Source organism: Emydura macquarii, unplaced genomic scaffold (assembly GCF_026122565.2).
Source record: "Emydura macquarii macquarii isolate MOO-44397 ecotype Brisbane River unplaced genomic scaffold, CSIRO-AGI_Emac_v2 contig_1644, whole genome shotgun sequence".
NCBI lineage: Eukaryota > Metazoa > Chordata > Testudines > Chelidae > Emydura > Emydura macquarii.
In genome coordinates this window covers 15,524,191-15,668,369 of record NW_027131781.1, presented here as the reverse complement: position 1 = coordinate 15,668,369, position 144,179 = coordinate 15,524,191, and the positions used below count along the sequence as shown (strand labels likewise).

Here is a 144,179-nt window from a genome sequence, read left to right as displayed (position 1 = left end):
CTTAAAGTAGCCTGATGTCAGAAAATATTGAGCATTCACCTTCTGCAAATTGAGCTCCTTTGAGTTTGGCTACAATAACCAAGGCACCCAAAAGCACTAGTCATGTTTGAAGGTGTTTGCTGTTACATATAACATGTATGTTCGATTAGATAGAACATATTGGTCAATTAAAATACCTCAATATTTTCACATTTTCTCTTGTAAGTATTCACCAACTAAATCATTCTTGATTGTGAAATCCGAACAAATTTTCCTTGTAATCACATTTGACAATTCATGCTGGGTGAAGGAATGTTTTCTTTGTCTATATTTAGTAATTAGGTAATGGTCACAAGAGAGTACATAAAATTGCAGGTCTTAATGTTTAATGTAAAGTAGGTCAACTGTCTGCCATGCATGCAATCTTCCAGATGTTTCATATAATTTTAATTGTATTTTTATTTAAACTCTCCAGATTGTTTTGTTACATTAGTCGGACATGATATAAAAGAGCAATAGTTTCAGTATCCCATCATAGTGTAACTGGTTATTTTGCGTTAAAATAACCCCAAAAAGTAAGTTTCACTTACAGATGAGGTGGAGCAAAATGTTAATTTGGAGAGCATGCTCCTTTTGGCTTTGATGGAGGGATTTTTTGCCATGTGACTATGAGCTTCAGGTTTCTATTTATTCATTTCTACTGAAGAATAAAAAGCCACCTCGAGCAATATTAGCTAATGTGATCTTAGAATTGTTTGACTTAGTAAATATTCAGCTTGCAAAAAACACTTTTCAAGCTTCATTATATTTCTTTATTAAGTCTGAGTTTGAGAAACAGTAAGATATTACCAGGAATAAAATAAGCACATATACAGGGAGTCATTAGCAATATAACTCAAGCATTTGTCATTTAAACATCTGATGGCAGGAGAAAAGCAGGGTTTCAACGTAGGTTTTTTGTGGAATATATGCTTTTAAATACACTTCAATGTAGAAAACACAATTCTCTCCCTACCACTTTTGCCTCTTCCATTTAGTAAACGTTTATTCTCCCCACTACCCAAGTGCACATTTCATATACTGTGATATGAACAAACATGGCTCATTTTTGTTTATTTCCATGTCTCTGATCCATAGATATTGTTGTGAATTCTGCTTCGGGAAACAGAGTTCATTAATTGACATGGTGGTGCTTTTCCTGATGCATTAGTAGCAAAGCTCAAAATATTTAAAGTGGTATGTAAGTAGCGTAGAGGTGATAGATATTTTGAAGAGATTTTTTTTAACCTGGAGGACATTTTCCTCCAGGTTACAACCAGTTCAAGGGTGTGTACCTCAAATTTTGGGCAAAAGCTACTTTGTTGATGTCCCTTTAAGAAAAGCATAAGGAAATTTCAGTTCATTTTCTGGCAGGGAGATGTTATTTTATTAAATCCAACTAATGAAAATAAACATAGGTGAATGGATGGAGGTTATCTTCCCAAAACGCTTGGATCGGGGCTAGCTCAGATGCAATAGTGCTGTTCACACAGGTGTTGTAATCCGTTTCTGAGCTACAAGGAATATGTTGTTTAGCACAGCAGAGACCAGGCTTCATTTAATTGGCAAATAAAATCTAGAGATGGCCCAGATGTAAGTTTTATTGTATCTGAATCATACAGTTCAAGATGGGAGTTGTTAAATAGAAGGTTCCAGATTAGGTACGTATCTAGGAGAAAGATTAACAAGAAATTCAAACGTGTATAGAGTCAGTTCAAAACAAGTAAATTAAAATATCTCCCAGCAATCTTGACTGTAGATAATTTATTGAGATTAGATATTGCTGTAGCTTGCAGTAGACATACCTATGGTGAAAGACTTTGGTCAATATCTCAATAGTCTATAGCGTATGTTCAATTATCACAGGTGCAGCAAAAGTAACATAGTAGCACAATTTGTTTAGATGGTATAGAAAGCAAAAAATAATCTTAAATGATTGTTTAGACAATATCTCTAATTTTAAAATTGTGTTTCCCTACTATAAATTAAATTTGTTTTTCTAACGAACTAAGAGGTAAATCTTGGCACCATACTGAACCACAACACTTAATGTAATAAAACTTAGCTATGAGTGGATTAGTAAAATGATGTAGTTAGCACAGCATAAATGCGTAATTTTGTCTACGCTGTGCAAAGGATTATAGCATAAAGAGGCCCCTCTCCGCTCCCCACCTCTCCCCGAGCAAAACAGCAATAAAGAGAGAGAGTGCCTCAAAGGTACATTTTGTATAATTTGAAAAAAAATTGCTGATTGATAACAGAGGAAATTTAATGTTCCCGGTTTTTGGCTCACTAGCTTTGTAGTAAAGCCAAGCTCTTAGAAATAGTTAATTATAGGTTCAATAAAAATATTTAGATGACAGCTTGTAAGCATTCATCATTTCTATGCATAATATGTCACAGAATTATTTTGTTGTTTCAGTAAGTATAAAGGAAAAAGTTAAGATGAACAAGTAAGAACAGATCTGACATCTTTTAAAGTTTCTATCAGCAAAAGCATTTGAAAAACAGGACCTTTTTCTTTTAAATTTAATCAAATTTCAAATCAAAGTATCAACTGTGAATTACTGGCCTCATTGCACCTCAGTCAGCATTCATTTCTACAAAGTGGCACTAAATGGGGGGGAGGTATAATCTGAGGTATGATTAAGATACATCTTCCTTGCTTTTAGTTAACAACCAAATCTGGTGAGTGATTAAGTTTTTGAAATATTATTGAGCTACACTGCAGTATATTGACAGTGTTTTATCAGAAAAATCCAGAATTAGAATTCAGACACTAAAATGAATGTCATTTCCCTATGTGTCTGACTATTCCAGATATTTAAACCTGCAACAAATCACTATCATGTTGTCTGTGAGCAGCATGTTGCAAAATCACAGCTGAATCAGCTAACCACAATTAACTATATTATCAGTATCCTGTAGGCGCTTTACAGTCCTTACAATCAGAATTCATCCTTGCAGCTTCTCAGGTAGCTTCTCAGTTACTGCATGTTAGTGCTAGCTGAGCTACTGATGTGGCTGGCTTCAGACGGAAACAGCTGGCAAGGATTACCTTCCTTTCGGCTGTCACGCGGGCTTTTACAACTGATTTCTGGCAGGGTGAGGGACTGAGTTACACTGTGCAGCCAAGGAAGATGCTGACATGGCTAATTCCCTTCCTTTTGTGGCCATGCTTGCTCAGTGCCAAATGGCTGGAGTTGTAAAAAGCTGTACTGTATGCAAAGGAAATGATTCCATTCAAGCCTACAAGTTGCTGTGGATTTTAAAGTCATTTTTCCAGGGACAGTAGATATTTATTGAGCAGTGGTGGAAGGCAGCTTCTATTTTGGAAGTATAATTTAACATGTTTATTTTCATAAGGGTGCGTTAATAACAGATGTGCGTTTGGGAAAACCAGACATGAAAATAACTTGCCCTTAGCTATCCAGAATGCCCTGTTTCTTGTAGGTGTGTTTGTTTTTATTTATCCAACAATTTTTAGTTCACATGTTTGCAGTCGAGGCCTGTTACTGTCCACCAAAAATATTGTTTTGGCAGAGCTCTTGCACTATATGTTTTGTCAGCAATAAAATAATAAAGACTGCAAACAATTTTAAACAGGTTAAAGCATGTGATTGGGCCATCTATACAGGGCCCAAGCATAATTTTTTTTCAGGCCCAGTACAAACTTGTAACACACATAACGGGGGTTGTAACCTGGGCCGGGTCCCCCAGGGCCTCCAGGCCCTGGTAAAGTGTACCCTTCCCTCCCCTCCCCCCCATGTGGTGATCCTGCATCTACATGTGTTATAGAATGAAAAGATATTGGCTACCAATTGGGGAATTTTAGGGAACTTCCCTTGAGAATATTGATACATTTCCAATCTACCTCTGTGCGTCGGGTATGTACATGAGATTGTGTATCCAGGATGAGAATGTGTGTATTTGAGTGCCCAACTGACAACATTTATTATCTCAGTGCATAATAGTCATAGTAATTTTGTTCCTAATCTTCATATATGGTATAATTTTGTGGCCTTTGCCATAAAGATGTACTTAAAGAAGATCCGTAGAAAACTTTTTTTTAATTGAATATTTGTTTGAATTTTCAAACTTGATTCCTTTGTTCCTTTTCCCACTTCTTTTGGTGTTCATTTTCCATGAATATTTTAGTGAAAGCAAGTATTGATAAGAATGTTCACAGAAACAGCAAGTTTTAAATGAACACTGGAGAATATTCATTGAAAGTGAATTTCAAATGTGTAATTGTGAGTGTTCGCAGTGGGAACACTAAAATTATGCATGGATGAAAAACACGCCATGTGCCCTTTGAGTCCAATCAGAGCAGCTCAGATTGTGAATAGTGAATACTTACAGTGAGCTAACTGCAAAGGAGATACGGATGAAGCATTATTTGTGGAATGGTTCAGCATCTAATTTTGAGTACTGCATTTTGAGAATCAATCCAACCTCTTGGCAAATTGTCTGAACAGAAAGAGTAAAACTCATCACATTTTCACTTCATCCTAGAAACAGATAGAACTTTTGTTCAACTCTTACAATAGGCATAGCAGCTCTACACTTGTAGATAACACAAGAGGTCAGTGAGCTAGCTACCGGAATTGGTTACAAGCACTTGGAACAGATTCCTCAAAATTAATGGGCATATTCTGTATGGTGGGGTGTAAGGAAGGTAAGAGTTGGGATCTTTGTCACAGACTGCTATATGTAATCTTGAACTAACAACCTGGACCCAAGCACACACTCCAACTTTGGGACATTCAGATCTGAATTCCACAACTGACCCTTATGTAGTAAAAGACCAGTCAAAAGCCCCAGATCTCATTGCTTTTAGAACAAAGTGTATAACTCCTCCCAATTTACCTTAGGATAAAGAATATATTTTCTGGAAAGCTACTTGCATTTTTCCTGTTGACCCATATCCCCCTAAAAGGAAGTATCTGGTCTGCTGTTCCCTTATGTTTTGGACTCAGCTGTCCCAGAATTCCCTGTTTTGGAAAACAGAACTGATGACATAAACTCCCTCTCCAACCCCCCAGTCCACGATTGCTGCAGTCCTGCTTCACTCAGAATTAGAGCTGGTTATGAATTTTTCAATGAAACTTTTTTTTTTTAATTGGAAAAGGTTGAGTCCAACAACTTATTAACTAAACTTTCCTCAGATCCAGAATATGAGAGAGAGAGGGTGGGGGGACAGGGACAGAGACAGTGTGCCTGTGTGCCTGCCCCCCAGGATTAAGTGATATGGGAAACCTAGTTTCAAGTCCCTGCCCTGAATCAGGACAGGCAACATGAAACTGAGGTGGCTGCAGAGTCCAGGAAGCAAAAGAGTGGGGAATTCTATGTCTCTGTGTATTGTCATTTGGCTGCTAGGCTCATTTTTATCAAATACTCGGATGTGTGTGTTTGACTCAGAGTTAAAAGCAAGCATTAAAATAAACAAATAAATAATATGAAAACACCCCAAAAGTACACTGCCAAGTTAGGAGTAAATTTAAAGTGCACCAAGTGTGAGAGCCAGGGAGCTGCTGAAATGAAAGGTAATGTTAAAAACAGAAGCCTAGCTTCATGATCTCATCCTACACTGAACTTTGTTGTTTTTGTGTGTGTGATTCAAGCCTGCGGCTGGCTGGATGATGTGCTTTAAGTCAAGGGAGAATGAGAAAGGAAGGGGGGAGGGGAGAGGAACATACATTGAACATCAAACCACTTAAAACATCCCTTTGATCTGTAGGGGTAGGAAACAAGCACTTATATAGTGAGTGTGTGAGTGGGGAGAACAGCTCAGATGAGATGCTCCCGAACTAAATATTTTAACCCCAAATAACCAACTCTTTCAAACTTAGTGGTTTTGTTACAAAGGAACATATGTTTTCCAAGTGTTGTACAAATATACATTCATATTTACTATTGATTTACTACATTTTGTTTCATAAACTTCCAGATTAGCACTTGTGAGTAATATTTGTCCTCTCCACTTTCATTAGTTGCCATAAGTGTGATGAATTTGGAGAACTTTAAAAAAAAAAAAAAAAATCCATTACAAAACCAAACTTGGTTATTGAAGTGAGTTGTTTTCACTGCCTCAGACAGTTACCTCATAGTAAGATATAACCTACCCTTTGCCACAGTATTTGGATTCATTTCAACACATTTTTTAGAAAACCTGCATCTTTTCTTTTGTCCTTTTAGATCCTTTGCAACAATCCTTTGCCATCTTGTATACGTTGCAGAGGAAATGGGGAAAAACATTGTTCACTGTCAAACAAAGTAATTTTGGGTTCCTTCCTGAAACTCATACTTACTGAACTTTGCACTTTTTAAAGGATAAAAAGTATTACAGTGGAAAAAACATTTATTCCAGATTAAAAGGCTCATTTTTAAATACAAATGATTAAATTAGGTAAACAGAAAAATGGTGAAAGGACAGGGATAGGAGTTGGGTGTGAAAAAGAGGGCTGGAGTGAGTCTGAATAACACAATGTGGCTTTGTGCTAGAAGTTTGCTAAATTCCTTAAAGCCCCGAATGTGCTACCGTAACTTTGATGTGCAATTCTCCTTTCCAGGCCACAGTCTAGGATCCCTTTTGTATACTTCATCTATCTAACAAAGGCCTCTCAACCTTCACATTTGCCAATGTGTAACCCAAGCAAACAAAATGTGTGACACATGACCAAAATGTGAGTCCACCAGTGTTTTGCAGTGCATCATGCCATAATTTATGTATTATGTTTTTTAGCTATGACTTGTTTTTAAGTACGTTTTCTCATTGCCTGAATTAAATTGACCAATTTGTTAAAGAAATCTGGGATGAGGAGGAATTCCATCATGTGCAACCATAAGGGTCCCTCACATGGGTTGTCAGCAAGATTTGAAACCCGGACCTTCAAATCTCCAGTACAGACTCTACTCCTTGTTATCCTTTACATAGATGAGTGTACCTACACTTTGCTAGACAGCTTCCTGAGTTGTCTTCATAGCTTTGTGAGGGGAATGTTGTCTAATGGTTAGAGACAGATTAGGCAAGCACATTCATTCAAAAAGGCAGAGTAGATGAGACTTGATTCTACCATATCATTTGGTTCTTATCTTGAAGAGATCTTGTACAACCTGTTAGCTTATTGGCAAAATGACATTACCCTTTCAGACAGAGAAGGATTATGAGCACACGCTCAATAGTAAGGGTTGTGAAGGCACAGAAATATAAACAGTAACAGAGAAGTGAGAACTAATGCCTCCTGGCTCTCAGTTCGGTGCCCTTTACCTTAGACTAAAGGGTATTTGGGCTGAGATCTTCTTGCTTACCTTCCTCCCATCACTTTCAACCAGGCTTTCAGCTAAAACATAGTGTTCTGCAAAATCCAGTACACTTGAGAGCTCTGAATGTCAGTAAAATTTTTAGAGCTCCTCTCATCATATCTTAACGTGAACTCTTGATCTTGGGTCTTGATCCTGTGAGGTGCTGATAACTCCTGCAAGATGTTATGTAACTTCACATCCCAAAATGAATGGGACTAAAGAGCACTCTGCCCCTCATACAAGGTACTCAACATTGTATAGCTGTGTGGGCCATCATATGTGAATGGAACATTCATTGACATCACTGAGTTCAGTGTGCAGAATGAGTGCAAAAACATGCAATAGAGACCTGCTGTGTAGAGGGGAGGATTCCCTTACATATAAAGATGTATGTGAAATTATGCAGTTGGCCAGTCTAGGATTAGATTTCCAGAGCCACATTCAAAGTTCTGAAATCTCCTTCATGTATTATCTGCAGCTCTTGTGCAAATTTGATATATCAATAATAGCTTTGTTTTTCTTTATTTTATATGACCCTTGGCCTGATTTGTCATAGCAGTGCCTATTTATTTGTGTATATGCTCCTAGAAGATCAGTCAATCCTTTGCACCCAGAAAAGTGAGCGTGCAAAGCCTGAAAATGTGACTTTAAAAGTCAGCATAAATCTTTGTATAACTGCAGATAAATTATTTAATCCAACTAGCCATAAGAAGAGGCCTGTCTGTGTAATAGATAGTTACTCAATGTAGGTCCACTGAGTGTCTAAATGTGACTAGAATCAGTCACAAGCTAAATTAATTCGGTCACCTCAACCTAATGGATTTTTGTTCACATGTAAAGGCACCATGCATGTTAGCAGAACAAAGAAGTGTCGTGGGGCTGCAAATAAAGTGCAGTTGTAAAGCTGTGCCTTGGAACTTGAAGTGGGTTGCAGCCCACGAAAGCTTATGCCTGCAGAAATTAAATGTGTTAGTCTTTAAAGTGCTACAGGACTCCCGTTGTTTTTTCCTTCGCTATTATTTGTCTGGCAGTACCAGTCTCTCTTACTTTCTAGACTAGTAAGAATTAATTCAAATCAGGAAGGAAAAAAATCAATAATCACTCTCTGGATTAGATTTTGCAATTTTTTTCTAATTCACTCAGAAAATATTTTCAATTATGTAAATGTCCATTAAGATCATAGAGTGCTTTCAACAGAGTGCACATGGACATTCTCACTCCTCTTCCTGGTCCCTTCTGCACATTGTAGGGACGCTGTGGAGTAAGAGAAGACTGAATATCAAAGTTGTGAAAGTGCTTGAGCCTCTCTCGGCTCTATGAAAAATGTTACCATGTGACATTTGAGCACAACATAGTACATCTTGTTGTCATTAGCTGCAGTTTTTGGTTCAATGTTCCTATCTAAATATGCTTCTCTCTTCCTAGAAAATTAACTGGTTTGGGTCCAGATAGGGATATGTATTCATTTAAATAGCTCCAGACTGTAATGTATATTGTATCCTCTCTGGAAGACTTCGCTTAGATCCCGAGCAGCATACAGTTTTCCCACATTTTGAGTGAGGTGTAGAATTTGGCTACAAGAACGGCTAAAAGTGAAAAGCAAACCAAACATTTATTTATACCTAAAGATAACGACTTTTTTGTGACTGTAGCTGCAGAGCATATGAAGGTAGTCTCCCTTGTGCTACATCACAAGCATCGGCCAGCTCTCACCCTCACTCAGTCAAAGACTTCCAGTGTGCTGAGCCAGCTTGTTTGGAGTTCACCTAGCTCTTTCTTCTCGCCTGTCATTTTATTTCTTCATCATGTTCTGTTCCTTTGGAGCAGCTGTGATTCTCCCCATCCTGCCAATAGGGCATGCACAAGACGGCTGCTCTGTTCCTCAAGAGACTGAGAGCATTCCTAGTGCAATGTGCAAACCTTCGGCTGGTCTCAGCTAGCCTTGAACCTTTCCAAGAGGAGCATGCTAAACTGCAGCTCTGGGTGAGTTGTGTGGCAGCTGTCAGCTTTGTCTTTGTTCGCTCCTTTGTACCAATTACTTTTGTGGGCATCATGCCAAGATGGCCAGTCTCCCAACAACCAAGGATTAACTCATTCGTCTGGTTCTTTCCACCCGATTGTGAATTGTTCTTTTGGTGTCCGGAGCCATGGAGACTTCAAATGGAACAGTTTTGGGCTCCACAGGTGCCTATCCACGACAACCGCCAAATAGATACCTGATGTGATGAGGACATAAGATTGTAAGAGGAAATGCTGACTGATTAAAGACATCATTTCTGTTTATAGTTACTAAGTTTGGCTTTTTTTCAGGATTTTCTTTTTGTTTAAAAAAACCAAAACCTCCTTACAAAAACAACTATCACACTGAGAAGAATTAGAGCTACTTCAAGAGTACTTCAGTGCTTCTTGCAAATGGGTGACTTTGGGAGGGGGTGTGGGGGCATACAGTGGCTAGACAGGCCATTAAATTGGTATTAAACACTTTTCAATATGAAGGAAGTTCCCTTCTGCCAAAATCCAGGAACAGGGGGATCAATTTCCATGCAAATGCTGCTAGGATGATGCTAGATAAGCTTTGAAAAATTGAAAGGTCACTGGGGTCAGGGTGCAGGCTTCAGAACAAGTCTGGCTAGCTTCCTTGTAGACTCATGGAGAGTTGGCACGCTGAAGCTACATGACATCCTGCATAAACATTCAATCCTACTGACCAGTTTTTTCCATAGCACTAACTCACTTAACAGAAAAATATATAAAATGGACCAAAGCTGTTTTATATCAGTTTTCATCATACGGAGCTGCAAAAGGATTCCTGTATTGTATTCAAAAAAAAAAAAAAAAAGAGGAAGGGAAAGGGGGCAATGGCTGATTGCCAAAGTACTTGCATAGACTCTCAAACTTCAGTTTACTTTCTAAAATAGTGCTGAACACAAGTAAGGTCACCTCTGAATCTGTGATAAAGCACAATACACTGCCATTTATTTTCAGCTGGATGATCTAATGGAAAAGATAAATAATGTGAATCCTCCAAATCTGGTTGAGATGGAAAGAAATGTTAAAGGATTGACTTAAACCCCCAAAATTAAAAAAAAAATTAAAGGACTGGCTAAACCCCCAAGGCAAAGCAAGTCTGAATTAAATAGGGCTGTCAAGATGGAGATGATCGGGGTAGAACCTCAGCAGCACTGGTGCTTGGCACAGCTTGTGGGAGAGTGTGCAGTCACTTTTCCTCACTCCCTGACTCTAGTCTTGCACTGCGGTCCACTTCAGGCTCCAGAAAAATTTAGAGGCTGTTTTAAATTGCATATGGCTGCAAAAGATCCCCAGGGATACATTCTGCCTGTTGGGGATTGCTGGAGCACAACAGCACTCCAGCCATGTCCCCTACTTTATTGGCTGGGAATGGGAGGAGAGTGTATAGGGATGGTTACATCTTCTCCAAATGCCCCTGGGATTTCCTTATGGTGGTGGAAGTCCCAGCTGGCTGGATGCTGTAGCTCGCTGGTTGCTGAAGTAAACAAGGACCAAATTCTATATACTGTAGCTGTTGTAAGCCTCATCATCTCCATTTCATATCCTTAAAGTATTTTATTTAGGTTTGCTTTTTATTCTTTTAGTCTTGTTTAGTACAGACCCTAAACTATGGAGCTGAACTAATCATGTTCATATGTTATGGGTGGAGTGTGAGAGTCTGTTTAAGTTTCTGCATGAAGATCACTATAAAGTTAGGCTCCAAACTTGCATTGGGATCTGCCAGTACACAGTCAGGCAGATCACTACTGATTTCATTGGGTTGGGTTTGCCTTAGCCAACAGTATTGCGATATCAGCGTCTTCATCTAAAAGGGAATTTGGAGCCATACACACACTCAGCAGAGAAACACCGGAATCTTCATTGTCATTTTAGGCCTTAATGACTCTTTGGGAGCAGCTATTCTGTTGTGTAAAAATGAATTCTATAGTTATTTCAGAAACTCTTTAAACTGCTTTATCAACATAATGGACCATTGCTGCCCATCATCGCTCCTGCCAAGCCATTTGTCATTTGTGTCAAGTCCTAGTTTAGGTGGGGACTCTTAGACCTTGTCTGCAGTATGAAATGGCACCTCTGAATTTTCTGCAGCACACTGGTGCTGAATTCTGCAGCATGGTAAAAGGCAAAAAAAAAAAAAAAAAGTATTTAAAAACCAGAGGCCCCCTGGATTTTAAAACAACCACAAGAAGCCAGGATCTCCATTTTAAATCTAATATTAAAGACTGTGCTAATAACAGCATGGAGTCTTCTAAAATCTTGCTGGGACACTGGTTCCTCAATGAATTAAAAGGAAGAGGTTGATGCAGAAGGTGACTAACATAAATTCCTGCGTCACCTGAGTTTCCCTAGAGATCTCCCATCTGAGCAGTGAAGTACTATTTAGCTTGTGAGAGCTGACTAGGTCAAGCTCAAGGTGGTGCAGCTGTAGACCAGATATTAAGACTAGAAGAGAAACTAACAACACAAAATAACCAATGACTGTAGCTTGGGGGGGAATCAGAGCGGAGAGGAGAGCAAAGAGGAATGACTGCGAGACCTGACAAAGGCAACCAGCAAAGATTTACTACTTTGTATTAGAAAGATTAAAATAACCTGAGAAGATAAGAGAACCCCACAGCACAGCAAAGAAATATGGATACCAGAGTTCAGAGAAGAGGAGCCGAGACTGCAGAAGCTAGCAAGTTCTCAGAAATGGTCAGGAGCAATAGTCCATTTTTAATTTTAACCAGTTAGAGGGAGGTGATGAATCAAGTCAGTTCCAACTTTCTATTATTATTTAACAGTGAGATGAGTTTTCTGCTCTTCTTACTGGAAATTGGATCAAGGATAACAGCCAGAGTGGGATGAAATATGTGCCTGGGCATCTTGGAGAGGATCTCAGAGGAGGAGGAAGAGGGTTACCGTTTGATTGCAAGAGAAACCAGACTGGGGATTTAGGAAGACGACAGAGCCAACAGAGAGAGAGGGGAAGAGATCCATGTCTGATGGTAGTCCAGAGAGAGGGGGTAGGGGAGCAAGCAGAAGAAATACAAGAATATAGTCAGTTTCTATTATAGGATAGAGAGAACTAATTTCCATGTTCTCATTTGAGCTCAAATCTACATTTTTTTTTTTAATTATGGATTGTGGGTACAGAAAAATCCCATAGTGGAATCCAGACCACTCCAAAAGGTCAATTGTCCAATAAGTTGCAAATATTATGTTAATTTCTTACATATGGGGTAGGATATCTGAGGTTAGATGTAATTAAGGTACTCTGAGATCCCCAGTTCTATTTATCTGATTTTTAGCCCAGAAAATTGTTGAAGGTGAACAAGTGGACTCCAGGCAACAGCATTGACAGCAAAGCAGGTCGGAGGCTGACAATTCCATTTTGAAAAGTCTTTCAAGGTTCAAAATTTGTTTTCATTCTGATGCAGAATGAAAAACACTTTTGGAAGTTTTTGCTAAATGGACTTTCGTTGAAACATCTGGGGGGTTTTAGGAGAAAAAGCGCGCTCGTGCTCAATTGACCAAATAGTCCACCTGGGGTCTGAGGAATTTTTTGGTCCAAAATGTCACTGAAGTCAATATGTCTCTATGAAACTTTCCATTGAAAAGTTTCTGACCAGTTCTAGTTGATAACCGAGAAGCCTACTCAAAAGATGAAATACTAATTAGTATGCAGCACCCAATGCAAGTGATCATGTCTCCTTCTAGTGGCTGACCCCACTGAGGCAAAGAACCTGCTCCTTAAAGCTAATAGTGTTACTTCTTATCTGAAGTAATTTGTGCTTATAGCTTTGAATTGAAGGTCCTGGGTCTGATCTATATAAATATAAGTTCGGTTTGTTATAAATATATGCAATGGTATTAGTAACATCTCAGGGTGACACTCTCCATACTATACACAGTATTTAATAACGCAGCACTAAGTTTTGTTTTTATTCATTCATTCACCATGTCCATGAACACCCCCTTTGGCTATGAAAATTCACAATGTCTAGAATCCATGGCCATATAAAACTAACTGTGGATCTTTTTCAGACCAGAGTGAGATGGGCTGAAACAGACTCTGAATCCAACCAACCTCCAATTTCTGTAAAGTTTGGAATAGAGTAAACCCTGTGAATCAGGCCAAACTGTTGCTCAAGCATCTCTTATCCTATCTACCTTATATAAAATATCCATTATCCACACATTATTAATATTTATGTATATTCTAGTTCTGTAATTTTCTCTATTTTTTCCCTCTCTTCTTGCTGTTTCTGTTTCTGAATTGGATACCGTTTCTCTTGGTTACTTAATGGTTCTGAATTTATTAATTATTTTAACTTCTCAAATTAATTACTCCAGACTGAGTAAACAACTTTAACAATGGAGTTGCTGATATTCTTCCCTAAGTATGTGTCCCTATTTTATAGTTAATTGAATTGCTTTCTAATCCTTTCTATAGATATCTTCTTAAAATAGTGTTATTGTATAACAGTTAATAACATTTGTTATAAAATGAAAGTAAAACCAACTAAATCTGCTGTACTGTTCTTACTGGTTTGTGTAAAATCTAACAGTTTCTTTAGGGGATTTCAATCTAAAACTGCTCTGAAATAATATTCTGCAGTGATCTGGGAACCAGCTGTAATAGAGAAGCCACTGCCTGCAGAGATGCTGAACCAAATTTTAGTATTATGTGCTTGTATTCTCATTCCCAGCCTCTGCTTCATTAATACATTAATCTCTGGAAAATGCTTGAAAATGCCCTAAAGTAGCAGCCGCTTCTTTGGATGCAAAGCTTTTAAACTTAAAACATTCTCATTAATACTGTAATGGAAAAGATGCACTGTTCAGTAAATGAGTTGAACAAAGGCGTCTGCAAACCCAGGAGCAGATTGCAGTTTTCCCATTTCTTTCTCCTTTGTTTTATTTTTGTTGTTTGTAAGGGGGTTTAAATACCAGTTCCTGAGAATAACATTTTCATTTACTTTCTACAGTAAATGTGCTCCCTGGTAGAAAGAAGCATAATAGTTAGAGGTAGGTGAATATTGCAAAAGTACTGAGAAACCCCCAAATCACTTTGATGGAACTCATGACCTTTTTTAGTCCTTTTCCAAGAACGTTCATGAATGATATTTATATTTCCAAGACTGTTCACAGAAAGCAAAATTCTTGTGAGGTCTTCAGTGAATATTTATTTGCCTGAAGATACATTCTGGGAAATGTTCACGTTGTCATCTTGAAAACTCTGATTTTCCTTCTCTTTCATAAAAGTTTCATTCATCCAGCCAGGGAGCACAGACAATACTATGTGATTTTAAAATGTACATTGCGCAAATAGTTGATGACACAATTCAAGCAAGTAGTAAGCAAACAGGTAATGGGATGAAATAAGTTTGTACAAAGAATTTTGCAAGCAATCTGAATAATACATGGATTGTAAAAATTAAAATCTGTTTGTGGATAAGTTAGGAACAGAAGAGCTGAAATTATCAAATAAGTTATTGCTATAGTGTAGCAACTTTAAAAACCAGCCCTGTGAAATGTATACTATCAAAAAAAAAAAAAAAATTAGACTGCATGACCTTCCAGACTAATCTGTGAAGAAGAGAGTTACCATGTTGCAGTGGAAGGTTACATGAATTTTCTTTTGTTTCTAGCATTGATTTCCTTATTGGCTAGTGACATAAGTCATTTAACCTTTGCTTTAGTTTTCCCATATTTAAAAAGAATACTTACTTATTTTGAGGATCAATTCATGTTTTGAAAGAACTTGCAGAGAAAAACACTATACAAGTGCTAAGTAGACATAGAAAAGAAGCCGGGCTTTCGAAATACAAAGAAAAGAGACAATTGGAAATTGGGGATCAGAAAAAAATCATAAGAAGAAAATGAAGAGATTAGGAGAACATGGTACTTCTTCAGATGGAGGGTCCTAATATGTATTTAATTAAGAATGAATAAAATAGGATTTAAATGTATGTAAGCTAAGCGCAGGAGAACCTCGCTACTTCGCACTTCAATAATTTAAAACAAATTTTGAGGCTTCTCCCTGCTTCCCAGCAACAATTTAATGACAGATGCTGTAGTGAGATCTCCTATTACTAAGGCTCCATTTCTGTTGCAAAATATACTACAGTGCAGTTATAAATATATGATTTTACAGTATTATAAATAATTTAGACTGAACTACCATTGTTAAAACAATGCATCACAAAGCGTTGGGGGTTTTTTAATCTTCATGTTCTTACTGCTCATTTAGGAGCTGAATCAGGTCTCACTGCAGTCAATGGAAAGACGTCCATTGACTTTAATTGGATTGATTAGGCCCTTATTTGCTAATTTGCAAAATTCAACAATTTGCATTGGGTTTCTGTCATTTCAAAAGAAGTCGAAGCATGTTGGACTACATAAGCTAGCTAAAGTAGACGGAAATACTTTGCAGTGTTTCTGTTTATTCCTTTTGGGTAGGTTCTAGTCAGTTGTGATGGATAATTATTCATCAGCACAGAAGGCCCGGTCGCAGAAAGTCCTGCACGAGGTCAATTCTATCGTTGCGGTTCACTGTGTACATGAAACTGCTCAGAGAATTCGTAAGTCAGTGTGGCCTGAGATATTAATGATAGGTTGCTTTGGATTACTTTTCCCTGGATGACTTTTTTCCTGGGTATTACTTCCTGCCCATATTTTTTTGATCTCTCTAGGTCCTTTTGGATGATTTTTTTGGGGTCTGTGCATGTACAACATATCCCAGCATAATATTATCTGGTGATTTAATGTGTTTATTGCTTCTGTATAGCACCATAGCGAAATACTTCTTTAAGGTTTGCTTTCTACAGTCCTTCAGCCACTTTTTAATCCATTTGCATGCCTTTATCTAAAATATTCTCAACTGTTTCTTCGAGGAAGATTTTGAGAGACCCCAGCAAATGTATTATTAAAACCTAGATAAACCTATTATCTGCTTCTTTCATTCATGTTGTAGTTGGATCAAAGAAATTTGAATGGCATAACTTCTCTTTAGAAATGCATGGTATCTATTGAGCAAGGTTTCATTGACCTGAAAGTATTTAACTACATTTCTTTTCTCTTGATGTCAGTTTTATCCTTTTACCTTGGGTCGAAGGGCCAGCCTGAGCATAGCTTTTGAAAACAGTTCTAACACAGTACAAATTGGTGGCCAATTTTTGTTTCAAACTGGTTTAGGGGCCAGCCTGAGAAAATGGAATGGTGTTTTGCAACTGTCCTTAGACTCGGGTCTGTCTTTCTCTAATGAGACAGTCATGGTGGGCAACCAAAGGCCAGGCAAAATGGTGTGGGATTGTGAAAAATCATGTGCCAGTCCTGAAAAGTGTCTGGATGAAGCAAGGGAATTCATTTAATTAAACAAGAAGCTTCCTGTAGGTGATAAATACATGGCTATGTCTGGCTACTAATCCAATTCACACAGCCTACTAAATACATTGAGATTGTATATCCTGCAGTAATATCCTGTGCACATTTCAATTAAACCTCTTGATGAGCACATCCACTTCAGAATGTATTGGTTCATACCTAATCATTGGTGAGAAATTCCTATATTTATGAAGAAACTCTTACATTGATTCTTTACAGGGGCATGCATCTTTCTTTACTTGCACATTAATCGTCTCTGTAGCTCGGTCATAGATTTCTGCACTTTCTCTTTGACTTTGTACATCTTGTCTTCACACTTATTGAATTTAATAACTACAGAGAAGATGCTTACGGCTTTTTAATGAGACACTAAACCTATTTCTGCATATGCATATCAAAACTAAGTAAATGGGACACGTAGATTGACTGTCTCAATATCAACCCCAATTCTCTGGTGACGTGTTTATGAAACTGTCTCTATTCAGCTTACATATGAAAACCTAGAACACAGATCACTTGGGCCAAAATTTGTCAGCTGCCTGGTGATTACACTCTTTTTGTCCTCAGCAGTCAGTTATCCATAACTATGGGCAGAATATGGCCTGTACATATTTGTTCATCTCCTCCTAGTATTTTTTCACATTTATTTAATCAAACAAATACTTATCTGCAGTTTTCATTCTAGAGTTAAAAGACCATAGCAAGCTAGAGGAGCTAGCATTTGCATTGATTCCAATTAAACTGAAATTAGCATGAATTTATGCTCCATGGCTAATATTTAATGTATGTGAAATGAAATGGTATTTTGATAAACTGACACTGAGGATTGTTATGACATTCCTTGTCTGCATTTTGCAATGTGATTAAACTACTGTAACACTGCATGATGAACAGTGTTTGTTCTATCTTTTACTGTACTTTTCTGGCACTTTGAACTATACTGGTCAGATCACATTTTAAAGAGAAACTTGTATTTAAAAAAACTTAAAAACTAAACAAACAAAAAAGCAATCCTGAGGTGTACAGTCAGCCCTATTTTAACCAATGGTGGCAAAGTAATAGGGGTGATTGAGATTATGTTGCATACTGGTAAATTATCTTTCTTTGTTGAACTTTTATTTAAACAAGGGAGCTACTAGAGACGGATGGGAACCGAACTCTAGACCTGAGTCCTGCCCCCAAACTTTGAAACTGTTTGGATTCAGTTTCAAAATTTCTGACTGTCTCTCTCTAGTGCTGCCAAAAACAAACAGCCCAACACAACAACAAATCACACACAACAGAATTTGGACAACCTCACACGTTGTGGATTAGGTTAAACTCTAAATGCTACATGTAGAACAAGGCTACCATGTATTTTTGAGTATTGATTTTTTTTTTTAACTCTTTGCCACTAATTCCACAAGACACAAGAAACATAAACTTGCAAAGTTGTCTTGTTTTCCTGTAATGTAGAGCTGATCATTCTAATTGTAGAGCCAGTCAGAAAGTTTTTAATACAATGTTTTTTGTCAGAAAATGCTGATTCACTTAAAAGTTTTTTATGGGCCAGGGTCTGTTTCAACAAATTATTCAACTGAAAAAAAAAAAAGGAAAAAAGTATCATATTTCCGTTTTCCATCTCAAAACAACTTTTTGTTTAGAAATTTAAGTTAATTCTATTTTTTAAAGAATTAATCATAAATCGTCAAAATCAAACCAAAAGGCTTCAAAATTACCTAAAACAATTTTCCCCCCAGATTTTTGGGGTCATTTGAGAGTCATTTTGGAGCTTTTTGCCCTGATTTGGGATGGGAAAATATTTCAAAATCTCAAATTTCTTCAGGATGGGAAAATCATTGTCTGTCCAGATCCTCTATATTGATCTTTAAATGCAAACACAGCACAGGCAACCCAGAGTTCATTTTATAACTGTGTAACATGTAGACAAATAGCATTTCTGTCTTTTTAATATTTTTGGTTTATCAGAAAAAATAACCAATAACAGGTCCTTTCCTGTCACATGGGCATAAGTCTCCATTGGGTTTTCAGCCTCCGGTTTAGCTGCACCCATTCAAACCCCCTACTGCAGTCACAGTTTATGCCAGTGCAGCACATTTCATACCAGTGCTGTTTACACTCTTTTCAAACCCGGCAGATATCCCACAACTTTCAAACATGGCTACTGTTTTTTGGATGTCTTCATTTTGAAATTTGAAAGTCCGGTAAAGTGCACTGGTGCAAATCATTTTCTATGCTAGGGGCTCGCAGCAATGCAGCTACAACCATGGATTAAATCAGTGTGCCAATAAGGCTTTAGACCAGAATCTTCAGAAGTGGCTTCTGATTTTTGCATGCTTAACTTGAGATACCTTGGACCAGACCTTTCAGATGTCTTGAATGCTCATAAACTTCACTTGAGGCTTAAAGGAGCTGTGAGCACTCAGAACCTCCAAATATCAGGACTGTATATTGCAAGTGGAACACCTTAAAAATTAAGGCATCCAAAAATCAGTGGCCATCTTTGAAAATTTGTCCAGTGCCCAATTAACTCATGAAGGGGGTATCATCTATTGGTGACAGCATGGACCCAGGAATCAGGAATTCTGAGATTTATTTCCAGTCCTGTCACTGTTTTACTGTGTGATATTAAGCAAACCAATTCCACTTCGACATAGTTCCCCATTTATAAAATAGGGATAGTGCTTCCCTGTCTCAGCAAGGTGTGGAAAGGTTTGGGTTTTTTAAAGTGCTGTGCGATCCTCGGATTAAAATGTGTTGTATGCGTTGAATAGAACTCCTCATTCTAATCAATGCCAGGAAATATCCAGTTTGGAGTTGGTATTTCTTAAGTTAAGACACATTTGAAGATTTTCTACGGTGTGAAAGACTTTCTCAAAATAAGAAACCACAGAAACTGACAAAAAATCATCTGTGCTTTGTATCACAGGAAAATAATAATCAGAAGGCTGGTATGAGTATATTAATGCAAAAATCAGAAGAAATGTTTTAATCTTAGGTAATGTACCGCCCACAGAATGAGGGGAAGTTCAGCCAAGACTGACAAAATAATTTTCCTATTTTACCCAATATCTTTTCTTTTCTACCACAAGATTTCAGATGGACTTTTTATGGCTTATCACAGATAATTTAACTTTTATATCTTGAACTTTTTTGTTTTTAAACCTCTTCATGCCTGACAGAAGCATGTCTGTAGTTATTGAGCTCTTTTTCAGACTTATTTTCAAACTGTAATTAAAGTGTGGTACTTGTTCACCAGTTCAGTAATCTAAGGCTTCTGTTTTTTCTTCTCTTATTTATTTCCAGAAATGAGCTTGAAACCGATTACTTTGCATTGTCAACAAATTCATGGGTAAATGAAAGTGTCAGGTTCTCTGCCACCGATTTTCAAATGCCTTGTAATTAAAAAAGCAGAAGTGCTTGTATTGTCAAGCATTAAACAAAGATTGGTGGACATGTCAGCATAAGTAGTGTGGTCTATGCATGCAAGCCGTTCAAGAAGCAGAATTTAATTCCATAAAATCAGAATTCTTGATCCAAAATATTTTTATTTTTAATTTCAACTCCTATTAAATTTTTTTTCTTGGCTCCACTTAAAAAAATAAGAGGGGGAGGGAGGAAGGACACCATGAAAATGTTTATCAAATTTTATTGGCATATATCTCTAAAATGGGAGCATTTTTTTTTTTCTTGCCTCAGTAGAGATGTGTGAGAGCTAATATCAAAGGCTGTTCATGCATACTCTAGAAGGATGCCTAGGGGGCTACTGCTAAGCTAATTGTAATATGCAAAATGACTGCCTCTTTACTTCTGGTGCAACTAGCTATTTTGGATTTGTTTGTTTGGACTTTGCAGAATTTCTTCCTCTACATGGAATATCCTGCGTCATACAAGCTGGAAACTCATTGCAATCATGGAGTTTTCTCCCCCTTGATGTTGCTACTGTTAGTGTTTTTCCTAAATGCACGTTATGCATCTTCTGATTGTACTTAGCACAGCAGAGTATCCCTAGGTGCTAAACATGTTGCCTGACTGAAAGGGGAGCTTTTGAATCCAATCTCTGTTTATTTCAAACAAGGGAGTTTGGGGAACCTCAAAAAAGCGTCTGGCTGCTTTCCAGGTGATTAAATCCATATTGTTAAATTCTAGATACCAAATTAATCTTTGGTAAAATTAAATATTCCCCACAGGGAGCCAGAGTTTCATAAAATTCAAATCATATATGGTACTCTTCAATCTAATAAAAAAAAGAGAAGGTAAGCACTCTTCATTAGTGCTGAGCAAAATCTCCAGAGCATCTGTTCAGAAGCTTATCTAAAGTTACCTAGTTTGGTACACAAGCTACAAATCTTGCCAAATCAGGCTGTGCTCAGGTACTAGCTGGTTTAATCTGGGGTAAAATTACTGTACCAGCATTATTATTATTGATGCTCATGTTTATTTTGATAGTGCCTAAGGAGCAATCAAGAATGGGGCCCCACAGTGGTAGGCGCTGTTCAGAGCAGCAAACCATCCCTGCTCTGAAGAGTTTCCAATTTAAATAGACAAGATATCCACAGGGGGAAGAGAGGAGTATAAGACACAAGTAGAGTAAATAATATGATGGGAGCAAATGTCCTGTTAGTTTCACAATTCTTTTCTCTTTTGCGGGGGTGGGAAAGCAGGGTTTAGTTAGGAGGGGATAATCTAAATGGAAATGAAAGTGAGATTGAAGGGAAGGAGGATGAGGATAAGAGGGGCAGATGTGGAGTGAGTGGAGCAGAGAGACTGCAGAAGCGGGTTGGTAGTCAGCACAGAGCAGAGAAAGTCCAATCAAAACTGTAGAAAGTTGTCTGAATCTCTGATGGTCCCTGCTTGGGCTGCTTTCAGCAGTTCCTACTGGCTGGAATCTCTGGCTGATTCCTATCTGCAATTTTTTTCCCAAGACCACCTGGGGGTAAGGGTGGGGGGTGAGGGGAAAGAGAGGCACCACTTGGGTCCTAATAAGTGCCCCCAGATTTGGGGAATGGGCAGAGGTAGTTCTTCCTTACACAGTCCTGGGTCCAGATGATGTTGGTGGCCCCATCTTAGGCCTTGTTTTATTCCCTCCCCCACAGTGAAGCAGTCCTAATTTGGCAGCTCCTACTAGCAGCAGGCATCTGTGGTCTTCTGCTTCCTGCACTGTATTATTGGGGAAAAGTCCATTACCTGTGAGACCGAGCAAAATGTGTTTCTACAACCTGTCCCCTCTCCTGCAGTTAGCCCAAATAGGCATCATATGAATGACGTGAGGGAGTGCTGCTCCTGACCTGAGCAGTTCATGTATTCTTATTTCTGGCAACTTGTCTATTTCCCATGTTTGTGTGGGTTGTTCCTATTTTGCAGTTTGCAGCTCACCGACTTTGCCTGGCTTGGGGCCCAAGACCAGGTAGGGATACATGGGCATTTAGCAACTAGAGCTGACTGCAGAATGAAAATACATTTTGAATTTTTTCAGAAAAGTTTTTCATAAAAAACTTTTAAACAAAATTTGAGTTTTTGGAAAAACTTCGCCCACTCTATGGATTGGTCAAAAACCAGTAAACGTTGCCATGAAAAATAATTGAAAGAAAATGTTAGCTGCAAAATGTTGACCAGCTCTGTTAGTAGCTGCTGGGCACAGCAATAGCTGGGACATCTGTTTTTTGAAAATCCCAGTGTATGAGTGTTCAGTTGCAGTCAGGGCACCTAGATAGGTCCAAATTTTCAGAATCCTTGCACTGGCCACCCTGAGCTTTGAAACTTCCCCCAAATTCCAGAGTATCCATAACTTGACCATCCAAAATTTACCCCCTTTGAAAACTCCCTTGCACACGTTTCTTAAGAACTGCTTAGTAATCTTGAGGATGTTTCACCTCTACAGAAAATATTTCCTTATGTTTAGTCCACAATTACGAGTTCCGGGGTTTATCGTTGGTTCCGATAATTTTCTTTGTTAATTCAAAAGCACTGTAGACATTTTGGAGATGACTAAACATCTTTTCTGCATGCAGTAAAACTCCTTTTTCCACAAAAGTTAATATTCTTTGTATTTTCATTATTATTACCGTACCTTTTCTCCTCTGCGTCACTGGGTGTATTAGTCTGAAACTGATCTACGATAACACATCCCTTGGAGAGTAATAAAATATTTCCTGATTTGTGTTGTGTGTCCATAAGTTGCAGCACATGGCAACATTCTTTTTGCAGTTCTTGATGTCAACCAGACGTCTTTATAAAGCTCTGTACTATTCTCTGCCTGTTTAACATACTTTCTCACTCCATGGTCCAGATTCTCTGGTCCAAATGATGGTAGAAAGAAAAGCTGACTTTAAGCCATTTTTATGCTCCTTCAAACGGAGGGCGGTCCAGTCTGCAGTATAAGATAGAGAAGCCTAAAAGTTACTCCAACATATGTCTGGCTACTCGGGTTGCTCCCAGCACCTGGGGATCAGCTGGGCACTGGAGTGCCCTGCCACGTCCCTTTTCACCCACCCATGCTCCCTGTGCCAGGAGCCAGGTGGAGGCTAGTGTAGGAGCTGCTAATGCAGCCACGTGCCACTCTGATTCCCCTGCACATCAGGAATTCTCCTAAGAGCAGTTAAGTCAGTTTTATGACCGTTTTGCTCTATTGGAGCAGTGTAAAGAAGCTGCCTCAGAGAAGTGAGTTGGGCCCATTATGTTTTACAAAACCTGTTTACACTCATGTTTGTTGAAATGCATGAATCTATCTTCCAGTCTTAACCTTAACCTAAATTTGAAATTGATCCTTTCCCCGCCTCTCCCCGTATTTGCTGTTCCACTCAGTTTAGCATCCTATGCAAAGCTGTATGCCAGTGTCAAATTATGTACGTACTGAAGAGTATTCTTATTTATTCAGTGCCCAAAGTAAGCGAGGCCGATCAGACAAATAACATAGGTATGTCCCTGCCTTGAAAAGCATCTAATCTAATTGTGACGCGATGTACAGGCAGGTACTGGAAGAGGTAGTGCTGTCTAGTAGTTAGGGCACTGGACTGAGACGTGGGTAACCTGGCTTCTGTTCCTAGCTCCACCACTGACCTGCTGGGTATGTCACTTTTCTTCTTTGTGGCTGTTTTCCTTCCTACCCTTTGAATATCTGGACTATTTAGTTGAAGCTCTTCGGGGCAGGGCCTTATTATGTGTTTGTAAAAGTAGAATGGGTCTGTTTAGGCAGCAAAGAAAAACTTGCAACTAGCCAGTGCCAGCCCACTCGGGCTTGTGGGGCTCGGGCTGTGGGACTGCTTCATGGCTGGGTAGACCTCTGGGTTCAGTTTGGAACCGGAGCTCTGGCAGCCTCCCACCCCGCATGAGAGCTCCAATCTCAGCTGGTGCCTGCAGGCGCTACAGTTATACAAACAGTAGCAGCAGCAGCAAGCAAGGAGAGGGAAAGGCTGGAAGGAAGGACACAGGTCACAATAATAAAGTAACGTAGTGACTCAGCTTTGTGCCGGTCTTGATGTTTTAACGATATACGTGTGGTATTTTTATATCACACATCCATTAAATGTACACCTCTACTTTAACTATATATGTGTACATTTTAAACCCACAAATCTTAGTCCGTCATCGAACCCATTGATCTCCAATTCAAATGCTGCCCTAAACCACCTTACGTCTCTCTTCCTCCAAACACTTCCCTGCCTTCAACAGGCAAGATGTTCTCCCATGTCACTCCTGACCCCAGAAAAGCTCTCAGGGTTGCCTACTACTCCAGTAGCCGCAAGTCCACTTTTTCCACTTCCAGGATTTGGCTCTGCCCTTGGAGAGGTGGATGCTTTCTCCTTGTGACAGCTAGAGAGCTAGGGGGAGCTGGAGCCTGCTGTCCTGCTGGTGTCTTGGATGGGGGGGGGAGGTGCCTGTGTTCTGACTTTATTCCCGAGAAGGGGGATTACGCTCTGTGGTGTCTGTGGTGGTGGTGGTAGGAAGGCAGTGAAGCCTGGTGTCTTGAAGACTGCCCTCTCACTGCTGTATTCTTATGTTTTATTTTCCTTCTCAACTGCAAACTGCTTTCTGTCGCCCATCTTGAGGAGGGCATCTTCCATGTCCTTCCTAGTGTTATGTAGTGTATTAATCTCTTTCAAATGCCATTTTGTAATTCAAGGAGATTATGTTCTCACTGCCTTACTCTTGTCTCTTCTGAGTTATCGCCTCAAAAATTCCATAACGTTTGTGGGAAGATTATTTTTTCTTAAACAATTTGAAGCTAATTTTATCAGCTCATATTTCTCCAGATGGTTTGTGATCTCATCCCTTATTAATGTGTCTATGACCTTGCCTATCACCAAGGTCAGATTTACTAGTCTACAATTTCCTAGCTTCTCTCTCTCAGTAATTAGAGCTATGTTTGCTTCTCTCCTTCTTGGTACCTCTTTCCTGTTCAAAATACCCTTAAGAGCCACTGTTCTTTTATTTGTAGTTCCTTCTGCGCTTAGTTTTAGGAATCTAGATTAAAACCATTCCCTCTCTGGAGCTTGGTTTGTCTTATTCTTAATTCACACAAGACTCACTCTGCTATGTCTGCTATTGCCCTTAAGTTTTCACTCTCCCTTCCCTCCCCTCAATCTTGTTGTCATACTATATTGTGCAATGATCCTATAGGACCACACAAATTAATCAGGCTCAAGCTGGATCATTATTTTAAATGTGAGACTCCCGAAGCACATCTTGGTGATGAGGTAAACAATGTTGGTGATTCACTAAGTGATGTTCTCTTCCCCGAATCAGGTAGTGAATCAGTGCCCTGGCGCAGTGTTAAGAGGCAGCATGTGCCATCTTTCAGATGATGGCTTCAACAATTTATAGTTAAAGATCCCATGTCTCTTTTCATCAGCGATGGGGTGTTAACTTAGTGACCTGAGTTGGAATTTAACCAGGTAATTAAAATCTACCTACTTATATTCTCCATGGATTTTTCTGTTGGACGCACTACAGTAGAACCTCAGAGATAGGAACACTTTGGAAATGGACATTGTTTATAACTCTGAAATGTTCATAACTCTGAACAAAACATTAGAGTTCTTTTTTCAAAAGTTCACAACTGAACATTGACTTAATACAGCTTTGAAACTTTACTGTGCAGAAGAAAAATGCTGCTTTCCTTTATTTTTTAGTAGTTTACATTTAACACAGTACTGTAATGTATTTGCTTTTAATTTTTTTTGTCTCTGCTACTGCCTGATTGCACGCTTCTAGTTCCAAATGAGGTGTCTGGTTGACTGATCAGTTCATAACTCTGGTGCTCATAACTCTGAAGTTCTACTGTATTCTTCTTTCGGTCCTAAACTTGTATAGTGATGCTGTACATTGAAAAACTGCTTCCACATTCTGCCCTATTTCATCAGAAGCCTGTAAGTGAAGGTTGAGGGAGAACCCCTGCACAGATGAATGAAGGTTTTGTGTTTTTCACTGAGGCTTTACTAACGTACAAAGGGGAGGAGAGTTTTGGTTAAGCCAGGGACTAAACTATTCAGTCACAGAGCTAATCACCCTTTCTCTATCTTTAATTTATCTCAGTCATTTTTAATCCAGACATGGAGAAGCTGAGACCTGCATACTTCACCACAGGTCTGATCTTCCTTAGGCCCAGATCTAAACAGTCATGCAAATATTGGTTTTACTTCTCCAGCCCCAATCAAATAATTTGGGAAGCTAATTCCTTTCTTGTCAGGATGGCACCTCTCTCTCTAGTAAACATCAGCTGTTATTACACGATCTCACTCAGATTTCACTTTCCTCTCTTTGGAAGATCTTTCTCTATCTTAAGAATCAGTCACTCATCCTGTCTTGTTACCACTGGGACAAATCATTCCTTTATCTTTTCTGTAATGTCTGTCTCTTTTGTCAGTAGCCTACCTGTGCTTTCTCTTACTGCATCAACTGACCTCTTATTGCTTAACAGCTGAAAAACGGGTAGTGTCGCTGCTGTGGATGGCAGCCTTACCTTATTTACCATTCCTACTGCCTCAGATTAATTCTCTAAACTTTTCTATCCTCTTTATATCACATCTGTTTTCTACCTGATACGTATACCTTATTCCTTTTCCAAGTACTCCTCTTCCTGTTGCTCCTGTATTTATTGATGGATGGCACACATAACCATGCAGTCATTGCTTCTCTTCATCTCCTCTTGCCTAGAACTTGAAAAATGTACTTTGCTGAATGCATAGCGATAGCTCTTTCTGTGCACTTCAGGGCAAATTAGAGACACAAATCCCATTACCATTAATGAGGTGCACATCTAATGTGTGCCATACAACACATGGAAAATGTATCCTGTTCCTTTTGTTCCTCATTTAGGTCACAAATTATCCCTGATTATATTATGTCCTCTGTTGTATCAGTGCTGTTCCACTTTTACAGCTCTTAGTAAATCCTCTGTGAGGCAGGCAACCCAAATAAACGCTCACCTCTACTCCCTTTAAAGTCAATGGCAAAGCTTACACAGATATCAATATGAGCAGGAGCAGGAGATAGTTTCCTCTTTTTAGCCTGCATTTTCCCCCACCTTTTTTGGGGTGGAATGCAGCTGTGTGCTGCTTGCACATGTACATCATGAGTGGGGCGAGGTTCTGGTAGTTTTTGCAGATTTTTGGAGCACTGCTAGGGCCGTTGTCACATTGTATTACCAGCTCTCATTTCCAAATACTGCACTTCCGGTGGGTCAAACGATTTAAAAACCCCACCAAAACCACGCTACTCAAAAGATATAAAAATGCTGCTGATTGCATTCTCAGTGCCACAGATATACAGCTTTAACACATGGTGTCACAATACAGTGGGAACAAAAGTAATCTACAAGTCTTCAGGAATAGATACAGTAAAATGGTTTAAGCCTGCAAAGAGTTACCACTCGACAAGGTAGTAGCTAGATGCATGGTCATAACTCTTTCCACTCCCACAGTACCCTTCGCACTCCCATAATACTTTTCATCTTCAAAACACCTTTCTAAACACTGCCCCCATACTACCCCCTGCTTCTAAATATTCTCTAACATCCCAGCCACAGAATGTATTGATTCACTTCTCTGGGGTTTTTTACTGCAGTTTTGCAGTGTCTTCTACTTACCTTGGCTGCAGCTTTGAGATCTTTGAATGGCTTCCTACTCTCTAGATATTTCCCTGCTATGTCATTGCCCTTGAGCAAAAACCAGCAAAACAAAGACAAACAAATACAAATCTTCAACAGAAACACCAAAAAAAACCCATAATATCCACCACAGTGTTTTCAAATACACTTTAGTTTGTGTTTGGCAAAAAGAAAATTGAGTAAATGCTACTATTCTTTTTAAAAACACAGAGCAAATTCTTCTCTTAATTACAGTGGCATAAATCCAGAGTAAAGCCATTGAGTTCAGTGAAGTTACTCCAAATTTACGCCAGAATAAGTGGAAGGAGAATTTTAAACATGACAGTGTATCTTGGTTTATGGAGGAGGTTTTAAGTGTTCTTTAGCATCTTTGACAGTTACTTAAAGATTTCTAATGTGAAATAGTTCTGTTATCTTATGTACCATGCTTGCTTCAGTAAAATATCATTCAAGCTTCACTCACTTTGAGTTGCTGCCCTATAGATGCTGATAGCTGACAGCTGAAATGATGAATCTGGTGAGAAGGAGGGGGCTGGATAGAAGTACCCCACCTTTCACACCTGTCCTTCTTCAAACATTATCTCCCAATGCTGTAGAGAGTAATGTAACCCCGGAAATGAGAGGACATAATTTTCCTGCCATTTTTGGTTTGTTGCTACTTGCTGTGCTTGTCCTTCATTTTCTTCTGTGTTCCTTCTGTCACCTGAGTCTGTTCCCTTTCTCCAAATCCACTGCCCACCCTTCCTTCTGGTCTGACAAGTGGCATGAGGCTTCCATACCAGCCACAGCAGACACTTTGTCTCACAGCCAGTAGTGGAACAGGTGGGTCGATTTATTTTGGGCTCAGTTCAGTTCCTGGCAGGAACGTAGAAAAAAGAGGTGTGTGGACAGAGATAGCCCAGGCCCAGGATGGGTGAATGTAGTAGGAAGAGGGGTGGAGCAAGAAGGTTGTGGGATACAGTAGTGGGGAAGTGTGCTGATTTGGCTCTGCTTGCACCAGTCTGGGAGGTGTGCACATCATGTAGCTGCTTGAGCCCTGTAGCTAGTAATAAGTATGCAGGACAGGAAGCTGGCTGTAGAAGGATCAAAGGAACAGCCCAGAGTAGGGGAGTTGCACTGCCTCTACCAAATGCATCAAAGTTTGTGGTGTCCTGTATATCATTGGATGCTGCACAGAGATGGCATCAACTATCCCCTCCAGCTTCTCCTTTTAACTCTGGCTTAGGGCAGAGAATAGGGAAATGCTCTTCTCACCAAACACCAGATGAAAAAAAAATTCTACAGTAGTGTCGCTAGCTTCTTGTATCATTTAAATGACCATGAGATGGCAGGAGTTTCGAAACATTGCCGTGTGTGCTTGATTTCCATGGCTCATGGCCTTCCTTAATTGTTGCCAGTTACCTATGTTGTCCTCTTCGTAATGTTGGCTCAGAAAGCATTCGCTGTCCTGTGTCGGATATTGTCAACTTCTGGCCCTCTGAATACTGGGTATGTAAAACAATTGACTTCCTTTTATTTACTTTCTTTTTTTAGAGGTTTTTGATAGAAAAAAAAATCAATCAATAAGATTACAGGTGTTAATCTTGAGAGCAAGACAGAAATAAAACAGTTCAGTAATAATTGTGATGTTGGATGGGGATAGAGAGAAGCCTAGTTTAGCAGAAGAAAAATATCGTTGTGGTTCAACAAAAACCTTGCTTCTCCAAATCTATTCATCCAGTCCCTTTCTCTGAACAATTTCACCTCCTGATCATGGGGCCGTGCTTCCCCTTACCAGCCAAATACTGGGCAACTCCAACAGCATAATTTGTGTTAGTCAAATAAATCTTTTCTTTTCTTTTTTGTTGCCTCCAGTGGAGTCTGGGGTTGGAAAATGAATCTACACAATTTACCATATTTGGATCTAGTTGACATGCCTCAGCTACCAAAAATGAACCCACAATAGCGTTCTTCTTTCTTTAAAGCTGTTGTTGAATCACAGTGCTTGTCTCCAGCACACCTTCCTCCCCAAAATGAAATTGCTGTGCCACTGGCTCTTCCTCATGGCATCCTATCACATACTTGATCTCAGTTAAATTACTAATTACCATACCTGCCAAATTAAATATTTAGACATTTCAGAAACTGTGGCCTTCAAATTCTATCTAATTCTTTTACTAGTGTTTCATTCTTAAATAATCTGTTCCAAATTGTCTTCATCCTTGGTGGCTTTTGCAAATACTTTTGATGTGAGTTGATCATTAATGCAACCTGACTCTGAGATGCAGAAAAATGTCATCTTATAGCGACCAGTTGGATTGTGTCAAGGGTCAGAAAAGGTTGCTACAATGATAACTATGTTATAAATGGTTTGTCATTGGAATGAATGCTGTTTAGGGACCCTTAAGTCATGGATTATTTGAAATGACTAGTTGGTTCCTTCATCTGATGCTCTTTATTGTGTTAAGGCCTACTCAGAAGTTTTAATTTGAGGATTATTGGCCTGGCTGACTTTAACGGCTCTTTCTATCATATCAGCGGTTGCTGGTGAAGAGTTGCACTCTTCTTATTATGTGCACTCCACTGCCCAGTACTGTGTGTGTACGAACAGTACTGCCCATGTTCAACAGCTACTGTTTAAATCTCAGTATTGTAGCCTTTTTAGTTTACATTTTAAAAGTAAGTAAATTTACTCCAAGGCACAATGGACTAATATATTTTTATATGTATATTAAAATTTTGCATGCACAAAACGTATCAAAAGAACAGAAGTTGCAAAGTCTAGCATTCAAAAACTAGGAAATGCCAGAATTAAGGATGACTATACAACCTTGATTTGGTCCCCTGGTACATTGTGATAGTCTTTAATTATATGATCACATGCTATTTTTCTGTGGGATGTTTGTCTTATGCAGTGTTCACTGAATGAATGAGTAGCTATTCAGTACTTTGTTGTGTCCTCCTGGTTCAATGCGTGGCTGTGGGCCTTATGTACTGCACGCTGTCCAGTCCCTGCTCTGAAGACAGAATGATTAATTTCCTCATGGACTTTTTCTGTGGTGCTCCTCATTCTCCTATCTGAGCACTTCATTACACTATCTGAGCAGTCTCCCTCTCTCTTCTTATCCCAGTCTCCTGACTTAGCTAGTCCTGGGCTCCTTATCCAAGTCCTATTCTCCCTGCCCAACTAGTCCTAGTATCCCACTCTTGGTTCCTTGTCTGAGTCCCAGTCTCATGGCCTCAGGCTCTTTGCCCTGCCTGCTTGCCCAGCCAGTCCCATCCTCCATGGCAATCCTCTGGGCCCCTCATCTGATCTCAGACTCTCCTCCCCCCCGACATCTCCCTGATACACTGGTGACCACCTGCTAAATTTCAAGTCCCTCTTCCAAAGCCTGTCAGTGAAACAGTTGTAAATTGCAGTTTAATGTGGGAAGAACAAAGATTTTCCCTCTAATTTCATTCTCAGAAATGGCCAAACCAATTTTGCTGACATTTTCCAAAATAAGTCCACCTGCGGCGGACACCTGGCATGGACAACTTTGGCTCAAATGGTTAATGTTTGGCCAAGTTACAAGCAACTGAAAGCAGTGTCTTACAATGGAAATCTTAAGGGTTGTCTGTGCTGCCAGCACTAGCTGCAAAAATATAAAATGTGGGTGGGAGTGGGTGGATGGATGGATAGATGCAGTGATCAAAGTATTCAGAAATCACTAGTGATTTTGAGACACTTCAGTTTGTGAGTGCCCATCTTGAGAATCGATGGGGGCCTGAATTTAAGAGGAGGGTGTGCTTTGGAATCTGACCACTTTGTTGTTTGAAGTTGGGAACCCAAACGTTGAACCACACAAAATCATGAATCACTTCTGAAAATCTTGGCCGCTATATCTATATACAGAGTATATATGTAAATCCATTGTGCATTTAAGTATGTTTACTTATTTTAACAACACAAACTAAAAGAACTGCTGTACTGACTGCACTTTTTAAAATATTGTGTATTTAAACCTAGGCTATTCATTTATAGAAGCACAAAATAAAATCCTTAATTTCAGGAATTTCTGGGTATTTTCCCTCTCATTTCATTATTTTTTTTAAAAAGGCTGCACAAAATTATCAATAACATTTTGCACTTGTATATTGACTCAGACTTGAGAATTTGAAAGTGTTACACAAATGTAAAGACTTCTAAAACTTTTTTGAGCCAGGTTTTATTATGCTCATTTTACAGGGGGGAAATCCGGGCAAAGAGATTCAGGATAATATTTTCTAAAGGACTGAGGAACAGATTTTCAAAGATATATAGGTTGCTAAAGATGCAGCTAGGCAGCTAAGTGGGATTTTCAAAAGTGCCTCAGCAGGTTAAGGCACCTTATTTCCATATGAAATCTAGGAGTTTGGCACCTAACCTTTTAGGTGGTTTTGAAAATCCCACTAAGTGCCTATCTGTATCTTTAGATGCCAAAATCTCTTTGTAAAGCTGGCCCTGAGGAACCTAAAGGCCAGATTTTTAAAAGTATTTGTATTTTCAGAAGTGCCTATGCTCCTACTAATCATTGATTTCAATGGAAGTTAGTGCATAGGCGCTTTTGAAAATCTTTAATCCAAATGATTTGCCAGCCAGAAAGCAAGAATCTTTGGGCAGGATGGTATTAGAGTGGATAAATATCAAGAAATAAATGAAGAATCATTATTCTGACCACTTCTCATTACTATGTTCTCTGTACAGAGATTGAGGCCTCCTTTCTAAGGCCCCAGTCCTGAAAACACTGAGTAGTCCCACTGAAATGTGTAAAGTGTAAGCACCTGTGTACGGTTTTTTTTTTTTCTGGATCAGCATGTAATTGCACATATCTCCCAAGTGTATCAAAAAGTCAGGCCCTTTTCACTTTTGCATATGACCCACAGAAAGCATATAATCTAAATTAGTTTAAATCCAATGCTACAATTTTCTCAGTATAGCGTGCATGTCCCTCATTTTTCAATACTGAATCAAGTTGTCTTCACACTTAATAGATTTAACAAAAAACCAACATTTCTTAAGTAGCACTGTGTTCTTCACACAAAATGTTACTTCTAGAAGTTGCTGAAGGCTAAGGTTGTACAGTAATATATCTGTGTGTTACATGATAAGTAATTAAGAAAGTGAGAAAATAGACAAGACTAATATGCTGTCACCAAAATTATCACTTATGTAATTATGTGGTATGAATTTACGTCCAATTTAGTCGGAAATTAACACTGAAAAGTTGTACGTATTTAATCTACACCTGCTATCAGGAAAATCTGTGATTTATTGCTTGCTGACACAATTCATTTCCATCTAAACTTTTCTAGTTTTTGTTTGATGAGTCTTTGAATGAATCAGACTTCAGTGATTCCAGAAACTAGAAGGTACTATACTCTGCAGCAGAGAGAAGAATTATGAAATTTTAAAAAGATTGTTACATGGGCTACTCCACAATTTGTGATTGTGTAAAATACCAGATGGGATACTTGCGTGGTCTAAGCAACGTTTTAACTTTGTAGAGGGTTTTTTTGAGCTACAGGTTCAAATTCTGGCTAGGTCAGTCCTTCCTTCTAAGCTAGATAGCAGTTCAGGGCCAACTCAGGCCTATAGGCCAATGGCTAAACTAAACAAGGCATAAGGCTCCAAAAGCCATAGCATAAGCAGCTAACCAGGAGTAACCGTAGGTCATAAGGTACCACAAGATAGATGCTGTAATGACTAAATTGCTGATAGGTAGCTACAAGATGCTAGTTTATACCAGCTTCGGATATCTTAAGTTAGGGGAGCACCAGACATTTATTAAATAGTAGGAATAAAAATTCCTTAGTTTAGCTTTTCAAGAATTCACCTCTTAAATTTTTGTCTTGCGGTTCAACAAAAATGCCTCCATAAAATTTTCCACTTTTTCATTTCAGTTTGTTATAGAAGTAACAGAAGGTAACGAATATCATATGGAAGGTGCTAAGAAACTATGGCAATGGGTGTGGTATAAGAATACAGAGAAAGAGAGTCCATTAGTCATGTTTCAAACCTCCGAAAGAAAGGGTGACAAAGTTTAAAAGCATACCCAGTTACAGGCCTTCTCACTCCGTTATATATAACATCATAATCATTCAGTAGAAGTTATTCTAGGATAATGTACTTTATGGTCCAACAATATGACATGTATACCAAAATATATCCAATTTTGTTGTTATTACTCAGAACGTAATGTAAAAAGTGAAAAACAGGGAGAATTTTGTTTCTCTTGAGATTTTTTTTCTTTCTTTTGTGAGGGTGCCCAACAAAACCGATCAAGGAGAATACAAAGGGGGATTGTTCAGTCTTGTTTTATCATTGGAACAATGTTATTTACCATCTAAAAATATTATAGCACTTAATATGTCTGCAGCCATTTACTTATTAGCATCCCTATTTCAAAGATTAGACAACTGAAACTAAGAAAGCTTAAGTGCCCTTCCTGGGAGACGACATGTTATCCTAGCATAGGCTTTGGCCTTGGAGCCATGAGATATGAGTATATGACAGTACATTGTCGTGATTTTTTTTGATGCATCACTTCACCTCACCGAGTCTGTGTCCCCACCTGTAAAATGGGGTTAATGATAATCTCTTTCCAAAACTTACTAATGCTTGAAAACTGCAAAGTACCGTGGTCATGCTTATGTTCTCTTCAGTTTTGCCAGAGTCAATTTTATCTCACTTTACTTAGTATATAGAATACTACAAATGTTAAGCTAATGTTGTTTGGTTATCCAAAGAAAGTGAGGCTTTTAATCACAACCACTATACAATTAATATCAGTCAATGGCAGAGGTAGGGGAAAACCCTGTCCTACTGGTTCCTAGCCTCTTGATTAATTCTCTAGTGCATGTATTTTAGATATCACAAATCCTTTCAAAGTGTGATTTTTTTGGAACAAAAATGGCTCTTGGAATTTTCATGCTTGCAAATTTTCCACAGAAGTATAGGTTTCCTTTTATTTATAGACCTTGTTATGAATAATTTTCAGCCTTTTGCCCATTTTAGGATGGCTAAATTCAATCAAATTGGTAAAGAAAAAAAACATTTAACATGAATTAAAAACCAAAACACACAACTTCTGGTATTTTTATATCACGCCAACTTTTGTCCAGCTCTATCAAAATCTTGTTGAAATATCATCAGGCTCTTAGGTAATTTGAACAAGAGAAGAACATTTATTAATGACCTGTTTATGAAGTCTTTTTCACAGTGTACACAATTGAATGATACAAGGCATAAGCCTGCATATGCTGCTGAATGTAGTGGTTACTATTCTGACCGAAATCAGCAATGTTTGCACAATTGAACTCTTTATTTTGTACAATTTATAGTTCTGGTTGACTCAATTCAGTATAGTTTATTTCCCTTACCAAACTAATACTGGGTTCAAATGTTCAATGTAATATCAGAGTCTGATATTTTTACTTTCCCCTTCTCTTAATTATACTGGTTTTCAAAGCCAAGCATTCCATAAATTAGTTACAGTAAGAGGGATTATTGTGGAATGTGATATAACCAGCAATTTATTATTGTTGTAGGAGATTCATGTTAGCCCTATAGTAATAGTTTCTTATAATTGGAAACACGTGTGTTTTCTGGTGTCTAGACTTGGGAACTTTCCCAGGAAGGACTTCCAGGTTTTTATCTAAGTGTAAAAGACCAAATGACTACCTATAAAAGCCGTAGACATGGGAAATAAGTAAATGTTGTTGGCAAACATAACAATGTAAGTTTAACTTTTTTAAATTATAGTACAGCCCTTAAATATTTTAGAAATTATTAGACCAGTTTTAATTTGGTGGTTTGTCTGGCTGATATTTTACCAATTCATTTAAAACCAGTATTTTAACCATTATTTATCTTTACATTCTCCAGGGTTGCTCCCTAACCTGAAAATAATGTCAAACAGTTATGGGTGGAGAATTCTAGATTAAGCCTGTATGTCTAACATTTTTAGCTATTTAATGAGCCTAAATTAATTGCAATAACTTGTTGTTGTTTAACTAAAAAAACAAATGCAGAGTTAGACAATAATACATTTCTTAAATAGAGTTCTGTGAAACCTGGATTGGTATAAGAAGTTACATGGCACCACTATCTTTTCCATCCATGGCCAGTAGACTGATTTCTGAGAGGATCTCAGTAAGGTGACATGGCTGTTCTATAGCCTATCAAAACATGCTGTGATCTGATACTGTCCTGATCCTGTAGTTTGTCATCGAGCATGTTTCTCATGTTAAAATATCCCTCGAGAGGGAAAGCACAGTTGGCTCTCCCAGCATGAGTGCTTTGCAAATATTATTCTGGGACTGGCTCAGCCTGTGACTCACAATGAATATTTTCAGCTCTGGCTCTCACTGTACAATAGGAAACACAAAAGAAATTCAGTAATTCAGTGGAGCCTAACAGAGTATGACTTAATCATCATGCTTCAGACAGTGAGTGTGAAAGAACTACATTATAGGATGTCAGAAGTCTTCTGAATTTAGATCTCATGTACCATATGGTCTTTTTTCATCCTACCTGTTTTGATAGCAAAAAATGATGTATGTTATCTGGTTTCTGCAGCCAAGTATGTGGTTCAAACTATTTTAGCAGAACGCCTAACAAAATCTGCTTGCCTGCCTGCCTCAATCATTTTCTTAACTAATTAGGAAAGTCTGCCAAGCCTTGTTGGGCTAAGGCACTAATTGTTCTCAAGCAAATGTTTCAATTTTACACCAAGTTAGGAAGTGTCTGTATTTTAAATGACTACATGCCAAGATTCCAATGCAGTCAAACCTACTTAGTTTGTCTGGATGGCCAAAGAATCAAGGAGATGATAAATTTTAAGGCATTATTTTCCAGCAAATGAGAACCTGCAAGTCCTGTTTACTCTTAAAAGGAATAGTATTCTGGTACTTCTCCAGTTCAGTTTCTATTATTCTATAGGAATACTATTTCTCACAATATTTCTGGTTATGATGGTCCTCTGATTCTGTTCTTTATGAAATTAATGACAAAACTCCCTTGATTCAGTCATGAAAGATCTATCTGTCAAATCTTATCTAGGTTTTTATACCGTGCTCATCACCATGCTATCTGAGCATTTAAGGAGAGGCCACCTGAAAATAGTCACTGGAAATCATTCAAGAAAGTCTGTTTTAGCAAAAGTTCCAGTGTAGTTTTGCAAACTGAAGAAGTTTGGAAGATTTGGGATAATTATGTGAATTCTTCTGCAAACCAAAGCATTGTACCTGCTTCTGCAAACGACTCTTCCCTAGTCATAAATAGTTCTAACATTCTGTTGTTTAATGCAGTTAACATTAGTTAAATGTGGTAAGAAGTATGTTCCGTTGCACAGCAGAACTCTGATTCTGAAACATTGGTGCAGCACTGATTTATTCCTAACATTAGATTGCAGTCTGGTCATTCAATCTGTAAATAATATAAAACATTCGTCTATCAACACCCTCTCCTTTTTATTCTGTTGGTTGCATTTCTTTTTCCTACCCTTCATCAGTCTTTGGTCTGAATCCAGAAGTTGTTCCACATGGACAGACTACTGAGTCTGTGCAGAGCCCTGAATTGGGGTCCATGGGCAGTGATGGGTACAGGGATCTGTACAGGACAACAGGCAGGATCAAAATATTTGTCAAGAACAGTCTTCCTCTGTCTTTGAAAAGTGAGTAGTGCATTTTTGGGTGTTAACAAATGAACATAATTTTTTTTTTTGCTCCCAAAGTAACATGAACTGTGCAAGGACTATTTAACAAGGATAATTGCAATGATTTACTCATGATCTAAGACTAGATTCTGCTTCTCAAAATGCCAGACCAAGTTTTTTTATACAGAAAATTAGAATTAATTAACCAAAATCACAGCAAAATTTGAAACATTTTATTGCTAGATCAGTTTCAAACAGCCATCTGTGCCATGTAAGAAAATGTGTTTAAATATAATGATATTTGGGTCTACTTAAATATTCAGCTGCAGAAGAGGAACTGGACAGATGTATTTGAGTAGCTATTTGTGCATTTTTGTGTGTGTTTCTTTGAAAATACCCCCAATTGAGATAAATACCAAATTTTAGTGCTTGTATATTTTGTCACTCATTGCTTCCTGCTTTGGTTTACACATACTGTTTTAATCACAATCAGTTTCTACATTGTGCAGTGTGTTTTTCTTTTCATGAGCTTTACATCTTTGCTAAATTATTTGTAAAGATGAGATGTACTGTATGATAAAAAATAATAGGAGCCAACTTATTTTTCTTGGTGGGTGCTCTGGTGAATAATCTCCATAAAGATATGTCACTTGAGGACCCTTCAGAAATTACGGTTTGGTCAGAACATCTGGTTAGGGGGTTTGGCTGAAGAAAGCACATTACACCGCTGTCCAAAGACTGCATGGGCCCCTTATTCATTCCAGGGTACCATTCCAGATGATTATATTGATTTTTTTAAGAGCTATATTAGTTTTTGCAATAACTACTAAAGAGATGGCATCTCTCCCTGTGTTCTACTGTGTCACTTCAAATAAGCTGATGCATGAAAGAGAGACTCAGGGTGTCTAAATTGAAATGTCAGGGTTTGTGGCAAGGGATGTTCAGTGAAAGGTCTTCAAACTCTCTGTTGGTCAAACAGAGCCTGAATTTTGTTGCACATCATGGGAGAGTGTAGTAGTCATCTCTTTGTTCAGCCCCCTGAAGGGTTGGAGGGTAAAGGATTTATACTGGTGGTAAGTTTAATGCCAGTTTGAGGGCTGAAGTGTACTTCGATTAACGTTCATTAAATGACATACTGTTTGGTTGGCTTTTTTTAATAACTGTATATGAGCTCAGAGTAGATGTGATAAAGGTGCATTTTAAAAATTGTTTAAGTCTACATATGTAACATTTTAATATAAGTATATTAATATAGTTGCAAACAGCACTCAACTCTGCCTTTTTATCAACCAATGGTTGTACAGAATAAACTCAGAGACAGAAGGAAAGTAATTGGCTATAAAGAATCAAGAATCGTAGGACTGGAAGGGACCTCAAGAGGTTATCTAGTGCAGTCCCCTGCACTTATGGCAGGACCAAGCTTTATCTAGATCATCCCTGATAGGTGTTTGTCTGACCTGCTCTTAAATCTCCAATGATGAAGATTCCTCCATCAACCTCCCTAGGCAGTTTATTCCAGTGCTTAACTACCCTGACAGTCAGGAAGCTTTTCCTAATGTCCAACCTAAACCACCCTTGCTGCAATTTAAGCCCATTGCTTCTTGTCCTATCCTCAGAGGTTAAAGAGAACAATTTTTCTCCCTCCTCCTTGTAACAACCTTTTATGTACTTGAAAACTGTTATCATCTCCACTCTGTTTTCTCTTCTTCAGACTAAACAAACCCAGTTTTTTCAATCGACCGTCATAGGTCATGTTTCTAGATCTTTAATCATTTTTGTTGCTCTTGTCCAGACTTTCTCCAATTTCTCCACATCTTTCCTGAAATGTGGCTCTTGGAACTGGACACAATACTCCAGTTGAGGCCTAGTCAGTGTGGAGTAGAGGAGAAGAATTACTTCTCGTGTCTTACAGCATTCCTGCTAATACATCCCAGAATGATGTTTGCTTTTTTTGCAACAGTGTTACACTCTTCAGTCATGTTTAGCGTATGAGCCTCTATGACCGCCAGATCCCTTTCTGCAGTGCTCTTTCCTAGGGAGTCATTTCCCATTTTGAACACTGAGCCGGGCTGGAGATAGCCGTGTGAGAGAGATGCCAACACAGAAGGATGTGTGAAGACAATGCAGGTGGGTGATTTATGTCTTTCAAAAGTGCGACAAAAGGTCTATAAATTGCGAGTCACATGTCACTGGTGTTCAACAAAGCAAAAGATACAGTCGTCATCCACAGGGCCGGGAATTAATGACTGCTATACCCCAAGGAGTGACTTCTATACCCCTTACCCTCTCTTTTTTGTCATCTGCGAGATAGTTGTTACTGCAGAGCAACGGAACATGTCCTTTCATCGATCTGTCTTGCAGGAAATCAGTTTATTGTCCAGCTTCATGAGAGCTATAAAGAAATAGCTGATTCCCTTTCCCTGTATAGAACTACTGTTGCTTCCAGTAGCACCCTCTCTCTTTGGGGCAGGCTTGTATTCTAACGGTAGGGCCAGAACCCCAGCTTTGGCCAAGAAGTGCACATCACAACACGGTGAGGAGAGGAGCAGCAGCCATCTTTGCACTCCCTGCATCTCCAATGACTGTGCTGGTTCAGTCCTCTACTGTAGGTTAGAGCAACTAGAGGTCTGTTCCATATTTGTGCAGGCTGATCGCATCTCCAAAGGCTGGTAAGGTAAGAGCGCAAGGAAACACCAGCCATGCCTCTATGCCAGCCATCGACCTGTGCCATCAAAAGACCACCCGACACTGGCATGATCCTCTCAGGGACAGCTACACTGGCTTTAAATCACTTTGCACATCAAAGCAGCAGAAAGCAGCCTATTCCAGCCAAAGATCTGGGCCTAGACCACATTTGTACTTTGATTCACACTTAAAATGTGGTTGGAAATTAAATTTTATGGATGGTCCCTTTGAGAATAATAGATCCAGCTGCATATTTTCCTTCTATGTTTGTTAGCCTTTCTACTTTTTGGTATCTTGGGTTTTACAGGCAACAGCAATGTAAACACACTCTCATCTCTTTAAGTGGAAAGACATAAATTCAGTCCAAGAATCCTTATTTTGTTGTACCCATTCACACAAGTTTTTGCAATGAAAATCCAGTGGGAGTTACACATGTAATACATTAGATTATCTGCATGAGCTTTGCAGCAATTCACAGCATTTTAACTGAGCAAATACTGTGATATAAAACCAGATGCTTTTTTTTATGATTCATTATGACAATTGTGTCTATTTCTCTGTAGATTAATTTTTATTTTACTATGTGGATTTCTTCAGGAAATCTCTACAAAATTGTTTCCTGCTGCATTTTTCACATAGTGGACCACAATGTACACAGTTAAAATGATTTGGAAAAGGTTTCCCATTTGATATTCATGCTTCAAATACAGTTAATTAACTAAAGTATTTCACAGTGGTTTCGGTGTTTTTTCTATATGCTCCAAGTACCAGAATAAAAACACATTTCATTTATTTATAAAATCACTCAATAAGGTTAATTATTTATTCCAACCTGGGTTGTTCACCAGGATGTACAAACACTATGAAGTGTGCTTAATCAAAACTTATTCTATATACTGCACAGGTCCAAATGTTGCCCTCAGTTACACCTGTGCAGCCCCATTGAAACAAGGACAAAATGGGGCCTAATGAGGCAGTTATATTAGATGTCAGATCTTGAAGCAAGAAATTCATCTTATTCTGTTTAGCCAAAAGGCCATGTAAATGTGGGGAACTACGTACATTGATTTTTTGCTAACATTATGCAGGAAATTGCACATAAATGATTCTATAGGCAGACACTTCTATAGTTGATGCTTTGATTTTTAATTGTAAGTAAGCTTTTTGCGGGTGGTGTTGTAGGCACTGAAAAGTAAAGTTTCTCCCAAATGGTGTAGATTTACTTATGGGGAGTGCTTAAAACAGTGCTGCAGAGAAACAAGTTGGTGCATTTCCCTTAAAGAAGGGGGAAATCTTAAATCAGTACCTGGCAAAAGACTGTATTAATTGACCTGTGTTTTTTTTTTCATCTGTGACTTCTATGATTCCATCATAGCTATCCCATTGCTAATGCCGTCTTGCTGGGTGTATTGCTAAAATGCAAACTCTGGTATTTATTGTAGCTCTCTAGTGAGGAGCAGCCAGGGAGTTATCTGAGAGTAGTGGAAAGAGTATGGAACTAGCTGTCAAGCCAAGCAGACCTTAGAGATGTTCCTCTGTAAAGCTGGAAGCCTGTCTGGTCCCCAAAAACTCCAGGCACAACAAGGGCCCCTAAAGAATGTGGGTAGACCTTGTTAATTGTCTTTCTGCTAGTACTATATCTGAATCTCAGGAGAGTGTGACGGAGCTGTTGAAGCGATGATCAATAACTGTTGCCTTTGTTTTCTGTTTGCTGCACCTTTCAATCTCTAAAGATTCTGCTATCTTCAGAGATGGACATTTAGGGGCAGATTTTCAAATATATTTATGCAGCTAAAGATGCCTCTTCAGGCACTTTAATACATTTGAAAATCAGGCTTTTTTAGGGTTCAGTTTTCGTTGCAGTACTCTCTCATGGATTTGTTGCTTTTGTTCATTCTTGTCCATTTGGTCTCCCAATCTAAATTAAAGGCCATTCTTATGGAAAGTATCGTTTTGCATATGGAAAACATAAATTGTGAATCTATTGGCAGGAGGCTGTCCCCAAAGGTCTCACCTATTCCTCACTGGCCAACAGTTTGCTTTTCAGCATATGAATGAAGTAGTTTCCACAAGAGGAAAGAGCATAGTATATGTAGGTTAGCAATAAATTTGCCCTAAGGAGCATGGAGTACAATTAATGTGAGATTTGAGTTGTCAGGTACATGAGTTCACATAATACTAATCTAAATCACTCTCCTATTGATGGGAAAAAGAAGAAATGGAGCAGTTTCATGCATTTGGAAAGGGAGACTGGCATTCTGCAAGCAGTAGAGAAAATACTTTTTTCTGCTCTCTAATATATCAGCGAGAACAGTTACAGTTAGACTTGGCAGACAGCTTGCAACCAAAAGGGTTGTAAAGTTTGTAGCTCTTCACCATGTGTCACTACATTATGTAATCCAGTGGGGACATAAATATGAAAAATCATTGTTTTGTTGAAATTATTTTTGATGTATTTTGCTCTTTCATTATTGAGTGAGTCACAAACATGCTGTGCATTTTAAGACCAAGCTTTTGTCATTAAGGTATATTGTTGAAATTAAATTTACTGTTTTGTTGACCCAGCTGTTCTCCAAGCTATGTCAGCAAAAGTCGACTGACTCCATTTAGTAGTTTTATGAAGCCCCCATCCCCAGATTTCAGACCTTATTCAGCTTAATGTACAGGTTTCACCTTAAAAATGGATTTGATCACAGTATATAGTTGAGTATGGTCTTTTGACAGTATAGGCTTAACTTTCAAATGTTGATACCTACATTAGACAACCACTATTCTGCATCTGAACATGCAGCCCCCAGCTTTGGTGCCTAAAATGGGTATTTGGTTACTGATATAAATTCCCACACATGGAACTGACAGTTAAATCTGAAAGTTGGTGTGTGCATGAGAGAGACTTTATTTTAACGGGAAGTGGTGCCATTTCTTTTCTTGGACTGTGTTAATTTCTCCTTTTATATGGTGATACATCTTTTGACATTCATTTTCAATTAATCCTGGCTAATTTGAAAATACATGTACAGCAGGTCTTTTTGGATTCAGCATCATCAAAAACTTCAGTGTTAACTTGTGGGCAAGACACTTCACAGTTTATGGCAAAATTAGGTTAGTTTTATCAGTATAGTATGTATTAGTTATGGAAAACCCAACTAGATCTCATCTGTTAAACTTCCAGCCAACAGTCATTTTTTCAAAAACATATCTGTTTTTTGGCTGTTATGTATCTTAAGAATGTGTTTGTGCTTCTACCATTAACCTAACTACTAGGGATGCGTCTTGTAGCCACTTCTTGGGCCAGTTTCTTCCACATGCATTAGTTCTCATAATACTTGCTCCTAATTATGGTGCAATTAAAGCAAATTATACATACACATTTACTCTATCATTTAACTTCATATTAACAGCTTTTCATACCTCTGAAGTAGAAATAATGCTCCAAGGATATGCAAAATAATCTTCTTTAAAACTTCAATTATTTCTAAGAAGGGGAACACTTATAAGTTTTTAAATGTAAATTTTAAGTATATTTAAATGCAGAGCCTGTAATTTTTAAATACTGTGATAGCTCACAAGATGAGCCATGAAAATTATACTCAGTGCTGTCTCTTCAGGGCAGCTACTTAGCTAGTGTTAACTGGCATAGTTCCAGTGAAATCACTGGAGCTATGGTGATTTACAATAACTGGAGATCTGGTCCTCCTTTCTTACCTTGCCCCTCTACTTTTTTGTCTGACAGTTGGTGGGTTCTGTGTATTTCTGAGTGTTTTCTGTCTTTTGTTGCTTGTGTGACACCCCATTTGAAACACAGTATAGTTAAAGCAAATCGGTGCAGTGATAAATTACCAGCTAAATCATCTTAAATTTAACTACATTGAATTCATGCTGAAATGATCTCAAAATCAATAACTGGCAGAGGGAAAGCACAGCTACTCTATAAAGCAGCCTTTCTTGTTTCATAGACAGAATCCCTTACTCAGCACTGCAGTTGCAGAAAGCATCTGGTAGGAAGGCTGTGGCTTGAGAATATTGTGGTGCTCTTGTTAAATGTTTGTACCCTCCTGAGGCTCTTGAGATGAAGCTCAGTTACATGGTACTGTCTGATGTAAAACTGCTTGACACAAAAAGTAAATAAGACTTACGTGGGTATAATTAACTATAGTAGGCTACATTTTGGTAATCATAGCCTCAGGTATAGGGATCCCTTGTTGAAATTACATTTCTTCATCCAGCACTTGATGCATCATACAACTATGGACTGATTTAAAACTAAAACTTGGATTAAAAGTGATGCCAGAAGGACAAATTGTTACACTGCAGGAACCATAGCCAGTTAAAAATTTAAATCTCTGGATTTGGGAGTTGGGAGGGGTTTTGGAGGGGACCCAGGGTCTTAATCCCTGTGACTCAGGCAAACTTGCAGTCCCAGTCACCACAGGTCAATTGGGGGAAACATTGATTTAGAAAACATGTGCTGTGCTCCACTGTAGAAATCTGGATTTCATAAATAATTCTTTTAGCACACTTAAAAGTTGATGCTGACTACTGCCAACTAGAAGATTTAATAAAGAGTTTAACTTTGTGCAACTCAAGCCAGATCTGCAAACACATGCTTTCCTGCTGAGATCAGAATGAATATCAAGTGCAGTATGCAAGAGCCAGACTGTACAAGCAGACCTGTCTACATGGATCCCTCAACTGAATTCAGTTATTGTTGTGATGGGCAGAGTTCCATGATTATAATCATTGCGAAGATTGTTCACCCAGAGCTTCGTTCCAAACCCCATCATACTTGTTACAATGTCAATTATTTTAGCATGCCCCTTCATTTGCAAGTCTGGGCCGTTCAGTGAACTGCTGCATTTACCTTCCAAATTATAAACCTCCTGCATAAAATAAGATAACCAACACATCTTGCATATGTTTTTATATGTATTTCTTGGGGTTTAGCCATAACCAGCCCTAAAACATCCTCTTATAAAAGGAGTCCAAAGTAATAGATTATGTCAGAGTCCTGTATTTTTCATCAATTCCCTTCCAGGAGGGTTTCTAAAATCTATGTTTGGACCGCTTGGGCTAATATGGAATGAGTTGAATATGATGAAGGAGTTGGAAACATGCTTTTCTATTTTCAGCCAAGCATCTTTCTAACTTTTTGTCTGGTGCTGTATGTTGAGAAGAGAGGGCGGAGTGATGGCAGAACAACACATCATCGTGCAGAGTGGTGAAGCCAACTAAATCCTTTGTTCCTGGCCCAGCAGGGACTGGGAGCACCATGAAGACAGTTTGCTGGCCTCCTGGAGGGGAGGGAGTGCCACCAGTGGGGCTGGGTGGTTCCAAAGCTGCAATGACATGCTCCTGAAGGAGCCACATCCAAATCTGTGTAGCCAGAGGTACTGTGTGACGTCCATAACAGACAAGGAACCTACCACAGCCATGGACATACAGCCACCACTTGCTCGGAAATCTTCCTCCGGTCCCAAATAAATGCAACAAGGAAAAAGAACTTCTTTTATTTATGAAGAGGCACAAGGAGTTTAACAGTATGTGGCCTGCAGCACTTGGTCAGGAAGGTGCTGGGGCAGAAGGATGTCCGTTCCCACAGTGCTAGCATAAAGAGAACAGAGGAAGTCTGGGGATAGCAAGGAATGGCGGGAACAGGGGATCTCAGGTTACAAATATATTAAAGGGGTGAGAGAGTAGAAGAGGTTAAAAGAAAAGGGACCATCACTGACAATGACAAGCAATAGGGGAGGATAGATACATAATGCAGAATGCTGTACTCTTTTGGATAACTATCAAGTCTGATAGAGCTTTGAGGTTGGAATAAAAGGAATTATAGTTCTGGTTTTTTTCTGCTGCTACCTGTTTATATACACTCATTAAGATGAATTATTAAACAGTTCAGAAAGGGGCAAATCATGCCTACTCACCAATAGGCCTGAAGGCAACAGGTCCAGTGCAGTCCCACTGTTCATTGAAGGCTGGGTAGCAGGAGCCTGCCCAAGAGTTCTCACAGTGAGAACTCATTTGAAGAGTTACTGGTATAGAAGAATGAGAATGGGGAGTCAATTTGTGTGTGAAACATTTAGTCCTCCCCTGTGGAGGGGGATTGCACCTCGTCTGAGAGCTATTTCAGCCTCAAGGCTATAGTAGTGTTTGTAGAACAGCTCAGCTTCTTTTCCATGGCCATAGGATATGATATCTCTCCCCCAGCTCCTGCAGATTTCCTCTGTGTTGCTCAGATTTGGTGCAGGGAATAGGATTTGGCCATAAAGGAGGATTCTGATATATCTTTCCAAGACATCATGACATTTTACTGGAAAACTGCCATTTTTAAAACTACTGTTATAAAAATGCCTACCAGTTGCTTTTAAACGTGAATCGCTTTCCCTCCAGGTGAAAAATTTGACTTTTTTACTGTAGGAAGACCAGAAGATTGACTGTAAAATTCCAGACTTCTGAAGCGCATTTTGAGTTCTGTGATAGAGCAATAACTTCATATTCAGCAGTATCCTTTTACTGTACTTTATATAGGTCCTTCTATGTTGGCTTCTTTAGTCTGTTCACCATACAGACAAATGCAGTATACATCTGGCGTTGGATTTGGCGCCCTCTTTTCTGGTCATCTTTGCTATTCTAAAATAAATGCAAAGTGGAGAGTGGTGTGTTTAGCAAACCAAGTAAGCTCTGTTCAAAGCGATGAATAATGCATCCTCTTTAATATTTGATGATACACAATTATTAATACAATATACGTTTGGTTTGTCTGACCTCTCCAGCAGTGTTACGTAATTGACATGTTCTCAGCCTTGTCACATCTGTACTGAAAACTCTCCTTTAGGGCATTGAAAGTTCATGCAAGAATATGATTGGGCTGTATAAATAAGTCTTGGCTGAAAATGTTGTTAACCTGAACAATTGAAAAACCTGAATAAGCATGCAGGAGTGAAATCAGGAAGGCCAAAGCACAATTGGAGTTGCAGCTAGCAAGGTACATGAAGGGTAACAAGAAGGGTTTCTACAGGTATGTTAGCAACAAAAAAGTCAGGGAAAGTGTGGACCCCTTACAGAATGGGGGAGGCAACTTTGTGACAGATGGGGAAAAAACTGAAATACTCAATGCTTTTTTTTGCCTCTGTCTTCACAGACAAGGTCAGCTCTCAGACTACTGCACTGGGCAGCACAGAATGGGGAGGGAGGCGGTGAGCAGCCCTCAGTGCTGAAAGAACAGGTTTGGGACTATTTAGAAAGGCTGAACATACACAAATCCATGGGGCTGGATGCAGTGCATCCAAAGGTGCTGAGGGAGTTGACTGATGTGATTGCAGAGCCACAGGCCATTAACTTTGAAAACTTGTGGCTATTGGGGGAGGTCCCAGATGATTGGAAAAAGGAAAATATAGACCATATCTTCAGAAAAGGGGAAAAAGGAGGAACTGGGGAATTACAGACTCACCTCAGTCCTTGGAAAAATCATGGAGCAGGTCCTTAAGGAATCCATTTTGAGGCACTTGGAAGAGAGGAAGGTGATCAGGAAGAGTCGGCATGGATTCACCAAGGGCAAGTCATGTCTGACCAACCTGATTGCTTTCTGTGATAAGATGACTGACTCTGTGGATGTGGGGAAAGCGGTAGACATGTGATATACCTTGACTTTAGCAAAGTTTTTGATATGGTCTCCCACAGTATTCTTATCAGCAAGTTAAAAAAGTATGGGTTAGATGAATGGACTATAAGGTGCAGAGAAAGCTGGCTAGCTCATTGGGCTCAATGGGTAGTGATCAACGGCTCGATGTCTAGTTGGCAGCTGGTAACAAGCAGAGTGCCCCAGGGCTTGGTGCTGGGGCTGGTTTTGTTCAGCATCTTCATTAATGATCTGGAGGATGCGGTGGATTGCTCCCTCCGCAAGTTTACAGATGACACTAAGCTGGGGGGGAGTGGTAGATACACTGGAGGGTAGGGATAGGATACAGAAGGACCTAGATAAATTGGAGTATTGGGCCAAAAAAAAATCTGAGATTCAACAAGGACAAATGCAGAGTCTTGCACTTTGGATGGAAGAATCCCATGCACTGCTACAGATTGAGGACCGACTGGCTAGGCAGCAGTTCTGCAGAAAAAGACCTGGGGGTTACAGTGGACAAGAAGCTGGATATGAGTCAACTGTGTGCCCTTATTGCATAGAAGGCTAACAGCATACTGGGCTACATTAGTAGAAGCATTGCCTGCAGATCAAGGAAAATGATTATTCACCTCTATTTGGCACTGGTGAGGCCACATTTAGAGTATTGTGTCCAGGTTTGGGACCCCCTCACTACAGAAAGGATATGGAAAAATTGGAGAGAGTCCAGCGGAGGGCAACAAAAATGTTTAGGGGGCTCGAGCACATGACGTATGAGGAGAGGCTGAGGGAACTAGGCTTGTTTAGTCCGCAGAAGAGAAGAATGAGGGTGGATTTGATAGCAGCCTTTAACTACCTGAAGGGGGGTTCAAGGGAGGATGGAGCTAGGCTGTTCTCAGTGGTAGTAGAAGACAGAACTAGGAGAAATGGTCTCAAGTTGCAGTGGGGGAGGTCTAGGTTGGATATTTGGAAAGACGTTTTCACTAGGTGGATGGTGAAGCACTGGAATGGGTTACCTAGGGAGGTGGTGGAATCTCCATCTTTAGAGATTTGTAAGGTGTGGCTTGACAAAGCCCTGACGTGGTTGGTTTAGTTGGGGTTGGTCCTGCTCTGAGCAGGGGGTTGGACTAGATGATCTTCTGAGGTCCCTTCCAGCCCTGTCTTCTATGATTCTATGATTTCCCTTGTGAAAGAAGAGGCAGAGGCTGAATGAGGCAAACTCTCCCAAATGAAATGTCCCAAAGAGAATTCTGTAATGTACATAAAATCATGGCTGAAATACTTGCACATAGACATTGCAGAACATTTTGTTGTTTTAAAAATCATTGTTATGGAAGGCTTGATGGTTCGGGGTTTTGATAAAGGGATACAGAGCTCTTCACTTGTATGTCAATTGTCTGAATCTGGCCCTAATTTGGTAGGGGCCAAAAATCATTAATGGCAGATAGTTGTTTGGTTACCTATATGACATGAATTAGTTATTTAGGTTAAATTCTAGTGGACTCTGTTGTATGGATATTGATCTCAAAGGCCCAAACAGTTAAAGGTGTTTTATAAACTCTCTCACTGTCCAACATTAAACAGTGATAAATAGGTTTGGGGTTATTTTTTTAAAAAGCCCTTGGTTTTACTCGGTTACTTGGCAGACACCCAAAAGCATTCATTCAAATTAAAAGTTCATTGATTAAACACAAGAAAGAACAAGAAATAAAAACATGCATTTATATTTAAAGTTGGTTGAGTGATCATGCAGAACAAACTTAGTCAAAGACTTTTTTTTTTTTTGGAGGCAAAATATCAATGTGTCTTATGTTCAGAACAAGCCTTGTTTGAAAAGGAAAGAGCTATTTTTTACTCTGTCCTGATGCATAGGGGCATTTACTTACCTGTTAACCAACAGACACAAGCTGAAAGAGAGTCGGTTAAAAAAAAAAAAAAAGGGGGGGGGGGAAAGAAATATGGCTTTTGTTAATGGTTTTTGGAACCCTGGGCTGCTGATTAGTTATGAGTGAATGCTTTAGTTGGAAAATTTACCACGACACCTACTGGTTGCATCTTGGTTTACAATCTGGTCAGGGAGGTCATCTAATTGGATCTAGTCGTCTTAGACAAGGCAGGGTTGGATGAATACAGCATACTTCACGTTGGGAGCTACAGCAGAAGAGCATTGTGAGGCACCCCAGCTTGCAGGGGAAGGGTGACACAGCCCCTCACTGGTCTGGATTGCCCTCAGGAACATCATAGTGTATGTTAAGTGTCTTGGGGCAAATCAAGTGAAACACATGGCAACAACAAGAAAAACAGCCAAGAAACAGATGGATAAAGATAGTTTTAGAGTGGATGTAAAAAAAATTGCAAGATACACCCTTATTATAATGTTGAAAAGGTGAAAAATCTCATGTTTTTCTAAACAATGGGGGTGGTGTTTGTGTAATGGTGCACTGACAAAAGATAATAGTGCAGCTCAAGTTTCAATGAGAATTTCTAGATCTTTAACCGGGTTTTGCTAAGGCACAGAAATAGACATGATGAGTGTAACCTCACAAAGGTGGTGTCACTGCTAATATATTGGATCAGTAAATAGAACAGATATTTTGGCATGTTCACTTTGTGAGATCAAGTACCATATTTTCTACTATAGTTACCATGTTTTATGGTCAGCGATGTTAGTTTACTTGTGTGCTATAGTGATGTAATTCCTTTAAGTTCTATTGTAGGTCTGTAGTCATATGACTTACATCTGTTCCCTAAACCTGTCACTTTAGTCATACCACCTTGTACTGTGAGTAGGTCCGATCTCACAAGACAAAGCAGTTTGAGCAGGATCAGTATTTTGATGGTAGACTTCCAAGCAAAGTCTGAACGATGCAGAAAGTGGTATTGGTGATTCAGCATGTGGTACTCTTTCTACTGGGTCGTTACTGAGCTAGTGCCACAGAACGCTGTCGGAGGGCTGTGTTGCTGGAGGCGCTCTTTCAGGTGAGATGTACACAGATTTGTTCCTGATCACTGTGATGATTGATTGCACTTTTTGTAAGAGTTAAGGAGCTCATTCCTGGTTTCTTTGCCAAATTCCAGCTTAGGCAATGACATTCTACTTACCTGTATCTCCCTCTGCAGCATCAATTGTATAACATACTTTTTATATCCTGTCCTAAACCATTGTGTAGTTAATACTAAACAGTTGTCATGTTTCATACCACTGGCATGTGAAGTAGACTCTGATTGTATATCACTTACCCAGTGTCACTGGAGTGTTCTGACTAAAGTAGTGTAATGCTTGCAAAGAGCTTTGAAATCCTCTAATGAAAAGTACTGTGGTGCTTATTACTTTTGGAATTGAGCCAAACTGCAGCAGGTTACCGGGTGTTGATGCCTGTGTCTTTCTTGAATATGTAGAGTGGTGACTGGCCAAATATTAAAGTAGGTTTAAGCTATTACCAGCATTTCTAATTCAATAGTTCTGCTCTCTGGATGTACATTTCCTGCATATTATACAGCTGAGACAAAGACTGGGATCCATTCTGAGTTGTGCTAAGCCATCTTGGGTCAGCTTGGAGTCACGCTTTGTACCAGAACATATAATCACAATTACTCCACAGACTTTTGAGGAAGTTCTTCCAATACAACTATGTTCTTTGCTGTCTTCTAACTAGAGATTGCCCGCACAACAAAATTTTGGTCTGCAGCTAAACTTTACCAGAATTTGTAGATCTGATCTGGGGCTTTGGTTTAGGCCCATGTCTATGTAGTAGGTTTTAATGAACATGCTGTCTTGTTATCCACAGCAAATGTGAAATAACCTAATGTGAAGATGGACGCTTTCCGGGTCATTTCTGTGTTATACCACTCCAGAACCTTCTTAAAATTCCTTTTAGCAAATCCCTCAATTTGAGAAACAAAGAAATGAGGGATTGCAGATCTCCCTGCCCTGTAAAACTGAATTTCATTGTTTTTGTAGATTTGTCAGATCCTCATGGGAACATTGTAGTTTGTGGTTTAGCTCCCTTTCTTTGGTTTATTTTGGTCTACAGTCAGTATTTTTTTTTTTTTTAAAGGCATTAACCAGACCCAATTGGTAGGCACATATTTGTGTGAGAGAGTGTGTTTTGAGGTTTTGTGTTTTTTTAAACTGTGACAATTTGAAACATGAGGTTACTTCAGGGAAACAATTGGCAATGAGTGTTCTACTAACATATAAACAACTCCATTAAAATAACATTAAGAGACTTTTGACAAAGCAAGAAAAGTAATATGATTCAAATGCAAGACTTGCAAAACCCACCAGAAAGAAAGCAGAATGTCTGACGCTGGTGGCTACAAAGTACTTTTCTGTATGGGTCAAAATCTATCACAAGGAAATAGTTAGAATTGAGGAACATTCTTGGTACTTATTTGGTAATTTGCGCACACAACTCTTGCAGCATTATGAAGTGGCTGGAGAAGGTTCAGAGTTGAGGTTGAAACTAGTTTTTCATCATAAACCCAATTTTTAATCTCCTCTGCTTGTAGCTTTCCCAAAAGAAAACCAATCCCCCTTAAATTTTGAATGGCACTTCTCATCCTAGTGCTGAGTTTATCTGATTTTTACCAAACTTCACAGGACAAGATTTTGTTATGCTGTTCTAAACTTTAGCTGTCGTTTAATTTTTTTTTTTTTTTTTAAACTAATCACTTTTATAGCACCTCATATCCCTAAAATAGCTTGGCAGGAAACACTAAGTGTATTTTGCATAGTGGTCCTCACAGAGGAGAAGTGCCATGTATTATTTGGAGGAGGGATTAAATGATAAATAAAAGGTTGTTTTTAACTGTATAAAGAGTAGATGAGATGTTACAGTAGAAATATTTATAATATATAAACTGAACTACTTCTGACTTCAGTTGCTAGGAGGAGCCAGAGGTTGGAAAAGGGAGGAGATAAGAGGCCAGTGAGACATGTGATGGAGCAAGTGGGCCTAGGAATGGGCCTAGGAATTGGGTATGGAGAGGAAGAACATGGACTGGGGGACACATGGAACTGTGCTTTCTGGTGTTTTGCAGGTCTCTCGCTCATTTTGAGGCACGTGGAGGAATATGTGACAGTGATGGAGCATGGATGGAGGGTTTACAACAGTTGTTGGAGGTCCCAAGAGCGTAAGTTAGGGGAGCATGTGAAGACAAAGGAGAGAGAGCATAGAAGGAATATATAGCATGAGTAAAAGGGCCACATCCTTCCTACATGTGGAATGAATTCAGACTGTGAAGTAAAGCTCTGCAAAACCGTCTGGGGCTAACCTTAATCTTATAATTTACGTTTCTTATTCGATTCATACCCTTTGAGGTCAAAAGGGACCATTGTGATCATCTTGTCTGACTTCATGCACATTGCAGGCCACAGAGTCTCACTCACTCCTGAAAGAAAACCCCTAACCTCTGACTGAATTACTGAAGTCCTCAAATCATGGCTTAAAGACTTCCAGTTACAGAGAATCCATCATTTATACCAATTTAAAATTGCATGTGACCTGTGCCCCATGCTGCAGGGGAAGGCGAAAAACCTCCAGGGTCTTTGCTAATCTGACCCTGGAGAAAATTCCTTCCTGACCCCAAATATGGTGATCAGTTAGATCCCAAGCATGTGTGCAAAACCCACCAGGCAGATACCTGGGAAAAAATTCTCTGTAGTAACTCGGAGCCCTTCCCATCTAGTGACCCATCTCCAGTCACTGGGGATTTTTGCTACTAGCAGTCGCTGATGGGCAACATTCCATCGCAGGCAGTCCCCTCACACCATTATTGAATATGACATGCTTATTTCTTTTACAACATTGTTTAATCACATGCAACAAAAGCCCGTTGGACTAAGTCCACTGATACAGTTACACGTTTTCTCTACAGACTGTCTCCTATTTGCAACTCCTACAGCTCATATTCTATACATATTGAGACTGCTCCATGCAAAGCATCCTTCTCTTTTCCCTTCTAGCTGCATAAATGTTACAAAAGATATCAATCTATGTTGATTACATCCAATGATCTATAATGCTTATTGCTGGCGTTAGTGATATCATAGGATTTCACTCCGTATAACCATTAACCAATATGCAACTCCTATTACTACTAAATAATAAATGAAATATTATTTACAAATGGTACAACCCTGTTGGAATTATGAGTCATATAACTTAAAATACATTTTAAAAAATGCTTTTTGTCCTCCTAGCTCTCATCATTTTAGCCTCTCTGCAGTAGCAATATTTGTAGGCCCCTGCTGCCATAGTGCTGGAAGAACCAAAACTAAGTGGTAAACAGAGGGGGTCAACTCTGCATCTTCTGTTAAGGGTTTTCACTGAGAATGTTTTCATACATATGTGTCAGTTACTAACATGGCAGGAAACTTTTGTTTAGCATTTGGCATGCAGTCTGACTTTTAGCTGCGGGCAGGTGGTGGTATTTCCCTGGAAGACTTTTCTCTGTGGGATTTTCTGCTCTTACATACTGAGTGCTTAGAATGCCCCATTAATGTAATAGTAAATTAGACCAGTCAGTACCTTTCATGGTTTATTATATTACTAGCAGCCCTTGTGAATCACTGGGGGGGGATTGTTCAGACAGACCTGCAGTTATACAGGTAAATCCCACAAAGCCTACAGAATGTCTACGTTTAACAGGTTTTGTTTTTTCCTGACAAGCAATTCAGGCATCAAAGTGAGTTCACTCACTTTTCAAAATGGGCTGTCACCACCCGCTTCTGTCTTCTCTTACCCCATGGCTTTTTCTTTTTAACCTCTCCTCTGAAAGTAAGTGATGCGAAATGATGCTAAATGGTACATTGATTCTGATGTGTCTGCCATAAGTCTCTTAGAAGGAATTGCCAGTGATTCTAGGGATTCAATAAAAAGTGACTAAGCAGATTACTACGTACCTTGATTCTGATTGGGTTCACCAAATGCTGTTTCCTGACTGTCTCTATGCTGTTCCTTACATTTTGATTAATGAAGGAAAGGGTCTCTGTGAAGGAAGAAGGTCCCACTCAGGCAGATCTGTTTTGCAGGATCTGGTCCTAATGAGAGAAATTCTTTTCTTCAGCACTATCTAGATGTGAATGATCCTAGGACGGTCCCACCTGGACATTAGTTAATATATACGCTCAACTTTCAGCATAAAAAAATCTGCCCGCCTTCCAACTCAAAACAAAATACTCTCTTGTAGTATTATCTCTGCGCATGGAGGAAAGCCATGCAAAGGCTTCTGAGCCATGCAGCACCACAAATATCAGTACTATAGACTGATTTTATTTAACATCATAATTAATAATCTAGAAGGAAAAATAAATAGCACAGTAATGAAATTTCACAAAATACATTAAACTAGGAGGAATCGCACATACCTAGTTGGGCAGGATATAATATAATGGATCTAGAGAGACTGGAGAACTGGTTTGAACATATATGGCAAATTGTTTTCAACCAACTATAGAGCTAATAGAATATTACAAATAAGTTAGAAGAAAAGTGGTAAGAGATGTTAAATAACATATTCATTTATTACTGTTTGACCAGATGACCTATGGAAGAGAGACACAAAGAGCTGGGTAGGGTTAAGCTGGGAATGGCAAATGACCAGAGAGGGGTACTTTTGGAGGTGCAGGAAAACATTTCTGTGTGTGTGTGTGGTTAAATGTATGTTCGACTACTTGTATTCCTGTTTAGTGCAAAGGACATCACCATCAACCTCATAATGTTTTACAAAAGTGGGTAAAGTTTTGCAGATGGGGAAACTGAAGCACAGAAAGATTAAGTGACTTCCCTCTGGTAAAAAAGCAAACCATTGATAGAGCTGAGAGTATGCTACCTCTGTTATGGAGATGAAAATACATATGTAAACAGGGTCTGCGTAAGCTCTCCCCTGACACTGAGTGATGAACTGGGGAAGACAACTTCAGGAACTGACCTTATTTGCATAGACATGCCCACTCTGCATGTGTGCACAGAATCATGGGCCTGCTTTGCCCAAAAGATCACTTTTGGCTGTTGGGTCACAAATCACTTTTGTATTGAGTGGTGTTATCCATGTTGAGTGAATCAAGGGCAGCAGAACTGTCCTTGGCATGCCCTGATTGAGAGACATCCTCAGCTAAACTGCAAATGCTAGGCAGGGGGCAGGGATGCCAAATGCCCAGTGGAGTTGAGAGAGAGTGGGGAAAGGTGTGGTATGGGCCCTGCTCAAAGGTACCAGACATCATTTGACTCTCCCCTTCTCCACTGTATAATGACAGAGCTGATTAAGACGCAATTGTGAGTCTTACATTGCACATCAGTAGAACTGAAATCACTAATAACAAGACTGAACATTAGACCTGTGAGAAGATTTCTGGTGAAAGAGGCCTCCCAGCCTGCACTGGCAGTGAGGCTCCACCACTAACAGCTGAAATCTGCGCAAATGATGGGAGCTCAAGACATCCTAACAGGACGACCAGCAGGATGAGCAGTGGGGTGGCCAACGGGATGGCCAATGGAGCAGCCGAAAGAATGACCAGGGTGTTGTTTTTCCCTCCACGCCACGCCACCCCACCCCCTCCCATTGGAGGTGAAGCTACGTGAATACACCTGTGAACTCTGGATCTTCACTGACCAAGGACAACTATGAGTTAGGTGCAGTGGAAGGAGAAGGAAGAGGGATGTTTAAGGAACATTTTTTGTTGGACTGAAGAACCTGAGGCAACAGACACTGCCCAATGTACTCTAGAGCGGGTGGTTTTTACTCATGGTTTTATACTGAACCCTGCTTGTGGTGTTTTCTGAAGTTAATGCCAAGTTACTTTCCCCCTTTTTATTAAAAGTTTTTCTTTTCTACACTCAGACTCTGTGCTTGCGAGAGGGGAAGTATTGCCTCTTAGTGGCACAGAGGGGATAGTGTGTAATTTTCCCAGGTTACTGGCTGGGGGTTCAAGTCTGTTCTGAGTTGTATTGTTGAAAAAAACCCTAGATATTGAACCCTGGTCCTTGTTGCTGCCGACTACACCTGGCAGAAGGGTTCCACATACAAAAATAAGAAGGGGGTGCTATTCCCTGATCTACAATATTGAAAGGATAAATATTTTCCTCATTGAGCAACTTCAAGGACTGTAGATAAAAAAGTTTGTTTCAAATAACTATTTTGCCAAGGTCCCCCAACTAGAAACAGTGACAACCCTTACTCTGTTTCCAGTCCAATAACAAGTCTTACCAGTTGGCAGTTTATTTTCTTTCCTGCAGTCTAGCCTGACTGAAAGAGCACTTGATTATTTAGAAGGCAGTAACAGGCATAAGCATGTAGCTGCTGCTGCTTCTATTTTCTTTTCAACAGAAAAATAGAAAAGCCGCTGGCAAAGGAGTGGTGGGGATTCCCTTATCTGCTTTCTCTGTGTATATCAGATTTCTAATGGGCATGTTTAAATGGCAGAGAATCAATGCATTTGCCATTTATTCAGGGTAGCGTTCATCCTAAAATCAACAGAGAGAAAAAGAAATTCTCCCTTCCTAGTTGTTCTTTATTTCCAGTGACTTTTAGCTATAGGTATTAATAAAAATAATTATTCATTTTCTTGTGACGTCCAAGAGGAGGTGGAGAGGGAGGGAGTGGGACCTATAAGATAGGTGCCTAACCTAAATAATCTAACTTACATAACTTTGTATTATATCTAGTGAAGCCAATGGAAATTGAGGGAACTCAGTATCTCACAGGATCAGGCCCTTATGAAGCTTTTTAGGGCAGGGAATTTATCATCTTGTATTTGTTTGTAAAGTGCCATCTACATGTATGGAACCATGAAAACAAGACATAATTAAAAAATAAGTTGGAACATCTGGTTTGTCACAAATAAGAGTGCCGATGCAGTACCAAGTGCTTGCCCATTTCTAGAACCAAACTCAAAATATCAGTGAAATGAGGATAATATTTAGACACGGAGTGAAGATTGTGAAGTCTTTGGGGCAGGAATTGTCATGTTTGTTAGTTGTCTGTGCAGCTTCTAGCACAGTGGGGCTCTGATCCTCAACTGCAGTTCCTTAGTGCTGGCCTGTCTCACATAAGTATCATGAAGTTGACTGACTTAACAACCAATGGCAATGGAAGTGCTAAGTGGTGTTACCAGATGCTGCTGCTACTATGTCATTAGAGAGAGAGTTGCCAAAATATTTGAGGAGTGTCCATGAGGTATTTCCAGGAATCGGAAAGCACCAAAAATCCTGTGATGCTTCCTTTCTTGAAATTACACTCCAAATTATACAGACTCATTAGTTTCAGAAAAGCTTCAAAGAAACATCAATTACAGCCTGATTCTCAACTGGTGTAAATTGGCATAGCTCCATTTACGTCAGCTGAGGATCTGGCCCCATAATTTTTGCGTTTGCCTGACTCTTAACCAAACTATTCACTATTCCTTTCACCGTTATCAGGCTCCTTTTCCAATTGATATGACAGGCAATGCCTTCAGTGAATGATCTAGCCTTAATGTGTCTGCCCTCCTTTTAAAAAAAAAAAAGAAAATCCTTTAAATCCAAAATCAAAAGTTCTCCTTTTAATGATGTTTTCTAGCATCTCTGTAGTTTTTGTGCAAAAATCCATTCTCTCCAGCATAATATAGACTTCAGCTGGGCAATCCATTTTAGCAGTGGTTTAAATCAAAGGTACATTCTTTTTTAACTTGCTCCTGTGGAATTCATTTTAGCTCCTGAACTGCTGGTTCTCAGTATGAAAGAATCTATTTGACTGCCCATTTCTTGGATAGCTTTTAATGTTGTTTTTAGATTTATATCAAGAGTATTTTACCAATAAGCCTCTTTATCTTCACCACTAGAATAACTTTTAAGGGACATTCAGTGATTTCATACTAAGCAGTTTCCTTTAGCTTTTTTCTCCCTAGGGAAGAATGCATTGAACGACTGGAGGTGTCGGTAACAGCATTAGCTGAAACCATTTTAGTTGCTGCTGCCCTAGGCATATATTGCCCTTACTCATTTTCCTCTTCCTCACTGCTTCCCCAAAAGTCAAGAAGCCAGAGAAACTTTCTGTAGCAAAGTAGGTCATAAAACAGATTATGGACCCAATACTGTGCTAGTGTAAATGAGCGCATTTCTATAGATGTCAGTGGGATATCACCATTTAAACAAGCAGAAAATTTGGCCTCATATACACAAAATAAACATAACTGAAAGAATGGTGAAGCTGAGAAAAGGAAGGGAAACACGAGGGTCTAAGTGCATTTGTGACGTCCTACATTGTTTTAGCACAATTGTGTTGAAGTTGAAAAAAGCAAGAAGCAGGGGCCTGACTAGATGCATACATGGGTAATGAATGGTTCCATAAGCCTGTCAACTCCAGAGGCTCTTCTTAGGGTATGTCTACTCTTAGTTAATCCAATAAATGAATATCTAACTAATAAAGACCAGGATGAGACCTAATGTGGGGAGCAGATTATTCCACATCAGCCTACTGAGGATTTCTTAATCTTCCACAGAAGCATCTGATATTGACCACTGTCAAAGACCAATTACCGAGCTAGATGGACCTTGAGTCTGACTCTCAATGGCATTTCCAGTTGCAATCTGCTGGACAAAGCCGTCGCTGATGATGATATTAAGGAATTTGCTAATGTGTGTTGCCTGAAATGTGACAAATCAGACTTTCTCCAGGGAACGCACAAAGCTGATGTTAGCTTGTCACTAATTTCTTGTTCCCGTTTAGTTTCGTTCATTTTTCATTCATTAATACAGATTTGTGCAGTGTCTAAAAATATGAATCAGTTGGCGAGGGAAATATTTTGCAACACAATATTGATTTTGTCAGTTAGTTGAAGCATAATAAATGACAAGTTAGGGAGAATCCATACCTTTTTGTTTCAGTGTGTTTTTTCAGGTTGTGTGATGATTTAAATTCAGAACAATGAATGCACAACCCACCATGTTACACAAAAGTATCACAGGCTGATCCTTTAGATATACATACTGCTTTTGTTCCCCTACCTAGCCCCTACTACCTTGAAGAAAAGAAAATCAAGCTTTTAAATATATGAATTATATCAAACATGATGGGATAGTTGGTAGGTAGAGTGATGTAGACTTAAAATCAATGCTGGTCTTGAACATAAGAAACTTTAATATTCACCCCAATGTATCTGGCAGATGTGCAGACATTTCTAATTCATAGATACCATCTTTTAAATGGTATCCTTTTATAGATTATATTTCCTGGGCTATCAGCATGGATCATCTTTTCAGTACAGTTAGCTATTTAATGCCATGGATAATGGGTTATCAGTCTACAGAGTTACTTTCAAAATGAGTATTTTTACCGCTTCCTGGGATTAAAAGAATAAATAGTGGTATAATTTGGCATTCTCTACCTTATTTTGCTTAGCCTTCAAAAATGGGAGGTCATGCAATTCCCATGGTGACTGTTTTATTATTAGAATTTGGAAGTTTATTGGAAGAATATTGTAATTTATTTGGATATTGAATAAATATTGAAGTTTATTGGGAAGAATATTGTAATTGGAAGTTGTCCCCAAAAATATTGTAGCCATACTCCTCTTTTCATGCTGTGATGAAATGTACCTTCCTATTCTATGGACAACTCTTTAGAAAACAGAACTCTTCTGTATGAGAATGTTTAGAGGTGGAGTACTATTCTTCAGTATGTGACACTAAGGAAAAGTTTGGAATGGAAAAATATCTGTTCATTTTCTTTTTAGTTTAACATTTGTAATCTTCTTTAACTCTGGGGGCAAGGGAGTTGCCTTAGATTTGACAAAACATTTTATTATTCATTCCACTTGGCAGTGAAATAATAAACACTGAGGGGTCGATTGTGACTTTAAGCCCGGCAACAGGAGGAGGTATGACTCAAAGATGAACCATAATGCAATTTCTCCCCAGCTTCCTCTTTGCTCCTGGGGAATAATAACTTACTGGTGGCTAATACCAGCAGTAAATTACAACCCTGTGCACATTGTCTTGGCCATTCTGGCCAGAGAGGAGAGAGGGCGGAACCAAGGTCCTATCCTTCCCCTTCCATCTGCTGTGGGGAGGGAGAATTGTTCTTATGCTCCAGGATCCAGGGTCTGAGTAACCTACTTAGGGAAACTGGGGGGAGAGGGCAGGGTTCTTACTCCCTGGCAGGGGTGCATTGGCCAAATAACAGTCTAAATCTAGGTCGCTTGGTTAGTTACTTTTGTATGTAGTATATTCAGCTGCAGTTTCTATGTAGGATCATGAAAATAAGTTTGTCTTAAGGATTTCACTTTTTTTTTAATTAACGTTATCTAGATACAAGGATATAAAATAATGTTCCTTTGAATATACTACATAAGGGCAGTTTCTTCCATCCTTATCCACAGGGAGTGGAACCCTACCCAATGAGTAGTTTTACTGGAATCAGTGGAACAAAGTGTGGGTAAAGTGTGCTCTGCAGCAAGAGTAAGGGCAGCAAAATCTTGTAAAATCCAAGTCCTTCTAGAAGAAACAAGAACCTATATTGTGCTACTAGCATACTCATTTCAATGAAGACGTTGTTTTTTAAACAAACAAACAAAAAAGTATGGGTTTCAGCATGCTCTAGCCAGTCAGGACTGAAGTTTTAGAAGTTCAAAAAAATTGTTTCTAAAAGGTAAAGATTTTAAGTTGCCATTCATTATTTATGAATACCAAACCTATTTTAATACAATTTCTGCAAACAGCGGTGTGTGATTTATTTCCCCTGGGCTATCTTCCCTCACTAACTTATGTCCTAAAATTCATTCATCCCAGTATGGCAACCTGTCAAATGGTTATGTAAACTCCAGTAGGTAGAACAAGTCTTTGAATGGCACTCATGACTCTGAAGATAACATCTCATCTCGTTTATCCGCAACCTTAGGCAAACTAAAAGGCCACACATTTTCAGCTGTAGAAATGAAGACTCAAAAGTGCTTTTCCACGGCAGACTTAAGTAGACCAGGGTGGTGCAGGATTAAATTCTGCTGCTTCCATGCATACTTATGGATAATGTATTCAGGGAGTATCAGATTTGTAATAACCTGGAGCCGTTAAGAAGGGTTCATGCACATTCAGGCATGCATACATAATTCATACTAACTAATGCATTTATGTTCATACTCATAGAATGATAACAAGTTGCAAGTTATTAGTGGAATAAATGAAATTGGTGCTTATACCATGTGTTTTCAGCTTCTGTAATCTACCGCTAGAACATTAAAGTACAAAACTGGCTGATAATTACTATAACTACTGATAAAATGCTTGTATTTTACAGCACACACACAATCTTCCTTTTTTTTTTTTTTTTTTTTTTTTAAATTGCCTGTTTAGAATCTTTCATCATGTCAAGTGATGATTTTAAAATTTAAGGATTCTTGGCTCAATGGCTTCTAAATGGAGATGCGATCTAAACAGACAAATTTTGCATGAGACAAATTATTGGAAGCAGAGATTTGGTGGAAGGATTGAATCCCGTTTCAGTGTTACTGTTGCTTATTGCTGAATTCCTGCTCTATTATTAAACAAGTTTCCAAATGTTTCATTACTGCAAGCTAAAAACAAACCTTTTCCTTCCAACTCAGTGTGGATGAGGCAAAAGGGAAGTTGAAACCAGAGTTCTGGTTTTTCTGCATAAATGTTTCTGTATTTTAAAATCTAACACCAAAAAAGGAATCTTTCGAAATCACATTCATTTTTCTCCATGACATGATGGAGAAGTTTGAAGATAGGTAACATTCAGCATGTCAGGAGAGCCATATGCAGCAACTCTTCTAAAGGACATACAATGATCTTCTGAATGTTCTTTCTTTTCATTATATTACAGTTAGAAGTCATTATATAGTTGGTTGTGAGTTATAGTGTAGTCAAAATTTCATCCTTTCCACTGTAGTCACTGGAGAAGGTAGATCTCTGCCATCTTATTTCCCATAGAAGTGATGGAATGATCAGTAAAGTCTTTTTTATTTAATGTAAATGTATTAATGTATTTTATTTAAGACTTAATGTAATCCAGAACAGTCGCATAATACATTTTGGATAGCCAGATGCTTCATAGGTCCACTGTAACTGAAAACCTGATCAGTTTTAAATCATAATTTGAAAACATTCATTTCCTAATGTGCCTCTTACTATTTTAATTAAAGACAAAAGCCCTTGCAAGAACTTTAATAATATTTACTTTTGGTCTGTGGCTGATGAGTAAAATCCTAATAGTGTACTTAGTATAGAAGATAAAAAGGATCTCCAATTTTCAATGTTTATTCTTGCTGTTTTTCAGGGTTTAGTTTAATGCCAACTTATAATAATTATTATTTTATTTTTATTTGTGCATATTAAAGAAGACGTAGAAAAACACAGTCCTGTCCAAAGAGCATATAATCTAAATTTAATGCTGTTTAGTTTAAATTTGGACAACTACTTTTGGAAAGAAAACATTCATTGGTGTTTTCTTCGGTTAATTTTTTTTTTTCTGTTAAATGAAAACAATTATAAGTGCCAAACCTGCAGAAACTTACTTCTGGGTGTTATACATACTGCAGTGAAACTACCCATGTAGCAAGTGTGTGTTTGCAGGAGACACATACTACTGTTTAAAAATGCTCCATAATACATTGAAAGTATGTTGTGATCTTACTGACATACAGGCAACCTCCTACAGGTTTTGCAAACCTCTTTCTGTGTTTCATAACTGCTGGCTGGTAATGAAACTGCTACCCAGGTACGTGGGACAGGGCACGTGAGATTATTACTCAAGACCCATTGAACTTATTCTGAAGGTAGAACAGGCCACACAGTATAATTCCCAATCATTGAAGTGTTTCTTTGTCAGATTTGTTACTAATAGCCCAGTAACTATGTGGCCATGAGACTGATTTCTAGGTCAAAATATCAGAAATGGTTAAAAATTTTAATTCCCTTTTTATTAATCTTTTTTATGTATGACATGAACAACACTGGCAAATATTGCTGGTAGCTGTCAGATTACATATGCACTATGAATGTAGTCAGTTTAAGTGCAGGACCGCATCACTCTGAAGATCTTAGCATCATGTATTCCAATTCAATTTATTTTTATATCTTGTCTTTCACACAGAGTTGCTGAAATGCTCGACAGTGAGAGATAGAATAATGAGATAATGCTTTACAGAATTGTGGAAAGTGACTTGCATACAGATAGCAAGACAGAATGAGAAAGGCGGAGATGGACTTGAGCAAAAGAAAACAGAACTGAAACTTAAAAGCAGCAGTAATATAAAGTAAGAATTCTTGCAAACTAATTACATAATTATGCAAGAATGAGAAGAGGAAAATGTGAGAATGTTATAATGGTTTATTATCAGATATGAGCTAAATGAAAGAGATTTGGTAAAGGTGAGCTTTGAAGAGAGAATTTGAGTAAGTGGCTTGAAGGAATGGAGAAATGGAAAGAAGGTACCAAAGGTGATGCAAGCAGGCAAAGGGAATTTCAGCAGCCAAGTTGGAAAATGATAGAGGCACGAATAATAATTTCTGCAGTGTTCTGGAAATAGTGGTAAGCAGACTTTCAGACAAGGGACGGAAAAGGGAAAGGCTGGTTTAGGCATCCGGTAACTGGAGTTGTAAAACTGAGGTATCAGTTGAGGAGATTGACAACAGAATTGGGAGAGGGCAGCAGAGAACTTTTCACCCAGAAAAATTTAAAAAAATCCTCAGTTTTTGAACCAGTCTGTAGTAAAACCAATATACTGTGCCCAGTTGCCAGTAGAGTCGAGACAGTGAAATATACAGGGGATAAAGAGATAAGATAGTGAGTCAGAGAACTGCAAAGCTGTATGTTAACTGCATAAAAGTGACAACCAAGGTTGCAACTACAGTAGTAGTTCTACCTAGGGGAAGAAGATAGATGGAGAAGAAAATAAATCCAAATAAAGTCAAGGGCACAGCCTTAAGCAGTGAGGCGAGAAGATGATGTAAAGACTGAAGGATATGAAAAAGGCTTAAGAGGCAGAATTTTAGCTGGGAAAGGAGAGCAACAAAGAAGCTGTCTTCTTGCTTGTAGTGTTCAGAATAAATAATTAATATTGTCATTCAGATAAATTAGCAGAAGAGACAATGATCCAAATCCAGTGTTTTAAAAAAAACCCGCAGGTCGTGGATAACCTGAAGAAGAGTAAAAATGTGAAAGAGTCAAAAGCTAGCGTGAGAGAAGTCAGAGAGGCTGAGCTAGGAGAGATGGTCAGAAAGTTGAGGGAGAGGCCACCTTCCCTAGAACATACCAAGGCATGATCAATGAGAGATGAGATGTTGATTAGCAAGTAAAGAAGGGTGTTTTCAGGTGGTGGTGATTTTCCTTCTCCTCACATGGAGATGATTATGGCAGTAATGTAAGAAGCAAAGTTAGGGAAGCAGGAAATTACATTCGAGACTGGGGAGGGGAGTTTAATGAGCAGGTGAGACCTGTGGTAGCAGTAAGTGGGTGGGGGAAGGAATCGGTTCAAAATGATAGTGACAATTCTTAATTCCTTAAAGGTGTGAAAATGGGGGGGGGGGGGGGAACCACACTGCCCCCTCCCCCAATCCTTAATGTGCTAAATTCATCCCTGCTGTAACTCCATTAACTTAATGAATGAACAAAGTCAATGATGCATGACCCAAGGAATGAATGTTTTATACTGGTGAAGTCACATCTGATTTGGCCTTAAAGCAGGAACCTTAAGTTGTTTCTCTTCTAATGTAGCATAGCTGAATATCTGATGTATCTTCTACCAAAAGACTGTATCCTAATGGGTGCAACTGATAATCTAGAAAGTCTTTTTCTACCTCTACCCATTAAGACTCATATCATCTCTCTATCCATGAAGGATAATGATGGTCCTTTCACTTCATCAGTTGACTCTCAATAGCTCTGTCTACACTAGTGTGTGGTGTTCGCTTTTTGGCAGAATTTTGCCACCACTGCTGAAGGCTATATCGACATTACGGAAATGCGTAGAGTACACACGCTGCACGCCCACCTAACACGGGTATAAATACCAGTCTAGGTGGTGAGCCACTGCTTAGGAGAGTAAAGATAACCCAGAACCTTAGGGTATATACCCTACGCAGCTCTCTACATGCCCAAGCAGTATCTCACACATCTACATTGCTGTTTTTAGCAGTGTAGTATCATGTTGCCTCCCCGCTGCTAGAGCAGGGAAAAGCTTCAGCAGCAGGGAAAGGCTCTGGAAGTTGGTGCTACATGTAGCTATGCCCTTCCCATGCTTTGCTTTCTCTCTGAGGGCTTCTACCAATGTATTGCCAGCAGCTAAGTTACCACACAGCTCCTTCTAAGCAAGCACATTTATTCTTAAGGGAAAAACACTACAGAGAAGCATGTAAAAACAATAAAATAACCAACACACGTGCAAAAACACTTGCCCAAATTCACCCCAACTTCAACGTGCAGGTCTGGTAGGTGTCAGTCCTTCAAACCCCACAACTGGGTCTTCCCTATGGTTACAAGTCCATATCAGGCTTAAGATCAGGAACCAGAACAAAGGCTATGAGTAAGTTTAAGCTTGAGCTATTTATCCAAAAGTCTTTTTTGTCTGTTGATCTCTGGAAAACGCAGTTTGAACCAGAATATGGTGAGCTTCCCCAGCAGGTGCTACTTCTCTGTCATAACCTGAGTGATTTGCCTTAATCTTCCCCTACTGATTTTACTTCCTGGAGGAGCCATGGTAATTATTTATTATTTAACTTTTTATTCATGACATTGGCACAAAAAGCAGGTGTGTGCTAGTGAAATTCTCAGCTGATACAATGTTGGGAGGCATTGTCAATACAGAGGAGGATCCGAATATTATACAAGAATATTTGAATGACCTTGAAGACAGGAGTGACATGAATGAGATAAAATTCATTAGTACAAAGTTCAAGGTCATGCACTTAGGGTCTAATAAGAATCTCTGCTACAACCTGGAGGCTTATCAGTTGGAAGTAGTAGAAGACGAGAGACACCTGGGTGTGTGGGTCGATCACCGCATGACCATGAGCCACCAATGTGATGTGGCTGTGAAAAAGACAAATGTGGTCCTAGGCCTTTCCAGTAGAGGGAGAGCAGTATTAATGCCATCATACAAGGCACTGGTAAGACCTCATTTGGAATATTGTGTACAGTTCTGGTCACCCATGTTCAAAAAAGATGAATTCAAATGGGAACAGGTGCAGAGAAGAGCTACCAGGATGACCAGGGAAAGGAGGGCCTTTCTTATTAGAGGAGACTAGAAAATCTTGGCTTGTTTAGTCTAGTAAAAGGAAGGCTGAGGAGGGTATGATTGCTTTCTATAAATCAGGGCTCCCCAAACGGTGGGGTGTGCCCCCCCAGGGGGCCTGGAGGAATATTTGGGAGAGTGTGGCAGGCCTGGGCTAACCTCCATGGGGGGGAAGGAGCACCCCCCCCAACCCTGCTCTGCTCCAACCCCAGCTGAGGCTCCTGCCTCTGCCTTGGCGCCCGGATTCGGCTCCAGATGCAGCCCTGACCATGGCTCCACTCCTGGCTGCAAAGTCCTAGTTGCAACTCTGGCCCCTAGCCTCCGCGTCCAGCTCCTGGCCACGGCTCCCAGATGCGGCCCCGTTCTCAGACTTGGCACCAGCTGCAGTTGCAGCCTTGGCTCCTGGCTGTGGCCCCCGCTCCCAATTGTGGCTTCTGGGGGGAGAGTGCGGACAGAGTCCATAACAGGTGAGGGGAGTGACCTAAACATTTGGGGACCACTGCTATAAATACATTAGGGGTGTAAATACCAGGTAGGGTGAAGACCTATTTAAGCTAAAAGACAATGCTGGCCCCAGAACAAATGGATCCGATCTAGCCATGAATAAATTCAGCCTGGAAATTAGAAGAAGATTTCTAGCCATCAGAGGGATGAGGTTCTGGAGCAGCCTCACAATTGGAGTTCTGGGGGGCAAAAAAGCTTAATTCATTTTGAGAGAGAGAGCTGAACAAATGTATGAGTGTAATTGTATAACAGGGATGCTTGTGATGGTGGCGGGCAGGGTTCAACAGCCCTGGGACTCACTCCTGGTTTATGTCTTATGTTTCTAAATCTCATACCTCAAGGTTTCAGCCAGCCACTGGCATGGGTCAGGAAAGGATTCCTCCTTTCCCCCATCAGTGTGTTCTGGGAAGATTTTTTAATCTTCTTCCTCTGAAGCATCAGGCATGACCACAGCTGGAGATGGTATATTGGGTGGGGTGGGCCAGGACTGTGAGGTGGTGTGGACCATTTTCTCTCAGGTGCTTGGCTGTCTGGTTCTTGCTCACGTGCTCAGGGTCACCATATGTGGGGTTGGGAAGGAATTTTCTCCCAGGTCTGATTGGCAGTGACCTGGGGCTGGGGGTTACCTGCCTCTGAAGCATGTGGGTGTAGGATACTTGCCAGTAGTATCTGGTATATCTCACTTACTACATCATTGTCTTGCCATTGCAGGGGCCTCAAGCACTGGTGCATCTCAGTATTCTCTGCCTGTGGCACATAGTAGTCTAGCCTCTTGTGGACTGTAATATTTTGATCTAATTTTGGTTGTTGGGCTTAGTATGTGGGTGCTGGGTGGTGAGGGTGGCCTGTGATACACAGAGGTCAGATTAGATGACCTCGTGGTTCCTTCTGTCCTTAAACTCTGACTCGATAACCCCATCTCCCCCTGTAACGTGCATACGTCCCTAGCTCACAATGATACATAAACCATTCATATACTTAATACAATATGGTCTCCCAAAGATACTTCCGAAAGTTGCCCTGTCTCTCACTCATTTTTGCTTCCTGCCCGAAAAGCTTTATTTTCTTTCACTTAAGCGCTTTGATTTGCTCAAATCAAGGAGAGAACATCTTTCAGGATTTATTTTCACATAAGCAAAGGATACGTCTGCCTTTCTTCACTGTACTTCAAGGTTTTTTGAAGCTGCCCGTGGGTATGTGTGAAATCTTTCTGCCATCTGTATCTCATTGCTGGGCAATGAAGTAAATTTAACCTAGCAAGGAGGTTGTGGCTAAGGATTCTTCATGAAAAGCTCCATATAATCTTTGCTCAGCCACATCTCCTCTCTCCTGTGTGTGTTACATCTAGGCATGCTGCAATGAGAAGTGACTGTGAGAATTAGCAGGTTTTGATATTGCTTCTCCCGACTGGCATATGCTAAACTGGGATAAAAGCAGTTATCTTGATACAGCTCCGTCTACATTAGGACTTTTGCCAGCATAGTTCTGTCAGTGAAAAATCACATCCTTAACTGAGATAGCTATGTCACTAAGATACAAGCCATAGAAGTGGGCATGCATAATATCTTTTTGGCAACTACAGCAGTTGCTCACCTGGAAAATAATATTGGGAAAATAATTATGACTACATATTCAGAAATGATGTTGGGTACTCTTTTTTTTTTTTTTTTTTTTGGGTACCAAACTTAGGACATTTTAAGGGGCTTGATTTTCATGGGATGGCTATTCAGCACTTTCTGAAAATTGGGACCCTTTAAGAGTGTCAGGTTGGATACCCACAATTTGAGGCAACCAGAATCACTTGTCACTTCTGAATATTTGGGCTTTGATGTACTTTAACGGTCTTTAATTGGATGCATATTTTGTCCTTGTTTTTAGAGGGAGGAAGGTTAATTGTCTAGTTTTGCTCCTCATATCCCTCTCTTCCCTGTTCTATTTTTCTCAGCTGGAAACACATCAACCACCACATGATCAGAAAGGTCTCTGTGGACTATCACCAAATTTCTGTAAAATGTAGTTTGGGGACCTCTGCACTAGTCCAGTCAACTTGTTAGAAAACACAAGGCATCCAGGTAATGCACATATATTACCCCAGTAATAGACTGATGCTCCACTGTTGGTCATGGCTGCAAAAAAGTCAGCTTCTCATCAGTAGTTTTCATAGACCATGGTAGTGATTCCATGCAGATGACAGTTTGAGATGCTTCAGAGATGATTTGCCATGAGATTTATTCAGCAATTGATTTTAGATAAAAAGCAGATGGAAAGTAATGCAATTTCATGTAATCTATGTTCAAAAGCTATCCAGAAAAGATGCAGCAATTCACAGTAAGAGTACAGGTAGGAGAAGAAAATTAGTCCAGTTACAATATGTGGACCTCTCAGGCCCAGGTGTCTGTGCAATCAAAGGAAGAATATGAAAATCCCATTCCAAAAATTGGTATATGTTGTTTTGTCCTCTTGTTATCTATTCAGAGTTGGGTTTTGAGGGAGCCTTTATATAGTTCTGGCAAGATTTGTAACATGTTCACTATACAGTCCCTTTAATACCATCCTAAAACATGTACATATATTTTGAATACACATGTTAACACTGCAAATAAAACATTATAGTATCTAATTACAGCAAAAGGCATTTACATTCCTAACATGCCTTCATATAAGTTAACTAGCTGAAAATCTTTATATGCCACAGTTGTATTTTTTCATGGATGCATCTGAGTTTTATATAACACTGTAATATAATTAGAACGACAATAACTGGATATGTTAATATATTACCTAATAGTAAAAAATATCAAACTATTAATGTTGTTACACTAGAAAAAACAATGACCCTCAACATTTAAGACTTGACATGATTTATTGTTGTTGTTTACCCAGACCTCCCACCAGTCTGTTAAGTGCAGTGTGCCACTCAGTTTATAGTCAAGCTGCTTGAGACAAATTGTTCTTTTATGTACACAACTGTGCTACAATGCAGATTATGGAAGTAACAGTGCATAAATAAGCCCCACTTTCTGCTTCTCTTTATAATGTCATCCACTTTCTGAAAGCAGAGAATACTTTTGAAATGCTAAACCTGTAATTTATCTGTGAATCGTGGATCTTTCCTTTATCCTTTTATCAAATGGTTTTTTCTATTGCCACAGTAACAGTGCACCATGATCAGAAAGATTTCCTATCTGAAAGATTTCATCATCTTATAACTAAACTAAATGGTTGAACTAAGTTGCACTCTTGCTCTACAGGCTAATTAATAAAATATGAACTTAGCACACAGGCTAACACTGAATTCTCTGGAAAAGACTCAGTTGCTATTAGATAATGATGCTGTATATGGACAATGAATGACTTAAAAGACTCCCTTAGCTCTTTGATCTTCACACTGTACTTTCAACAAGTTCTCCAAATATCTCTGTAGGTTCCTTATCTGATCAATTGTGCTATGTCGGTATTATGGCTGACTCTTTTTTCAATTTTGAAAAGTAGGTTGACTTTCTCTTGATGTCTCACTGAGATAATGTAGGTCAACTTGTGTGACTTAAGGGTGAGAGACTTGGTTCAAGAAAGCAGTGATATAGCCTCTGATAGTCAAAATCTTATGTACCTTGAAATAATAAAGTCATGCTTTCATGATCCAAGAATGAGTTTGAATGAGCTCTTCTGAAAAGAGGGTTAGAGTGTGCCTTAGCCATCCACCAAGGCACAAGAAGTCCTAGCCTTTCTGCACCCTGGAACCACTGGTTCAGAATCGTGTAGGAAAAGAAACTTGCATAAGAATTCTGTGTATCACTGTTACTTTCCATGAGCATGAGTCATAAGTGGCAGTGAGAGCCATGTAATAAAAATTCCCACTGTTAGCAAAAAGTCATGTTTATATGGTTTCTTGGGAATGCCAAATATTTTTGCAGCTTTGCTTCAGGTTTTGGGCTTGTTTTTGTGAAGAAAATAAAATGCACATTTGCAAAGGTATAAATTGACATTATAATGCCCAGGATCTGTCTTTCTGCAAAAATGGTGGCCTTCCACAATCAGTCAAATTCACAACTAGCTGTGGAAATCTGAGTTTTTACAAGTGAATAAACATGAATTGAGTGGCAATTTCACAGAGCTCAAGTGTCAGCCCAGCCTCTCCATCAGAATCACCATCATTTCAAGTGCCAACTTCTAATCCTTCCCCATTCTTACTAAGTCCTTAATTCTAATGAGTGCTATCACCAGCTCTCCATGTATTCTAACTGTCTTCTCGATAACTCCCACCCCCTTCAACATACAAAAGACTTTCTTTTGGTTATGAGGACAGAAAGTCACTACCCCTTCACATTTCCTCACTGCAGGGAGGTCGGGAAATCCCCAATGCCCTCCCCTAACTGCAGCAATTAACTCAAACCAAAACCAATGCAATTGCTAACACGTAAAACATAATTCTTGTGGCGTAAAATGATGTTTATTTTAGTCTATCCAAGTCATTCAGGAATAGCATTATATAAAATCAATGCAGCCCACGTTAAATGGATTAAAAGCTGGTTAACTGATAAATCACAAAAATTAATTGTAAATGAGGGATTGCCATCCAACGGAGGTGGTTCTTGTGGGGTCTTGCAGGGTTCTGTTCTTGGCCCAATGCTATTCAGTATCTTTATACATGATCTGGAAGAAAATATAAAATAATTATTGTTAAAGTTTGCAGTTGACACACAAATTGGTGGAGTGGTAAATAATGAGTGGGTCAAGGCAGCTAAACCAGAATAATCTGGATCATTTGGGAAAGGGGGCTTATTTCAACAATGTGTTCTTAACACAGCCAAATGCAAGTCCATACATCTGGGAACAAAGAATGTAGGTCACACTTATGAGATGGGAGACTTACCGTGGACAGCAGCAACTCTGGAAAGGACGTAAGGGGGGGTCATGGTAGGTAGCCCACTGAAACTGAGTTCCCAGTCCAATGCTGTAGTTAAGAATGGAATGTATAAGCAGGGGAATCCTGGAATGTATAAGCAGGGGAATGTCAAACAGGAGTAGGAAGGTGGTATTTGTGACACTTCCTCGGGATACCTAGGGCTGTGAGATGCCTCATTACCACTTGACCTTAACATGAGGAAACCATCTCTGTGCCTACTGAGGATCAGCTACCTGACTCCACCAGCCACAGGCAACCTAAGCTCTCCTCTCTAGGCCTACAGAATCCCATCCCCCCCTCCAGATTAGCAATAGGCACACTCCAAATCCCGAGCCCTCCGAGCATCTCCCTGAGGCGTCCAGCCCCTGTTCTGCTGGACACTCACAGGTTTCACAGTCTCATTGCTTTCAAAGAAGCAATACACCAGTTATGCCTCCGATCACCGCTCCATTTATCCCACGGCAATTAGATATATTCATAGTGATAGCAAGTAGAAGTACTGAAAATAAAGGGTTCCATATAAAATATATATCATAACACGAATTCTAGACCCTAGACTTATTTAACTAGATACTTTCATGTCTTATAGAGCATTGCCAGGTTTGGCTGCGACCCTCTGTTCACAAGATAAACGTGCATTTAGCTTACCTCTTCGGTGAAGGATCCAGGGTGTACCTCTGCACCTCCAGATATACCAGGCGTGGGCAAACTTTTTGGCCACATCTAGGTGTAGAAATTGTATGGCGGGCCATTAATGCTCCGAGAGCGGCTCCAGTCAGGGCACCCCTGGGCCCATGTGGTGGGAGAAGGGCAGGGGGGAAGGGGCGGGGTTGGGAGGGGGAGCAGCCACCATGGCGCCACATAGCTTGTTCCGCAGTCTTTCCGCAGACCACCTGAATGGAGCTCACAGACCACTGGTTGAGCTAGAGGGACTGATGAAAAGCTCGGACGGGCTGTATGTCCACCCCTGATATATACCCTAATAAAGCATTGTCTTTACTCATAAGCCAGATTCCCTCATGCTGTTTATTCCTTCCTGTACGTTTCCTCTCTTGATGATTTCACAATCTCTTGACTAGCATTTGGCTCCGTATGCAAACAGGCATCCACCGTGAAACATAAAAGGACCATGGCCCGACAGAGAGATCTGAGTCTGTTACCTCCTGCCTGAAAGGAACCTGCATGGTTATCCCATGTCACCTTCTGGTTACCTGCCTTAAGAACATAATTTTCAGTATAAACACACAACTCCTTAAATATTATGTGTGCATACATGTTACAGACATTATGTGAGCAGGGGTCTACTGGCTCTCAATAGAGACATCACATGCCAAATTTTAATGAATTATTATGCATCTCTCTGACTGAGGGGATCCCTGTCAAACTCTATGCACCCTTTGTGCCCTGCATGAAGTGGTTCCTGGGTCACAGTATTACCTCTATAGACAGCATTAGTGAAATCATTACTGGAATACTGTTGTTCTGGTATCAACACTTCAAAAATGTGCTGAAAAATTGGGAAGGGTTCAGAAGAGTTATATGAATGGTTAGAGATTTGGAAAAGCTGCATGTTGGTGTGAGAGAAAGAAGCCTGGTCTGTTTAGTCTAATTTCTGTTAGAGAAAATAGAGGTGTCTTGATCATGGTCTAAAAGTACCTCCATGTGGAATAGATTTCTGACAGTACATTGCACTTTAATCTAGCAGAAAATGAGATCCCATGGTTGGAAGCCGAAGATAGGCACATTCAGACTAGAACAAAGCACATATTTTTAACAGTGAGGGTAATTAACCATTGGAACAACTTCTCTAAGGATGTGACGGATTCTCAATCAGTTGAAGTCTTTTTTGATTTGAAAAACAAAGACGACCTGGTTATCTTTCTAAAAGATGCAATAAGTCTTATAGAACTTTTGGTCATGATGCATACATTATTGGATGAGGTCTTTGGCCTGTGTTATGCAGCAAGTCAGAATGGCTGATGATAATTGTCCCTTCAAATCTTAAAATCTATGAATTTAGAGATAAACATGTTTCATAAACTTGAAATGGTCTGGAAATTTTCTAGCTCTGATTTATGTTCGAGAATGAGTATATACAGAAGAGCTTTTAAAATACCAAATCAAAATGTTTGTGACCCAAAATTCTGTCATCACCTTTTTTGCAAAGCTAAGGTTGAAAAAAAATCAACAGTTTTTCCCATCCAGCAATTTATTCTAGTGTAACCAAAATCCTCCCTCCCTTCCCGCATACTACTTTTCTAGTTTTAAAAAACCCAAATCTATCCCTGTGTTTCTGTGTGGTGCCAGTGTTGATCAATTGTTGTCAGCCTTATCACATATCCCAGAAGGAGAAATAGAGCCTGGTAATGTTGGAGGTGACATTGGCATGTTTCTGTTTCTTGCAGTGCAAGATTCAACTCTGGTGCATTGATCCATATAAATAAAATCTGATCATACACCTATGCCTGGTACCATACAAACAGCACCACCGTGCAATTATTTCACCCCTTAATTGTGGAACAGTGTTGCTATTTTTTGGAATGTAGCCTTCTTCCTAAGAGACTTATTATTTCATGGTTTAAACAACTATTCATTGCTTCATGGGATTAAACTGGTTGAGTAAGGTGCTGATGGCATATACCATTTTTGGAATGGTTTTAAAAGATTTAAATCTTGGCAGAGTCCCTAGGTGGTAATTAAGAAATCTATATTGTATAACTTACTGAACTGGTAAAACCATCATGTACATCATCACAAACAACTAGCGTATATAAGGTTACATACTTAACAAGTGTTTAGTCATAAAACAAATGATCTTGGGGGACTTTTCACCTTCCTGTACAGTGTATGGGTGTATGTCCATTGCCAGGATTATGTGGGCATATCTCACTTAATCTTTTCCCTGCCATTGTGGGGGGGTCTCTAGCACTGGTGCACGTTGGCCACTCCTATTCTCTGCCTGTGGCACAAAATAGCCTTAGCCTCCTGTGGGTAGTAATGCTTTAGTCTAATTTGGTTGGTGGGTTTAGTGTGTAGGTGCTGGGTGATGTTGATGACCTGTGATATACAGGAGGTCAGACTAAATAATCTAGTGGTCCCTTCTGACTTTAAACACTATATAAAAAGGATGCTGAATGTTTTCACAACAGTTTTAAAAGATCACTCTATAATTTGAATTATACACTTATTCTACGAGTTGAAAAATGAGATTACCTTTGTCTTTAATGTGTTTTTATAAAATTATTGTAATTTTATCTTCACATGCACTGATTATTAAAATAAACGTAAATTGCATCACAGGGAAAGACATCGCTTACACTTGAATACACTGAATCCCCCTAAAATAGTATTAGCAAACAGGGAAAGGTAAGTACAAAGACTTTCATTTAAATCAGTTTCATTCAAGGTGTCTATCTCCTTTGGAAATGGATTACAACATACATGCAGCATACTCTGTTGTTGCAATCATTTAAACTACCATTGAACGGCAGCCATCCAACCAGATGGACCATTGGTATGATGCCCACTGTGACCATTCTTACGTTCATCTCTGCGGTGGAAAGTAGCAACTCTCTCATTATTCACAGTAGCAGGATAAAACATTTTAGCACATGAAGTGAAGAATACTTTATTCTATTGAAACAGTACAGGAAAATATGACAATATAATTACTCAAAGTGGTATTTGACCGGGACACTGAGGGTTGTGACTCTGCTCTTGAAAAAAATGCTATGAGATCTATCGCTTCAAGTGGCAAAGAACCTTAGTTGTACATCTAATTTATCAGGCAACATCTCCGGCAGCAATAGTTCCTTATGCTCTTGCATTGGTTCAGTACCATCTTAAAGGGAAGAGTGCCACCTACTGAGACACCAGCACCACTTCCTGCAGCACCTAGGTTTTCCATGACCGTGTCTGATCCAAATACTGAATAGTCCTTAGGTACCAGACCTGCTTAGTGTATGAGATTTAAAGAGCTCAAAGTCCTGGGTGCATGGCTGCATGTACTGTTGCAAAAAAGACTCAGATTCCTGTACACAGATGTACATTGAAGATGTATGAATCCTTTATTAGTGTGGATGTTGGAATTCGTAATTCAAAAATGCTAATTATAATAGACTGCAATAAAAGTAAAATGAATAACTCCCCTTGTTGTATGTGTCATCTGCCCTGGATTTGAACCTTTCATTCCTATGCATGTTAAAATACACTATTACTAATACACTACTGTCTTTGTAGACACACTAATAATTGATGTAATATTTCACTTCTATTATCACAAAAATTAGAAATGTCTTTTAAAAAAATTAAAGCAATAAAACTCTTCATGCTTCCGGGTAAACACAGTAGTGTATTTCATCAGAGTCTCTCATGCAAAATAATTCAATTATCTGCCCATAAATATGGATGAAATTAAAAAAAACAAAAAAAAACCCTTCATATATATTTATCCCATAAACTCTTCTATTCGTTCCTGAATGACTAAAAATCATGACTTTATTTACGAGATCCTCTTCTGAAAACTTTATTTGGCACAGTGTGAGGAAAAAATAACCCTTCAGCCTTTTCCATGTGCTTGCCCACCCAAAACCAAAATTGGGCACCTTTAATTTTGCAATAAAGTTAAATAAATCTCATATAGTGAGCACACTGGATGAACTTCCATTAGAACCTCTGAACATATGCTCAAAATATATAGGTTTTATTTTTCCATTGATCACCTGGCTGATACACTCATCATATTAACTGCGTCGAATTAAACCAAGAATTTCCAGAATATTTGACCCTGTGCTGTACAAACAGCGTGTGGAAAAAGGATTAATGAAATGATGATTACAGTATGAACACACACATTGACTTACTGACTGAAAAATCACTTAGAGTATTCTTAGTAGAGATCTACTTAGATTTTTACCATAACTTGACAAAGTCCAGCCCCATTTGTGACATTAGACAGTCCCTCTGCCTGGCCTGACAGCCTGGGCTCTTGTTCTCAAGAGGAGTAACTCAAATGTAAATCAATTGAGTTAACTCTGCAGTGACGGCATACCCTATCGTTCAGAGTGGTTTTAAAGCCAGTGGGATTTTATTGGGGATAAGTTCCCCAGCGTAGACAAGGCCATGCTCTTGCTCATGCTGATGATCAGCAGGATTTTTCTGATCACACACCTCTAGATTTAACACTTAACTGGAAAGACTTGAATTGAAAATACTACACAAGTGGTTCAGGTGAGTTCACTGTAATGGAGGCTTAATGTTTGCATTTCCTCTGTCTTTTTTTGTTTTTTTTCCCCCAGCTCTGTTATGCAACATTAACACTGCATTAACATCGTTTTAGGCAGTTGATGGTTTTAAGCACATGGAAGATACATTGAGGTATGTAACCATTTTTATTTGATCAGAATATGTGCGGAGAGACGAGGTTATAATTGGCTTGGTCCTTCTTGTACTCTCTCCCTTGGTTCTCCATTCTCTGGCTCCTTCGGGACATGTTCTCCCTAACTTCACAATATGCCTGGCAGATGTCAAAGATGCACACCAAGCTCCAGGAGAACCATCTGGTTCCAATTTACACCAAATTTCTGCTTAAAATGCACCAACACTTAGCTGCTCATTATAGGGATCCAGGCCTCAGTACAACATGGTGCTTAAACACATGAATAATCCCATTGACGTCAATGAAACTACTTACATGATTGAAGTTAGGCGTGTGTTTAGAACTTTGCTGAGTTGGGACCCAAAAGACCTTCATTCATTCATGAACAATGATTAGTAAAGACTCTTGTCTCCAATACTGGCTACTAGGTGAAATTTGCTGATTACTCTTTTTCCAAAAAAGGTTCATGTTAGGAGCTGATCCTATTTGCAAAAGAAATTTAGTGATCCTGGGTGAGATCTCTTTTGCATATTTTCCTCCTTTTCTTCTCTCTTTACTCTTAAGATGCATCTTTTCCGTTTATCATAAATAAATATGCAGGTTGCTAGAAGTGCTTTTATATGTCATGCTTGTTATTGTAGTCAGGAACAAACTGATGCTTTATTCTATTTCGCAGCAAAATTGTCACTGAGTATAGACTGCACAGAGCATTGAGTTTCATGTGTTTTCTTTGTTTCTCTGCAGAAAAATGAAGTGACAGGTGCTTAGCCTCATTTTTCATGCTAGCTTTGCCATGCCATTTTCACCAATAATGAAGGCAGCTGCCAGAGCTCGAGGAAGTCAGGCGAAAAATTCAGCTGGCAGGTAGACCCAGTCACTTTAAGAAACGTAATCTTATGTTAGCAGATGGTAATTAAAAGGCAGAAGAAATAAAATTTTGTCTCAGTTTTCTGCACTGTTACATCAATTAAATCTGCAACTGAAATGCAAGCAGAAAATATCATTTATTTTCACGTGGCTACACAACATGATTATGTTCAAATCTAATTATTTGTTTTGCAAAAACTATAGCAATTTTTTAATATAAGTAAAACAACTAATCATTTCCAAAGAAAATGTGTGACTAGATATCAAATCTGCCGTCTTTAGGCCCCGCATGTCTTAGACCTACCTAATAGCATTTTCCCCTTATTTTTTATTTGCTGGAAACCCAAAATTTAGGTTCAGAAATCTGTTTATAGATTTATTTCCAATTTGCAGTAATATCAATTGTAGTCCTCAGCCTAAGTGGAAAACTACTCTACATCAAGTCTCAGGAGGCCCATCCTGTTAAAAGAAGGGATCCAGAAACTCCAGGATTGAACCTGTTCACATCTGTCAAAGTTTGCTGGCAAGAGCAATCATAATCTTGCAGGAAAATAATTTTTTGACTCCTAAAAGAATCCTGAGAATTTTCTATTGTGTACCTACCATTTAAAACGTCTAGTGTTTAGAGGACAAAACTTAGTAATTCCTAACATGTATTTGTCTTTATGACTGCAACTAGAGTAATGAAAAACATGTGCAAATCAAGAATCTGCGAATCAGTTGAAGTGCGAAATAATTACATAATTAAAGCTCATTATAGTATTGATGAAACTGAAATGTTGCTGAAGTTATGTCACTCTTTCCATTACAAGACCTAATTTGCAGGGGTTTATAAATCAGTCATAAAAATTCACACAAGCTCAAAATTTACTATATAAAGTCTGGCTGGAATATTTTTTGTAAAAATCCATTTGGTCATTTTAAATATATGGGTATGTTTAAACAAAAAAATGGGTATGTGTGGGGTCAGATGCTTATTTTGTGTTTCTACAACTCAACCCAGCTTTGCTTTTGGTGCTGAAACTTTACATCCTTTGAATGTGGCTTGTGCAAAGTCTGTCTTAAAATACAAGAAAAAATGACTGAGATATTTTGTTTGAGTAAAAATTCATAGTACCCATGTCCTATGGACCAATTTCTGCTACAATCAAAGATCATGGAAGTTTTATCTTTTGTTTTCAATGGGTTCAGGATTTAGAAATAGTTTTTTAAGGCACAATGGATGAGCTGAAATGCAAATAATTGAGAGAACAAATTGTAACACCTCTGATCAATTATGAAGCTACAATCTAGTCCATTTGATAAATAATACCTGTACTAAAATAGATGTATAATACATTGGATGATTGAGTTCATGTAATGAAGAACGCACATTAGTTTTGAACTAAAGATCATATTCATACCATATTTGCCTTCAATATTGGGATGACTCCAAGTGACTACAACCTTTGAATTTCGGAAATTCTACTTGGAAATTCATTCATGCCTCTCTGTGGAATGATGCACGTTTTTTGGGAAAAAAAACTTTGTGACTACTACAGTTAATTTGGACAAAGGTCTCCTGGAAAAGGGGAGAACATTATCCCCTTCTTTTTGCCAGAAGTAGATAAAATTGGGGTAAACCAACAGCATGATCACTGGTTGTGAGAGATGGACTAGGACCGTGGTCTCTGTTCATGCAAGGTTGCACAGAAGGCAAACACTTGGGGGCATTGAATTTCTTTGGAGACAAGTTACCTCTAGGTCACAAGTTCTAATATAGGATAGGTTAACAGTGAATGAAAGCATTGCCGTCTTACAGATGTGATGTATGAGAAATGAGTTTGTGGTTTCATTTCAATTGGGTGTAGTACATTCTCCATTACTAACAACCTTCAAATCAAGATTGGTGTTTTTATAAAAAGATCTGCTCTGGGAATTATTTTGGAGAAGCTCCATGGCCTGTGCTATTCAGGAAGTCAGACTAGATGATCACAGTGGTCCTGTCTGGCCTTAGAATCTACTGTTGAGTAGGTGTCATAGTCACAAAATAAACCTGTCAGCACTGTTGGCATTAATCATTCCTTTGTTACCTGGAGGCCAAATCAGGGATTGGAGACCAAAATATTTCTTAGCCCTTGGTATGCTCCCTTTCATATTAAGGTTGGGGTCCATTAGTAGGTACTGTGGGGAAGCATAAGGATAGGAGCTTGGTTCCTGGAAGCATCAAACTTTCCTAATCATACCATTTACTAAAATGTTTTGATAACAGCTAGAGAGTTCATTTTTGACCACAGAGCACATGTCTGAAGTGTGACACATCTCTCGTAACTCTTACTGTGTTCAAGTTTTGTTTTCAGTGCTCATGTAAGTGAGAGCCTGATGGTACTAGCCAGTGCTGGGTGCATTGCAGGAAAGTGCTGTGAAGGCATTCAGTTTTCTCTGTCGTCCTCATAGTCCTGACCTGCAATGCCCTCATTATTCCAGGCCTGGATCTTTCTCAAGCAGAGACTACTATTCTTCCCAAACTGTGTGGTGGTTCTGAAATAAGGACAGATGTTCACTAGAGCTTAGGGGTGAGACCACCAAGCTTGTTTTCCCCAGTGACCTAAGACAAGATTGAATCCAGGACTAAAGGTGAAAGGCTAAAGCATAACCCGTCCTCCTCAAGTCTTAGCTTTTAACTTCCTAGCTTTTGTCATTACCTTAATGAGGTTTAAATGCTTTTGTATTTAATAGATTACAAATGAACAAATGGAATAAAGGAATAAATGAGCCAAAGAAAATGTGAAAGAAACCTTCCATAGCAGATCTGTTACATTGGGTTGCCCTTGATAATGTTACTTACTATTTTCCCCTTCTTTCAACAGCCATTGCCATTGTAATTTGGCATCTAGAAAGATATTCTTGCACTGCTAAACTCCTCTCTTTCCTTAGACACTAAGCATCTCCCCTCTAATTTGTTCAGTCGATGATAGCCCCAGGCTTTAGATCTGGAAGCCACATACTTGGTTTTCCCACACATGCAAGTGTGTAACAATCTACTAACTCATGGGACAACTGGGGGTATGTTGTAGTTCATTGTTGTACAAGATGCCAGGGCTTGCTGCCTTTGCTCTGTGTCCTATGGAAGTATGCATCACCTTGTATTCTGAAATGGGCAAAGTTGTTCAGAGTGGGGTCTTCCAAAAAATTAATATAGGGTCCCTTCTAAGGATTTCATACTGAGGAAGGAAATAGAAGGATGATTAGTTTGGTGTCTTCTTTCACCAAAAAAGCCAGGGAAGAAGTGAGAATAGGAAGCAAGAGATCTGGAAAATATGAAAAGCTAAACAGATTCAGTTACTATTTTAAAGAACATGCTCAAGATTTTTCAAAAATGGTTAGTGCTTTAGGATGCCTCAGCTTTTTGGAGTTCATACCGAGAAGTAAGTGGGTCTAATGTTTCAAAATGTGCTGAGTTCCTGCCTTCTGAAAATCAGGCCTCTAAAATGTCTCATGTTGTTCACCCAAAAGCACGAGTCACTTTTCAAAACTTTGGCTTCAGTATTTACAAATCGTGGGGACTCTCACTTAGGAATATTGCAAGAAAATCCTTTGTCCACCTATGGCATCTTAAAGACAGAAATGTAAAAATGGCTGGGGGTAAAGGGAATGTGGTTGGTAAATCAATTCAAAGGAGTTAAGGAACCAGATAAAAAGGGGGATGAGGTGGGAGGTGGAGAATAGTTGGAATTCAGGTGGACATTTTCTTTTACAACACTTGCCCTCAGTGAGTTCATACAGTAATAGTAATTTCTCTCAGGTACATAAAGAAGTGTGACAGCCCTCTCCGCTAACTTAAGCTGCCTGCTAGACATTTTTATCATTTGTTGTTGTTGTTGTTATTTTAACTATGAGCCTAATCCTGCTCCCACTGAAGTGGAATGGCAAAAATCCCACTGTCTTCAATGGTGCAAGCTCAGGTCGGATGCTCCTGATTGCCGTTTAAAGAAGTACAAGTGGTTGTCTTTGATCATATTTACATTGTGGTGATTGGAATTTGTTCTGATTTGTTAATGAAGTGTGTGAGAGGGACAGCTGTAAAATAGTAGCTGCTTTAACTCCATGAGAAAATGAGTTTTATGTGATTTCAAAGTATTGATATTATTCATTACCAGATGTAGCCATTCAATCAGCATAATAACTTTTCTTGGACAGTATTCTGATCCAGTGGATAAACTTAAATAATTACTCTGCCACAACACTTAAAAAAAAAAAAAAAAAAAAATCTCATCTAGACTCCTTGATTTCTAATTTGTTCAAGTTGATAGGAAACTGATGAGCTAGAGTTTCAAATCCTCTGACATATTATCACTCAGCAACATTCAAATGCAGAATATTTTAAAATCAAATCTGTAAGCCTACACACTACTTTGAAGAAATGTGTCAACAAATGCTGTCAGCTCCTTCCCTCCTGACAGGCTGTGCAGACTTCAAATATTCTAAGCTACAGCTTGTCCATCAAATCCACAAATGTTTTTTGTGGGGCTATTGATAGTTATTTTTAAAAAGGCAAGAACTAGACGGTAATTGTAGCTAATGTTTAAGATCTGCTGTCAGTGCAAGAAGCAGAAGTGAGCAAGTGAAACTTCAGGAAGGGAATGAAAGCAGTAGCATTCTTGGGTTCTGGGAGTTGGAAGGAAACCCTGCAGACATTCACACTTTGTTAATTTGAATTCAGATAGGGATGAAGTGTCCAGAATGGCTAATTGAAAACTGTTTCTCTTCCCCAGCCCTGGAAAAGGAGACAAATCCTTTAGAGAGACAAGGTGGGTGAGGTAATATCTTTTACTAGACCAACTTCTGTTGGTGAGAGAGACAAGCTTTTGAGCTACACTGAGCTCTTCTTCAGATGCTTTGGATCAGTTGTGCTGTACGTCACCTATGTTGATTTCTTTTTCTGATTTTCTTTTTCATTGTAGCATGTAATTTTCTTGCTTTTCAAGAGGCGCAGCATTGCAATGCCACAGATTTTATATTACGAGAAAATCCTTTGCTCACAAGGTACTTTTGGTTGCCATTATCTACGGTTATTGTGAGCTGGCTTGGCTGGGTAGATTCAGATGTTTCTGGTTTGCACTGAAAGGGAAGATAATACATGAAGTCACTGGGTTCAATTGGTTTAATATTTTGCATGCCAGCTTAATAGATAGTAAGACTGAAATATCTTGTTACAAGTTAAAACATGGTTAAAAGTTAAAAGAAATTCTATCTCAGACTTACATACAGTATCTCACACACTTCCATATGCTTTTCTTATCTGGTGCCTTCATGAGTTCATAAACATTCTTCTGTTGCCAATGGCCTAACATCTATATATATTTCTAATGTAACACAAACTGAAAGGCTACTTACATTAAGGTGACCCAAAAACGGAGGTAAGAATTCAGTTATTTATTGCAAAGCTTAGTCTTGAGTTAAAAGATAAGACCATGAACCTGTATCCAAGAATCCAAATACCCATTTAACATATGCTTTGACTGCTATCTTTTGTTCATAAGTTAAATCTGATTTTCCTGTGTGTCATAATACCTATACTTCTATTTTTCCTGGCACAAAATTCCTTCTTTAATGTCCTTCAGTTAGTGGAAGGCAGAATGTTCTTCCTGAGAGAGAGGGGAAGAGAGAGAGAGAGAGAGAGAGATTAATTTGTTTCATTGGAATTTCATACTGTAAGATGACAGTCTTCTCTGGCACACATTAAGTTCCCCACAGTCAACAGTATACATGAAATCATAATCAAAGACAGATGCCTTTCTCTGTTATAAATAATCATTGCTTCTTGCACAGTCCAGGAAAAATCCTTGTTTAGACTGTTCTTACTTACTTTCTTGGACCTCAGTATTTCCCTTGGCCTTCCCCTTTTTCATCTTTTCTCTGTCTCTAATTCTTGATATTTGCCTAAGGAAATAAAAGGAATGGGGAAAGTTTTTCTTGGCACTCTCCATATTCTCACTGGATTACCCTATAGCGTGAAATTAAATACACATGACATATAAAAGGGGAATGGCCTTTTAATTTATAGAAGAAAAACACAATTCAAAATAAATCTGTGCTTTCCTGTTTGTTCGTGTGTTTCATGGGAGCATGTCACATGCTTCTGCAAAACCAACATAAAAGCTCTTTGTTCAGAGTAGGATTAATTTTTTGGAACCAGTGAAATATTTCATGTAATATCAAACAGCAAATGATAAACTTTTAAATTGGTGATCAAATGTACTTGATCTCCAGCAAAACCAGTATATTACTATTTAATAAAAATAAGTTGTTTGCTTCTTGTACAAGGCATGATCCTCCAGGTTTAAAACACCTTCAGATACAAATGATATTCATGAGATTTGAGAGCATTCAACACCAAGTAGGAAGTATTCATCTCTTTGCAGGATTGGTCCCTAAGTGGTTTCTAAATGAGAATGTGAGATATTTACAACTAGAACATAAATTCAGCACTCGGTATAATTAAGGTAACACAACAATTTTCATTCTAGTCCACAATTTCAACTTTGTCATTTTTGCCTTTTGAATTAAAATTCACCGGACTTATTTTCTTTCTGAAAGTGAATTTTCTTTTGGAAGTTTGAGCAAAAACAGCTCAGCTATTTTTGAGTATAGGAGTGGAAAGGGGAAATACACCTTAAAACAAACAAAAACAAAGCAAAACACAACAACAAACTCTTGTGACCTCATTTGGATCAGCGTGACAACTAAAACGGCAAGAAATTTGGCCTGGAAACAGCCCTTCCTTGTGAAGTAGTGTCTGAGTCATCAGTGAAAATTGAGTTTTGATTGAACACGTTGAAAACTGCATGTTGCACGCACACGGTATATTTTGCACTGTAGGATTTTCCACTACGCTGGTAAAGTGCATAGCTAGGAAAGCTGCACTATGCATGTCTGGCTCAGGCACACTCTGAAAACTGTACTGAAGATGTGTATAGTGAGCCAAGGGTTCTTTGACGGCCAAGTTAAGGCTGCACATGCATTTCTTGACTTTCAAGTGCTTTAACCAGGCGCCCTTAATGTTCTCTTAACGCAGGGGTTTTGTACAGAATTGTATTCTTGGGGTGAAGCCCTGCTGCCTCACTTAAGTCCTACAGTAGGACTGTGGATGGATTTCTCCGCATCAGCTGTGCACTAGGGAGGGTTTCTCTGTGCCAGCCACACGCAGGCTGGCCAGAGAGTGACACTGGAAGCGGTCAGGGGAAGAATTCACCATAATCTATTACTATATGGTGGGCAATAGCACACAGCAGCGTCCGTGCTGCAGGATTGCCCAAGGCTTCAGGTGCAGGGTCCATCCTCATCCCCACGACCCCACTTAACTCTATATAATCTATCAATCTATGCTGTGCATCTGAGCAGGTAAGTCTGTGTGACCATGTCAGCTCGGCATTTTGTGCTCCTCACTCTTCATTCTCCATTCTTTTCTTCAAATATGTTGTTCAGTACTGGAGATGATGTTGATTGGTCTTCGGCTGCTACGCAACCAATATTAGGATCTCTAACCTTTTTTAAGCATCTACACGCTATTGCTGTCAAGCCCTTCTAGTACTCATTGTAGTTCTGGGATTTGGGGCAAGGGCCTGTCATTTAAAAACACAGGAGGTGTCCTGAGGCTTTGCAAGGAGGCTTGCTAGGTATGCCTAGTCTGTTGGTTTCACTGCTCATTCATTCAGCCGCCAAATCACCTTGCTGCAGAGATGTCTACTTGCATGATGCACTTTACTCTGACACTGGTAGGACTGAGCTTGGTACTGCAGAAGTAGCAGGTGTGACCACGCTCGTGCCATCCCTGCATCAGTGCAGCTTTCTGCTGCGAACAGTCATTGAATAACAGAATAACAACAGCCAACAAGAGGGGGCAGTCAGTTTTTGTTTTTATATCCCAGTGGGTTAGCTTTTAAAATGATATGGTAAACTCCAGGTTCAGCTGCTGGTCCCCTTCTAACACGGTGGTATTCCTCCCGCCTCCCCCCCACCACTACAGGTCAGCTCTATATATGATGATCTGAGTGCTGAAAAGTGCCACTTGGGGTGGTGGGGAGAGGGTGGTGTATAAAAATAGCCTTTGGGGCCAGTTACCTGGTTAATTACTAGCATGCTTCTATTTTTCCCCTCCGAGAAGGAAAGAAAGAAATTGCTAGACTCAGGTGTCCCTATTATTTAGGGCTTTCTCAGGTCTCTTCCACCTACACAAAGGCACATAAAAATAATATGACGCAAAGAAGGGTATAATCAGTTCTGCCCTTAAAACATACACTCAAGCTTGTCAGCAACACTTATTCATATTAATGAAACATTTCACTGACTCCAGGTTCTTCAGCAGTATCTCCTTTGATTTAATATCCAGTTCAAGAAAACAGTTTGGATATCTGATAAGCACCCACTCCTGGTATAAAGGTGGCTTATCAGAAACCATCTCCTGAGAAAACACTGCAAATAGATGGACTGTAACCAAATTGGCTCTAAGATTTCACTGAGTGGCTGTCAGGGCAACATCTGCTTTGCCTATTATAATTTTGCATGGTTCTTTGCTGCTCCAGGAATCACTTAAGGATATAATAATAGAATTCTAATGAACTGATGTCTCCTGCTTCAGATGTCTTGGCAAGATTTTTTCTTTCTGCTGCAGAATCTGCATGCATTAAGCTTACCTATGTTATGTTCTCGCTTTCTAACATACAGATGATTAGCTGTGCAGAGCTCATGTGAGCAGTGTACAAATCCCAGTACATGTATGCAGTCAGCAGTATCTTTTGCAGCATGTTCAACTTTGACACCATTCTCTGATAATATAAGTCTGAGGACTGTGAGAATGAGGAACAAGCCAAACATTAAATTATTGCTGAAACTCCTGCTGTACCTGAAATACACTCGAGACTTTTCAAAGGCTTTATATTATAAAGTGGTGTATTTCCTGATAGCTGATATTCTGTGTTTCGGGTAAAGTCATGGCAGAGGTGTCAGACTGAAAAATTGCATGATGTATATTTATCTTCCATTGGACAAGCAAGCCACATATCATTGATGATATGAATGCAGTGTGTTGACTCACTTGACTGCTTGATGTAGCTTAATCCTATGACTAGGTTTATAAATCCAGTATATGAAATAACTTATCTGGTAGAGTTGGCTGTGTGGGCTGTTTTTGGTGGGGTTTTTGTTGTTTGTTTAGACTGCTGCTTGAATTTTCTAAATCCTGGTAACAATGGAAAAGGCAAAATAGTGTTAGCTGGTGCAGTGATAATCCATGACCAGTTGGCTCTATGAACCAAGCTATCTTTGGACTAGAAGAACTGCAAACACTTAGGCCTTGTCTATACACAAAAGTTGCACCACTTCAACTAAAATCAGGTTTTAAATCAATTTAGTTAAACCAGTGCACTATATATACATTTAAATCTGCTTACTTCTACAGTTATATCTTAAATCTGGTTTATATTGATTTAGTTTAAATCAGTCAATTACCAAATTAAGCTAAATTGATATAAACCAGTTGTATATTGAAGGAAGGTCTACACACACTTTGAGCTTAAATCATGTCTTGGTTGACTGTTATTTTGGGAACTGAACAACAAAAGTTGAATTAATATAAGCCAGATGTAAACATATGCAAGGCTTTGCACTGGCTTAGCTAAATTACTTTTAAAACCTCATTTTAGTTAAAGTTTTGTCTGCACACAAGGCTTGAACCTCTTACCTTTCAAAGTGATCTCTCTGAGTCAGGGCTAGTGTAGGGTGCAGCCCCTGCTGCCCAATGCCGTCTGTTCTGTATATAAATGCAATCACAGCCCCCAGAACTGTCAGTCTAGCACTTTTCATGAGCGTTGTAGAAAAACTGTAAAAATGCTTACAGCTGAGCTAGTGGTTGTGCATTCATCCTTGTGTATTGCTACTAAATTTGCCTTCATTTTAACTGATGCCTTCCAGTCACTTGCTGCTAAATCTCTTTAATTCCTTCTTCCCACCAGTTAGTGGAGGATAGCTATAAATTGAAACCTTAAACGAGTATGTGTTTTCCATCTTAATATATATTCCATAAGCAAGATGCCTGGCTTAATCTTACTGTTTAGTGTTGAGCTTATTTACATGAACACGTTTGAAGAGACCCATTCATAGGTTTGTGCGCGATAATATACTATTTAGAATTTGAAAGGCAGTGCTGTCAATAGCAAACTCATTATTAAAGCAACAAAAAATAGAAAAGCCCATGGCTATAGCACACTAAAAGAACCTCCAATAACTGTGTTATAGGCATTTGGGAAATCACTTACAGGACTGAACAAGCCCAGCATGGCTTGATTTCTGTGAGATACACAAACTGACCCTGGCCTCTACAGGTTCACCTGGAAATCCGCCTTCTCCAGCACATCTCATTTTACCTAAACCTCTCCTCCTGCTCCTTACCTTTTAGAAGGCTTTGTAGGAGGATATAACTTCCTGTTATGCTGCATAGCCTTCTCTATGACCCTCTTTAGGTACTGAGGGTAGCCCCTGCTATTTGCTCCTTGCCTCAGCAGACTTTTAATGAGGCTGCCAGGTAGGCTGCTGCAACGGTCTTTTTCAATCCTTAAAAGTCTAGGGTTATTCTTGCTACTATGTGTTAGCAAGGAACCCCTATTTTCCTACCTATCCAGTGCAAAGGATGAGATTCTACCTTCCTGTGATTATTGACACAGTTTGAGCTTGACTAGTTCTTCATTCCCATTAACTATTGGGGGAGGGGAGGTAGGTGTTGCCAAATCAAGGTTCTCTTGGCTACCTGAAAGCCCTTTTTGATGACTGGGTGGTGGTTCCTGCTGGACCTCCAAAGGGTTTACTAAGCCAGTATCACCTGAAGAACCCAAGTAGGTAGGTGTCGTCTGTTCATAGAAGGGAGTGGGAACAGGGATCCCAGCCTCCAAAGATATCTACTGATAAGTGTCAGAGTTACGGTCCCAAAGGGTCACTAGGGTGTACAAGGCAAACAGGATTCACCATTGCGTGTCTGAGCTGATGTTCAAGTGCATTGAAAATGCTGATTCCAGGTTGCTTTAGGTTCTAAGTGAATGTTTTTCACAGTCACGATATCTTTGTTGTAGCTCAGCCACTACAATGAAAGACTATCATACCCTTGAACAGGTCTGAATTTCCATTCAGGAAGGGAAGGAATTTGTACACAAAACCCATCAGGCAGCACATTATTGTGTGTCAAAGGTATGCGAATGGATTTGGGATGATCAATGACTTGGTGTTGACTGGAGTTGCTGATTACTCTGAGACCATTTATAAATCACTGTTTAAACAATAGCCATTTTCAAGAAGGTTTGATCTTAAAGCAATTAGGTGGATGTTTCTATAATAATGCACTGCTATGGTAGTTTTGCCCTGTGCTCTTGAAACCACAATGCTCAGTTCTTGCTGGTAAAGGCCTTGGTCTAGGCAGGCACTGTAACTGACATTCTGAAAGGAATGAAATGAGGGGTGGCTGAGGATCGGGTTATTCCATTAATTATTCTGTGTCACAGGCATACAGCTAGTCCCTGTTCTGATGATTCAGACATTTTATATGAGCAACGTGGTTGGTGTAACTGAATCCCTAGACCAGATTCTGAAAGTTAATATCACCAGGTTTAAAGCTCTGTTTGTGGTTTTTGTTTTTACTCCCTCTGCTGTGGCACAGCTTCTTCCTTTCATTTTAGTAACTGAATAACTTTGGAAGGACCCCGGGGCTTCTCTCTCTCTCTCTCACACACACACACACACACACACACACACACACACACAGAGGCAGAAAGACTCACTGCTGGCACTCTTGCCTCTGAGCAATGACTCTCATAAGTACTTGGCTCACAGCCAGTAGAAGCACTACAGTGCAGGGCTGTGGCTGACCTGTTAGGGTACGTCTACACTGCAGTTAGACACCTGTGGCTGGTCTATGCCAGCTGCCTTGGACTTGCAAGACTTGGACGAAGGGGCTGTTTAATTGAGGTATGGATGTTCAGGCACGAGCTGCAGGCTAAGGTCTGGGACCTTCCCACCTCACAGGGTCCTAGAGTCTGGGCTCGAGCCCAAGCCTGAACATCTACACCACAGTTAAACAGCCTGTTAGCCTGAGCCCACGAACCCGAGTCAGCTGGCATAGGCCAGCTGCAGGTTTTTAATTGCCATGTAGACATACTAGACATACCCTTAAAAGTGTTATGCTTCTGATGAGACCTTAGCTGAGGTCCCTTCCTTCCATTTTTGGTGGAAGTGTGAAACTCCAGCAGCATTGCTCAGAGTGGCACATAATCCCATTGCTCTAGCTAACGTCTCCCCTTTCATCAGTAGAAGATTTTAATAATCAAGGGTCTTCGTGAGCTACTCTGAGTGCCTAATAGCTGCCGTGCACTACTAAGCTAGGGTTAAATTCTGCCCTCAGTGGTAGCCTTACAACTCTGGTGGTGTCAATGATAATGAAAAGCTCTCTTTTTTCCAATTTTTTTAATTGGAAAACCATTGAAGTCAATAGGGTTATATGGGTATAACGGGGAAAGAAGGGGGGCAAAATTTCACCCCCAGTATTTTACATGGTTTGTAAAGTAATTTGAAATATGATATAAAATAACATCTTAAAAGAAAAAGCTACACTGTCATCATCTAAAATTACTATGCTTTGTTGCATCTCGTTCATTTTTAGAATTTTTTTGTTGCAAAATTTCAACTGCTGCCTCAAAAAGTTTGGTTTAACAAAGAGGTGCCTTAGTCTGTTATTTTCAATGAGGGTGGAAGTGAAAATTAGCTCCATACAATACTTTTCTATACTTCTCCTAAAAAACCAAAAGAGAGACTATAACGTTGTTGTGGCACTGATAGCTGAGAGATGGACTGGTGGGTGCTGTTGCCTGACATCATATGACAACAGGGAGGCTGTTAGTATGAAGAGACCACTGTCTACTATGCTGACCAATATTTTCTCATTATTTATTTGTTCTTGCGTGTCTGTCTATATCCATTTGTTGTCTCTTAGATGATCCTTGGAGTAGGGACCATCTTTTTGTTCTGTGTTTGTACAGTGCCTTGCACAATGGCGTCTGGTCTGTGACTAAGGTAATACAAATAATAATTTATGCTAATCACTGATAACCATACTTAGGCCTCCGAAAAGCAGTAGGGTTTGACACTAAATCAACCAGAAGTTCTGTATTGTAGTAAGCAAAAAGTTGATGGCAACAGTCACTTAAAATACAATAGTTTTCTGGCTGGAGTTGGAAAAATGTCGGTAGTTTGCTTGGGGATTTATTCCTTTCCTTTTTGCAACCACTACTGAATGAAAAGTGTTCTATTGTTAATACTGGCTGTCTTCCCATGGCCAGTATTCTCTGTTGGCTATTATTTGATGTTAATTTTTTCAGCAAGACTCCAGTTTGTTTCCTATGTCGTGGGTATAGTTGGTGGTCCCCACATGATTTTTGCAAGCACAGCCTGACTTTGCATATGCATGCCAGGCTTGTGGGCACTCAGCTGCTTGAGTTGAGCAAAGAAATGGAAGTTTGTGCATATACAGCGGCTGTATTGCCCTATTTGTGGATGCAATTGGTTGCTGAACAAAGGTAGGTGTACAAAAATCAAAGGTCAGGGCTAATAACTTGAGGCTGGGGGTCAAAATACCATTACATATTTTTGTATTGTATTGCAGTAGCACCTAGAGGCCTTAAACAGGCCCAAGTTGTACTAGGCACCATGGACACACATAGTAAAAAAGACAGCATCTGCCCCAAAGAGATTGCCTTCTAAATATGAGAAAAAACAATAGGTTGAGGAAAAACAGGAAGGACGATAACTTGAGTAGAATAAGTTTTTGCAAATAGCTTTATAATGGACCTCTCTCTATTCCTTGATATAGGTTCTTAAACTACTTTCACCATCTTTGTATCTGAGGGCCTCATTAGTTTTCAAATATCAAAATAATCATAACTTTCTCTCTTTCTTTCCCCATAGTAGGAGTAAATAGATTCTTTGGATTATTTAGAGAAGGGGTTGACCTGTTGTTTTGCTTTATGTCATGCAAACTTTGAGGGAGATCTAAGTGAAGAAATGAATCTTGCCTTTTAATTCTGAAAGTGATAAGGTCTGGGGTCATTTTTCTCTCCTGTGATATTTAGTTCCACAGCCTCCATCCAGCTCCTGAAAGAGCTCTGGCTCATGTGTTTCATTTTTCACTTCTTGTCAACAGTTTCATTTTTTCCATGGTATTTAAATGTCATCAGAGTCATGAAGCTTTGGGGCAACGTTTTCAAAAGTGTGTGAGGGACTTCTGAGTTCCATGGAAAGCTAATAGGACTAGACACCAACGTCACTTAGGCACTTTTGGAAAAATTTCCCTTGATTTTTTTAAAACCACTATGTCTACTGTTCTAAAAGAACTATGTACCGAACAAAATTGTTCTGTAATAATAGTGCCATCTGCAAGCACGTGCCTGAAAACATTAAGATGTAATTATGGGCTGGTAGAATTGATGTACAACATTGGTGCATGATCAAGACTCACATCCTGGGGTAGAATTGTGATTCCAAATTATATATTCTAGAACAAAAGCAATGGCTCTAAATATACAATAAGAACTGCTACAATCTTGGCCAGATCATTTTTTAAAATGGGACCATAGGGCATGACTGTGTTGTTCTTTCCCCCTCCACATCTAGTCTGAATTATTTTCTCTAATATTTCATCTGTATTGCTCATTTTTTGTTTTCCCCTGTACATATATAAAAGGTGGCCCAGAATGCTGATATTGCACTAACTTTAATATCTACCCCTAAACTCACTATTGTGAAATCAAGTGGGTGCTGTTTAAACACATTTTACAAGTAACCAAGTATTTATGGAATGAGAAAGTGTTTATAAAAATATTACCTACTAGCTGGGGTGCTTTAAATGAGTAAATCTGGAGTTACCTCTTCAGAATCAGCAATCAGCTTATTAGTTTCTATTTTAACACGAGGTTTTCATTAGCAGGTATAAAATGCTGCCAGCTTTGTTGGACTCTCAACAGAGGGATTTTTTTTGTATAATAAGATGGTTGTAATCTTTTCTCATCTACTGATTTTGGTTCTTAAAATAAAACAAAACAAAACACACTATACAAGTTTATACCACCTCATCAACTTGGGGCCTGCTCCAAAGCCCATTGAAATCCATGGAAAAACTCCGTTTTGCTTTAGTGAGGTTTGGTTAAGGCCCTTCTTTAGAGCATAAAAAATGCAGGCTTCTTTTGCGCTCTCGCTACTGTATCCTTAAATCTGGATAAATGGAAAATTGATTTCTAAGTCACAGCAATGGATCTATGATTTAAAAAACAAAACAAAAAGACGCAACATAAAGAATCATAGAATTGTGGGACTGGTTATCTAGTCCAGTCCCCTGCACTTATGGCAGGACCAAGCATTATCTAGATCATCACTGACAGGTGTTTGTCTGACCTGTTCTTTAAAATATCTAATGATGGAGATTCCACAACCTCCCTAGGCAATTTATTCCAGTGCTTAACTACCTTGAGAGTTAGGAAGTTTTTCCAGCCTAAACCGCCCTTGCTGCAATTTAAGCCCATTGCTTCTTGTCCTATCCTCAGAGGTTAAGGAGAACCATTTTTCTCCCTTCTCCTTAGTGATAACCTTTTATGTACTTGAAAACTGTTATCCTGTCCCCCCCTCAGTCTTCTCTTCTCCAGACTAAACAAACCCAGTTTTTTCAATCTTGCCTCATACATCATGTTTTCTAGACCTTTAATAATTTTTGTTGCTCTTCTCTGGACTTTCTCCAGTTTCTCCACATCTTTTTTTCTGAAATGTGGCACCCACAACTGGATACAATTCTCCAGTTGAGGCCTAATCAGCGTGGAATAGAGCGGAAAAATTACTTCAAATGTCTTGCTTACAACTTACTGTACTATAGATGGCATAAACTGGCCGGATGTACTACAGGTAATATTTAAATATGAAAAACCAGATCAACTGCTACTAAAGCTACATCTGCACTACAGGAAGAGCACATGGAGTCTGCAGGACTCTTGGGACCACCTCCTCCACAGAAACCCTTTGCAGGGGACCCCCATGAGCATCCAGGAGGGGAGCGATGAGCCTGAGGGAGACCCTGAACCCCACCAGGTGTCCGCCTCTAAACCCCATGCCAGAGACATCCCCGGTTTTTCCAAAGAGCGATTTTTTTTCCTCCTTTTTTTCTTCCCCTCCCCCTGCAAAAAAAAACCAACCTCCTCTCTCTCCCTCCCCCCCCCCCCCCAAAAAAAAAACCTAAACAATTGGCACAGACACACCATAGAGAACATTATTGTTTCTAGGGAATAAAGTCCCTTCTTCCCCCTTCAAGTACAATCCCAATCTCCTCAGAACCATGGCATCATGAACCTTTCTAGTGTCTCCCATGTCTGTGCTCATGAGTCTGCCTCTGTGGTCCACTAAACCTTGCAGAACAAGTGAATAGTCACCTTTATGGTTCATATACTCACTCACGCCTTTTGGTGGGCAAAGTATCAGGATATGTCTGCAATCAATGACAACTGCGCAGTTCAGAAACCCCATTCTCACAAATGCAGCTATAGTTTCTGGAACTTTTCTTGTTCAGAAACCCTTTTCTCTCAAATCTAGCTATAATTTCTGGAACTTTTCTTATGGCAACCACCTGTGGATAGATCACAGTTTTAACTGGCACCCAAATTTGCAGAACCATGACCACTACAGTGGATTTTCCAACCCCAATGTGGTTTGCAACAAATCAGTTAGCTGCTTCCACAGGGCAATAGCTACCCACTTCTGCACCAGTGTGGCTTCTGAATTGAGTGTTCTGGCACTGAAGGTTTGGAGAAGGCTCCTCATGTAGCTCCAGGAAGGTCTGCTTCCTCTTTCAGAAGTTCTGAAGCCACTACTGCCCTTCATGTTTCCAAAGATATGTGATCCCACCACCCATGCTGCTTCTGCTGCACCAGAAGCGACAGTCCACTCATGGGCATACTATGGTACCAACAGCATTCACCGTATCTGTACCATGTGAGCTGAATAAATTGTCATTGACCCTCAAGGTCAGCTGTCTTTGATGTACCAGAAAGTTCTATCCATATTCCAACTAACATCTTGCCAATAACCTTCTCCACAGTATAACCATCTGTCCCATGGTGAGGAGCAGGAGCAGAACTACATCATCATCCCATTGTTCCACCCAGTTTGGCAGGGGGAAACATGATCAGGAACTGCCATCACCAGATGTTTGAAGGCAGGAGAAAGTACCAACAACACCCAGCAAAGCGATTCCTAGAGTGTCTCCTTGTGATGTACGGAATCCAAGGGTACCACTCCTGAAATGGTAGAGCTAACGTTGTGTAACAAGAGCTGCAGTGTGGCCGTGGGTATACACAGCATTATACCCATGTCCTGCACAGCATATGTGAACGCTTGGTACAGGTATAGAGAACATGCACGAGCATGTACATGGTCCTGCAACCAAGTATGCGTGCCAGTGTAGGCATAGCCTAAATGTTCTTTGGAATCAAGAATATAATTTATAATATGGTCAAAAATGCATAACAGAATCCAAAATCAATAGAGGAATCTGAAATTTATTACAGATCAACTGGATGAATATACTGTAAATGAAAGATATAAAATTATTAAGATTTGGATGAAACTTCTTAGCCAAGTATATTTACACCTTTTACAAAGCATGATATTTATATAAGAATAAAAACTTTTCAGTGTTTGACTGAAATGCTGCATCTGCATTTCAGCTGCTCTGAAATTCATCTAAATTGACTTTTTCATCAGATTTTCTTCAGCATATAAAAACTGAAAACATTTACCTTTAGTTTGAGTCTGTATAGAGAAACTGAACAGCTATAAATAGGAATCCTGGGATGATGATGATACCCATAGTTTAATGGTCAAAATATCTGAAATGATCAAATGAATTTCCCTCGTAGAAGCAGGGCTTGAAACAGCCTAATCAGAAATCTTGGCAGTCTAACATCTTGTCACATTTATAAAGATCATCCCAAAAAGAGCAGCTTGGGAGTGAGGAAGGAGGCCAATGATGAAAGCAGTTCATCCTCTGTCTGGGTCTCCAACTTCAAACAACTCCATGTTTTTATAACTTGTGAAAATTGGGAATGCTACTCGCACTCAAATCTTTTCATCTGGCAACAATGATTTTTTATGTACTTTATAGCAATTCTGAGTTTTATTAAAAAGACTGAAGACAGTCATTGATACGGAGGAAATCACAATAAAACATGAAAATCTCCCATTTTATGCAACATAGGCTTATTTTATTACCTTGTGAGTTTTCTTCCTTTTTTTGTCCCTGTTATAATTACAATTAGTAATAAGTGGAGCTTAACCAAAGCTGAACCTTCCTGCAGTTGTAGACAAACAAGAATTTTTGTCAGGGTATGGAATGACTTTTGTTAGGCTTGGCAAAATAATATACAAGACCAGCATCAAGACTTTTCATAATAATTAAAAAAAAAAGAAAGTGGTCACCTTATTACACAGATGTCCTGTCACTATAAATTTACTGCAAAGGCCTCTGTTTCCAGACAGTTTTGCCTTTGTATTTGGTATCATAAAATTATACAGAACAGCTACTATCACTGCTGAGTCGGTATAATTTTAGCAAAAGGTTAACGCTGCATTGAGCTTGGTTGAATAAGGCATCTGAGCTTCCTGAAATTCCCCTGTAGACTGCCCCTTTGTTGTAAACTTTATGCACAGCTCTTTGGATTGTGGCAGAGAGGAGGAAGAATAATAATAATCAGTAATAAACCCTGCTCAAACAATGTTACTGGTTGAGCCATGGAAATCCAAACCACGTAGCCATGGGAACTGTTGAGACACCGTGAGCTCACTGGAAACAGGGTCCTTTTCCTGATCTTTGAGACTAGACTGGTGCTACATTTGTTAAAGTTAGTGAAAGAAAATGAGAAAAAATATATAGAGTGTGAGTGTGAAATTCAGTGAATAGAGGAATACTGCAAGCAGCACTTGTGGGGTTGGTCTTTTCTTCCAAAAGTGTCAGGAATTTGGAGTAATCCTCTGGATGTCTCACAGGAAGAGAAAGGGGGAGAGGAAACATGTTTACAATCAAATATATACATCATGACTTGTTCAAGTTTCCAGAATCCAAAAATATTTTGTTGATGCTTACATTTTCTTCCTTATTGACTTTCATTACATGTACATGAGGTTCTTGGACCTGACTAATTTGGAGAACATTTTATTTACATGAAAAATAATAATAAACAAGTTCTCTCAGCTCAGCTGAAAATGCCAGTGCTTACAATTATTTTCCTTCTCCAGTTTGGTGCAAGCCTTATTTTTATAGGGAGAAAACTTCCTCCGCGTATAGGTCCTTATTTCAGGCAGGACTGTTAAAACCACTCCCTTGAAGGGTTTTGGGCTGTCCTTAAGGGAGGAGGTTAAGGTTTCTATGGCTGTGATGCGCTATACAAACTCCACACTGGCCAGGAAATGGCTAATGAGCTGCTCAGTCAGCCCTACCCCACTACACGGGCAATAGGTGTCATGGCTAAAAGGGAAGAGCACAGCTCAACTTGGAGCTGATTAGGAAGGAGAGCAGATCTGCTCTTACTCAGTGCTAGGCTTGTCTAGGCCAAGAACTGCTCCAGAGACTGCTGCCTGTCAGAGGCTTTCTGAAGGAAGGTAGCTCTGACACTTGACTATCTTTTGATTTGCTACCAGTTACTCGACTATGGTGGCATGCAGTTAAAGGTGGTGCCCTGCCTGAAGGGGGTGGCAGCCCAGAAAAGCCCTTTTTGTTTCTTTACACCTGAGCAAAGACTCAGTAGTGATTTGTCCCAAGCCTAGAAGTGACCTGGCTCATGTTGGCCTACAATTTAAAAAAAAAAAAAAAAAAAAATCTCATGATGATCACAATCTTGTTGGTTATCAAAGTGCTGGAACAGAGCAAAAAGAGGCTCCATAGGGTCCCTATGCCAGACTAAACTGGGAGCTGGGGAATACTGGCCAATCAGCACCCCTCTTCTCCAGCTGGCCAATGGATGCCAGAGACTCCCAGATGGGGAGAAGTCACCTATTGTTCTTTGGTGACTATCTACCTCCATTGCTTCTGGAACTGTTCTCCTTTTATCACTGGAGCCATCAATTTCCCCCAGCCCAGTGGTGGTAGCATATGTAGTTATCTTGATAACTGTATTCACATTTTTACTGGTTTTTAACCTTTTTAGCATGTCATTAAGAAAAACACTAATAAACACTATAAAAATCATCAAAGGCTTTAATATATATGGTCCTGATTGTGCAAACACTCTCACACAGGATTATCTTTAAACATGTGAGGAGTCTAATTCACTTCAATTAAAAGTTTTGCTGATTTTTTTTAACTGATTGACTTCAGTGCAATTATATTCATGCTTTAAGTCAAGCATGTACATTAATATTTGCAGCATCAGGGCCTCTGTTATATATTTGCTTTTGTTTCTCTGTTGTACTCTTACATCTGAAAAGTTAAATTACCTTTTCTTTTCCCCTACAGATTCAGATAGTTAACAAGATACAATGGTCCCAACCACTACAGGCCCCATCCTTGCAAACAGAAATGCACATGAGTAACTCTACACATGTAAGTAGTCCCACTGGGACAATATTGAAGGAAGTGGATTCTGGAATTTGGGCTGTGTGTGGGTGTCATAAGATCTTCTATTTTACCTCTTCTGTCTGGGATGTAGTTTCCTTTCCAAGTCTCATATTGCCCAACTATGCTAATTTTTTCAAGGTTGTAAGTACTAAACCAACAACAGCCTCTACAGGTTTTAGAAGGGAGAAGCATGATCAGCCTCCTCATGCTATTGCAATATTTATTTGTCTCTCATAATGTTTTGGTAGCAAACTTCCCCATAGTTTTGTTTTGTTTTCCTTTTAAATAAAGGTTTTGGTTTTGTTGTGTTCTCTCTTCTTTGTATCATAGCTTTCCTTCGCCTCTTCCAGTACTTGGGATTTTCCTTAGACTTTTTCCCCCCGTATGATGATTAATAACATTTCTAAGATATTTTATTAAATCTATAACTCCAGGGTAGCTAAGAAAAGAATCATAATAAATATTTATAAATAAAAGATCCAACAGGGAAAGCATTTTTGGGGGAAAACAAGATATATGTATGTAGAAGACTTTGACTCACTCAGTTTACTTTAATATTGCATCAGTCTAGTGGTACCAGCTAAGATTTTCAGTTTCATTTAATCCTGTCATTATTTATTTTAAATAGCTGTGGGACAACCCTATCAAATCATATGCCAGTTGTTCTGCATATCAAGTCACATTCTGGTTTTCATATCCAAACTATTTATTGTTTGAATCTTTGTTGTTGTACCTTGCCCTCCTCAGCACTGATTTAAGTGTTGCATATTTATTTATTAAATTTATTAAACATTTATTTTTTCTATTTTATAAATTTATATTTATTGATTAAAGAAATATATATATTTATTTTCAGCTATCGGAGAGAGTTTTTAAATTTTTATTGCATCCCTACAGTCTGAAAAATCTAAGTATAGTAGATTTTTTTTGAAAATGTGTGAAAAAACTTTTGAAATAAAAACTGTATACTTGATTTTGTTGTACACGTTTTAACAAAGGATATATTTACAGTTTGATTAAATCACTGAAAATGGAGTTTGGGGTAATCAAAATGTTAGTAAGTGTTTTATTTTAGGGGCATAATTGGGAGCTACACATTCACCTGCAAAAAAATATGAAGGGGGGACTGCCCACATCTCAGGTGTAAAAAAACTCTGCCTTTACATCTGAAATGGCTGTTTCTATTTTGTCCCCGTGAAGTCACAAATGTATTATAGACACCTAGTAAGTCTATCAAGCAAGAAATAGTCTATTTTGATATTATTAGCTGATCCCTATTCATTCAACCCAGAGAAGCACTATCACTTTTAGTCTGTGTTGTGTTTGCACATTTTCCTCATTAGGCATTCAAATAAAATCTAAACACATGAAATTTGCATTACTATGAATATATTTTTGCATGAAATCACCCAGTGATACAGGAAGTAATTGATCCTGAAATTAGATTTCAAATACAACTTAAGAAATTAAGTCTCTTGAAAAAAGAAATTTTAAATCCTATCAGTATGACAGCAAAATAATCATAGTTAAGTCTCATCGGTTAAAGAATGCTGACTCCAGCAACTCCATTATATACCACATTTCATCTCCTTTGAAATTTTCTTCAATAAAATGTTTCGTTTCCTAACTAGAGAGGCATTATGTCTGTAATCAATTTTCAACCTAAATACATTCTAATACATTTCCTATATTACCAGGATTTTATATTTTCCTTCCTTTTTTAAAATCAGATTTGTGGCTCTTTTGGAGAAAATTGAGCTAATATAATGGAAGTTTTTTAGTCTCTTTCTGATTTGTTATTTAATTAGTCATTTAGGGCCAGATTGTGAAGCTCTTACAATCACTGGCATGATGAGTCCCATTGACTTCAGTTGGTCTGCTCATGTAATTACCTGCTTACCAGTGGGAGTAAGAGGTTCACAATATGGCCCTGATAGGATTATACGGAAATTGTTACTTTTTTTTTTAAAGGTATGAAACAGTTTTAAGAGCAAGACCATGCAGGGTAGTTGGGCAGGGAGTTGACATTCTGTATACATTGCATGCCATGGAGGCTAGCTTCAGACTGACTTTGTATAAGGTCATGTGGAAAGGAGCACAGGGGAGGGGCCACTGGATGTACTCTTAAATGGAACCAATGGCTGCAAACAAAAGAAACAAAACACAAACAAAAAGTAGGCAATGGGGAGAGGCAGCAGCTACAGAAGGGTTGCACTGCTGCTCCATCGTGTTCCTATGGTTTGGGATTGGATTCTTTTTTTCCATCTTATCTGCATGCACCGACACTTACATGCTGATTTGAGCATCCAAGTGCTGATTTTGGATGTACTGTTGGTGCCTTAACAGATTTGCAAATTGGCTTGCAGGATCATTATATAATCACTATTGACACAATGGGGGAGACGAAGAGGCAATATGTCCCTTTACTTGGAGCTGCCATCAGTTTCTCCAGTATCTTCTGCTCTCCCAGATCAGAACTGACTGGCTTTTGTACATCTTTCACTTGTCTATGATATAGCATGCTTTATTTAACACATGTTTTACATTTTGCAACATTTTTCCCCAACAAAAATAGTAACAGTCGCATTTTTTGACTGGCTTCCCTACTCTGCACACTGTAGTTTTCTTGAAACACGAAGCTAAAGATAATTTCCTATCCTACAGCATTTGTTCCCATTTCAAAATCACCCTGGTGAGACTGCAAAGTGGCCTTATGAGAGAGAGTTTCTGTAGCCCTAGACTGAGATTTAAAAATAAATTGAATAACGAGTCAGTTAATTAAAAAAGGATTATTAAGGTGGTATGCACTGTTCTTGTAAATCTTCAGTGTTTGAATTCTGGGGCATACCGTAGAGACCATTTAATAGGAAAAACATATGACAAAATAAGCAGACGGTCAAAGCAAGCTTTTAGATGGGGTTATCAGTCACCATCCAGGCACATACTTGCATCTAAACTTCAAAGTCAGCAGAACTTTTTTTTAAAAAAGTTTCTGTAAGATACATGGCCCCTGTTCTCCTGCAGAAATTGTGTAGCACATTAATCACTTGCTACAAAAGAGATGCCTTTCGCATCAGTGAATGACATTAAGCATCAAGTAGCATTCTGGAAAGCAACAAGCCTATCTTTCCAAGAAACATCCACTGAATGCAGAAGGCGTGCAATGAGTGAGTGTGGTTATAGTAAAATAACCTTACGGCTCTAGTTTGGTTTTACTTTTCAATCCCTTTAAGAATAGGATAATATTCCAAATAACACAGTAACCTTGGAGTATATTCTACACAGTGATATTTAGAAAAAGAAATAATGCCAACTTCTGTGTTATACATATGTCATTAATATCAGGGAAGGAATGTAAGCAGTAGTTAAAATAACTAGAGTCAAGATTCTTTAGTTCAACTTCCAGCTCCGTCACTAATTTGTTCTGTCACCTTGAACAAGTCATCTAATCTCTTTGCGTCAGTTGGCCAATCTGCAAAAGGAGTGCCATAATATTTGCCCCACAATTATATGTGCTATTGTGTTGTTATATTACGGTATTAGCTAGAGGAGACAGCTTAGATTGGGGTCCCTTTGTACTAAGTGTTGTATGCATACATAGTAAAAGACAGTTCCTCTCTTGAAGAGACTACAATCTAAATCAACACTACAGACAGAGTTGCAGTAAAAGATGCAGCATATAAGCAGAAGATGGGGAACAAGACATATAATATTAAATAACTTGTTCAGTTTTACGCAGACTAGCCTACTTGAGAATTGAGCCCAGATTTCCTGAGTCACAAGCCAATACGTTATCCACAAGACCTTCCATCCAAAGGGTTAACTAGTGTTTGTACAGTTTTTTGAGCTCCTGAGATGAAGTACAGAATTTAATCATAGCAAAAGAAATTTAAGTTCCAGCAGGAAGTTCCAGCCTTCTCTCCTCCCCAGGAACTGGGATGTGGGGATCCCTGTCTTCCTGGAGTGTCTGACCCTGTCTCCCCATACCTGCCTATGAGTCTGGATCTGGGCCTGAGTGAAGAGTGGACTGAAGGGAATGCAAATTTAAATATCAGAAATCCAGAAAATAAATAGTGAAAATACACAACAGCCCTATATCGGGTAGGGGGAGAAGGAGCCTAGTTTGTAGGAGGGGAGGACTGAGTAGGCCAGGGGCTGGCTGGGGAAGCCTGGCTGAAGCAGGGACAGGAATTCCAGTTGTGGGTGGGTAGCGGAGGCCAGAGGCCCAGCTCAGTGTGCAGCTCGAGCAATGTAACCAAGGTAGCTTGTGGCCCCTCCAGTAAGCTGCTGCTGTGATGTGTGTTTGCAGCAGTCTAGGGCAGGAGACCACAAGGAGCAACTTTTTACATGTTAATGGCTTCCACAGCACCAACTAATGGCTTAATGAATTGGGAATGAGGGGGAGCTGGAGATGTTGGTGGGGGCAGGCAGCTATGTGTTGTGGATGAGGGGGTGGAGAAGGAGAGAGACACCATTCTTCTCTCACACGCTTAAAGTTACCGTAACAACCATGTAATAAAACTGTCAAGGTTTTGGGACTTGGGGTATGTCTACACTGCTGGGGCTGCAGGGATTGATGCAGCAAGCTCGATTGAGCAAGATACCGTGTGGGGAAAGGAGTAAGGCTGCATTGACCGGAGGACGTCTGTCATCAGTGCAGAATAGTGGAGATGCCAGGGTACGGCAACGTAAGTAAGTTGACAGGAGATACCCAAGCTACATTATGTAGCTTGGGTATCTCCCGTCCACCACCGGTGGCAGCATAGACCAGGCCTTAGAGATTTCTCTCACCTGTCCAGTTAGCAACTACATACTGCAAACATTTCAAAGCTTGACCCTCATCCCCATTCCACTATAACAAAATGTACTGGAGTGGGGATGAGCACTAAGTACATAGCTACCCTGTGGCCAACTGCAAAGACCACTAGACTAGGACTATTCTTAGCTCTGCAACTGGGCTGCTGGGTGACCTTGGACAAGTCACTTCACCTTTCTGTGCCTCAGTTTCCCAGCTGTAATGGGGATAATGATGTAAAATTCCTTGAGATCTACTGATTGAAAAGCACAATATAAAAGCTTGATCTCTTGATTATTACCTAGCCACAGTAGCATGTCAGCTGCAAACCTAAGTGAGAACTACAGCTATATAAATGACCATTAACTCCTATCAACAAACATTTCTCTTTGTTTAAAAAGCTAGGAAATTAAATTCTTTATCTCAGAGTTAAGGTTGCCCAGGGACCGCTCATCCATCCAAAACTCAAACATCTGAAAGCCAAGAAATAGAGTGAAGGTTAATACCAACAGAACTTTACCTCTGCCCTTTTTGAGTGATGCTTCAGTATACCCAGAACACACACATTCCTCGTATGCCTTTTCACTGTTATGAACAGGCACTAGTTGCATTTTCTCTGCACTCAACACGGAGCTCAACAGAATACCACACTCAGAAAATTTTACAACTAAGTCGTACCCTTTTACAATTCCTTCCTACTTGAACACAGGATACCGCCTAAACCTATGCTTTTCCTTACTCATCATTAAATCCACAGACTGCTCTCAAATCCCACTTTACTGCTGACAATACCCAGGGCAAGAAAACCCCAGTGCCCTGCTACTGTCACAGCCTATACAATTCTGTACTGTATTCATGCAGATTGGAACCTCAGTGTACATATGCACCTCTTTCCTTTGATAGCACACCTGCGGTAATTCAGACCCAGATCTCCTCATATCACAATCACAGCTCTCCCAAGCGGCACCAACTTATTCCTCCACCGTTCAATACAGCTGCCCCTAACACCGTGAATGCAGCTTGAGTGCATGCAGATAATTCCCAGTAGCTATTGCCAGTTCCTATGGGCAGAGTTAAGGTTGCATGGGCATGTTTTCAGAAGTTTGAGTTTTGCTCAACTCAACATTCAGAACTATCACTGGGCAACCTTAACTCTGCATTAACAAAGGTTTGTTACCATTTAATGAGTGATTAGTAGAGTAAGGCACTCTCCTGTTCAACACCCACCTCCCCAAGCTTTCAGTCAGTCAGTGCGGGAGGAGTGCACTGGGGAATCTCCCACATTACTGGTATACTTGAAAGAAGATGGGGCATGGTTGTGCTGACTTTGTGTCATTTTTTGAAAAATTCACTCTGTTCACTTTCTCTCTGTGCATGCTTCCTTTGTGCTCCCGAATTTCTGGTCTGCTGCCTCTTTACACATCCCACCTTCTTCCATTTGCCCTCTTTGTTGCTTTATGATCTTTCCAGTCTCTTCCACTTTCAAAGCCATACAGTGAGTATCTATTAGCCTTCTTTTGCCTCAGTTTCCCCATCTGTAAAATAGGGATAATACTTACATGTACCTAACTGCTGCACAGTTAAGAATTAATTAGCTACGTTTTGTAAAGTGCTTAGACTGTATAAAGTACAAGATATTATTTTTATTTATTATTGACCCATAAGGACTTCATTTTAAACACTTCTTGTATATATTAAACACTTATATGTATAAAAACATAAACTGTAATCACATCCACTTTAAACTTCCTTTAGCAACTTTAATACCATAGTTTTGGTATCTTACTTCTAAGAAAGGATTTAATTTCTCATTTTAAGTAACTTTGAAATTAGTACAACTCTGTATCTAAGGTTACTGCTACACAGGCAAAAAAATGTCAGAAAGTCTCAGAGCCCAGGTCAACTGTCTCAGGGCTGCAGGGCTCACATTGCAGAGCTAAAAATAGCAGTGTAGACATTCAGGATCGGACTACAGTCTGGCTTCTGAGACCCTCCTCCTCTGCGTTTTAGAGCCTGGGTTCCAGGCCAAGGCCCAATGTCTATACTGCTATTTTTAGCCCTGCAGTGTGTGCTCCAGAGGCCGAAGTCAGTTGACCCAACTCTGAGACTTGCTGCCACCAGTCATTTTTTGCTGTGTAGGCATACCCTAAGTGTGTATCATTCTGAGGAGCTGAAAAGTGTGCACAGGGTATAAAAATTATTGTACATGTATGTGCAAATCAGAGAGCTGCATGTGCAAATCCACTCACTACTGATTTGTGTGCAATTACCCAAATTTTGCACATCACCATGATAATTTCATATACAAATTTGAATGCATATAGCTACTTAACTGCAATAAAAAAACTGTCTCGTTGCCTTCCCTAGCCTAAAATAAATAACTAAATACATTTCCATTTTTTTCAAAAGGAGAGGATGATATGTGTAAGATATTGGAGGCACTGTGGGTAACATATTAGGCATTCAAGTTAAAAGGACTTTACAAACCCATTTTCTCTGCTGTTTTATAAAAACCCTAATATTTATCTGGACATTGCATATATGCATACAGAGCGTCTTCTTATAGAAATAAATGCACATTCTACCATGGACATTATAAGTCTTGAAGAAAATTGTTATGACAGCAAAACTGCTGCTATTTTTCCAAATATTTAGGGACCAGCTGTTATACTACTCAGCTTGTGCTTTCATTGAAATTAATATGATCTTTTAGGAGTCAAAATCAGAGACAAAGGATTCTTCTTTGTAGTTTGTCCCTTTTCTTGCAGTTGCTGGGGGAGAAAGGAAATGCAATGCAATGGTGGCTTCTGAAATATAATTAAATTACATAATTATAAGTGTTTAGCGTGTTGTTATTGGGCTTTGGTTTTTGTTCTTTTTTGTTTCTTGGGGTAAAAGAGTGTTTCCCAAGTCTGAAGTTGATTACCATACTTAATTTTGCATTTGCTTAAATTCTAACGTCTTCTGACATCATCATTGTACATATGAAATAATTAATCAAATATTGGTTGATTATATAATTGTGTGTTGTGTTGTCCAGTTATACCTGTTCCTTACTTATCTGAATGACCTACTCTGTTTTTGGAACTTTTTGTAACATGCTATTTTAAAAAAAATATATGGCGTTTTGATAACCTTTAAACGCTCCACTCCTGCAAACGTAGAGGTACATAATTATGCATGTGAGTAGTCCTATGGAACTCTGAATACGGGAAAGTTACACTCACACATGTAAGTGTTTTTGTGAGCAAATCATAAGTGGCCTTCCCATCCCCACCCCAACAAACAAATAATAAGCGTGAGCACCAAAAGCTTTTATGCACAAACATCAAATGGACTTTTTTTGGTCAAATAAATCCCAATGAAGGATTTAATTTAGATTGAACTAAGCAACTGTTTCAGATTTTTGATGTGACCATTGATTATTGAAAATGTTTTGAATTTCACATGTTTATTGCATAGCTGTTAGAGCGCCATTAAAATATCTTCATTGTTTAGTTTGTATTTAATGTGGTTAATATTTGTTTGTTATAACCCAACAACATCTACAGTTAGTTTCATTTTTCTTAAAGTGAATTTATTGCTCAAATAAAGGTGCTGGATTGACTGATTTATTGAAGGAAAAGATATAGGTTAGTCTTTTGTCTACATTTAACAAGGGATGCATTATATGCTAGTTTAATAGTAATGGAATATTAAATGCACATATAAATGTTTTAGTGTATATGTCACAGATATGCCATAGTGATATTGAAAAAATTGCCAGCTTTACCTAAGATACAGTTACCTCGGTATCTGCAGTATTTCCTTGTACTTCCCGGCATGTCCTGATGTTAGCCAGCTGAAGTTCTTACTTGTCTATGGCATTTAGCATGTTCTTCAGTACAGTACAGCTATTGCATTGGTAAATATTTTATTTAATTGATAAAATAACAATTTTTCTCAAACAGTTAGTAGAATGGACTCCTAATGACTACTTGGAAGCCGTCAACTGAAGGTGCTCATTGATTTTTTTTTTTTTTTTTTTTTAAGTCTATATTTACTGTATTGCTGTCTGGTTCTTTCCTGGAGATAAATATAATTGAATCTTCTACTTTACTTTAGACTAATATCAGTTTTACAATGAGTTGAGTTAAAATCTTTGTTTGATCTTCTATTAATGAAAGAGTTGACCCATTCACCTCATTACGAGGTCTCAGAATTATCTACCTCCTATATAAATTCTTGACAGATAGGTTCCTGGTTGTTTTCTTGTGGTCACCAGTGCAAACAGGGTTAATTAAATGACAGATACTTAGATTCATTTTGAATTTTTTAATCATAGCTTAACACGTATCAGCTTCAAAGTATACATTGATGGGAAATTAGTGTCATAACGTGATATAGCAGTTGTAAGTCTGCAACGAAAACAGAGAGGGTTAACTGTCTGGACAGCTGAGAGTCAAGCCTTCAGGACACGCTGCTTTATTTGATTGGTTTCAGTCTTGATCTGGCACATGAAAGGAAATGTGAGGAAGTTTCAAGCAGAGATCATTCTGCAAGTCCAAAGATTAGGGTGAGGACAAGTTCACATGCATTTTCACAGTATCTCATTACAAGCATAAAATAAGGTAGCATGTAGACAAGATGAGGTTTCTTATAGCAATGATTTAACATTCAGGAGGTTTACATTGGAATATTTTAATTTTCTGTTTATTAGCATCAAAAAAATAGGGGAAAAAAAAATAATTTTGTATGTTTTCAGTGTGATTTTCCCCCTTTAAAAGTCTGAGGTGTAACTTATGCAGACTTCACCGGTGTTGTATGTGACAGCAAAATAGGCTAACATTTAGTAAGGAATATGTAATTTATTCATGTTACATTTATTCAGTCCATAACATTATTGTAAATAACCTTCTCTTATAGCATCTTCTAAACCTAAGAAGATACCAAGGTTATTGTGGTAGGGAATGTTGAATTTTCAGTGTTGTCCACTGTAGTTATCATGAGAGCAATGTGAAACTTAGCAGGTCCAGTGTGCAATGCTCAATGAGCCTTTGTTCTTTTTTGCTTTGCTTTGAGCTCAGGATTCACCTGAAGCAGAAAGTCAAAGGGCACGTGTGGGAGTGCAAGTAAGGTAAGGCACAGTCCCCACACTGAGCTGCAATGACTCTGAAGCCCCATAGGGTATGACACTGCAATTAAAAACCGGGGCTCAGGGGCTGTTCATTTGCAGTGTAGACGTTCAGCAGCTCTGGGACCCTCCCCTCTTGCAGGGTCCTAGAGCCTGGCCTGCACCCTGAGTCCAATTATTGCAATTAAACAGTCCCTTAACCCAAGCTCCTTAGCCCGAGTCAGCTGGCCCAGGCCAGCTGTGGGTGTCTAATTGCAGGGCAGACATATACCCATAGACACCTATTCCCTTATTCTGAAGGGTGCATAGGAAAAAGATGTGGTAAGAACATGTGTGTGAGATGTGGGCTTGTGTGTGCACATGGTAATTACCATGACTGTGCATGCAGTTATAACAAATGTCATGCAAATACACCTAACAGATTATACATACATACATTTCTTGCAGTTGTGCATGCAACTGCAGTAAGTGAAAACAACGAGAGTTCTGTAGCACTTTAAAGACTAACACATTTAATTTCAGTAGGCAGAAGCTTTCGTGGGTTTTTGCTGTATACAGACTAACACGGCTACCCCTCTGGAACTCTTCTGCAGTAAGTGAAGTGCAAATGATGAGGATGCAAAATTTTAAAAATCTTGGCCTCGAGTGTTTGTTAGGGATGTAGAGCTAAGAAAAACTACTGAAGTTTCCTCAACCATTTTAACCATGGCCACCTTTTTATTTACTGTTCCTTGAGACCTTGGAATATAAGTGACGCAATTAGACTAGATGAAACATCTTTTTGCAAGGTCTTGAAATGTCATGAGTCTAATGTTGGAAGCTGTCTAGGGTTTTGCATTTCTGATCTTAGCCTGAAATTAACATGATGCCTACCCTGAGATTTAAAATAACAAAAGATATGTGAAATGGAATAATAGTTGGCCTTTTTTCATTAAGATACTGATTATAAAAACCTCTGAACATTTAAGAATATAATTTCAGTATAGACTATCTTAATAGCTACCAGGCAAATTTATCCACCACTCTAATCACATAAAGAGAATTCAACACATTATGTAAAAAACCATAACAATGGAGATCTTTCTAAATTCTTTTTGGATCTCTCTACACAGCAGGTAATTATGATGTTGCAAAACGTAATGCTCAAAGTGAAATCAAAGTGTAGTGAATATTATGTTGCTGGTGGAATATGGAAAAAATAAAAGCAAAACATTGATCTCCTGCTAATAATTATCTGCTTTCTTATTTTTATTTTAGTAAATTGTTTCATTCCAGACATTCAGAAGGGAATGCTTAAAAAACAGAAGGGTCCAACCATGTGAGACACTGATCACCCTTTCCGGCTGCAGTGGGAGCTGAATATCTCAAACCATAAGTGCAAATCTCTCATATGGTTTTGGAGGATGATTTTATGGGGAGAAATTTGGGGGAACATAGCTGTTTCATTTTCTTAACAGCAACTGCTTTTCTATCTATTCATTCTTCTAGAACGCTGTTGATCTATGATAGCGATAGATCCCAGTAGGTATTCTTGTGCCTTTCTTTTCTATGGTGCTCTCATCCTAATACTCCTGTCTCCATTCTTGACTTTATATAATACTGTACCTCCACACAAAGCTGACCTCTATACCCATTTTATATGTGCTATCTACCTTTTACATTCAATGAACAAGTCAATTAGAATGGAATAAGATCAGTGAAGTTGGGGTAGGACTCCATTCTCCTTCCTGATGGTGTGTATATATAGAACATGAAATCATCAGAGTTCTAATTTAAATTTAGATCTGCAAAATATCACATGCTGTATATACCAACTTCCCCAGAGAGTAGAGTGATTCTCTGTAATGTACGTTAGTTTTCTACAGTGGCTCAGCTTGGAATTATTCTTCACCATTGTTTGGTCTCCAGTCAGTTTGTATGTTCTCCTTCCTTTCCATTTCATGCATAGAGTACTGAATATTTTCCCAACTTGTGCTGCTCAGATTTCAACTTTGCCTCCTTATGCCATTTCTATTAGAACATCGGTGCAAAAAATGTATTTTTAAGGAGAGGCAATTTTCCTCTTCATGGAAGTGTTTAATCTTTCAAAGGCCCTCCATCAAAGTTTTATTCATGTCTTCAACTCAGCTTTATGTTTTGGAATAACAAATCAATGAGATTACATTCTAATTCTTTTTCCATCTACTGTGGTTGTTTCTCACTCCATATTTGCATTAAACATGATTTTTATCTTTGCTGTCTCTTTTCTCAAAGCTTTACTGAGACATTCTTATCTACGTGAACTGCTTGACCACCAAGTTTTCTTGTGAAATGCTTTTTATTTCTAAGATAGTAAATAATGCAGCTTAGGACCTCATCTCCCATTCATTGGAATTCATCTCCCAGTTACACCTATGTAAAACCTGGAATAACTCCATTTTTATTCCAAATTTACACCAGGATAACTGAACAGAATTTCAGCTTTTTAGAAGACAACATCAGCTATCTCCTCTTCTAGTTCTCAGCTTTAATATTCTAGCTAATCAAAAACCTTTGAAAAGGCAGGTGGTATATGCCCCCTGGAATATCTGTGCTGGAATATCCAGACATTTCAAGATGCATACTGTGTTCTTGACTCATAACTGGAGTATACCCTTGTTTGTTGCTGCTTTTCCAGTTATTTGGGATGGATTATATATTGAACACATGTGACCAGATCTTGTCCTATGTTATACCTGTGACCATGACACCAAAAAAAGCTAGTAAAATAATGCTGATCACTACTGCATACCTATTGCTTTGCTAATGTTGAGTATATACATGAGATTATTCTTTGTATTTGTTTTGTGTTGCTGTTTTAGTAAATTCAATAAACTGCAGGATTTTGCAAGTTGAGTAAAAATAAAATGAAATATTTGGGGCAGGCAAGGGCGAGCAAATGTATTGTAGTAATTCTGAAAACTAATATTCAGACTCTTGATTACTAGCTATACCATCCAAACACCTGTAGTTTGTGGATAGATTTCATATATAAACAGATTCTTGAGCCATTTTTAATGTACAGAACTAATCAAATGATAACCTTTGCAATTGAGAGAAATATTAAGAGAAATATTAATTAATACATTAATATTAATAATTATTTTGTAACAATTGCACCAACCTTTATGTTTCACTAGGTCTGATTTACTTAAAAAAATTTAGTAAATCAAATTTAGTTTGTGCATGTGTATACATACACAGCTATATACAGTGGGTGGGTGTGTAATACATACTGGCTGTGTTTATTATATGCAAAGAGAGAGCTGTAGAGAATCTGAATAAGTTCACTCATCATTTAAATGCTGCCCTCTGTGGGATGAAAGCGGCTGATGTTAAATAGCGCACACTACTGCTACACAGCAGTTTAAGACATAGTTGAAGATTTCTATATCTAATTTTGAAGTAAAAGGAAGTTGTATGTAAGCAGAAATAGACTTCCCTATGTAAAAATGTATTTAGGTTTTCTAAAGTCATCTGAAATAGAAATATTTTAATTAATAAAAAATTGTTATGAATAAAAACTTTCACATTTTTGGCCTGGTCTATTGATGTAGCCCAAAGCATCCAGAATGTTCCTTATTTTTATAATGTTAAATGCACAACAAAAATAGGGATAAAAAATAGCTCAGGTACTAACTTTTCTGGTAACAGGCCCAGATAGTGTCTCCCTAATAAGGTCTTCATGCTTATGTTTTAAGCATTGTGTATATCCTGCAGACCAAGAGATGTGCAACTAAACATTCTCTACTAATAAAATTATTTTTTGTTAATTTAGATGGGCCTCTGTAGTGATGGGGTTATCAAGCCATTAAGTAACAAAGGATATTTATAGTGCTTTTAAGGACCACTGGCTTTTCCAGCTCTCTAGTGCCATCTTAAGTATGTTCTATTTAACAGAATATTCCAGTAGCAAATTTTCACTAGTTGCAGCATGATGCATACTCACACAGTGGAAAGATAAAGGTCCCCTCTTGCTGGCAAGATCAAGAGAAACATAATTATTTAGCTTCATCAAGACTGTACAAACCACAACGAACTTTAGACGGGGTTGACTGTGCAACAGGGTGTTGGTTTAAATTTGTTGTAGACAAGTAATGCTGTAGAGCATGCAGGAAGGAGTAGTTTAAACTCATTGCACAGAATAATGAATTCTAAATAAAATGTAACAATCAGCAACTCTGGGGATCCGTGAAAACATCTGCTCAGCTGGCAGTGATGATCACAAAAGCAAACAAGATTTTTAGGACATATGAAGAAGGGGAGAATGCATTGAAAATACCATAATTCCAATATACAAATAAATTGATGCCACACAAGATTGCATGAATATCCTTTATGGAATTTTTATCTCTGCCTCTGAAGCAACTGGGTACTAATCATTGTTGGAGAAAGGAGTAGATGCTCATTGTCTGATCAGACACTGCAATTCCTATGCTTCTAATTATTTATGAAATAAAATCCATGCCTTGCAAAGTCACTTATGGAATATGTGAGTACAGAAGCTATGGTGCTGGATATAATACAACCATGCACTCAATATTTAAACTGAAGCTTATATGATTAGTTTTAAGACAACCTCCTTCTCCCCCAATGTTTCCATATTTCTGTTTATGGCATTTTAGCTTATAGCATTGTTCTCTCCCTTTTCCTTTCCATTGTTTTATTTCATGCTCTCTTACAGAAATGGGTCAGTCAGTGCTCAGTAGATATTGTGAGTCATCAGTTCCCTGGGCAGCAGTAATGTGATTATAAGGCCATCACTACCACTAAAATGATCAATGATATCTTCCCCTATCCTTAACTGCCAGAGATATACTACGAAGATCTTACTGAGTGCTGTGCCTCCAATAAAAATCCTCCATCTGAAACCCACTTTACATTACAGGCAATCTCCACTATAAAAGCAAAATACAATGTGCAGTGCGTGCTTATGCTGTCTTCCCACATTTACATATAAAATAATGGCATATCCTAGTGCTTCCTGCCTGCGCCACCAATCCCTTCGCCCTCCCAATCCACAGGCCAACTCTTTTAGGCTCCATTTACACTCTCTGCACATAACAGTAATTCACCACCAGCCCAGCTCCGTCAGAAAGCTAGATAACACAGTGGTGGAAACATCTGGACCAGATTCTCTGCCTTGCTTTGTCTTTTTTTGTGCTGCTCTGGTGGCAAAAAGAGGATGGGAACTGCTTCTTCCTTTCTCCCGCTCCTCCCCTCAAGGATATCCCCTTGATGTGGAGGAATCCATGGTGCTTGATGTAGAGCCATGGTGCTCAGTTCCCACACACCCCCGTCTCTCCACCCTGCTGTTGAGGACGTGTTGGAGTGAGTGGTCTGTCATATAGACGTCACCCTATGTTGGGAGCGGTGCAACTGCACTGCATCTGCCCTCGAAGGCGCATTGTACATCAGGAAGGAACATTACCTCTCAGAGCTACCAGCACAAAGGAATAATGTACTTACTGTACTTAAGGGGGGGGAGGGACGTGCTCCCAGCCATGGCTGAACAAGTAGCTCCCTCCCCACATCTTTTGGAGTAGCTTGTGGCATTAACCCTGTGCTGCAAAAGCTCTTTTCAGGGCTACTATTGTCTCCCCAACTTCTGCACATCCCCACAGCAGCTGATCACTTTCTAGCCCGAGATGAGCTTCTCCAAACAAAGGTGTTAATTTTGTAATGCATGGGAATCCATTAGCTCCCCTGACTGTTGGTGGGCAATGGATCTAGCACCGAAATCCGTTGGAGGTGCCCATTAGATCTGCAGGGTCTGGGCATTCAGAATTGGTGACCTTTTCAAATGACGTTCTCAGAAATGGTCGTCTCTGAAAGGTGGCATATCTGCGTGTGAGCTCACAGCACTGCCTTTTGTATGGAATTCCCGAATGTTTCACACCTGGGGGCACGGGAGTTCTTTTGGAATGAAAGAAAATGACATCGTGATGCCCACCAAGTTCACAAGAGTGACCTTTCCACACACACATCAGTCTCTGAGCATAAAGCAAAGCAAACTTGTCAAACAAGTTCATTTAATCTCATCCTCTGTTCTTGATGCCAATTTGTGTGCCTGAAGCAATAGCTTTTTATTTCTTTCCAAAAAATGCTCAGCAATTTTGAAGATTACTTTGACATTAATTACAGTTGGGGGCCAGTTTGTTTTTACGTGGTTTACATTCTCCAATAACTATTAGCAGAAATTCATATGGATACTATCAATCATTTCCAGCTAGTCCGTAGTTTGCTTGTTATTGCAAACTTATGTGCATCAAGGAATCCTAGCATTATTTAAAACTGTGCAGTATAAAGAGGATGAAACTATCCAAATATAGCTGAGCAAATAAGAGGGTGAAGACAGAAAAGCAGGCATCAGTGCATTCTTTGGGATAACCTGGGCAGAAGAAGTAAAAGGAGAGAGCCCCTTTCTGTGCACCATTTCCTGGCCATTTTCCTGAAGAGTTAATGCTGACAGTGTCATTGCCAGCAGGTGGGCAGGGCAAAGGTGAGGCAACAGTTAATAGAAGTAAGCCAAACTGCCGGGGTTAAAGACGTATGGGGTGTAATGTGATGGGTGCGCAGGTACAAAGAGATCTTGTAGGTTTTCTGTGGAATCTCAGGACATTTGTAGGGTGATACTTTTGGTCCTCTGTTTTTTAATTTGGGATTTACATTTTATTTGAGCCTTTATTATTGTGTTTTTTTTAAGTTTCCATGCAGCTTGCAGGCATTTCACTCTTGTGACGGTATCTTTTAATTTCCATTTAATTAGGTTCCTCATTTTTATATAATTATCCTTTCTGAAGTTAAATGCTACTGCGGTGGACTTCTTTGGTATTTTCCCTCCCACAAGGATATTAAATGTAATTACATTATGGTCGCTATTACCAAGTGGTTCAGCTCTATTCAACTCTTGCATCAGATCCTGTGCTCCACTTAAGATCAAATCAAGAATTGCTTCTCCCCTTGGGGGTTCCAGGACTAGCCTCTCCAAGAAGCAGTCATTAATGGTGTCTAGAAACTTTCTCAGCTTCCCATCCTGAGCTGATATGCACCCAGTCAATATGGAGATAGTTGAAATCCCCCATTACTACTGAGTTTCCTATTTTTATAGCCTCTCTAATCTCCTCGAGGATTTCACAATCATGATCACCATCTTGGTCAGGTGGTTGGTAGTATATTCCTACTGTTATACTCTTATTATTCACACTTGGAATTTCTATCCATGGTATAGTTTGATTCATTTAAGATTTTTACTATATTTGACTGTATGCTTTCTTTCACATATATTGCCACACCCCCATCAGCATGACCTACTCTGTAGATCCTATATAATACCCTGGTAGTACCATGTTCCATTGATTATCATTGTTCCATCAAGTTTGTGATGCCTATTATATCAATAACCTCATTTAATACCAGACACCTCCAGTTCATCAATCTTAGTATTTAGACTTCTATCATTTGTATACAAGCACTTATATCATTTGTCTGCCATTATGTGCTGTAATTGAATGGCACTTTTTTTCATTTGACTTTTTCTTTTCGGTTCCTACCTGTACTCTATCAACTTCTAGCCTCTCCTCTTTACTGGGACACGGAAGATCCCTGGTAATAGAGTCACAAAACCAAAGAAATTAATAATTAAAATTGACAATCAAGTTCTTCATTATGTCCACATCATAAATCATGGAGGTGTTTTTACCTGAGAGACTGCAAAAGCATCAAGAAGCAGGACACTTATCTTGAGCCAACTGCAATCTGCTCTGGCTTCCCTGCCTAGCTCATCGGTCCCCAAAATAGCCTCACAGTTCCAGACTTCATCCTGTCTTAGGTGGAGGCTTCCAATCATCCATAAATTATAGAGTGGTTTTGTGATGAATACAAATGACTAAAGAGTCAAAGATGAGACACCACACTTCACTGTCACTTTACCTAAATGGAGCTTGTAATCCTAGTCTGCAAAAGTTAACACATTTGTCCAGTTGAACATGTAGGCTCAAATCCTCTCTGCCTTACTTTTGTGAATAGTCCTATTGATGTGAATAGGACTAATTACATATATTTTGTATATACAATATTCACAATAGTCAATGGAGTTACAAGTCAGTGCAGAATTTGACCCAAGGTTTTTTGAATATGCATGTTTTTCACCCCTCAGCCGTAATGCTTTCAATCAGATAATTAACCATTTTTTTACTAGTCAGTAAGTCGACTATGCTATTATTTGCTGTATAGACTGCTTGTCATTTAAATGCATATTTAGAAACCTCTTGAAAAGTATTTTTTCACCCAATGGGCAACAAAGACACTTTCAGAGCCATTATGATACCCTAAGGAAAATGGTCTTAGTTCATAAACAGTTAACTTGTTAGAGTGGAGCTGTTTGATGTGGACCATGCTGTCTCTTCCTCAGCTATTATTTTGTCAAGCAAGCTGCCATTCAGGGTAAATTTTACTTGGGTAAAATCCAAGTAAAATTAAGCTAGTGTAGCCATATACTATTCATAGACTGCTTTTAAAATCTTAAATATTTTCCCCTACAAGCATGAAACACTACATTAGACCATATCATAAAATGAATTGTTTACTACCATTTTGCTTGGTATCAGATTGGTTTGGAGTTATGCAAATACAAACAAAAAAAATGTATATAAACTAATTTTTTTGACATGGCCATAGCCCAATTTTAATTCTCTCTTGCAATCAATTAAAAAAAGTATTGCTCCTAGAGTCAGACCTTGTTAGCTAAGTTTATCCAATACAAATTTGTACAGCTGTATTCTACCACCCAGAGAATAGGAGTTTACAGTGGAAACAATGACCACCATGGAACTACTGTATGCTGATGTGAATGACATTACTATAATGTAATTACTCTTCTTTTCCTTTCTGCCACAATGTGTGAAATGTTAGATACATGCATTAAAAGAGCACAAGCTATCATACCACGGTACTGTTCCAATCAGCGTTAAATGAATTCATTCACTGTGCAATTACATTCTGAGAATGTTCACTTTAACGGGCTGACTACTTTGCTAATTTATCAGCTAATCACTACAAACACATTTGGCCTCAGTTCAGAGACTGTTGGGTCCTGAGCTTCATGCTGGGACTAATAGTAACTGAAAAACCTGACATAATTCTGAGTAATGAAATTAATGCAATCCTGACGCACACAGCTGGGGACAAGTTGGAACAAATGTTTGGTTGTCCCAAGGTCATGTGTGTCTCCCCTTCCCAACTCTCCACATACACACAAGAAAAGATCAATATTCTTATTAATATTTCATAGTGTCATTGCTTAATAATTGTACATAAAAATACATGACATGATAGAAAAGTCAATTTTCATACAAGTTGAACAGTCTTGCAACATTTTCCTTCATTGACTCAGAGGGAAATTTTTTTTTGATTGGGTTAGTAAAGCATATTTTCATTGTGATGAATGCAGGCCAGCAGAGATTGTGCCTGGCTTGGTATATTTCCCATGGGTTAAAGAATGGCTTTATGGTAACACACTGAGCTGTGACTTAAGAGACTTGAGCTCAGTTCCTCTGGGCAAATCACTTACACGACTTCAGTTTCCTCTCTGTAAACGGGAGATAAAGGATGGGGAAAAGCAGCATGTCTGTCTTGCTTATTTAAATTGTAAGCTCTACAGGGCAGAGAGTTTTTTGCTAGCTGTTTGTTCAGTGCATAGCACAATGGGGTTTTTATCTCATTGGGGGGGGCTCGTTGCTACGGCAATATAAATAATTAATAACCTTGCAAAGCTACAAGAGTGATATTAACTGAACTAATGAGAATAGCCAGGGTTAAAATGATCGTTGTAACCATGGTTGTTACAGCCCTATTTATCTGGTAGGTTTTAAAGGGGTAGGGCGATCGCAAATGTTTATCTGGGAAATCCACCTCCTACAATGGTTAACATGAAAACTGGTGTGAAATGTTGGGCTACCCACCAGTCCGCATTCTTTCTGGAGGAACAATAGTGCAAAGCCACATAGTTAGATTTTGACACCCAGAGAAAAGCTGCACACGGATAGGAACGCATACTTCGGTGAGTCTCATCTTCCTTCAACAACCAAGCCACTACATGAAACAACTAAAATGATAACGTTAGGAATATCGAATTGTTAAAAAGGAAAGTGACAGGGTGATATGTAGCAAGCAAGGCGCTTGAGCAGAAAGCCACATGACCAGCCTCTTAGCCTTTCGTGTTGGTGGAAAAAACACAGCCTACTCTACCACAACAGTAGAATACGCATCCTTTGACCAGCTTCTGAGTTCTCTCTGCCTTCTGTCTGATGTTGCTGAATCCACTAGTAGCAGAGCAGAGCACATTTCTTTCTGACCACTGAATTGTTCAAAAGATCTGAAGGTTCCAAATATTCCTTAGATCTCTGGGCGATGATGAAATGATCAGTCAGGAGACTGTGGCCACCACTAAGATATGAGAGGGTAGACAAGTGCCATGGTAGCAACAGAAAAAGGTAAGCAGATGTTGCTGCACTGGAAGGTTCCCAATGACTTCTGTGGGCATTGAGTCTGGCCCAAAGGAGAAGGGAAAGCACACTGACCTATTTCCTCTCAATGCAGTGGCTATTAAAGCTCCTCCAGTGTTTTTCTTTTCACTGGGGAGTATAAACAATGGTCAAATTACAAAGATTTCTTTAACAAAAAATGCCTGGCAGCTGTTTTACAAATTTAATTAAAACCAAAGAAATAACCTAGCCAAAATGTATTGGTATCACGCTCCATTAATGGAATCTTGCAAGCAACTAATGTGATTACTGCTTTTATAGCATATTCACTGAAACCATCACAAATGGGTACACAATAAGATTACAAATGTTCATAGCACAATACTGCTAATGCCATTGAGCCTGCTGAGCCACTTAGAAATGTTATTTTGCTGTTCTACGCTGTTTAAAAACTGGTAATAATTCAGAAGATGAAAGAGTAAACTGGCATTGCAAAGTTTCTCTATTACCACCCCATTTCAGTCCACAGTAAATTAACAGATTTTGAAATGTTGGAATTTCCTAGGGGACGGAAATTGTTTCCTCCTCAATTCTAGTAATTACTCTTCCCACCACGTCTGTCTTTTCAAGTTATCATACAAGAAATTATGTTGTTTTTAAGAATAAGATTTAATACTATGCCGATGCCTTCTGCACTATGTTTGTTTAAGCAAAATATACAGATTTGTAGCTTTCCAAAGTTTGGGAGTGTTCAGATTGAGGCTTTAGCCTTCTCTAAAATATAGGATGAAAGTGCTAGTAACTTTTTGGATATAATGCTAAACAAAACTTATTTCAAAACCAAGCTGTCCAAAAATATGATTTGGTAATCTTATAATATAAAATCTGATCCAATATATCCTGAATTCCTGCCAATGGCAGTGTTTTGGGCACAATCTAATGTTTCATTTGCTTTTCAGGGAATTACCTATAGATAGCAGCTACCACGTTAAGAAATGACTCTTAGAGACAGAGATTCAGACAAGAACACATTTAGACTTGGCAAAAGTTTTTAACAAAAACTTTTTTTCAGTGAAAAATGCAAATTTGGTGATGTTGAAACATTTTGCAAATTTGCATCGATTTCAGAAAACTGTTTTAATCAAAAGATGAAAAAAATCTCCACAAAACTGAAACATTTTGTTTTGACATTTTTTAAATGAATGTTTCAATTTTTTTATTCCAAACAATTCTTTAATTAGAAGCTTTCTTTATACATTTTTTTTTAAAATGGTCAAACAAAATGTTTCATTCGAGCTGAAGTGAATTTATTTTGGCTTTTTGATTTGCCAAAAATATGAAAATTTTGTTTTCAACTGAATTTTTTTTCCATTTCTCAGAACTGTACAACTCGAGTCCACACTTTAATGCTGATAGGCTCATTTTCTTTAAAAAAAAAAAAAAAAAAAAAAAAAAAAAAAAAAAAAAAAAAAAAAAAAAAACCACACCTCATCACAGCTGACTAAGCATTTTTTCCTCCCCAAGAGCTAATTCCTACCTATTCAGAAAAACAGAAGCAGCAAGACCCCCTGCAGTAATGTCAATGATACTAGACAACTTATACAATATTTAGTGCCAAGAAAAAAAGATAAGGAAATAATTATCATTAATTGCTTAAGCAGTATGATTCTTTATGGCAGCTACAATATTTAGGAAATTAGGTATAGACTAAACACAGAGTTTTGATGTACCCAAGACACCCGAGGGAAAATGATGTAATAAAATTTCATTGGAATTCCTTTTAGCTAAGATCAAGTGTAGTATTAGTCTGATATGGCTCCTATTGGGAGCACCACATCCTGCCCTTCCAGGGAAATGTACTTCATGCTCTTAGCTCTTTTCCATTTCTAAGTACCAGTTATCCAGTCAGAGCTGACATAAGCGTTGTGTATCTCATTCATTTCTACCCTTTAATCAGGAGGATGGGGCAGAAATGGGAGGGATGATTTGGAGGGAATAAATGAGAAGAATGTAGAAATTTGGCAGTAGAAGAAATTAATCTTAGTAAATAGTTGAATTCTATAATTGTGAGACATAAAGGTAATGCAGCTACATCTTGTAAATTACTGATAAATACTTTAGAAAACAAATCTATCCCATATTGATAAATTACCGTATCTTAAAGTGAATCCAGTCAGCCGAATGTTCTTGCACTCTATCCTTGGCTCCTTCTGCATTATCTCACCTGGATTTCCAGCCACAATTTTCTAATTTGACACCAGAACTCTAAAGAAGCTTATACACCCTTTCTTGTTCTAAGAGCCCATCTGCACTCTGGCCCCTGACATCAGTGGGATTTAAACATTTGCTTAAATGCTTAGCTGAATCAAGGCCTATAAAACCACTATGTTAGGGAACCAAATTACAATTCTTGGTTACATAAGAGCTCGATTTTGTGTTCTAGATAGTCTCCTCCTCCCACCACCATCCCCCACTACCATATTGTACTTTTGACCCATTACTGTATCTTGGTGTGACCAAAGCTGCAGCAGTTCTAGGGATGTGGTGAAGTCCCACGTATACAATATGATAGAAGATGGTTTAATTATTTTGGGAGGCAGCTGTGTTTGTAACCTTGGGCCCAGGGATTTTAAGCTACACAGTCTTATCAGGAAAACTGCAGAGTGCCATCATTCTAATATTTGGTACTGTAAAATCTTCCTGTTCCAGTGATGTCCACAGCCCACTTCCAAATGGACGGGAAATTATTTTAATATAATGCAGACACATGAAAAACATTTGAGGAGAATGAGGATTAGATGTTTCTCTGATCAGCAGATTCGTTGACAATCTTGGTTGTCTTTCATTAGTACAATTGTGTGTGTGTCAGGGAAGACAATACATCTTCTATAGAAGGGAAAAAAGAGGATGTTGCCAAAAGAAACTCCTCAAACTGTCTGGTATTTATGGAAGTCTGCCAGAAAATAGAGTCAATTCCACATTCTGTAACTATATACATGCCTAAATTCTTGAGAAGGTAATCAGATGTCCCACTATGCCTGGGATAGGCTAAGAGATTACTGACCTTATCCGTTTTTTCCAGTAGGGGAGTGGGAGTGGGTGGTGGGGAAATGAGGGCTCCTGCTGACTTCTCCTACAGTACAAACTGCTTTTCATGGCAATCTGCCAGAAAACAGCTCATTCTGTGTAGCCCAAGTTCCTTAAAAGAAGAGCTGAAAATACCAGATGCTCCAATTTGTCTTGGATTGTCTCATCGCTGCTAATGTTGGTGTTCTGATTGGTAGGGGTTTAGCCAAATAAGGGTTGGACTGTGCCTTCCTAGATCCACATGCAGATGCCCCCCACCCCCTCTCCCGATCAAAATGAATAGGCCAGCAGGCAGTGTGCACTCTGCACTAGATTGCACCGAGAGCCATGCAAGAGAAGAGCTGAAGGTAGTGTAGTAGAACGGAGCTCCACCATGCTCCCAGCACATCCCTTCTCACTCCTGACTCACCTGCTATTCTGAGAACTCGGGAGAGGGAAGGAGGCAGCCGGCACAGGGGAGATCTGACTAAAATAAAGAAATCTGTTTCCATGGGAAAAATTTGCAGTTCAAAAATTTCATCTTGAATCAGGACGAAATGATCAAATGTGAAATTTTTGGCTGAAAGGATTTTAAAGAAAAAATCTATTTTGCAAGAACTGAAATGCAATTTTTCCACTTCTCAGTTGCCCACAGGGAAGGCTGCTGTCAGTTATGAAATTGGCAAGAACCTTCCAGCCTGGTTGCCAGAGAGGCAGAGGGCCCAGGTGCTTGGCCTGCCCTCCTCCCCCCACAGCTCTGGGGCTGGAAAGACAGAGAGCCCAAGCACTCAGCCTCCAAAGCCCTTCAAGAAAGCTTTTGTCAGTTTCACTGGCAGAAAGTTAAATTCATTAGCCTCCCAGGAGGCAGCCAGCGAGCCGTTATTTTTAACAACAGAAAATCAAAATTTTTCAGAAAAACTGAAATTTTCTTATTGGAAAATCATTTGGACCAAACAATATTTTTGACCAGCTCTAATACAGGGCCTCAGATCTGGGATCCTTACACCAGCAAGGAGTTACCCTCCAGCAAGGAGTTCTCTGCATGCCATTTCCAGGCTATTTCCAACACCTTTGTGCCTCCCGAGCAGACCAAAGATCAACCGAGAATCTGCCCCATTGGCATTAGCAATCTTTGAGATGTTTGGAACATATATACATGGCATGGACAGTAATGAAAGCTGATACTGTGGAGTATGGAAGTGCTTCTTTAGGACATCATCCACAGCTTTGTTCGGTTATAAAATCAGCAGACTCAACAATTACACCATCAGATAAAACAGACTCCAGTGAGGAGTGGCTGGAATCAACACTGATATCAACACTGGATACTGCAATGACTTTAAAATATTGCTGTCCTTGGCATCAGTTGCTTGCTCACATAAAATGAAAGTCTTAAACGCTTAATCTGTCCTTGATAGTGATTTATGAGTCTGGAAAAGTGCTGGTAGACAATGGTTGAGCTGTACCAAAGACCTCAACATTCTGTAGGTTACTTTCAAGGTATACATTCGGTATTTTTTGACTGAATGTTATGTTGTTTTGTTCTTAAAAAATGCTTCCTGGAGGCAGAGGAATTACAAAGGTGTTCCTGTTGAACTAGAGATTTAAAACACAAGTTTTGGACAACCTGCTGTTTTTTAGCAACACTTCAAATTTTGGAAGCTAGCCAAACATAAACGTGTACAGAAATGTCAAGCTGTTTATCATATTATTATGTATTCATTATTTGTATTACAGTAGTGCCCAGTCAACATTAGAGGCCGTTTGTGCCCTTTGTACAAATACATGTGCCCTGATCCAAAACCCATTGAAATAAATGGAAGAATTCCCTTGATTTGAAATGGCTTTGGATCAGACCCATAGTCAGAGACAGTCTTTAACCCTTAGAGTGTACAGTATATTTAGACAAGAGAGGCACATTTTTGTGAATATATAATGTAATAATATATAATATAATAATGTAATAATATATGTTTATAACATATTACTTTTATATTTTTCTAAATAATTAGAAAATCAATTAATTAATGTAAAATTAATACAATACATTAATTAATAAAATAAAAATCATATCAATATATTATCATATAGTGCCGGTATCAATTGTCTTTTCCATCAGTTTGAGAGATATACACACGTCTTCTGTTTCTGTATTTTATAAAATAAATAGCTATCAATAGGATTTAGTCTCAATAAATTTGTTCTCAATAAATTCTTGTAATAATAATTTAGCATTTAAGAGTTCTTCCCAAACTGAAAATGGTACGCTGACTTTAATCAGTCTCCACAACATAAAAAGGTTCCAATTTTAAGTGTTTCTTGTTGTTGACCATGTTTGTTATATATTTCTTGACACACAGCAAAATATATTTCTCCTCCCAATTGACCTCCCAGTGTTCCCAATGGCTAAAGCAGAGCAAGTCCTGCCCCAGGTGGGTAGGAGGCCTGGGGGGAGAGGGGGAAGGGCAGAGAGTTGCAGAGGGAGCCTGCCCTGCACTCATCCTGCAGCAACAGCTTGTGTCCTATGAGGCTGGCTGGGCTCTGTCTGTTCCAATGTTCTGAGCTTATGCTGCTGGGCTCAAGAAGGGGAGGGGCCAAGGAGGACTGGGACCAAGGAGCAAATCAGGGAAGGGTGGGGCTGGGAGTGAGGAGTGGATTGGAGAGCAGACAGGGAAGAGGGGAAGCAGGCCACGATGCCCGGAACGGGGCTCAAGCCCAGCCAGCCCTGCAGAACAGGAGCAGTTTCAACCAGGATGGGAGTTGTATAGGTCAAAGTGAGACAGTCCTGCAAAACTCAGGACTGTTGGGGGTTCTGCCTGTGGCGGCTTGTAGGGATCTTGCATTATATGATTAGCCCTATATGGCATTTGTTTGAGTAGTGAGAGTGGTAGCCTGTTCAGTTGTGAAGGCAACTCTTCCTCCACCTGTGGATACAGATTCCTTCTTGTTACAGGTGTTGTCAGTGTAGCCTTTCTTATGAGGCCTCTGCAAGCAAGGTTGTATGGCACTTCTAACTAGAGCTGGAGAGAGAGCCAAAATTTTTCCCATGATAAATTCTGCAGGAAAAAATCACCCTTCAAACCCTTTTGAAGATATTTTCCAAGGGGATTTCCATTTCAAATGTATGGATTCAGAGATTCCAAGGCCAGAAGGGACCAGTGTGATCATTCAGTCTGACCTCCTGCATAACACAGGCCAGAGAACTTCCCCAGAATAATTCCTAGAGCAGATCTTTTAGAAAAACATTTAAAAATTACCGGTGATGGAGAATCCACCATCATCCTTGGTAAATTGTTCCAGTGATTAATTATCCTCACTGTTTAAAATTTACACCTTAGTTCCTGTCTGAATTCTCTAGTGTCAGCTTCCAGCTGTTGGACTCTTACACTTTTCTCTGCTAAATTGAAGAGCCCATTATCAAATATTTGTTCTCCTTATGGATACTTATAGACAGTAAACAAGTCACCCCTTAACCTTCTCTTTGTTAAGCTCCTTGAGTCTATTGCTATAGCATGTTTTCTAATCCTTCAATGATTCTTGTGGCTCTTCTCTAAACCTACTTCAGTTTATCACATCCTTCATGAACTGTGGACACCGGAATTGGATGCAGTATTCCAGCAGCAGTCACACGAATGCCAAATACAGAGGTAAAGTTACCTTTCTGCTCCAACTCATTTTTTCCACTTTAAATTTTAGGTTTCCCAACCTTTCTTTTTTTTTAACCCCCACCCTTTTGTTTTCAACAACTGGAAATAGTTGTAAAAAAAAATTAAAAAGGGAAACCTGATTTCTCCCCACTTTCTCTCTCCCGCTTCCCCCAACGCAATACACATGCACTTTTTTCCAGTTAAAAAAGAAAGGGAAAGGTTTAAAAAAAAAAAAAAAGGCAGAAAAAATGAAGTGGGGAGAAGATTGGCGGGGGGGGGAGTCCAAAAAAAAATGTTTTTGTTTAGTGTCTCCCAATTGTAAAATTGAAAAATGTTGTCAGCAAATTCATTTTCTCATGGAAATGGAAAACTTAAGTTTGTTTAACTTTTTTTTTTACATGAAAATTTACAATTTTTCAATCTAAAAGTTTGACCAGCTATATCACTAACCCGTTAATCACAGTGCTGTTGTCCACCCACCCACTGTGCCTGGGACCTGGATTTGCCTTACATGAAATGTTCTGCCCATGTCTTTTTTTGCACTACTAATACAGATTGGTATAATTTACACCCTTTTAGAACCTCCACCACAGAATTTTCTGCAGTGCCCTAATGAGTGACAATGAAGCAGGTGGGAGTACGTGTGTCTAATTTCAGGGTCTCAATTTAGTGAATTCGTATCTGAGAATATCTTTAAAAGACAAATAGGACATGCCTAAATTCAAATTCTCATAATAGCTTCAGAGATGGTTTCAAAATCAGATATTTTTAATGTATTTACATAGTTCAAGGCAATGTGCCAACTTCCACAATTTTTTTACACGAGTGACATGATTTGGGCTGGGGCTGGAGTCAGTCTTATGATGGCAGAGAAGTGCCCTCTAGTGCATGTGAGCTCTCTCATTGGCTGCGGTCTCCTGGAAGAGCTTTCCCCCCATCCCCAGTAGCATCTATTATTTTGATTTTACAAACTACATCATTGGTTGTAATCTTGTAGTCTCTGCAGCCACCTAGTGGCCAGTCCATGCATATTCACTGAGGATAGCACTAAGGCCATGGTCCCCAAACTTTTAGGGTTGCGCCCCCCTCCTTAGCTGGTCCACACACCCCCAGGAGCTGCAATTGTTAGCCAGGCTGGGAACGGGGTCAAAGCCACGGGGAGCCAGGGCCCGAGCTGCAGTTGCGGCGAAATGGGGGATGAAGCTGCAGCCGCTGGGCCTGGGGTGGGAGCTAGGAGCCGGGAGTCAGGGCTGGCCAGGAGTGGGGCACAGGCCCGGGGCCGTAGCCAGGAACCGAGGCTGGGGCTTCAGCTGGGGGGTGGGACTGGAGCAGAGATGGGGGCAGAGCGGGGCTGGGTGGCGCTTCCTCCCCGTCCCTGTGGGGGCTGGCCCAGGCCCCGCCATGCCCCCCCAAAGGGCACACCCCACAGTTTGGGGACCTCTGAACTAAAGGGAAGGAGGAGGAAGCCTTCTTTCTGTAATAAGTGTGATATGCAGAAGTATTGGCATGAACCAAATCAAAACACCAAACTTTATTTCCTTGCCACGGTCACCTAACTTTGGTCAGGATCAGAAAGGTGAATACTGGGACTGTCAATTAATCGCAGTTAATGCATGCGATTAATGCAAAACAAATTAACTAGATTTTAAAAAATAATTGTGGTTAATTGCACTGTAAAAGAAAAACAAAAGAAATAGTATTTTTCTATTCAGCTCATATAACTCCACTCAGTCCTACTTCTTGTTCAGACAATTGCTAAGACAAACAAATTTGACATTTATGGGAGATCGTGCTGCCTGCTACTTATTTACAATGTCATTTGAAAGTGAGAACGGGCATTTGCATGGCACTGTTTAGCTGGTGTTGCAAGGTATTTACGTGCAGATATACTAAACATTCATATGCCCATTGTGCTTCAATTGGTAGGCTCTAAAGTTTTACATTATTTTGTTTTTGAATGCAGTTATGTAAAAATAATAATTCTACATTTGTAAATTGCACTTTCGTGATAGAGTTTGCACTACAGTACTTATGAGGTGAATTGAAAAATACTATTTTTACAGGTTAAATATTTGTAATAAAAAGTAATATAAAGTGAACACTGTACACTTTGTATTTTATGTTGTAATTGAAATCAATATATTTGAAAATGTAGAAAAACATCCAAAATATTTATAATAGATGTAAATTGGTATTCTATTATTGTTTAACAGGGCAATTAAAACTGATTAATCACAACTATTTTTTTTAAATCTCGTGATTAATTGCGATTATGTTTTTTTAATCATTTGACTGCCCTAGAGAATACCCTTGTCATATGGGTCAGTACTTACAGACTATAGTAACTACCGTTATCCTAAACTTCTAATACCAATTTCCTCCGTAGTAGCACATTGAATCTTGACCTCAGTCATTATTCTTAAGCTAAACCTATGATAGGCCTTGGAAAGCTTAGCTATTTATTTCAAATTAATCCAAACTAACATGAATTATAAATGTTCATGTCTCTCTTCTCCTTCCCCTTCTCTGACACCTCCTTCTTCCTTCCTTCCAGTTCAGTCAGATTGCTTTGATTCATATAGCCCACCTTCTCTTACTTCTAACTTCTGCTCCCCATGCCCACTAGCAAACTTTGCTTAAACTTTCTCTCTCAACCTTTTGTTACAGGATAGGTTTAAGATAAGGCCTGGGTCCAACTCAGCCCTTCTCCAAGTGCTACCTTATAAAGACAGCCATTCTGGAATTTGTAGACCCCCAGAGGCTCATACGACTACAGCTTACAAAAAGGTCTGCAGGGATCAAGGGAAGTGATTATTCCCCTCTATTCGGCATTGGTGAGGCCTCATTTGGAGTACTGTGTCCAGTTTTGGTCCCCCCACTACAGAAAGGATGTGGACAAATTGGAGAGAGTCCAGCAGAGGGCAACAAAAATGATTAAGTGGATGGAGCATATGACTTATGAGAAGAGGCTGAGGGAACTAGGCTTGTTTAGTCTGCAGAAGAAAAGAATGAGGGTGGATTTGATAGCAGCCTTTAACTGCCTGAAAGGAGGATGGAGCTCGGCTGTTCTCAGTGATAGTAGATGACAGAACTAGGAGCAATGGTCTCAAGTTGCAGTGGGAGAAGTCTGGGTTGGATATTAGGAAAAACTTTTTCACTAGGAGGGTGGTGAAGCACTGGAATGGGTTACCTAGGGCGGTGATGGAATATCTAGCCTTAGAGATTTTTAAGGTGCGGCTTGACAAAGCCCTGGCTGGGATGGTTTAGTTGGGGTTGGTCCTGCTTTGAGCAGGGGGTTGGACTAGATGACCTCCTGAGGTCCCTTCCAACTATAATCTTCTATGATTCTATGGCCGTTGACTGAGAGCTGGAGATGCAAGCAGTACTCTGAACAGGATCCCTGCTGGCATGACACTGAGAAGCTGGAAGAAGATGAGGAACCTAGTCATAATGGATCAGAGAGCACTTAGTGCCCACTTCAGAGCAGGTACCATTATGGGTAGAAAAGGAAACTTTATCTTTCAAAGTCATTTGATTCATAACTGTCCAATAATTAATCATGTTAATTTTAAATACTTTAGAAAAATATTTTAATTATGGGATGCCATCCCAAATGAAAGAGGCTCCCTATGTTGCTAAACGCTTCCAGCTTTATCATTATATATGTCTGGATTAATCCAATGTGTTTCTTTCTCTGAGAAATGTAGTTGCTAATCTGATTGATATAGTTCTTTCCTATTAGATCATGTTCAGATTACACCAAAATCAGATTAGTTTCTGGTTTTTAAACAAAAGACCTGAATGTCTGGTATTTCTGAATGTGTGTGTACACAGCTCTTGTCTCATTTCTCTGCCCAAGAGGAAATAAGTATTCAGTTGTATCCCCCTACAAAATTTTAGTACAGTAGATTTTCCATATATAGTGGATTAGCGTCGCAATCTGAGAGAGAGGTATTCAAAATGTTCTGCCACTACAAAATCTCTTAAAGTAGCTAAAAGTTTCATTTGCCTCCTGACCATACTGCCATAAACATTTTACATAATGCACTGTCTGCACTCCAGCTTTGCTCTTATACTCTTCATCATTACCCATGCAGAGGCTGTTCAAGACACAACATTTAACCATGCCACCTCGCTCTCACCCATAGAACAGAAGTTCTCTCAACCAAGGATAAATGTTCCCCAGGAAGTCTGAGGGTAGTGGTGCATCAAGCTGTCGATGGTTCAGTGGTTATGGTAAAAAGGGGGTTGGGGAAGGCAAGCCAATGTCCTCCAGCAAAAGAGAGGGAAATCAGGACCTGATATTTCTTAATATTTCTCATATTAAATTAAAAAATATATATATTTTTGAAGAGAAAATGAGGCAGTTTAATAAAAGAACAGAAAAGACCAAGAGAATGTTATGAGATGATGATTGTTTATTTTTTTGTTTTGTTTTGTTTGCTTCATATTCAATGTAGGCTGTAGTTCTGGTAGGTTTTTTTTAACTAACTGTCCACCCTCTTGCCAAACTAGATGGCAAGTTTTAAATGTTAGTCTGATGTTTAGTTGTTGTTGGAAGTTCATCTGAATTTTTGTGTGCAATTAATATTTTTATCCTCTTGTCAGCCTTGTAGTGCATTTTATAATGTAGAATTATATTGGATCTGTAAAATCATAGTGGAAATCAGTTTGCTGGCTTTGAAATAGTCTTTTTACTAGATCCACTTCTAGTAACTTACAAAAAAATGAGTAACAAGGGAAAATAGCTATATTTTAAAAAACTAAAATCAATCAGGTTTACTGATGTTAGAATTTCTGCTATGAGGTATGGTTAATTCAATGTACAAAGAAATAATTTTACCACATGGTGGAGCTCTCTGCTTACTCTACAGATAAGAGACAGTCGGATAGCAAGACAAGTTGATCATTTCTCAGAATTATTTATGTAGCTGGCAGATTTGTACTCTAAGGACCTCTCCAAAATCCTCCAGCAAAAAGAAATCAGGACCTGTTAAAAATGTGGAATTGTTCAATCAGAACTGATTTTTTTAATTTAACTTTTGAAAAATTTCAATTTTTTTGTTTTGAGTCAACTCAAGTTTGAGTTTTCAGAACTGCAGTATTCACACTGCTCTGCCTTCCATACATATCCCAGACACCAGACCTAAGCATTGACAGCTATGTAGCAAAATTAGTAAAAATTTAAAAAACCCAAAAACTATGCCCCAAGAGCAAGTGGTTGATTTCTACCCCTGCAGATCATTGGTGTCTTTACTATGCTAGATTTAACAGAAGAGTCTGCAAAATAAAATACTTATTTAAAAAACAAATATGACCCAATTGTAGCACATACCATCTGTCTCAAAAGCTAACTCCGTTTGCCAGTGTGCCTTGATTCTGAACAGGCGGGACCACCTCCAATAATTCCTTAGCTTTTCTGTTGATACTAACAACAAGGCCGCATTTATGCTATGGACACCTGCATCCTGTGACAAAGAATCTGACTGCCAATTTATTTCATATAAACTAACAGATTCCAATGCCTTTCAAGCAGTTTAAACAAGTGCTGGAGTATTGTGTCCAGTTCTGGGTGCCATATTTCAGGAAAGATGTGGACAAATTGAAAAAAGTCCAGAGAAGAGCAACAAAAATGATTAAAGGTCTAGAAAACATGACCTATGAGGGAAGATTGAAAAAATTAGGTTTGTTTAGTCTGGAGAAGAGAAGACTGAGAGGGGATGTGATAACAGTTTTCAAGTACTTAAAAGGTTGTTACACGGAGGAAGGAGAAAATTGTTCTCCTTAACTTCTGAGGATAAGACAAGAAGCAATGGGCTTAAATTGCAGCAAGGACAGTTTAGTTTGGATATAAACTACCCTGACAGTTAGGAAATTTTTCCTAATCATTGGAATAAATTGCTAGGGAGGTTGTAGAATTTCCATCACTGGTGATTTTAAAGAGTGGGTTAGAAAAACGTCTGTCAGGGATGGTCTAGATAATGCTTGGTCCTGCCATAAGTGCAGGGGACTGGAGGTCCCTTCCAGTCCTACGATTCTATGATTAAATCTGATACTGTGGCATTGAAAGGGGAGACTCTGTATTACCTGGACACTCAGCCATCCAATCCATTCATTCATTTTTTCATTAATTTTTAAAAATAACAGTTACATATATTTTGTTTGCCTTGGTAGCTCCCTGAAACCTTTCACACAAAATCACATGTTAAGAAAAACATCTTCTTCTTCCCAACTCACTTAGTACAGTCTGGTCTCACATGACACTGAGGGAAAAGGCTAAGGACACTGCAGCAGATGCAGTTAAGTTGAAAAATAAATGGCTAAGTCATCTTCATTAACAAAAAAGTCATTCCCACATGGATGCAGAGGTAAACGGAGTATGTGGTGTTTGTGCAGTTTTAGGGAACATCTGTGTTTGTAATGATAGAAGATTCATTGCATGATAATGGAGCTAAAAACCCAAAGGAAAATCCTTTCATTGGCTAAAAGAAGACTAGAAGGCCAGCTTTCACAAAGAAATTGTTTTGTGGATTTGCTCATTGACATGATCTCCTCCCATTAAGTGCTATGGGTGGCATTCCTATGGGGAAATGAGTGGTAGTCACAAGGGAACTAATTACATACTCACCACTATAGGCTTTAAAGCTATAGACCATATTTTAGCTTCTTTGTTTAAGGGAACAATGTATTCTAGTTTAGAATGCAAATTTAAGGGCTTGTCTACACACACAAATTGCACTGATTGAATTAAACCAGTTTCTAAATTGATTCACAGTTAAATTACATGGACACCTTAAACTGTTTACCAAATTAACCTAAATCAATATTAGCTACTCTTAAATTAGTTGAAGGATATCCACACAAGAGGATTGCACTGATTTAACTAAATAAAGTTAGAAATTGATTTAATTAAATCAGTACAATTTATATGAGTAGATTAAACCTAGGTTTTATTTAAAGGGGAGATGTCTTACAACCCTTAACAAGAATAGTGAAGCTGTTTTTAAAAATGTTTATGGAAACGACCATGATGTTGGAAGCCAAGAACAACAGAATTGCCTGAGAGTACAAGAAGCAGAAAATGAAGGCAACTGTAAACAAAAAGTGAAATTGACCACCTAGTTTTATTACTCAATATTAGAGCTGGTCAGAGAAACTTCAAAGGAGCCATATTGCATAAGAATATGCAATTCTGCCAAAATCAAAAAGCTTTGCAAAATCAGGTAAATTTTGCTGGAATTTTTTTTGAAAAAGAAGTTCTCACAACACCAGAAATTCCAGTTTCAACACTTGTGAATGAAATATTTTGATTTCTTGTTTTGAAGCAACTTTTTGTTTTGAATTTTTATTTTGTATTATACAATACGAAGTCTAAATTGACTCAGTAAAAACAAAACATTTTGAACAACCCATTATTTTAAAATTTCCTTTGTGGAGAATTTTAAAGTTTTCAGTTTTTTCTCCAATTTGGAATGAAGCCAAAATCTGAAATCTCAAAAGCCCTTGCGAAATATTACTTTTGTCCTCTGCACAGCTCTATTCAATATAAGTGAAGAGCAAAATGTTAACTAAAGCACCTAGAGTGGGGACCATTACAAATGTTTCACTTACTTATATATCATTCTAAAATAGGGAAATATCACAAATACAATAAATATAATAAATAGTAAAAGGGAAGTTATTAAGCATGCCCATTGTACTTTACAAAGAGAAGAAGCATGTGTTTAACATGGATATTACATAGGGCTAGAAGTATGGAGATACTACAGAGTTCCACGGTATTTCAGGTTTAGCTTCTGATTTGCTTGTGTGACCTTGGGCATATCACTTAACCTTTCCGTGTTTCAATTTGCACATCTGTATAATCTGTTAAATTTATGTAAATTAGGAGTGCATTAAATCTATTTTTCAGTATTCATATAGTACTTGAGATCCCCAGATGAAAGGAACTATTTGAAACACAAAGTATTACTATTATTTAAAATTCTTTACATTTTTAACTCCATGCTTGATATGTTGTTTTTATATTAGTTTTTTTTTAAAATGGTTGCACCAATAACAGTATAATAAACACACTTTATAAGTGATGGATAAGAAAGAAATTCTCATTGACAAAGTGAAACATAGAAAGACTGTGATCATAAATTATTTTACTTTGCAAGCCTTCTTCACTGATGTCTAAAAAACAGTACGTAAGAGTTCAAAGTAAAACATAGATCTGATCCTAATCTATTGATACCAGTGGCAAACCTTTCATTGACTTCAGGGGGATCAGAAACGCAACCTGGATTTCACATTCTAGTTGAGAAAACTTATTGCTAATCCTTGTTGATGTTATTCGTAGCACAGATCTCCCCTAATAACTTCTTTAAAATAAATACTATGTTAAGTTAGGGTTAAATATTGTGCTGTACCTTGACAGACCAAATGGGAATGAATTAATCTGGAGTTTTTCCAAGGACAAAAATGTTATGTTATATATCACTGTAATGTGCCTTCTGTTCAGATCAATCAATTCACATCCATTTGGAATACTCCAAAGTGATATATAATGTGTCTTTTCCTTTTGAGAATTATAAAAAAAATATGAGAAAATCTGTTATGTTGAAAAGGTCAAGGTGCTAATTGATTATCAAATGTCTCATTCAACCTTTGTGGAAATGTTTCCATTGGGATAACTCAATTTAATTCAGCATAATATAATTTGTTGATACATTTTGAAGTTCAAATAATGAGATTTAAAAGCAAAGAATGAAAGGCCCTTTAGAGCAATCTAACACTGATAGCTTGAAATGGCCATAATCTTATAACTTTTTGGTTGCATGATGTGATGATGATATGATTTGGAGCTAGGTGGTATAGTGATATATGCTTCATTTGTATCCATTCTATCAAGTGACATTTATTGGAAACTGACTGTTGAACTGCTTTCCATGTCTGTTGCTATCTATCTGCTTTGGTGCTGTTGGAGATTGTAATTACATTTTGCTTCATTTCCTGTATAATTTATGTGAAAAATCCTTCAATGGCAGGGAAGCACAAAGCCCAGACAATGAGAACATGACACTGTATAAGATTTAAGATGGTTGTTTGGGACTGAAGATAGAAGCTGGCCATGACTCAGGCAGTTTCAAGGTCACCCAACATGGACAGAGCCCAAGAAATGCAGCAGTTTTGTGACTGTGGAACCTAAAAATATTTTGATACTTCTAATAAACATTGATCTTATGTTTATTCTTCTCAGAAATTAAGCTGTGTCTTATGGGGAGAGTAAATAGAGATTATTAATTTTATTATGTCTAATTACCAGAAAATTTAGAGAGTAGGATACTCAACATGTATAGTGATTACAGTGTTTTTAGTTCCATAGCTTAACATTTTGTTGTATTGTTTTATTAACCTCTCTGAATTTTTTCTTTTGCCTGTTTCTTGATGGTGCTGGCCATTGTTTTTTAAATTAACAAGTATTTTAATGCCAAATGATTATCAGCTGGGTTTCGTTTTAGGAAAATGTTCTTACTAAATCATCATCCTTCCAGCTTCTCTCAGCACCACTCAGGTGTAAGATATTACAGTCTAGAAATAATAAGATGGGTTCATTTCTTCAGGAAAAAAACAAACCTGTCTTCAGTTTGCTTCATTGATGCTTTAAAAATTGTTCAGTGTTTTTCATGGGAAAATATAGGTTCTGTTTCCTAATGACATTGCTATTTATTTACATAATGGCATATGAATAGTAAAGGAAGGCAATCTGCAGTATGTATCCATAATCTGTGTTTGAATAGCACCTAGCACAATGGAGTCCTGATCCATAACTGGACTCCTAGGTTTTATCCACAATACGAATAATTAATAATAATAGTATTGTATGCAATAAATAGTGCTGAGATAGATTTACCTTCCTGAATTGCTGGTGGACACCATCTCTTTTGTAGAGAAATCATTTAATCATCCTAATTCACTGTTGAAGGCTTTTTTAAATTGTGATGCTGTCTGCATATACTGAATTTTACTGCTGTGAAAATGAACCGACTTGCTGCTAAAAACAAGGGATGCTGAATGCGTGTTTTGTGCAGTTGCCCTTCCACATGATTGCTCATGATGACCTGAAAGACTCTTCCCTAGCATCTCCAGATCAGAATTTGTCAGTCAAGCCAAAATGTTGTACAAGTTTGACACAATTCTTTAAATTAATAGATTGTGCTACATCACGTGTGAAAATAATTTCCAACATGATATAATACAGTACTGCCCACACAGTACTGACCCTCCTCCCCCAGGTCTGAATACCGACCAGATTTGTAGTGTTTGAAATCTGGAACTAGAATTTGCAAAATCCCACTATGTTCATATTAGTTTAGTCCAAAGGCATAGATCTGAACACCTCAGAACAATGAAATGTGTGAAGCTTGCACCTAAATTTTGGGGTTGAGCCTATCGCTATTTAAAATCTTACTAAACGAGAAAGCTGGTAAAATCTGCAAGATTTATTTTATTCTTTTTATGCATCTATTTTTCTTAGTTTCCCTTTTAAGACACCCAATGTCTCCTTCTATAAGGCTTACCAAGGAAACAGTTTTTCACTTGATTAGCCAACACCAGGCATGTGGAATGTTCTTTTCTAAAAACCTTTTCCAAAATATTCACTAGAGACCCTTTAAAATTAAATCTTTGCGCTTCATATTTAATGTTTCTTATCAATGTTTCAGGACACTAGGATTCTAACTAGTCATCTTACAATTAGAACAATTGGAATGCAAATGATATTTCATTTCCGAGCAGAAGTTGATTCTGCACATATTATTGTTGAACACTATAAAGACATACTCCCCCAATACAGTTTTTCAGATTTATTGCAGAGCAGAGAGCATCCTCTATTGAATTAACCTAGATGATCATTATCATTCATGTGCCTGCCAGAGTTTCTATTGCAATTTACCACTTTCATTTTGTTGTATTTGATTGTGCTGTCATTATTTCATTTATTACATTGCAGCCTAGACATCTAACTGTACTTGCTCTCAGTGCAGGAAGATTTCCATCATCCATCCCCATTATGTATGTAGTGGTTTATGGCTTTACAAAAATATAATATAAGAAAACATTTTCCAATCCAAATCACTACAGAGTAAAATGGAATAGCTCTGACTGGCCCTTATATATAGGGCCTCTCAGACAAGGATCTCAAAGTGGTTTACAAATAGTAATTAATTAAACCCGAAAACTCAAAACAATCCTGTGTGATGATAAAGTATTATGCCCATTTTTCAGATGAGGAGAAATGATTTGCCATAGCCCAACAATAAAGCGGTGGTAGAACACAGGTTAGAAATCACACCCCTGATCTTGCATGGTGTCCCACACGAATAAACCCCTTGGGTCTATGCAGAGGCCCATTGAAGTCCAATGGAGCTCCACACAGTGCAGGGGTCCCCACCCCACTGTATTCTTGAGGAAGCAGATACTCGGAAAATGTTTACAATCCATTCTGGGCAGTATAGCAGCACTGCTATTACACGGTAGCTCTGCTGCTGTAGCACCATAATGTAGATGCTTCTAACAGCAACAGAAGGGTTTTTCTCATCACTGGAGTTAATCCACCTCCCTCAGCTGCAGTAGCTAGGCCAACAGAAACAATCTTCTGTTGAACTAGCTTCATCTAGATCCAAGGTTAGGTTGGCACAGCTACAGCACACAGAGGTGTGATGGGATACAACTGACTTGAACTGAACCACAACCAAACTTTCTGATGTTCAAACAAGTATGGATAACCTCACCCCTCTCCTGTTGTTCTTCATTTCTGCAGGTCTGTGCACTTCCTGGAGCTGGCCAGAAATGGAAAGAGAAAATATTGTTAATTTCATGAGTCTATTCTCACAAGATTTCTAGCACAGGTCTGCAAACTCAAGGTATTCAAAGGGTCAGAAAAGCATCTGAATGTTTGGCTGCTTTTCCCAGCCACTGAATTTCTTAAGGTTTCTCCCCTCACTAATGTGCTGATTTTTTTACTGCACCCATTTTTTACTGCTTGTAATGACTCATGTAATCTAGAAAATAATTTGGTTAACATGCTTTCAATAAAGTCTCTGATGAAATGTATATGTTTGTAATATACTTAACACATTGATGTGCAAAGGACAGTCAGACTGGAATGAGGCAGTGTGTCATCTTATACTAAGCACAGCTTCTATAATGGTAACAGTAGCCCCTGCCTGAGGCAAAAATGAATCAAGCTTTCTTACAGTTCAATGTTTGCTCCACAGCGGATGGTGCTATAGGTCACAGAGCCCAGATTCTAACATGTGGGGCCAAAGCTAGGGCACATTCAGAGGAAGGTACTCTCTTCCACTGTGAAACCCAGGCCAAGCCAAAATCTTCTCATTTTCAGTGCAAGACGTAAGAATCCACTCTTTCTGCATGCCTTCTCCTGCTAGGTTGTGGAATGGGCCCAGCTGCATGTCCCAGAGAAATAAATAACTTGCATTACTTTCTTTTAAGTAAGTGGCCTTGTGATTGAGAGGGAGTGCTTGAAAACTGAGTCCCTCTTAAATGAGAGACTGGATGTATTTATGGCATACACACCCATAGGGCTAAATCATGACCTAACATCAAAGCCCTGCTCCAGGAGTCAGGCAGGCTGTGCCCTCATGTTGGGTCAGCAGTACACCCACTTGTGTGAAGAGTGGTTGGAGCATCCCTACTTCAGCAGAAGTGACCTCACAACAATGATAATTTATGGTGCTTAGCTGTGCTAGTTGGAAAGGGTTGGTGGTGGTCAGCTAACACACCTCACTCCAGGCACTGAGTTTCAGCTGGACACATGGTAACTTGGTTCAGCTGTCCCAGTCAGCACAGTTTGTTAGGGATGGTGGCACTGATGACTACTTGCTGGTGTCACACAATCTGTGTAAGGGGATTATTTGCAATAGCAGACCCATTTGCTGCAGGCCTGTGATTCCGTCTGCAGTTCTGTCAGTGAGACAGTGCATACCATCTGCAGTATTGTTGCACAATTTCTCCAAAGCGTGTGGCATGTGTGTATGTTCCCTTACTACCCATATACGCAGAGCTTAGTCTTTGATTATGGGCTCTACAATGCTCAAATAAGTGAGGCCATGATTTTGCCTATGCCATTTTTCTAAATCTGATACACTTCTAAATTTTCATTGTGACTTTTTTGTGATTGTACAGATGTAAATGAGAAAAGAATTTGTCCCATAGAGCTTAACAACAATAGGGTACTGCAGTATTCATTTCTTTCATAAGAATGAACGCCTCAGAATATTCCTAGTTTAACTCATTTTAGAACTAATTTGAATGAAAAACATCAAAATCACTTTTTGAGGAATTTATTTAATTTCTTTCAGTTATCTTATTGAGCAATTCAAAAGGTTAATTTTATTCCTATATATCCTGTAACATATTTTGCTGTCTTCTTTGGAAAAATTAATCTTGACTAAAATAATGAAACATTGGCCAATAAAGTCACTGGATACTGACTAGAACAGTCAGAAAACTAGCAGGTGAAATTCACAAGAATTTTTGCAAAAACTTTCTCATCTTTTTGTTGAAATTAAAAATTGTGGTACAAAATTTTGTTGGTATATCTTAGTCTGATAAATTTCTACCAGGTGTAAACTGGCCCCTGTCATGTCAATACAGACTCATCTGAGATAAGTGTGCCAAGATATAAAGAAAATGGGCTTATGGCAATTGACACCAACTGAGCATCTGCTCCCAATTTCATGCCAGAATTTCTGTGTCATGTTTATTACACATAAGATCACCTATAATTTTTGTACCTCAGCAAAAAAATAGGTAGGTGTTCTAAATCCTCAAATAGCTTGTTTTCATTACAATGTTTTACCATGTTTGAGCAGTGTTTTGAAGAATAAAGGGAGAGTATAAATTGCAGTCTGTATTCTATGCCTTATGCTGGCCATTGGAGAAAATATATCAAGAAGTGGAATGTCATTCTAGTGACTTTCTTTTTGTCCAGGAAACTTAGTTGTACTTAAAAGGTGCAGCACTACAAACTATCTTACAGTGATTTAAGTTCATCCTACATCCTGGTTCTCTGAAATGAAATCTTATTTTGAACAAAAAATGTAGGAAAACAGTCTTCTTCAGAACTAATGTTGTTCTGGTGCCATACTGCACTCTGTTCTGCAAGAGATACATCATGAGTAAGAAACTAAAGTCTTTCTTCTTTGAAGATCAACTGTATTGTCACCTAATCTTAGCCTCAACCGGCCCTGAAAGTGAAAGGTTCCCAAACCGTGTGTCTCAGTTTTTCAGTGAGTTCTCTGTGCCCAATAATATCAGTATTTTTTAAAAAAAAATTGTTTTGAGTGTAACCTGGTTGCTGCTGAGAGGAAAGTGCTTAGCACTTCTCAGGATGGGGCTCAATAAAAATGCACATGGTTCTCATTTTCCAAACTTTGAAATATATAGAAAAGTGTGGAGATACACAGGGACAGAGCCAAATAGGAACTTAGAAGGCTAGATAGATGCAAACTCTGATTTTATGGAGCTCTGAGTGGGCATCCTTTACATTTACAACCTTTATAAAATTGCAGGCTGAAATAACCAGGAGTTTCAATCCTGTGAACCTCCTAAGCACAGAAACATCACAGGGATCTAAGGGCTTAATTTCAGTCCCATGAATCTCCTTAAAACTGAAGCTCCACAGTAATATGCAAACTCAAGGAATACAACTTTTTGTTAACCTGGAGTTTCAGTTAACCAGAGTTCAGAAAATCTAGGTTGTCATGTGTCTATTTTTAAATATATAAAAGTTGCTGCATGACAAATCAGTCTTCCTGTCATGCACAGAAAGCAGCAATTATGTGCATGTGTTAAAAGGTTAAAGTGTTCTTTGAAATTCAGGGGATATAAAATATTAAAACACCAATTAGAATCAAGTGTATAATCACTGTAATATTCACAAGTGATAGAATGAGCCAAAGTGAATTTTTGGATGAAATACAGTATGTGGAAATTGGTAGTTGGATTTTCTAGCTGTTAAACTGCTGAGTAAAAAAGTTAGCAAAGGATTCTGCACCACACTCCGCATTAATAGTTCTGTTTTTAAAAAAAGTCTCATCATAATAGCAGGAATTATGGACAATAGTAGAGCACCACTAATTTCTGCAATGAGTGCTCTCTGCCTGCTTTCCAGTTGCTCAGAGAGAGTACTTTGCATCCCTTTGTATAAGACAATTTCAGAAGCCATGATTCTCGCTGTTCATTTTTGTTTGTGCTTTTAGCATTGAGTAGTAACTTCAAATGAACGTAAGTAACATAACTCCAGCATTGGCAACTTTAGAGCAATGTTGTGCTGAATTGTCTCCTTGTTTTAAGATTAGACTTCAAGGATTTTTTTTAATGAAAGGGAAACTAATATCTTCCCTTCCTGACAAATTAGGAAACATTAGACAATTAAATCTATTTATAAAACTCCTCTGCATCATTAGTGTTAGCATTCTCCCAAGCTCTGTGTTTTGTTAGCTCAGTAGCATACTGTTGCTGGCCTATAAAAGGGGACAGTTTTATTCATGGAATGAAAAAATCCTAATGAACAAATATTAAACCTTAATCTTTGTTGTGTTATTCCCTAAAATGTAATCTAGGACTTCTGGGAGCCCAGACTAACGTGAACGTTGAAAGTCTTGCCAGGAGATGTGAGAACAGCAGAATAGAGAGGGAAGGGAAGTTTTTCTAATCTGGAGTAGGAGGATGTGAGCCAGCTAGGTGCCAGAATAAAATAGCTGCTCTTTCAATCAGACATCTCCAGAGACATCTGAAAGTACGGAGATATATAAAAGGCTCCAGATCTTCAACCAAAATTGCAGTAAGTTAAAAGGGATAGCAGGATCCTTTTGTGAGGAAGGGTAGCTTCTGGGCAGAGAAGAGATCCAGCAGAATTTCACCTGTATTGACTGAATGTGCCCAGGTGGTAATGTTAAAATGTTAGCTTAGCTTTGAGTTTGCAGCAGTTGGCCTTGCTTTTCAGCTGCTAGTGTTGTCACAGCATGTAGCTTCCTTTAGATTGCTGAAAACTACATCACTCAGCATCACTGCTATATGTCAACTACTGAGAAACAAAGTCAATGTGTCACTGCAATCCTCCTCCTTCCCTGTTCCCTCCCTACTCTCTGTCCACCTGATGTATTGTGTCACCTTGATTAGTTTGACTGAAAGCTCATTGAGGCAGACAACAGGACTTTCTCTGAGGTGCCTGCTATATCTTTAGCTGTTGTTGTGGTATCTTCCCATTGAGCAGACTAGTTTCAAGGTATAAACTTTTTATTGGGAATGGAAATTGTTAAATTTCAATAAGGTCACAACTTTCTACTGCTCTTTGGCTGTAGCCTGCAGCTGTGATGTCCTGGCTGGGTTCCTTTGTGTTGGCTCCCCAGCAGCAAGTGTGTCTCAGGTAACTCGTATGAGAAATGTGGTACTTCCTACTGTATAGCACACACCTTCCCTTCTTTAGATCCCTTTCTAAATGTCCTGCTTTCTCAGCAGATTGTAGCTTAATGGTTGGGTTTATTGCAGTTTATGCATATTAGCCCCCATGCTGGGCATTTACTATCCTCATGCAAATTACCACATCACTGGCATTGTTTCCTGCTTTCCATGTTCCTGTCCTTGGTCATTTTAATTTCTGTGGACTTCTCCCTTGCTGGTTTAACTATTGTACAAAAAGTCATATGCTCTGTATCTTTCTCTTGGATTTCAATTTGTTCACTGCTTAGCATATACACATTGACCTTTTGAAAGTAAGTTTCACCTCCCTTAGTCCTTCATGGATATTCTTATTGTTACACACCAGAGCAGTCTGGTCTTTAATGAGCGAGTCTTTTTTTAATAGTCTATATTCACAGGATTGACTTTTTAGTTATAAGCCTGTGGCAAACTCCTCTATTGTTTCCCCTTCATTCTGTGTTCTCATCCTGAACATAGATCTCTCATAAGTAACGTTTTTTTTCTGGGGATACAATGATCTTCAAACATTTTCATTCTCTCTGCAGAGCTTTCCTCTCTTTTTCCTCACCAATGAAATGCATTGTATACAGCGAGCACTATTTTGCTCATCCTCCAGTTTGTTTGTATCTATGGCTTTCATGTATAGCTCACATCGCTGTTTGAACCATTTCCAGGCACATTCAACATTTCTGCTGATTCTCAGGCCTGGTGGGGGAGTTACTTGCAGGAGCACAGGCTGTGTAGCAGCCACTGCAATGTTACCTGTCGTCCTGGGGCTTCTTGTATGCTGTGCCTCCGCTGCTGGTGCAATGTAGTGTCTTGCTGACGAGCAAGCCAATTTCAAGATAAGTTCTTTATTGGGAACAGAACCTATGTGCGGCAATACAGCAACGAAATCCGGGCCCCCACACGTTTTGTGAGGTCTGCTCTATCACACTAACTTTCAAAGTCATCTTAAAAACCCGTCTTAACTATATCAATCCGTAAAATCATCTGAGGATACATTCTTCTATGGGCTCTGGATCAGATGCCTATTAAGTGGATGGCTTTTAGACTCTGCCTGGAAGGAGCTAGCTGGCTAAAAACAGTGTACAAATGGCAACAAATGTGAATACAAAATAAACCTAATATCAGTATTTCTTGGTAGACATATGAGGTAACGTTCCTACCAATGTTTAACAGGGTTGTTTGTTTTTGAAACCTTTGCTTGTGTGGTTTAAAGTTAAA

General features: G+C 38.9%; 1 long non-coding RNA gene across 2 annotated transcripts; it reads left to right on the top strand.

The window, feature by feature from the left end:
* Positions 1-69,364: 69,364 nt before the first annotated feature.
* LOC137158340 (uncharacterized) lies at positions 69,365-138,542 on the top strand. 2 transcript variants are annotated; one of them, XR_010921377.1, is made up of 3 exons: positions 69,365-69,595; positions 99,237-99,323; positions 138,268-138,542. It is a non-coding gene; the product is annotated as an uncharacterized lncRNA (long non-coding RNA). The 2 variants fall into 2 exon arrangements; XR_010921378.1 differs by lacking the exon at positions 69,365-69,595 and adding an exon at positions 95,884-96,015.
* The last annotated feature ends 5,637 nt before the right edge of the window (positions 138,543-144,179 follow it).